The sequence below is a fragment of the Passer montanus genome, unplaced genomic scaffold (genome assembly GCF_014805655.1).
Source record: "Passer montanus isolate IOZ18808 unplaced genomic scaffold, ASM1480565v1 scaffold54, whole genome shotgun sequence".
NCBI lineage: Eukaryota > Metazoa > Chordata > Aves > Passeriformes > Passeridae > Passer > Passer montanus.
In genome coordinates, this window is record NW_024370374.1 from 2,234,644 (window position 1) to 2,346,337 (window position 111,694).

The 111,694-nt window shown below is 41.6% G+C and overlaps 1 protein-coding gene across 10 annotated transcripts; it reads left to right on the plus strand.

Moving 5' to 3' along the window:
* The first annotated feature begins 36,340 nt into the window (after nt 1-36,340).
* On the plus strand, nt 36,341-108,760 carry MICAL2 (microtubule associated monooxygenase, calponin and LIM domain containing 2). Of its 10 annotated transcripts, none has more exons than XM_039725140.1 (27): nt 36,345-36,686; nt 57,024-57,380; nt 74,618-74,825; nt 75,459-75,575; nt 76,565-76,666; nt 78,499-78,654; nt 79,594-79,694; nt 81,287-81,544; nt 82,363-82,478; nt 83,528-83,654; nt 83,843-83,933; nt 84,027-84,174; nt 86,654-86,853; nt 87,318-87,427; nt 90,443-90,514; nt 91,096-91,245; nt 92,376-92,480; nt 93,702-93,914; nt 94,121-94,222; nt 94,817-94,945; nt 100,548-100,646; nt 101,063-101,158; nt 102,515-102,701; nt 103,839-103,927; nt 104,265-104,364; nt 107,162-107,273; nt 108,538-108,760. In XM_039725140.1, exons 2-26 carry the CDS (start codon nt 57,117-57,119, stop codon nt 107,254-107,256), a joined length of 3,435 nt encoding a protein of 1,144 aa, XP_039581074.1. In that variant the 5' UTR covers nt 36,345-36,686; nt 57,024-57,116; the 3' UTR covers nt 107,257-107,273; nt 108,538-108,760. The 10 variants fall into 10 exon arrangements, 9 of the variants coding, with proteins under 9 accessions (XP_039581082.1, XP_039581081.1, XP_039581074.1 ...); XM_039725139.1 differs by having other exon boundaries at nt 36,350-36,686; nt 93,696-93,914; XM_039725141.1 differs by having other exon boundaries at nt 36,355-36,686; nt 93,696-93,914; nt 101,063-101,143.
* Nucleotides 108,761-111,694: the final 2,934 nt, after the last annotated feature.

Genomic DNA, 111,694 nt, shown 5'->3' on the forward strand with positions numbered 1-111,694 from the left:
ACAGTCTGACTTTTCTTTTTTTAATTTTCTTTCTTTTTTTAGGATGCGAACCTCTTGGACTACACAATGTAAGGAATAAAGAATGTTACCAGTTATCATGAATCAGTTAAGAGTTCAGCTGTGTTCCATCACATCGCAGGAAGCATGGCACATGAAACTGTGTTGGCAGAGAAATATTTAGACAAGGTATTCCTCTTTTCCACCTCTGCCTTTGTGGTAAGGTTTCCAATTCATCCACTGCCTCAAATCAGCTTAATAATATTGACAGTGTACAGGTGACACTTAGGTAACATCTAGAATTTTAACTCAGCTTTGAGCAGCAACTGAATGTTAGATTAGGTACGATGAAGACATTAAAAAAAAATGCCTGAGGCCCAAATTCCCAAAGGTCATCAGACTCCAAGGAAATGGACCTGAAGCTACATATTTCTTTGTAATATCTTTGTGAATTTGGACCTCAAACCAAACTCCCATAAATTTCAGAGGGACTTACACACTAAACAGAATAACTGAGGATCAGAAGGAGTTTGTAATATTGATCATCTCTTCTGGTCATTTGTTCTACTCTTTTTATCTTGTTTGATTAAAGCGACAGAGACAACCTCTCCAATAAATAAAATAACATTAAAAAAAAAAGCAACAAACCAAACTCATCTGTATTTAATACAAAGGAGCCCTTGTAACCAGGCTCTCTCTACTGATTTTTTACAGTGGGAAAAAAAAATCATGTTTATTGAAAATACTGCTTCTGTAGAAAAGCAAACAATAAATAGTAGGTTCTTATATTGGACTGGAACAAAGTCTTGTCCAAAATGATGTTAGGTAATGGATGCCAGAGAATGTCTTTTGAACTATAACAAATTTTTATAAGGTGCAGCCCAGAGAGCTAAACTTTTTCTGAGGTGAACTAACACAGCTAAAAAGCATCTCATATGTGGCACAAAAACACATATGATCTTTTTGCCAAAGTATAATTTATTCTTAAGCCTTAATTTATTAATTTAGAATGAACATAATGAGCCAGAATAATCTTAGCATATATATACACACATAGTTAGAAAAGGCACATTTCAGAGCTATTGCATGAAAGGAATTTGTAAGACTTAGATCAGTGTCAATACAAGCCCCTTGAGATGGATTTGAGGCAAAACCAGCCCCCTGTCACGGGGAATGCACTCTTGTCAAAGGCATCATCTGAATCAGTGATTCTGGAGAATAGAAATCACCTTCTGCTTGGATGAGCTTGCAGACAAAAGACCACGTTCCTGAAAGCAGCAGGGCAGGGAGTACATCTTTGATTTATTTTTTTCCCACACATTGTTTATTCATTTAGATACGGTATATTATGTTTTCCCTGTTTCAAACATCTGGGTTTTTGCATGTCCATTTACTAATTTACTTAATTACTGTCTTCCCTCTCCAACAATTGTACTGTGGACAATCTGTCAGCTGCAGAAAAAAGGAATAGCAAGATGTGGTAAGAATGCTTTTCCACTCATACGAGGTTTTGCAGTATGGAAACTTGTAAATGTTGGGACAAGAACTTTAAGTTACTGGATTATTTTAAATTTTCTAGTAGTTGGATTATTATATGTCAGGGAGTCATTAAACACTGACCTACCAGCACACAGTATGCTCTTGACAGTTTCCTCAAGCACAGCCCTCATGTGGCAGCTGTACTTTATTCAGGAAAAACAGAATTACACAAATACAAATATTGTTCAATTTAATGGCTCATTGTTTAGCAAGGCAGAAGGTATACATCTGAAATAGGAACATACTTTGACCTCATTTGTATTGCTTTGTGGAGTGTATTTTCTTTTTAAGGTACTCCAGGTTTTAACTGGTGAAGACCCAACTAATGCCCCGTGCTTTTTCCTTAGTGTGCCTTGCATTGTGTGGGTTCCTCATGACCAGAGCAGATGGAGCAGTGAGTCACCTCCCTGACCTTATCAGAGCTGTGACAACAGGAGACCAGATGGAACCTCTAACCTGGATCTGCTTTTCAGCCCACAGAAATACAGCATGTTGAGTTTGCTCTGGCTTACACAGACTGCACAGCCTGGTAAGTGCTCTCTTCTGCTATCACAAGGGCACATCATATTTGCAAGCAGGCAGCTGCATTCTAGTACCTGGCCTAGACACCTGAAATGCCTCTCCAAGACTTTGCCTCCATTTAAAATAACGTTGTGTGGCACAAAGGCTCTGAAAGTTTTCAGAAAGTATTTATTTATTTTTACTTGTAATGCATAAGTCCATGTCGATGGATGGGAATCCTTTTGCTTCTCAAACATACTGTCCATGTGCACTCAGATATGCAGATGTGGCACTCAGGGATGTGATTTAGTGGTGGGTTTGGCAGTGGCAGGTTAACAGTTGTTAAGGTCTCTAAGGAGCTGTAAGAATGCTTTCCCTTACCAATGTTCTCTGATTCTATGCAATCAGTTAATGCTGTAAAACTCCTGCATGCCTTTTTTTTCCAACTTCCCAGGAAGTACAATATTGTCTGATGAAGGAAAAAGTTAATTCTCTTTACACAAGTGTGCACGATTTTCCTGGAGAGTGGGGAGAGCATCAACTGACAATCCACAGCCACAAACACCCTCGTGAGGACTGTGGTAGTATTTCATGCTTTTAAGACTTTGTGGTTAAGAAAACTGGGACTGGAATACAGAAGCTGTATCTCCTGATGTTTAGCAATATCATAAACATTTATGAAGTTAGGAGGACTACAAAATTATATATTAAATCATCAAAACCATAAGTTTTAATTCATTAATACATTAAAAAATAGGTCTTTCTAATTAATACCCTGTGAGTGTTATTATTCAAATTTTCTTGTTTATTACATAGTCAAAACTTAGATTAATATCATTGTCATTTCAAAATAAAGAAAAATGCAAACAAAGTGATAAAACCTTGTAAAAAAATCACTCATATACTCTGATTTCCCATTTGCTATTTTACATCCTGTGTGTATCTAACATCACATTGTTAATGTCACAAAAGCCAGAACAAAATCCAAGCCAATATCAGGCATTGTACTTTCATAGATTTCTTTTATTTTTATAAATAATTTGCCGTTATTTATTCCCACATAAGAGGAACAACTTCAACATTTCCAGCTTAAAATTGCCTGCCGTTATGAATTACAATATTTTGTACATCTTTCCATTATGGAATTGAAGCTGGCTTGAATTAATATTCCTTCAAAGATGGGTATTGCTGCCTTTTTTCATTTTTACTGTTTCATGCCACACCATTTGTAGTGGTTGTTATGGTGAATAAGTTTGTGTCTTACATGAAGAAGAACAGAAATCCCACAATAAAGGTTAGCCATTCACAGCTGGCTGCTTCCCCGAGGCTACAAAAACACATGAATCCTCCATTTGGAAAGATCTGACTTTTAAAATCCATAAATCAAAGGTGGTCTATTCCCTTTGCTCAAGGCAGGGCCAGCCAGTGCTCTCAGCTGACTGTGAATCTTCAGAGCTGCAAGAGCCAGTGCAAAGTCACTGCCACACTGATATTTGACTTGCACGTGGTCTTTGTCAAAACACACAAGAAAAAGCCACAGAGTGCTTCAGAACAAAGAAATGCATTTCATTAAGGAAATCTAGGTGCCCCCTCCATCTCGACTTGCTTGACTTTGTGAATCATTATATAATCCATTTTTCTCACGTTAGTAGTTTTTTTTACTTTAGCTCTTATCAGTGAATTTGGTTTCCTTTTTCCAGCTTTTTTTTCCCCAATATTTTCCTGGCAAGATGCTTAAATAAGTTCCTATTGAAATATGGAGGGGAAAGTTCATAATCTATATGGAATACCATCTGCAAAAAAAACTCAAACCCTGAAGCACATCCCTCTCTAAGTTCAAATTATCTCATCCTGTTGGAACTGTTATACTTCTTTAACACAAGTTCATTGTGAACAAAAAACATTTTAAAGCAATTTTCTTTTAAATTCAGGATTTTTAAAAATTGAAAGTAATGGGTTGTGGTAGCCTTTGTAGTTTTTGACGTGAAATTTTTATTGTTTATGTAAAAAACCCATAAATCTACTGAGATATCAGAATTGAGACTGAGTCATCTGCAGGGAAAGGTTTTCATAAGCATCCTATTTTTTTAAAAAAATCAAACACTTCTGCGTAGTTCAATGCAAGGGAGGATTCCACTTTCAATGGAGGCCTGAGTTTAAGAATCAGGAAGGGTCAGGGGCAGAGGCAAGGACGAAACTGTGAAAATTAAAACAAGTTATTTTGAAATGCTTGGATACAAGTGGGCCAAAGTGCTACTGTGGAGTGAATTTTTGTGGTCACAACAAAGGAACAGGGCCTGCCAACCTCATGCAAAAAGAACCCCTAGGTGACACTGACTTCACAAGTGGCATAAAGGAGAGATAAAATGTGCTGGATAAAATGTGCTAGAGGAGTGGCATGTGGATAGCAATGGCAACAAGAATTGCTGCAAGAACTGTGAAAATAAACAAGAGATACCATGAAAGCCATCTGGCCAAAGCTCCTGGAACATGGAGGTTGTCATTGACCCTAAAATATTGCTAGAAATGATCATCACACTTGTGCAAGCACAGGAAGAGGAAGGATGGGTAGAAAGAGTTTGCTTCGAAACACGAGATTTGTCATTAGAAACAGGCTGTCAGAAAGAGTAAAAGAAAGGCTGATGATGGGACTAGGCTTTAAACAAAGGAAAGGCAATAGAATCACAATGCCTGCTGAAAAGCAGAATGCCCCTTAAGCTGTAGGGAATAACTGGGAGGAAAAGTACAAGTTGTGGAGAGAAGGCAATTAATCAGAGAAGAAAATTCATCAAGAATATCTCAAAAGCATTACCAATGGCCACTTTATTATGGGCTTATTCAAGAGAGGAAGAAACACCCAGGATTTCCCCAAAATGAATATGGGGTAAAAGAAATCACCATTTTCTCAAAAGAGAGAGAATCTGGGGAAACTGAGCGAACATGACGTGTCTGACACAGACTGGAAATCAGTGACTGATTCAAACACAGTCATACTTCAAAATAAAGCAATGAATCAGCACAGTTGTCAGCCTGCAGCAAAATCAATCATGGCAACTTCCTGGAGATGAGATCAGGGGTGCAGAGCAGGTGTGAGACAACTTATCAGGGGCAGTGCAGGGAAGGACTCATGGCACTGAGGTGACTGAGTCATTTTCTGGGCACATTTCAAAGCACATTCTTTTCACCTATGAAGCCTTTCTGGTTTAGAGTAGTGTGTCTTCCCTGGCCTTTGGAGGTGTGTTAGTCTTCCAAGAGCCTACTTTTTATTTCAGGATCTTTGAGCATCTTTCTGGGCTTCTGAACGTCAACAGATTACAGGTTGTACCCTTGCCCCTTGTGGGGTGTGTCAGCTTCATGTGCTGATGGAAGAGTTTCCTACATTGGTGTGAAACCTTTGCATTCACCACGAGGTGCTTGCTGCAGTGAATGCTTCAGGGTTTAGTTGCCCCTCCAGCTGCAGCATGGAACATTGGCTGTGCACAGCCTGTCCTGACCCAACAAGGAGTTTGGCACCAGCAAAGGCGACAGCAACCACAGACCCCTGAGAGCTGTCTGACTTGTATGGTGGTGGTGGCAGGAAACAGTAGTTCCTGCAGAGCAGTAAGAAACAAGAAGGACAAAACACTGTAGAAATGTAATGCAATTTTGTGTAAAGACCCTTTTTTAAAAATTTTATGAAAAAGACCTCTCTTTCTTTCTTTTTTTTCTTTTTTTTTTTCCTTTTTTTTTTTCCTATCATCTGTACTTGAACAAAATCTGGGAAGGAAATAAAAAGAGGTTTCATTTATTTGGGCTTTGGTAATCCTTAACCTGGGCTATATCACCTGACAATTCTATTGTATCTGTGCCATGAAAACACATCTTGCTGCAGAAATAAATGAGTAATAAAGTAAATTCTGCAGCCAGAAGTTTCTGTTTTCTTCTTATCAGAGCAAAAATACTCTGGGCATGCAAGGAATCTTTGATTTTTATACCCTTCCATATTTCAACGTTTGTGATTTGCAAGCTGAGTCCTCACTTTTTTCCTAGGCTGACGCAGCCTCAGGCAGGCAGCCCTGTGGCCAGGAGCTGACTGGGGACATGTCACTGTCACTGAGCTGGAATAAAACATTCAATACTTGAGCTTCTCCACTTCACAGGGCTGCAGCCTTGCTTATATCTCTGACTAACTGCTCCCAAGCCTCCAGTCAGACAAACACTTTCATCGTCACTGACCTGTCAAATCCTGCAAAAGCAAAGCCCAATTTCTGATCCTGCTATATCCTTCATCCTTCTGGTATGCATACGTGGTACCAAAATAGCAAGGGGAAGACACACTTGTGTCTCATTTCCCAGAAGGCTACAATATTGGGGCAATTTGGGGCAATAAAGATGGCTTAATAAGCTAAAAGATAGCTTAATAAGCCATCTATCTCAATGTTGTATTAGCAAAATCATATGCTATTCAAAGGACAGGTTTTCCTATGTAATTTTAAGATACACATGTTTCTTTCCAGCATAATTCACAGAAGTGGGTGGATTTGTGTGTATTTGCTGCATGGACTGGGTGAGTCATGGAAAAAAAAGGGTTTCACACTAAGTTATCTACTTTTGCAGCACTGTAATATTGAATCCGTTCTGATTTTTTTTTTTTCCCCATTTCAGTCACAGTCTCTCTCTGGTTTCTTCTGGGATAATTGAAATGAGGGTAGGGGGTGGCTGAAGGCTGATCCATGCCACACACCCAGCTCATTGCTGGGCCTAAACCTGGTCTGAGATCACTGGTATCTCTACAGCTATGCAGCTGGTGAGAATGGCTTTTAAATGACATTCAAAACAGTTGTAGGCCCTGAGGAATTTGATTAAAACTGTTTCACTCTCTCCCATGGTGGGAATGATGTGGAAGGATAAAGATGTACTTGTGTGATAAGGAGCTGTGAGAATGAGACTTGTTGAACAGCACAAACCATGATACTGGTAGCATTTTCGTAAAAAGATAAGAGAAGGTCACACTTGCAGTGTGGAACACAACAAAGCTGTAACAAAAGCATTTTCTACTGAGCAATATCTTTTTGGTGAATGCCAGTGTTAAAAATGACTCATTATAAATGATTGTCTTTACTCTTGTCTATAATTCATGAGCTGCTTTGGGCTAGTTCTCAGCTGCTGTGCGCCATTCTCTTTCCAGCTCTGCAGGGCTGGAAAACAAAAGTGGTTTTTAATCTGGGGTGTTCTGTAACCTCTGCTGAACTGCAGAGCTGATCTCCCTGATGTCTGAGTGTGTCCCAGAGGGCGGCACCACAGACTCATCCCTGCCTTAATGCAAAGGCTGCTGAACTGTACACCCCTCGTGTTGCCATTCTGCCTCTCCCCTGGGCTGACCTTTTTTCCTTTGGTCACAGCTGCTGGACTGTGATTATGGTGCTCTCTTTTTTGTAGTTTGTATCTCATACCCTCTGCCTACTTCACTGCAGGCTTTCACCCATGGTATTTTGGTCTCAGAGAAGGGAGCTCAGCATCGCACATGCATGAAGTTAATTTAGTTTGTTTTTTGGGGTTTATTTAAGAACATGTAATTATCAAGAAAATTCATTATATTAATTATAATTATCGAGAGAAACCTTTAAAACAGAGCTTCTGATTATTTTCTTCCAATGGTGTATAGTCAAACTGAGACATAAGATGTTCCCCACAGCACTTGCTATTTTAATTATTTTAAGTTAATGGGATATTACAGTTTGAAGAAGTAGCAGTTTGCTGATAAAAACAAAAAGAGACTGAGCAAACACTTCACTGAAAACGTGATGTTGCAGAGAGCACCCTGCTTTAAAATAAAAATTTTGTTTCGGTTGTCTTGGACAATGGTTCCTAGTAGTTCCACTGGGTTATATCACTGGTACTGGAAAGTTGTCCAGAATTAAACTTGCATGGATTACTGACTGATGGTTTATTTCAGAAAAACTGCAGGCTGTGGATACATTGTCAGTTTTCTTACTTGTGCTGTGTACAAACAAGGAGATGGGGTTGTAAGTTGGGGGGTTTTATACATCCTGTAGCTTAAAGCATGCCTCCAATTTGCCGTTTGAGATGCTTCTGAATAAACAAACTAAGAGGGGGACAAAAGAAAGCACTTCAGAGAATCTGAATCACACCTGATACTAAAAGAAAAGCTAGTTGTGTCACAGAACTATACAGCAGAGACCAAGGAGTTAATTTGTTCTGATGGATCATCCCTACATACTTTTCCCAGTCACCAGCTGAGTTATTTCTCAAATGCCAGCCAAGAACTGCTTGCAGCTGGCAGAAATCCACAGTTATCAGTGTGATGGAAAAGATGTGAGACCAAAAAAAAGAGCAGTGTGTCCCTGTTGATAGTGAGGTGTGGGTTCCTGTGCTCTTATCCAGTTTGTAGGTGTGAGGAAATAATAAATAGTTAACAAAGATAACATTTAGGGAATAAATAGTTAACAAAGATAACATTTCTGCAGTGATTCAGCTCAGTGGTATTTGTGATGACTTCCTAGGTCTCTGGAATCTGTGTTGTGCTGTGGAGTGTGTGAAGTTCATGCAGGACCTGTGGATCTCGTGCACGACCTGGTTTCCCTGAGGCTCACAGAAAGATTTCAATTTTTATTGAAAGTGACTTCAAGAAATACCAAACAATTCCTTCTTCAGTTATTTTGGGTATGACACATCAGGAGCACAGAAAGGCAGAGAGAGTGCAGATAAAATACTGGTAAGAGAAGACAGAAATCTTTGAAATCATGACTATGTGTGCTCAGTCTGGAGGAAAAGGGGCTGAGGGGAGACCTTCTCACTCTCTAGAACTGCCTGAAATGAGGCTGTGGCCAGGTGGGGATTGGCCTCTCCTCCCAGGCAAGGAGGGATGGGAGCTCAAGCTGCCTCAGAGGAGGTTTAGGTGGGATCTTAGGAAACAATTCTTCACTGAAAGGGTGGTCAGACCGCCCAGGGAAATGGTGGAATTGTCATCCCTGAAGGGATTTAGAGGATGTGTAGATGTGGCACTTAAAGACAAGGTTTGCTGGGATTTGCCAGTGCTGGGTTAACAGATGGACCATCTTGGAGGTATCTTCCAACCTAAATGGTTCTGTGAATCTTGCAAACTGAAAGGGATCTCTAGCAGATCCCCAAATCTGTGCAACATAGGGTGAAAATAAGGTATATTTCCATGTTCTGATGCTAGCACCTGTGAACAAAAAAGGACCTCATAAAACTCAACATTTCTGTAGTTTCTTATTATCAGAATAAGTGACTACCCCATGTAGGCCTTGTTACCATTGCACAGAGACCAGATTCTTAGAGACTGGAAAATACTGGGCTGTAGAAAAGGATTTTACACATACACAAAATGGAAGTTTCTGATTTTCAAGCAAACCTTTTAGAAGTATTATTCAAGTACTTCTGAAATGTATAACTGAGTTTAAATCTCGTTTTAATGAAAACCAGAAGACCATTGAAAAACTAGTCTGTGCCCAAAGTCTCACATGTCTGAGTTGCCTAACTTTCAAAAGGTGTAGAACTTACTCCAACTAAGGAGCAGTGGGATTTTCACTCCATTTAGGCTCTTGAATGCACCCACACGTGCAAACATGTGTGTGCTCTTGTGTGTGACCAGCTCATCTGGCCTCATGTAAAAAAAAATTATTTGGATTGGCTGCTCTTTAAACAGAAAGCCTGCCCCAAACTGAATTAGTTACTGCCCTGAATTAGTACTTATAACAAATTAACGCCGATCCTGTCCACAAGTGGAGAATCGGAAAGGTGAATGAGCTGGCGTTGGTGCAGGTGTGGCTCTCTGAGCCCTGCCGAGGAGCCAGGAATGTCCTGTGGAAATGTCCCCATCTAGTGGGGTCCCCGGGCTGTGGACACACCGGGACACTGCTGCCCACTGTTTCTACAGCAGCTGCACATCTGTTATTTTCCTCAAGAGAAACGAAATTAGGAACCTCCTACTGTCTGTAAAACTATTTCCAATTTTACATGGGTATTCCAAAACCACGTACAGTAGTTACTATGGACTTTCCATTCTAGACTGCTCTGCTTTTTTCACTCCAGAGTCCATTATCCCCAAAACCCACAAAAATATCTCTGATGGTTTGTCCAGAAATTTTCTGAATCTGTTTTAAAATAAATGAAAAACACTGAAAAGTTTTCAGGCTTAACATACTCTGCCCACAATTAATGCTTTTCTCGGAATATATTTTACATAAGAAGATGGAGTTTATTAGGGATTGAGAGCTGCTATGTTTGTAGTTACCTGTTACTGTGTTCAAGACAAATTCATGTGAAAAGATGAAAATGTATTATCCTAATGTGAGACATAGCTACAAAATTCTGTATCTGTTCCCTCCCCTGTCTTTTGAGGGAGTTGTTCTTAGCTGATGGGGGGAAAAAAGGTTTATTCTAGACCCACTAAAATTAGTAGGAGTTTTGACATTAATAGAGTTAGGGCTTAGTGAGGAATATTTCAGGAAGGAAAAGAGCACGACAAACACGGCAGTACATTCAGTCCCAAAGAAAGTACAGTCAGCAGCAGTCACCCAATTAATGCTTTCTTGTCTTTCTCAGAAAGGATTAGTGGCTGCAATGGTGTCATAGTTATTTCAGAGTGGTTGAATAATGGCATCTAACTAATCAGATGCCTATTGCTGGTATTTGTCAGCAAGGCTTCAGGTCCTCCATCATCCCATCCAGGCGAGGTATTTCTGCCCTCAATCCAGCAGCACACCCCAGGCAGAAATTGAGAAGGTTTTCTGGAATGAACCATGTATCACCTCAGGTGGCTGGAATTGTAAAAAGCCCTTATCTTTCTTGTCATATCTTTTAATGCTTATCCTGTTATCAACACACAGAACATACCTAGTCTTATACACACACATATATTCCAAAGAACAGGTAAGGTCCTTCCCCTACAAACATTCATGAATACATATTGCTTTCTTACTCAGCTGGCTTGTCCCATGAATGTATGTTTTTCCTTTTCAGCAAAATCTCCCTCAAAACAGTTTCCAGTGCCCAAGGTGTTGTTTTAAACTGCAGGTTTGAACTCTGTGGCTGTGAAAGCAGGGGATTAGTGTCCCCAGCTCAAGGCAGGCACCATGGGGACAGGTGCCATGCATGTTTCTCTGGGTAGCTCTGCCAGTGCGCATTAATCTTGATCTGCATTCCTGCTATTCCAGTCCTGGGCCCTTCTTGTGCCAAATTTTATAGTTTATTTGTTTACAGCTACAGCAGTGCTTGCGGTGAGGCAGAAGTTATTGTGAATAGCTTTTGTGCATTTTCAGCTTTCACGTTTTCCTCTGCTGGCTGGGTCGGTCTCCTCCTTGCTGCCTGCTATGAAAGGAAGGGCCCAGACACGAGGCTGGCTGGCCCTGCACTAATCCCATGATTCTACATGATCTGAATGCCAAAAGCAGAGAACCCCGAAGTTAATCATTGCTTATGATAACTGACTCAGCCTCTCTAATCCTTTTCCATCCCCAGTCCTTGTCACAGTGCCACTTGACCTGCTTCCTCAGGGCTGCCACACACTCCTCAGCCTGAGGAGGGGAAATCATCCTGAAAACTTTAGGGTCACACCAAGAGTTGCTGCGAGGAGGGATGGTGATGTTGAACTCCCTGGGCATAAAACTTGGCATCTCATGCAGCTGCTTACCCCTCTCTTGCTGTGCTTGCAGCAGAACCACTTCACCTTTCAAAGCAGAGAGGAGGACCCGGTTCCAGACAAAAGGACTTCTGTGTGCAGGAGTTTTGGCTCCAGCACTGGGAGGAGAGATGCAATCTCCTGCCACCACCACACCTGTTCTGAATCTTCAGGAAGTCACTTCAATTTCCTTTCATGGCATTTATCACCCCTGGCAGAGGGATAAGGGCAGCAGAACACTGCTGGGCGACTGATGAACACATGATGATGATGAAGAACAGGTGATGTACTGCTCTTCATTGAGGACTGAGGCTGTGCATCCCTGAGCTCACTTCTAGTACATCCTCTTACAGAAAGAAATGGAATTATGTGTTGTGCTCATATTTTGCTCACCTTATATATTACACCAAAGAAATTAAACATGCCAAGTACTCGTAACAGTAAAAAAGTATAAATTTGGCCTTTGTAAAAAATCCTGTGAGCTGATATGCTGATTTCTAACAGCTTTCTTCTGTTATTGTAGGGTATGAATAGAATCTTTTCCTGTGTTTCTTGCAGGGTCCCCTTCTTGTGCAGAAGGGACCAGGTATTTATACATTACCAGCAAGGCAAAATAAAGCACAGAACTATAAACCACAGGATCATGCTGCTGGTATTTCCAGTTTTAAGCAGTAAAAAAAAAAAATTTAAAAAAAAAATCTCAATTTTAGTTCCTTAGAGCATCCAGGTGGTGGTGCCAAATAGTAACTGCAAAGGAGATTTTTTCCTGTGTTTTGAATGCTTGGAATACAAATTGTTTGGATATAGTCTTAGACTCTTTTTAGCAACTGTCCTTCTCACTCACAGTGAACTTAGCAGGTCAGCTTCTAAAAGTCAACTGTTGTGTGTTTATGCCTCACACCAAGGGACATGACCCCTTCTACCCTGATTTATTTGAAAGCTCACTCTGTGCATGGGCTGTAGAAGATGTATATACATGTACAAGATCATAAGCAGTGGAAGATGAGGCCCAGGACATTTTGGCCTGGCATAATATGTTTGTTACTTCATAAATCACAGGGAACCTTAAGAACACACACACCTGTTTCCCTGGATGGTGAGTATCTCTGTACCTGGCATTTATAACTTACGTGCCCTGATGTCCTGTCCAGGCTCCTTAAGAGTCCAGCCTGCTGATGAGTCAGCTTGTGACCTTCTTTTTCTGTGAAGTTCAGTAGTTAAAAGTATTTCGCTTGGGAGAAGATACCTGTTTTCAAATCTAAACAGAGGCACAAGGGGGAAGTGGTGAAGGAACACCGTGTTATGTTTCATTGGCCAAACAGTGACCTATGAAATGTGCTGGTGAGAACAGAAAATGTAATGCACCACTGGCTGCAGCCACAGTTTGTTTTCATTCTTTTTGATATTTGATTATAAGGGTTAGAGCAGGGGGAAGGGAGTGCTAGCCTGAAGTGCTACCTTTCCTGTGGCTCCCTGCCACCTCCGTCGGGCTGATTTTGCAAGGGTCGTGTTCTTTGCTGCCAGGCACGAGGCAATGAGGAATAAACTCCAGGAGGGCTGGTTTTTACAGCAGGTCATACTCAGGGTTATTTCAGGGAGTGTTTTGCCCTGTTCTGCAGGGTGCCACTGCTCCCATGGGCCTCCTGCTTCCCGCTGAGATTGCACCAGCCTGCTGCTTGCACAAGAGCCTCGTTCTGCTGAGAGGCCAGGCAGGTGGCAGAGCGTGAGTGTGACCAGTCAGGGCAGGGAAAGTGTCACAAGGGTGAGACAGGCAGGGAGTGGTGTGGAGAGTGACACAACCCAGTCATGCTGCCTTCACCTGGACCCCAGAAGTGCTGGACTCGTGGCTGATGCAGTTCATGCAGGCACAGTCATTTTCCAGAGAGTAGGTTCCTTATTTTTGGCCACTGAAACAGAGCAAGAAAATGGTATATGCTGAGTGAACACTGAGAAGTACCTGGCTCCAAAGGCAGAAGATTCTCACTTTTACACTTTCCAAAGTAATTCCTTACTTGATTCCAGGGATAAAGGTCCTTCAGTATGGGTGTTTATGGTAAAATCATGACATGAAATGGAATATCAATTATATTGTAAAGAAAAAAATTGTGTATAATTTCTGGTGCAGTAAAATCAATCAGTGTGATTGGTTTGCTCAGTATTTTAAAACACACTGTGCAGTAGAGATATCAGAAAAACAGTTCCATCTCTTCTGAGATCACATGTCCAACTAGTGTGACTTTGTGTTGTTTTGCTATGCTGAAGCATACCTCATAAAATCTCCCAAAGTGTTCCCTGTGCCACTCTGAAAGCTAATGATTTTACTCAGACTCATTAAGAAAATTAAATCCTCCTCAAAGAATTAGGCCCAAACATTTTGCAAGTGTTTTGAAACCCAGCGGCTGCACTCTGCCCCGGGGGCTCTTGTGAAATCCAGCTGTGGTGAACGTGTGAGGACGGGGCTGGAGCACAGCTGGATGAGCACTCTCAGCTCACCTTCACAGCAGCTCCTCAGGCAGCTGGGGAGATCATTTAAATCCCCACAGAATCACTTGTTCTTCCCTCCATCTCTGTAAGACAGAGCCTTGGATCTGTCTTACAGAGATGGCCTGGGATGCAGCAAGGAGGAAGCACGGGACAAACAGCGCGGACTGTCAGAGCCACAAAAACAGGGAGGCAAAACAGCAGCGCCGGCTTCAGCCCGGCTCTGCCTCAGCTGCTCAGCCCAGGCGGTGTCCCTGCAGCAGGGGACAGAGGGAGGCTGTCTGTCCTCTGCAGCAGGGGACACAGGGTACCGTTTGATGAAACCAAGAGGATGGATTGTACCACGGATGGAACTTCTCAAGCTCCCTACCTGCTTAGTTAAATGAGGCTTTCCTTTTCCTGCAGGCCAACAAATAGTTTCCTTTTTTTTTTCCTTTGATGTCTCAGGACTGTTTTTCAGCCTTACCTTAATTCCTTTTGATAAAAGAGCCTTTTACCATGCCTGCTAAAATTGTTGGACAGGTCTCTTTGCCATGCCAGGATGAAAATAAATAAGCAGCTTTTTTAAACCCTTTGCATCAGTTCATTTTTCCATATGTCTCATCAATGGATTTTCACAATATCATGGGAGTGTCATGATTTTTGGTGGGGTTTTCTTTGTTGATCTCCAGCTTTTGGATTTTTTTACCTAAAAATAAATTTGAAAATACCTTACCTGTTAAGCTGTGGTTGCTGAAAAGCACTTCATAACCGGCTCAGTTTTATGTGAAAAGCAAATTACAGGTATATTTATTGTCAGAAAGCCTCAGACTAGGGCCATGATTATGAAATGCTTGGGATCAATTTATTTAATGCACAGTTTCTTGTTGTTTGTTAGTAGGCAAGCAACAAAATAGGATTACTGAAACATTTTGGATTAGAAATTTAATGACTGTTTAGACATACTGACTGTGCTGTCTCAGGCACATGGTAGTTTTCAACATATCTAGAAATGTGACTAATAATTTAGCCAATTACTATAAAACTTAAATGTATTTATGGGCTGGTCAGATGATCTCCTGCTTATGAGTTTTTCTAAACCAGGAATATCAAAACTACTTAATGAGTGTGGCCTTTAGTTACTGGGAAACACCTACAGTGAACACTGTATTTTGAAGAATGACTGGAAAAAAATAGGGTTTGTACAGCATTTTAAAATTACTTTTTTTTTTTTTTCTTAGCTGTAGAATTGTAAAAAAACTTGTCAACCATTCAAGGTTTTGCTTGGATGAGCATTTTAATTTTTTTCTTCCAAACTGTTTTGTGGCTTGAAAACAGCAACCTATTTTTATACCCTGTCACCTTTATTTTAAACAAATATGCACTCAAGTTGTCAGTTCTAACCTAATTAACACAGAATTCTGTGCAGTAATTAATGGTAACATCTCCTTCTCTTCAGGAAGAAAGTATAGAAAGATACATCAATTAGTGCCTTGATTTTTGACTTGTCTAAACTAAATTTTAGAAACTTTTTTGACTGACTGGGAAGGTATTACTATAGACCTTCAGTCTGCAAGGAATTAAGTACATATGGGATTTTGATGGACTCTAAGATGTAATTTAGCAAGGTCAGTTCTTTTATTATATTATGACATTTTGGATTTTAGCCCCTGTCCCTGTATTTCTCACTCATGCAGCTTTTCAAGACCTTAGGATTGAAGCTTTTAATAAGCTATTTTCATGTGAAGGTTTGCTCAAAACCTTGAATTTTGCACCAAACCTCCTGCAGTGAGAGAGGGGGAATTTTATTTGCTTATCAGGACTGAAATCAATACACAAGCAGCACAGACGACACATTCAGCTGTGAATCTGCTGTGGGAGCAGGGACATGCTGCTGTAAAACAGTTTGGATTTCCTGAGCTCAGTTTGACAAACCCTGTGTCTGCAAAAGAAGAGTTGACTCATTACACAGGGGTTGGAAGTGAGCTGAGAAGGACAGCAGGAAGTGAAGTCTTCTACAGGAACATCCGCCCCAAATGCTTCCCTCACCAGGGCAAGTATGTTTGCCTTGTGATTTATAAAATGGATTGATTTTATAAATAAAGGACGGAGTCTGAACAAAGCTAGATTCTTAATTATATGCTAAAGCTTGTTCCTTGATACTGCACTGTTCAGAGCTTGAGCAATCACACATCGTTTTCAGACAGGCAGGAATTTATCAACTTACTATTCATACTCTGGTCTTACCCAGGTTTTCTTCCTCTAGTATCTGAATCACAATTGCACACTGATCTATAAAACCAGCACTAATTACTGTTGGGGTTTTTTCCTCGTCTCATTTTTATTGCAGTGAAAAAAAAAATAAATTAAAAAAAAAAATTAATAAGTGGCATTCATCCTTTGTGCATAAATTGAATAAACCAGATTCCAGTTCCAAGCAGCTGTTTCTTCCTCTTTTATTTCCAGAGCACTTTTAATTTTTCTGTGAGTGTTTATTCTCCCTGTGAGAGAAGATGTGTAAGCAACAGGGCAGAGGCTTTCTAATGACAAATACATGCCTAAAAACAGCAGGGCTGTAGCAGATCCCCAGGCAGAAATATCCATGGAAAATTAAATAAATTTTTCAATTATTCAATATCAAACCTAGCAGTGACCAGAAAATACTTCTCACCTGAGAAATCTATAATCTGCCTAATTTTTTAGAATATATTTTGTTTGGACACCTTTTTCTGCTCAGTTTCCTCCTCCCTCCCCTCCCCTCTCCATAACCACATGAAACTTGTTCAAGAAATGCAACTATTTTCCCTTAAATTAAACTTCCAGTGCTTTACACAGAAAGCAAGAGGCCAAATCCACAGCCAGAATTTTTCAGGTAGGGTAGCCCAGCTCAGCTGAGGGCTGCAAACACTCATCGCTCAACTTTCAAATTAAAGAGCAGCTTCTCTCTTTCAGCTCTCCTGTTTCTGGTGTTATCTTGATGGTTGTTGCAGCCTCATAGCATTTGCATGCTGAGGTGTCCAGTTTGGAGGATGAAGGTTGAAAAAAAGGAAGCTTAGCAACAAAAGTGGTAAAACACTAAAACAGGCCTTGGGTCAGGGCAGAGTGCAGAATAGTTGTGTCAGAAGAAAGACTGCTATAGCCCAGTCCCTATCTCTTGCAGCTTTACTAAGCTTTGCATGCTGATTAAGCTCCTTTGAGGCTGAGAGGAGTGAATATTTGTGGGAGAATTTAAGCTGACTTCTAAGGCCTGAAATGCTGCATATTCCCAATAGTCAGGTTCTCTCAGCAGCCACCCTGATTTTTCCTTGTTTCTGCTGTATCCTTGGTAGATATAACCATAGTTGGAATTTGTTGAATTTTCCAGTTCTGACCCAGGTCCTCCAACATCCCATTTAACCACTCACATGATAAAATTATTTGCAAATGTTAAATCTTTGCAGGATTATGATCTAAAGGAGTATTAGAGCCTGATCCAGCTACTCCAGTGGCCTGCCCTAGATTTTGGAGATCAGTGTATCAGAGCCATACTAAGGGGATTAAAATGCTGCCAGTGCTTACTGAAGGTATGGTTTGCCTAAAAGCACAGTCCAGTGTCTGACACATCCAGGGCACATTATGTGGAGCAGCTCACCCTGCTTGGGCTGGCACCCCTCTGATGGGTTACAGTGGCTCCAGTAGCCTTCCCTGTGTTTATGCTTTCATCATCCAAATGCTTAGCAGTGTAAATATTTCCTCGGTGTGACTGCGCACAGAGAGATGGATTTACTTACACAGAATGTGAGGCCGTGCCTTGGAGAAGTGTCAGGGATTGTGTGGCACAAGTGGGTCACCTGCTGCAGTGACAGGGAGGGCACCACCTCCACCCCCTGTATCCTTTCACTTTACCTCGCTGCAACCTTTCTTTACCTCACTTTACCTTTCGCTTTACCCTGTGTCAGGAGAAACTCCCCTTTGTTTCACAGGTGTGGCAAGCAGAAGTGGGGAAATTATACAGGGAGAGATTTGGCTCTTTTTTCTTTCACCTGATGGCAGGAGATACAGCCAACAGTGGGAGAGGGATGCCCTGAATGTCCAAGAACCACGTGACTGAAAACTAGGCAAAAAAACCTCCCAAATCTCTTTTTCTTGTGGTGAGTCCCTTTTTTGTGTGTTGTAAATCTGCTATTGCACCAGAAAGGCTGGAGGCCCAGAAAAGGAAAGCAACATGCTAGACTGAAAGACTTTATGTGCAGGAAAAAAAGCTATTTCTTTTTCCCGATGTGATTTGCCACTCATTTCAGACCTACAGAAATGATGTTGTCTTGTCTGACATGATGATAGCCCTGTTATGATGTGTTATATGGTGTGCATGTGTATCCAAGCACTTTCACACCCATCACAAACACACAGTAGTTCTGCTAAGAACACTAAGGGGAAAAAAACCTTTTTATCACTTCTCTTTTGTGGTCAGGGTCTGTGATGTAGCTGTGGAGCATATGGGCATGAAAACTTTGTGGCAGCCAGAATGCAAGTTCCCTTGCCAGACCTCGGTGTCTAGTTTAAGAATCTTCCTTTCTCATTATGTTACATCATAAGGAACAAATTATATTAACTGGTGTAAAATAATCATTCTTGCGCAATGCCTTCACCTTTCATCTTGGATTTCAAAACACTTTACAATCATTAATCTTAACCTACTAATCACATGAGTAAAGTCTTCCTCACAGAGAAGAAACATTTCTAAATCCTTTTACATCCTGTAGAAGATGAGAGGAGAAGCCAAGTTTACTCAGACAGGAACTGGGATTAGAACTCAGTGCATCTGCAGTCCTTGAGCATTTTTCTTCCTTTCAAATGTATCTACAGATCCAAAAGACCAAATAAATATTGACATGTAGGTGGTTTTGGTGCATATCTGAAACCTGATGCTGCTGGGTTTAAATTTAGGATCTCCAGCTGACACAGGTCTGTTGCTGTGCAGAGACACCATTCTGTCGTGTCACGTGTGTCACCACAGCTGTCTTGTTTGCGTGTCCCACAAACAGCTCTCTTCACAAGCTGGAGTTTGTTCAATATGCATTACCAGTTCTGGCATATCAGTCCAGCAGTGTTTGGAACAAGAATAAGTCTTAACTAGACGAAGAATCTTCTCCCATGTGGATAACCAGTGACTCTTCATCCACTGAATCATTCTGTATAAATTATACAAACAAAATCTACCAATGGGACAGGAGCCGAGCTTAACTCAGAAAAGGTTTCAGAATATTAACTGCAAGTTATTGGAAGATTTAAACTCTTCATAAAACATAAAATACCACTGTGACTTTTAAAAGTCAAACATTATTTGTCATGTTCTGTGTGCTGATTTTGCCCTGATTATTAGTGTTGTACTCATTTTTCTTCAAGGGTGAATGGGCTTAGGGCCAGTGTAAATGTGGACTTACTGTGTGAGAACCAAGAGTGTCAACGCCGTGAATGAAATTATTTCTCCTGGTAGATGTAACTCTGCCACAGAAATCCACAATATCAGGTTTTGATCCCTGCATAGCTACAGTGTGTGATGCAGTGCAGCCTTTCCCTATCTGATTCTGCAAAGCCTTGATGGCCCTTGTGTTTGTTTCTGGTGACCAAAAGCTGCCTCTTTGATATTAGGTATCTTCAGAAGGAATAGGGCTGGCCACAGTTCATTGCCAGAAACCCAACTGCACTGCGGCCTTCTAAATATAGCCACCTACTGAGTTTACTGATTTTATTTTCTTTTCTTTATATGGAATTACTTTTCAGCTACTGTACCCTTTTGGACTCAGGCTGTTGTGCTATTTTTTAATCTTCCCACTGAGGAACAGTATTTCAAGCATTTGAACATTTTCTTTTCACCGCCTGTAGGAGAGTCCCAGGCTTTGACCCTGTCACCACCCGAGATGTTTTGAAACTTGCCCACACCTTTATTTACCTCAGGCTGGATTACTGTGAGCCCTGCCAGACTTCCTGCTCAGACACTGCTGTTAGAAGGTTTTACTACAGTCAACACAGAGAGAGCAGAAATTTATAGTATTTTTTAATTTTCAAGTCACTTTATTATTGATTCTTTGCACTGTGTGATGACATGTCCCTCTTGTAATTCATTTTATACACAAAAACATATTTTCAGCTTTGATTGTAGTCCAATATTTTAGGGGTATAGCTGGAATGATTAAAGAATTTTTTGACCAAGTTGCATTTTTACCAAATTGTAGGATAAAATGGACTAAAACCACATGATATACCAGTATTTAAAGTGGGAAAAGGAACTTCAGAATAGTTACTTTAAGACTGCCAGAGGCAAAATCACACCAAATTCCAGACAGTTTTTAAAAGGAAAACAAATGATTGATGGTAACATAAACAGCATCAGTTGACAAAGTTTTCTGGGTGATAGAGCTTGACAATGGAAATGTGCCATGTACTTGTAAGTGTGGCTTATAAACACATCTATGTTTATTGAATATATGATTAAATTGTCCTAAGAATATTCTGATTTAAAAAAGAAACAGAGAGAGAGAGAGAGAGAGAAATGCAATGTTAAATACCTGATTAAATGATAGTAAAGGAAAGGTGACTGTCAGCTCCATAATCAAGCAGAAGAAACATCCTAAATTTGGAAGCAGGAACTAGATATGTTCAAGCTACAAATAACCTGCAGCAGCCGGAGTTTTTTTTTTATTCTGAGGCAAGCTAGCTCTTGGTGCAATTTTCTATGGTATTCAGAAGCTTCTTTAATATTTCAGCCTTTTAAATTAAGGCTAAAATACTTCTAAAAGGGGTACTAGAATGCTATATACAGAAAGTACATAGTTAAAAATTAACATTAGATAGGAAATCAAATTAAATTAAGATAAAGTTCCTCAGGTATCCATTTATGCAGCATGTATCTTCCTTTGAGTCCTATTTTCCTTCTGCTTATCACTAATCTCTGCTATCAGGGGTATATTCAACCTGTATGGAACTGGTAGAAGACATGGCTCCATTCCTATTATTTGCTATTTCACACACACATAAAACAATTCACACAGAACTTTATCAGGACTGGCAAAGCAGTGAATTGTTTTAAAACAATCCACTACTTTGAGTGTTTTAATGTCCAGTTTCAGTAAAGAGCATGGCCTAAGATGCTCCATTTACTTTGCATGACAATTGCATTACTGTTGGATAAGGTGCTGCAACCTGGGCAGCAGCAGCCCCGAGCCAACAGGACATAACTGAGCTCAGAAATAATTTAGCCTGTCCTATCTGCAACCTCACCTTTTTGTCATATGTGACCAGCTCCCCAAAGGGCACTGAAGAATATGGTTACAGTTTGTTGCAAGAAAACAAGTCATTTTCTCATCACCCAGATGCAGAGCTGGTCCTGCAGCAGTGAAGTCTGCCGAAGTGGGACGAGGCTAAATGGGTGTTAATTAATCTTAGTGAACTTTTCCTGTGTGCAAAAGCGTGCTCAGACTGCATCCCTGCTGGTTAGGGGACAACGAGGGTCCTTCAGGGCAAGTTAGGCACCAGGCTTAAATCTGACTTGTCACTACCTCAGTAAAGGCCTCTTCCCCTGTGGTGTTTGTGCTTCTTTTGGAACTATTTCTGGCATAATTTACAGATCCCTGCTTCTTAAGCATTCCTTAACCATAGGCCAGCTGATATCTTGCTCCTTGGTGAGGTGTTTTGTCTGACAGGAAATATTTATTTCAACAGCAGCTTGTTGTTTGCCTGGTCCCAATGAAGTTTGCTTCTGTGATCTCCCAGGAAAGGAGCACAGAATTCCCTGTGCAGGGGACGTGACCAAGCTGAACTCAGGCAGGTTTGCTCTTTGCATCCACCCCAACTCATCATATCAGGGCATGGGGAAAGTGCAGAGGAGCAACTAGACAAGTTACCCTGCACACAAGAGAGTGAAGGACTTTTTAAGAACACAAGAGAAACAGGGGCCTTGGAAAGTAACACTGATGCCCAGTGTTACTTTTTGTTCTGCACACAACTTATTTTGATCCATCTAATCTGAAAAATGCAGTTGTATAATGACTTTTTGTTAAATAAAAGGTACACTGTTGAACTGTTTAATTATATTTTGGCTGACTTGCTTGTATTTCCAAACCTTTATTTCCTAAGAATTTTAAAGTAGATGGAGTTTTTCAAGGTCTCTCTTTAATTATTTCACCTATGTTTACTTGGGGAGTTTTCTTTTAATCCAATTTCCTCCCTTTCCCTCTTTCCACCTTCTTTGCCTCTTTCCTCTCTGTTGCAGAATGAAGCACAGGCATTCAGACTTAGGCAGCTGTCCAAATCTATTTTAGAACAAAATTTTAAATAAAAACTTCTTGCAGCTATAGGGCGAGGGTCACGTGTGCTTGCCCTGGGTCAGCAGCAAAACTTGTGATGATGTTGCAGACCCATCTCTCTGTCCACTCCCAGTAAATAAGTGCATAATGTCAAGCTATAAAAATGTTATTTTTCAGAAGAAGTCAGGGTGACCTTGTCCTATATAGGATCAGTTGAAAGAACTTGGGCTCGGAAAAAAGAGGGATGGTGGGTATATATTGCCTAAGAAACATAATTTTTCCTGATTAAGAAAAAAGACTTAGCAAAGCACATCTAGAGTTAATGAGCAGTTTCATCATTACCATAAAAATATCACTGGCTATCTGAGGCAGAAAACTGGAAGTTGAAATGCCAAGAGATGGGAAAAGCCACAGCATTCTGAAGATAGTGAGACACACAGTTGCTCTTTTGTAAGAGCAAGTCCATTGCTCCCACCTGTCAGTTTTGCATCCTGAACCCGCAGTGAGGCTGCAGTGACACGGAGAGGTTGGAACTTGGACAAAGCTTGGAGCAGAGATAGGTGTTAACACATTAAAAACCGCACTTGCAGCTGAAAACCTGGCGGTGTTTTGATTTTCCCCCCGAAGTTTCTCCGGTAGCTATCCCTGTGCTCTGGGGCCCTGCTTTGGGGCTGGCTGTGGCAGGAGAGCAGCTCCTGCAGATGGAAGAGCAGCAGTGATAGCGCTGGAATGTGCCCTCGGTTATCACAGTGACATTGGCAGGAGGCGACACCGACACCGCATCCTTGTTTTTCCAAAGGCTTCTGGCACGAAATCAGGGCAGTGCACGATGGGGGCACCCATGGCCATGCCAGGCATATGCACATAAATGGCCTGGGAAGACTCTCAATATGAATTTAGCTCAGTTAATGTGGAAAAGGTTCCATTTCAAAACCCCTCTCTCATCTGTAGTTCTTTACCACGTTCCTCTGCCACTTCCAACCTGTTTTAAGGATCTGCTTGAAAAAAAAGTCAGTGGCATTAGAGAAAGGCTGTTTAGTCTCTCTCGGAAAACAAACAAACAAACAAACAAACAAACGAAAAAACCAAACAACAAACGAACAAACAAAAAAACCCCACAAACAAAAAAACCAAAAAGAAACCCCAAAAAACAACAACAACAAAAAAACCCCAAACAAACAAAAAACCCACACACAACCAAAACATAAACTCTAAATAAACTGAAGTAGACTTCAAATGAAGGTAATTTTATAGCTGTGGATCATGTGTGTTCTTCTGCTTAATAGACCATGGTCTCATAAACTCTTAAGGCATTATTCAGGTTCCAAAGGGTCAGGAATATTCTGGGGCTTTTTAGTGCAAACAGATTAGGACAAGACTTGCAGGTGATGCTCTCGTTAAGCTAAATGGCTGAAATGCCAGAAATGTGGTGCTTTTACATCTGGACAAAAGGAAACACTTCTCTTTTTAAGCTGTGGAGTGTGGAAGAATTTCTGTGGTTGTAGCCATAATGAATCATGCAGATTGCAATTATGCATCAGGTCTTGGTTTAGGATGGAATTCCATCCTTAGTTTTTGATAATGCTTCTGCTCTTGAAAGGAGAACTGAGCATGCTTCTGCTCTGTATCCCAGTTCCATCTCCAAGGTTTTTTGCAGATTAATGTGCTGGAGGGGGTTTATGGATGGTTATTTAAATAGTGTTCACTTTTGTGCATAGAAAATGTAGCAACAGCTCTCATATTCTAGAGCTGAAAAAGTAGCAGTGAGTTAGTAAATAAGCTGAAAATTACAATTTTAACCAGTTGTCTGTAACTCTAATATAGTTTCTTATGCAAATTAAGAGTATAAAGTACTTCTTCATAATACTGCCCACCCCAGACCAAAGAAGAGCAGCTGGAGACTTCTCCATGTTACAGTTTTTGGCCATTGCTTTTGAAATATAATACAGTGATACAGTAATTACAGAGACAGAAAGCATTTCACAGTGAATGAATGAACAAAATATTATCATTCTTGGAGAACAAGCACCTAAGTGCTCCCAAATGACATGGTGAACAATTGCTAACACGTACCTTACAAATAAAAAAAAAAAAAAAAAAAATCAAAAAAAAAATCATCAGTTTAAACAGTGTTTTCACTCATCAGTCAAGTTTTGAGCATGTTCATGATTTTCTCCCTAGTTTTGAATCCCATGTTTGGGAAGTGACTGGACTGATTGGCTGAGTCATTTTCTGGTGTCTGAACAGGAAACATACTGCAAAAGGCTTAGGGGGGTTATAAATAGAACATGTTCTGAGGGAAAATTGTTACTCAGAGAGCGAAGTCTGTTGCTACATGACTGCACAGATATTGTCTGCTGTACACCACCAGCATTCTTAATGAAAATTTTCTTCTTTTTTTTTAAATTTAGATCTTTTTAATTACTTACCACCATTTCTTTACATCTTTATTTTATTTAAATGAATGTGTAGGGAGAATAATCACTTTATAGCTTCAAAATAAACTGCCTCGATAGCAGTCCTTTTGTTTTCAGGGCCTGTGCTTTTGATACCAAGAATATGTATTTCTTTAAACTTGTTAAACTGACAAAATCCTGATTTCCTGTGCACTTCCTATGGGCTTTCTTCTGGAAATGTCAGGAGATGTCACATGAACAGAGAGAGCAGAAATTGGACATGAGCTAGAGATTCCTGTGTTGATATAACTTCTGCCTCTGGCCAACTGGGGACTCACAAGAGTTTTCCTGTCATTACCTAGAGCTCTGATTTATCCTCTAGAAAGAAGATAACATTGTTCTTCTGGAAAGGTAGGATAACAACCATTCCCCCACTTCAAAATGCTGAGTACAAAGAATGACAGGATACTGGATGATTCCCCTGAAGCCAGTGACTGCCCCCAAACCCAGAAAGAGGTTTTTCACCCTTTTCCATCCAGCAGCAATCTTAGGATGCCTATCTGGTCATATTGCAGTGTAATTTATGGATCACTTGACTGGAAAGACCAATTCTGTCATTGTTTAAAAAGGAGCTATGTTGTTAACACAGGCAAAAAAATATTGTGGACAAGTAATGGAAATAAAATGACACTCCCATAATTTACAGCTGGATGCGAAGCTAACCCAAAGCCAGTAGGAGTCTTTCCACTGACTTCATTAAACTTTGCATATTTGTGCTCAGAAGTGCTGGTAACAGAGCCCAGCCAGGCCCTGGGAGATGCTCCAAGGCCTGGTTCTCAGCTGACCCCCTTTGGCCAGAGCTGCAGGGTGAAAGTGGGGCTGCACACTGTATAGGGGCAGGCAAAATCAAAATCTGGGGAAAAAAAATACAGCAGAATCGCTAAACCAGAAAAGGTTACATATAAATAACAGCCAATGGTAGCAGTATCATGGGCTCTTCTGCCTCCAGGCAAGCAGCTACACATTTATAAGTAATGACATGCAGATATCAGTTTAGTTTGAGATGCTTATTGGTGCTTTGTAGACTAATGTTTTAAGCAAAACTGAAGGCAAAACCTGGCAAGTTTCCAAATTCTGGATATGTTGTGAAATAAAAAAATACAAAAATATAAATCTTCTCTCCATGAGCACCCAGCAAAAATCCAAACACTGTGCACTAGGAAAAATATCCTGCTCTGTCCCTGCCTGGAGTAAATGACAAGAGAAGTGGCATGAAGGAAACCAGCCCTTTAACTCAATTCATTGAAATGGGAGCCTTTTTTTTTTTAATAAGGAAGTTTCATCGTGAAGTTTCACAATAAACCATTCTCTGAAGCAGTCTTGGATAGCATTCATTTTGTACTGAAGTTCAATATGAATTATCCACGTACAACTAAACTTTTGTTTACCATCTGATAACAAATATTTGTCTCTGTGAGTGAAAGTAAAAGGCCAGTGATCTCTTGATCACCAGGAAGTAAATAAACCATTGGAATCCAGTGGAGACATTTCAAACGGAATTTTTTTTTTAGTTTTGAAAATGCCTTTTAGTCTTTATCTTATACATTGCTAAGCAGTGTGTTGGTGAATGGGTGATGGCAGATGCATATCTTGAAAGAGCAGCATAATTGCTGCTCATTTAAGGAATTGCAAGGATGCAATATAGGGAGCTAAAAGAAGCACTCACATGCAGAAAGAAGCGCTTGTAAATCAGGAAGGCTGAACTGCAAAAGAAGGCTTTGGAGCTGTGCTGAGTTTCACAGGTCTGTCCCCCGTGTGAATTGCAAATACTGCCAGAAGAAGGGCACTTAAAGAAATGCCAGCTCTGTGAGCCACGAGGAGCTATCCTGCAGCCAGCTGATGGCCAGAGATTCTGCTGAACAGGACTTGCCCTGGGAATGTGGCATTGCAGCCTTCATTGCAGCTGCTGAGGGAGCGCACTTGTGCCCAGGCTTTGTTCTCTCCCCAAGTGCTGCTGGTAATTCCAGGCACTTCTGAGTGGTTTTGCTCTCGGTGTGTTCAGGCTCTTCCTCCACTAGCTGGGAGCTGTTATTTCAAACTCTGGAGCACGAAGGGATGCCATCTGCCCTGCTGACAAATTTGCAGATGCACAAGACCTTTTTTTTTTTTTAATTAGAGAATACTTTTTTTTAAAATGCTGGCACTGACACAGGAAAGCTACTGGCAGATGGTGCAAGTCTAAAAAGATCTCCCCATAAGCTCTGCTTGTTTCTTTGAAGTTGCTAACGTGACATGTTTAAACACCAAACGGCGAAGTTCACACAAATATTTTGCAGGTTGTCAGGAACAATATTGCTCGTGGTGCGATCTGGTGAGACCGTGTGTGCTGAGGACAGCCCAGGAAGGGAAAGGAGGCTGCTCCACAAGCCCTCTGTCACCCTGCTATCGTATTCACAAGCGCCCCCGTGGCAGGGAGGAAAGAGGCATCTGACTCCATGTCCTCAGAAGGGTAATTTATTACTTTATAATACTATATTATATTAAAGAATACTAAACTATACTACACTATACTAAAGAATGCAGAAAGGATACTTACAGAATGCTTGAAATACTGAATAATGAAAACTCCAGACTCCCTCCAGAGTCCTGACACAGCTTGGCATTGACTGGCCAAAGAGTCAAAACAACTCACACCAGAACCCAATGGAACAATCACCTGTGGGTAAACAATCTCCAAACACATTCCACATGAGGACAACACAGGAGAAACAAATGAGATAAAATTGTTTTCCTTTTCTCCAAGGCTTCTCAGCTTCCCAGGAGAAAAATCCTGAGCCAAGGGATTTTTCAGAGAATGTGAATGCCACACCCTGGGAGCTGGTGACAGCTTGTGGGCTGGCACCACTTTGCCAAGCACTGAGCTAATGGCCAGGTGGTGGCAGGAGATGTGGTCCTGCATCCCTGGGGGAGGCAGCAGCCGCAGCATCCTCAGCATCCCCAAAACCACAGCAGGGAGGAGAACGGCCGTGGCCTTACTCCACACACAGTCCTAATGCTTCTAGAGCCCTTGTTTGGCTGTGCCAGAGGGTGTGGCACTGGCTTTCCCTCTCGCTAGCCGGTCCCCTCCTGACCCCTCTGAATGTGGCAGAGGGGCTCTGGCAGTGCCGATGTCTGTGCACATCACCAAGGCAGCACCGAGCTTCCCTGGGAGCAGAGCTGTTGTGTAAACCTTCCCCACAGGGTTATGGAAAACTGACAATGCTGGCGGGGGGCCAGTTTAACTGGGAAACTGAAGCTGACTAAGCTTGAACAACTTAATTACCCCACAAGGTTAAACAGGTAAATGGCTTTAGGCCCCATTGAAGAAACCAGGGATGAAAGGGTGGAAGCAGGAATAAGCTGCTCTTTTTAAAATTTTTTTTCCCTGTGATCAGATAAGAAAGAGAAATCTTCAGTGCTGCTGTAGGTGGATAGAAAATTAAAAAAGAAAAAAGCCTCGAGTTGCAGTGAGTAGTTAAAAAGCAATTAAACTTTGAAGAGCATATTCCTGAGTAGCAGGTAGAGAGCACGGCCATATTTTTACCCAGCAAGAAGTGCAATCTTTTGAGGATAATTTTCCTAAGTTTAAGGTAGTGAGACCTATAGAGACCTATAGCTCTCAGTTTTATAACACCAGGTTTGGGGAAAAGTCTCTTCTGTGCCTGTACTGTGGGAGCCTGGCAGTGCCAGGAATACCTTCAGGTTTAGCAGTTGGGTTGCTGTGCTGCCATTTGTTTTTCTTTTTCTTTTTTTTTTCTTTTTTTCTTTCGTTTTTTCTCTTTTTTGGCAGTGAGCAAGTTCAGAAGAAAAGTTGTCTACTGGTTTAAATGAGCATAGCATTGACTCCAGTGAAATGTAGGAGGCTGGATGAATTTTCTTTCTTAACAATAAGAACAGTAGTGAAAAATATCAATATGCACATTTCACTGGGCATACCCACTTACCTCCTGGACCATGACAACTGATCAGTTTTGAACAAAGTTTACATTTACAATTATTTGTAACATATTTAAATCATACTGAAATGCAAACCTGTAGGTAAACCAAATTTTTACCATTATCAACTCTACTTGCTGAAGTATGTTCAACTATAATGAGCAAAACCTATGTGGAACTTATAGGCCCTCAGTTATTCCCTCCCTATTGACAGGATCCTCTGACCATAAATGGCATTAAACGTGCATAACTCTTGTATCTTAGCAACCTTATTTTTTAAACAAAGGGGGTTTGAATACATGTAATTTATTAATTTTATGCTGTCAAGACAGACAATAATGTATAACAGACAAAACTCATGCCCAGCAGTTGCTGGTTGTTTTCTATTATCTCCATAGAGCAAGTCAGAAACATTTGTACCAGATGATTTTAAAAAAAGAACGTATCTTCTTCCTGGCCATTCCTTCCTGGCTGAGCATGAGGAGTGAGGTCACCTCTCCTCTAACGCAGTGTAATGCAGCACAGTAAATGATCAGACACCAGAATCTCCCAAAGTAAACTCTGGCATTTGCCAAAGAAAGAACCTCCTCCCCGAGATTTAGCACCGGCCTTGTAACACGGCTTTGCTCACGTGTATGGAGTCACAGCAATTAAAGAAACAATTTCAGCAGCACACACCAACTACAAGTGTTTAACTTCACAATGAAGAATCTGTGGGACTGGAAGGATGGCACTGAGAAGTGTTGTGGTTTCATCCTTGAGTTAGGCAAGTATGTTTGAGTGTTCAGCTGCCTGAGAAATGGTGGTTTCCTTAAAATATCTCTGCATTCAGACTTATCGTGATGGTCCTCCCTGGTTCAAACCCTCTGTCATTCTTCCATTAATGACACTCAGGGAAGTCTTTGTTCAGTAACACCCACAAAACATAAATAACATTTAATTAAATAAAGTCTCTGCTAAGATTGAATATGCTAAGATCAAAGCACGTGGAAAGTGATCTTTGTCTCTGACAGAAGGTTTCCCACAGACAAGAAATAATCTAGATTCTTGCTGACAACACATACAAAAAAGTTAATTTGTATTAAGAATATATTTACAGAATGTTCCCCTTACTCACTGACAGTCACATTCTAGGAACTGTTTCCATGCAGGTGTGTGAGTTGCTTCTATTGGTTGGGTTTGGGGTTTTTTTATCTTTTCTCACAAAATTTCCCCAACATGTCTCTCAGAGAGCACTATGTTTTTCTCCTGATACAATCTGAATCCTCTCTGCCTGTTTTGCAATGTGACAATCCCTCAAGCAGCTGGCAGTTACTGGCTCATGCAGGTGTTTTAGCACCCCAGCAAGGCAGAATCTATTTCCCAGCTGCACATAGCCTGGAATCACTTGGCTTGGAAGAGTGTGCATTAACTTAAATTCCTTTATCACTTTATCACATCGAATTTTCATTTTTCTCTGCAAAGCCTTAATCTGAAATCGAGTATGGCCAAAGTCAGAGCACATTTTCAGGGAAGGTGTTAGCACAGCAGAGCAGGAAGGAAATCTTATCAGCTTTGCTGAGCTCGGTGGGTTAGTTTTACAGAGAGTCGTTTGTCAGCACAATCCAAAGCAGCAACGCTGCAAGCACTGGCTGGGGAAATGAGGCCTGATCCAAAGCCTACTGAAATCCATGCAAAACAACACTTAATTACTTGATCCTTTTCTCTCCGAAGTCAGTGAGATGTTGACATTTATTTCAACAGAAGCAGCTCCATGGCTTTGATACCTCTCATGTATTTCTGAGTCCTGACTTCTGCAAACCAAAGCAGAATCAAAAGCTTCTCTTTTTATTCTTTTAAGCACACAAACCCAAGTGTCAGTAATGAAAATATAAAATATCTGTTGAATAAACTCTGCTAACTTAACAATGATAAAATGAAGGCTTTTAGTGGTATTCCTAAGGGTAATAATAAAAGCATATCCTTATGAAAGACTAAATCTTTTAAGAGCAGACTAAAAGACTGGCTACCAGAAGGAAAGAAAAATATGCAACTCTTTTAAAATAATGCTTTATTCCACCCCTCATAATGTCCACCTTATTTGATTATCTGTCAAATTTTCTCAAAATTCAAATACACCTTACAAGATTATATGTGCTCCAGGAGAGTTTTAAAACTTAGGATTGTGACTGTTGCTTTTCAGAACTCAAAAATGTTTCCAGGATTTCTAATTACAACATCACCAGAGCTGACATTATCCCTTAATGAAGTAAAATGACACTGAGACATGACTCCATTAAAGAAATAAATATGGGACAATAATTTCATGCCTTACTAAAATTAAAGCTATCCTAGAGATTCTAAGATTAATTTCTTGCGCCTTCAAAGAAGGAATTTTTTTTTTATTCATGAGCTGAAGATTTTGAAGAGTCTGGTGCTGGCTAGCTGGTCTGTCTGTCTATGAAATTGCATTTAGCCAAGTGTCTTAGGAAATTAATAGATTAATGTTGAATGACACCAAGAGCAAGAGATCATCCTGTGCCCACATTTGGTGTATTATTAAAAATTTCACATCAGCAAAACCCTTTTTAGCCTCAGGGAGATTTAGCCAGCAAAGACCTGTGATCCAAAGAGTGAAAATTCCTAGATTTGTGTGGGTAACACGCATCAAACAAGCTCTAACTCCTGTTTGTTAAAAAAGCAGAGAAAATACACATGGAAAACTAAAACCACCCTTGCAAAACCCAAACAAGAATACTTGCATGGAGGGAAGAAGGACTAATGCTACCAGCCCGGGGTGTGTTACTGACCAGGTGTGCTCAGGGATGGTTTGTCAGAGCTCCCAAAGGACAGAGGTAACACAAACCCTGGCAGCAAATGCAAACCCTGCAGCCAGGAGAGCCCTGCTCCTGTTTCTGCAGCAGCAGCACCGAGTGCGTGAGAAACTGCTCACAGGAGGAAGGCAGGATGATGAAGGACCCATCCCCAAACTTCCCTAACAAATGAACTTGGAGCCTCCTGGCTAGAAAAGGCTACAAAATTAGCTGTGTATGATTCACAGGTATTTCTGTCTGCTTCTTCTAATGAATCAAAGTGTTTTGAGCTCTGCCCCAACAGACCTGTATAAATCTGTTAATGTGCTTGGAAACTTGAACACAAATGTTGTTTAGAAGGTGTCTCACACTGGAATAGTTCCTTTATATGCCAAGGGTATTATCTGATACACCCAGGACTGGGTAGGAAGGGCTATTTCCTGCACATGTGGTAAGAAAATCCAGCTATTCCAGGCCCCAGGAAAATTACATGTTCCCACGTAAAGAATCTGACTTCCTTTCCTTAGATCTGTTTTCTTTTCCTCTATAAAGCAAAATTCCTTTAAAAGAACCACCCTAATGGCTTTCTATGTTGATATAAACCAAAAAGCATTAATGAAGAGAACATGAAAATTTGTATTTAACTACTGATTCTCAGCAGAGATGAGTACAATGAGCAACTTCAAACCAAGAGCAGGAAAATTGCCACAGTGGCCTTTCACACAATGCAGCAGAACATCAAAGTTTCAGCCTCATACGAGGGTTTCATCCTCATAACCTCCATAAGGGAAGGAAGTCCTATTACCTGCACCCTATACATCACAAACTGATACATGATGAATTCTCCAAGTCATAAAGAAAAGAAATAATTGAGGAGGGAGCTCAGCATGGTCTCCTGAGAGCCAGGCCACAACCAGGCCATCCCTCCTGCATGAAAAATTCAGTTAACTTTGAAGACACCCACAGTTCATCAGAAAAGATCAGACAAGTTGTTTGAATACCACAAGAGGCTTTTATTGTGCTGGATATGTAGATAAGAATCCATTTACAAGAATTTGAATAGTCAGGCCTGCACACTTCAGGAAAGGGAGTGCTGCCCGTCACCAGCCATAGAGAGGGATCAATATCCTATAGCAGAATCAGCAGGCACAGCTTTATACCAGCTAATAAGGCTGGATTGTTTTTTGCAAGGACCACTCTTATTCCTTTTCCCTCTCCTTTCAATGGAGGAGAACAGGCTGGGATTGAACAAAACAATTACAAAGCAGCCACACTGTTAGAAAAAGGGTTAGGAACCTGGTCTTGGGAAGGTTGCTCTTTCCCTTTATGCTCGTGTGTCCCACGCCCCAAAGAAGGGAGGGTGGGCTGGGATATCCCAGAGAGTCCCATGTAATGCCAGATTGGTGGCTCCTGATTAATGTTTATTAATCTAATCTTTAACTGACGTGTTCATCTTAGCCCAGAGTGATTATCTCAGTTATGTTTGAGTATCTCAGTTATATTTTCCTTTGGAGAGAGGTAGGTGTGACTGTGAATAAAGAATTTCTTAATTCTGGTTAAGTAACATCTCATGAAACATAATTTTCAAAGATGGTTGTGATAATAGTTTAGTGTGAATGATACAGTCATCTTTCAGCCACTTTCAAAGATGAAACAGTTAAGGACAATGAGTAAATACACTAATTATAGTTAATAAACAGCAAAGATCCTGCTGGTCTTCATGTAGCCCCTGATGATGCAGAAAAGTTTTGGAAGAACTTGGCAGGAAAGTGTTATCTTTTTATGGACTTATTTATTTTTCTGAGAGGCATGGAGGGAAGAGGACAGTTGAGAAGGTGAACAGACATGTGGGAGACTGGTGCTGTAAGCATCTTTCCTAACCAACAAGGAACATCTATCCTAAAGAAAGAAGTTTTGGAATATTTCCCAGTAGAGGCTAAAGTCTTTCAGACTTTATATTTTCTGGGTTCTCTGACTCTCAGTGGTGGACTGAAACTGGCAAGACTTTGTAAAAATCATATAAATATGATTTCTTTCACACACACATGCCCCATTGCTAACTACAGATCACTTTTTTCTGGAAGTTTGCCAAGAGGATGTTCTCATTCCTTGTTCTTGCCTTCCCCAAGGCTGATAAAGATTATACTCTTTTAGATAACAGAGAAACGGTATGCACCATTATTTCTATATTCTTGCTTTTATCACTTGCAGGAAAAAGCACAGTTAATCTCTTGAAGTCATTCATCAGACAAACATATTGCAACTCAAAGTTAATCACTGAGTAAAACTTTTTGCACTGTGCCAAGCACAATGCAAAAATCAAGAAGACAAATTTCAACCCAAATGAGAGGTATTTTCTACAACAAAATTCTTGCCTTAAGGTCAACAGATTATTTTAGAGAGTTGGCTAAACCACTTGGGTCACTAGAGATTTTGTTACGTTCAGCTGTGCATGGATGAAAAGGGCCACATTCACACTTGTTTTCCTTCCACGTTGTCCAAAAGCTGCTTCAAATTTGGCTCAAGTGTGAAAAGGGTCAGAGCTCACGTCATGGCAGGCCAAGGGTCCCGCTCCCTTGCTCTGCCACAGCCTTCTGCAGCACCTCTTAGGTGCAGTCACATGTCAAAATATTTGACTGGCTGAGGTTACCTATAAAGTGGGCCTGCTGGGGCTTTTGTCACGCCTTTAGGTTAGCAGATATGGGCTTTAGCTCATTCGCCCTTTCTGTTGCAGCACTTCAAGTAATTCCTGATTGTTTGTCTTTGTTCCTTTTTCATACAACTTCACATCTGCCGTCAGCAAGATGTTACTGCTGATGAGAGTCGGGAAGTTACAGTGCCAGCGCTGCTAGCTGATCTTGAACTTTCACCCTACTGCTGTTCTGTTTGCCTGCTGACCGAAACCTTCTTGAACCTGCCGAATATGTGACAACCTTCACGCTTTCTCAAAACCAGACCTTCAGCAGCCGAGGGGCAGCGCCCCGGGGGCCGGGCTGTGCCGAGCCGGGCTGTGCCGAACCGGGCTGTGCCAAGCCGTGTGCCGAGCCGTGCCGTGCCCCACTGGCGGGTCCGGGCGCGACGCTCCCGGAGCCCTCCCGGACGGTGGCACGGCGCTGGCTCGGACGGCCACGCAGGAAAAGTCAAACTAATCTTTTCGCTCTGTACCCTGCCATTAAGGCAGCCGAGCGCTTTCCAAACATGTTACAAGGCTGGAGTGGGCTATTAGTTTGGACGCGTCCTAATGAGTGTGTTAATCAGCGTAACATCCTTCTCTGCTCACCTTTTGGGCTAATTGAGAATGGCATCCGCTGAGTTTCTCTTTGCGCTTAGGAGTGCTTGTTAATAGTGATTGTCTTGTCGTGTTCACTCCGTTTTTCACGTGTAAATTCAGCATGTGACTGGAATTCAGATAGCTGGCTCGTGGAGTGGTGATTGTACGTTTATTTGCCCCCACGCCTGTAAGGTTGAGCCAGTATCAAAAAGTTTTATGTTCTCTCTCAAGCTTATTGAAAAAGATCTGGAGGTCTCTGTCGACTTTAAAAACTGTTTACAGTTGGCAACCTTGTTGGTGCCTTCAGCCAAAATGAGACCTGAGCGTGGAAATGGGACTGCATTCTTGTCTCTAAAGATGGTCCCTTGCAGGTCAAAACGCAGGCGTGTTGGCATGGACAGGAAGCTTTCTTTCAGCGTGGACTCTTTTTTTTTTTGCTTTTTTTTTCTTTTCTTTTTTTTCCCCTGCCTTTCTTTCTCTTTGGACACTCTGAACCTTGCGGTAAGGTGGAGCAGTGCACTCCTCTGCTGCACTCCAGCTGGGGTGTAGCTGCCCCCTCTCTGACTCTGCTTTTGGTTTTGAGGAAGTCCTTAATCTCTCTGTGACTCAGTGTTCTAATCTTTAAAATGGCTTAATAAGACTTGTCACGCTTGCCTCCCAGGGACATTAACATCTAATTGATGCTCACGAAGTGCCTTGATCTGGCAGAAAAGAGGGCATCTTGCTTCCCTCATTTCGCCACCTTATTTTGGGTGCTAATTATATGACATGGGTGGAAAACAGATTGTCTGACAACCGAACTGGAATTCATGTCTGTTATCATTGGCACAGGCACTCTGAGTGTATGCCCACTTATGCCTAGTTTGAGGTGTCCGGGTGTTTCTCTAAAAACAGGGTTTATCCTTTCTGGAGGATGTGTCTGAGAAATTGCACTGAAGCAGCAACAGACTTTTGCTTATAACTCTAGAGATTTTTTTTTTTCTGTGTGTTATGAGGTCAGTAAAGGTTTTAAGAATTAAAACTGTTGACTCAACTCTCAGCCTGTCTCTTTTCTTAAATCTTAACTCCGCCTGAATCTTACCTTAGTCTCAGTTTTTGTCACGTTTTACTTCTTTAGACATAGAGAAAACATACAAATTTACAGTTCTCTGCTCGAAAACACAAGCTTTAGAGTCTAAAATGTATCTTTTAAAACTGTTCACAGGAGTAATTAGCCACTTCACTCCCGTGAGTTGAATCTTGCCCCAGCTCCTCCTTATCGCTGCTGCCTCCCCCTCGGGCAGATAGCCGAGCCTGCAGTGGCAATAGCAGGGGCCTGGGATGATGGGGTCACCATTAACACACGCCAGAAGATATCAGTGTTCATAAATCAGCTGATGTCAGTGGGCACCGTGCCTTAACAGCACCGGCACCAGGGGCTTCTTCACCTGAAACTTGGGGTTGCTGAATTCTCAGTCCTTTCCCTACACCTTGGTTCCTGTGCACGGCGGGTCTGTGTGCTGGGAGGCTGCTTTGTGACACGGCATTTGACTCATAGCTCTGGTTCAGTTCTCCTTTTCACCATTACTGCTGCAGTATTGTCCTTTCTCGTGCCAAATGGACCCGCAGCGTTGATACCTGGCAAACACACCTTTTAAAGCGCTGTTTGATGCTGGTTGGTGCTGTTCTTTTCATGGTACTAGGAAAAAATACTGCAGCTGCATCTTAGAGTGCGTGGTGGAGAAATGAAGTTCTGCAGGGAAACTGAACCATGCTTCATTCCACTTCCTCTTGCCGTGTGGTCTGCCGCAAGTGATGTGACTTTTCTTGCCCTGTCTGCAAAATCAGGTGACTTCTTAACAAATTAGTATAAAGGAAAGCATATACAAATGGGAAGTCGTCTGTTTCACTCTGAATTTCTTTTTTGTTCGCTTTTAGTTAATTGCCTCAATGTTGCTCTGAAGTTGTGTGGCATTACCAGATCCCTGACATCAGGGTGGTGCTGTTTGTGGGGAGATCAGATTTCCTTCAGTTTCGCCTAGAATCTAGAGGGATGATCTGAAAAGGTTTTGTTTTTATTAAGATGTGCTGAAGCGGGGTTTTCTAGTCTCCTGTTGATATCCCGTTCCTTGTGGAGGTGAGAGAGCCTATGTTTTGGCTGGAGATGTTCTTTAAGTGTAAGAAACCATAAACAGGAGAGGTGATTGCTCTCCAGTTTCTTCATGACTTGTGCTTTAAGTCTTTCACCTCTTTTAGCACATACCTTGTATCTGCTCCAGCTGTCTCACTGCTCGGGTATTTTATAACTAGTACCTTGAAAAGGGAAAACTTTGAAATGCTATATGTTTCCCATTGGGACTCTTCCATGTGGCTGTAACATTTGTTGTGAATGCTTGGTAACCTGTGTCTGTTTCTTTGCCTCACTCTGATTCCCCTGGTGTCAGCAGAAAAGCTCTCTTTTCCTAGTGGAAGAGGCTTTGCTTCTTTAGGGCACGGTGTGTTTTGATTCCCTTAAAATGAAGACAGTTTCAGGTGTCTGAAACTAAGACCTGCCTCCCAATGGTCCTTCTGTTTTCTCAGCTTGCCCACGTGTGGGATCCAGAGTCAAGGAGCTGCAGAAAGGCTGAGGGGTTGCTTTGTGTGTCTGTGCTGGCAGCCTGGCTTGCATGCATCTCTATAATAGATGTGTACCTGTATCATAGGAATTCGGTGTGTGAGTTTTGTGTGTGAGCAAGTTCTTGGCTGCACCTTTCCCGTTCAAACTCTTTCTGTGAGGAGCCCATGAACTTGCACAGAGCAGCCTCTGCTCTGTGTCTGGCAGCTCAGCTGTGCAGGGAGGGCATGCTGCTTGTTTCTCATCACTGGGACCAATTTTAGAGGTGTTTATACAGCAAACTGACTCTTTCAGAGGTGGTATTAGTAGTTCAGGGTACATTAGACTGATTCCAGAAAATATAGATATTCTAAATTAAGACTATTAAGTGTCCACTGATTCAGTGACTGTGCAGATACGCAGTTAATATTGTATTGTGACACATTCTGAAAATTGCTGTGTTTATTTTTGACCTGGAGAAGATGACTAACTCTTTCATGTATGCATAGTTACGTTAACAAGCAAGTAAAAACTTCCCCAAAATTATTTTTAGACTCCTAGTTCCATGAAAGGAAAAAAAAAATTCAGATTTGTCCCTAAATCTGAGCTGTGTGTGCTATCAAGCCTTCTTTCTGCTCTGGCTTGGTAACCCTGTGTTCAGTGGGGGTTATGTTTTCAGAGTTTTTATTATCTCCTCCAAATTTCTGTGGGCAATTTACTGTGTGGGGAGAGGAACAAGAGCAACCCCTCTGTTAGGAAAGGTAGGTGGTACCACAGCACAAATTAGAAAGACACTATTGCTGTAGCTTAAATTTAATTAAATTCTAATTGTTCTTATTTCAATGTCCCCATAGCACTGATGTAACTGGGACAAAACTTGGGTTTGTTTTTTCTTGCTTTTGGCCCCCTAGAGTTGTGATTGCAAAACCTGGTGAGGCAGGTGGTTTATGGAATTGTGTGATGGAGTTACATGGACTAGTGTTCTTGGCTCTGGCATCCCCTCTGCCATGCTCTGGAGAAATAATGGCGGCAGTTTCTCCAATTGCTGCATCCAGCCATGGGGACATTACCAATTCCGTTTTTAAAATGACTGTGCCTGGCATTGTGTGTTGTGGAGTTTTAGCTTCCTCAAAAGCAGTTTCTTTGGATCTGTTAGTCCACCATAAATCCTTCTCAGACCTTTTAAGCTCGCAGCTTATTGCCTGTTTAGACTTCAGTAATGCCCAAAGGGGTGCTACAGTTCATCCTTCTCTATTGCTTCCGTCGCCAAGCATCAAAATAGAATTCCAAAGCCATGTGAAATTTTTCTTGGGAATAAGCAGGGGTGCTTTGTAATCAACTTCAAATAGTTCTGTGGTAATTCAACAGACCTTAGACCACCCTTCCAGTACCAAAAGGGGCTACAAGAGAGCCAGAGAGGGACCTTTTACAGGGACAGATAGTGATAGGACGAGGGGTAATGGCTTTAAACTGAAAGAGGCCAGGATTAGATTAACTGTCAGGAAGAAATTTTTTGCTGTGGGGGTGGTGAGACACTGGAACCATGCTATTTTTATTATATAGTGTTACTTTTAGAAGACTAAGGACATTAAAATACCTGATTCTGGTAATGTTTTGTCATTTTCATACCTGAACAGGTGACTCCCATAGCTAACTGGAAAGCTTTTAAGTCTTCCAAGATTTTTTTCCCTAGCCTTTGATGTGCAAATCATGTATGATAGAGTCCAGGAAAAAAAAAAAACCAACTGAACAGAACAATTTTGTAAACAGCAAAGCAGAAGGTGGAGCAGAAGACAAATTTTCCCCTGTCTTTGAGAAGACTCGTGTTTGGCAGATAGCGGAATTCTTTTTGTGTGTAATCGGATAAGAGTGTATTGCAAAGACCATAATCTGTGTTATTGGCTGAGGTGAGCCCCATCTGTTAGTGGTGTCAGGGATGTGCAATACCCTTGCCCTCTAAACTCATGCACGCAGGGAGCAGCACAGGAGGATTTGCAGAAACAAATGCAGGCTCTGAAGGCAGTTGCTAAAAGCCAAGGGAGGAATTCAGAACGGAATGCAATGTTCTCTGCTGACACCCTTTCTAGCTGAGGAAAATCCACTGGTTATAGGAGAACTTTATAAGATACTGGGTACTTTTTGGGTTCTGTTTATTCATAGTTTTACCTCCTTTCATACAGATTCACCTGTTGTACATGCTTGTTATCAGGCTGTTTTTTATTGATTGTCTTTATGGCACCTTGTGCTCACTGGGAATAATTTAAAATAGCAAACTGAGCTGATTAGAAGAAAAAATGGGCTTGTGTTGGGCTTGACTTCATGGTGGTAAATATGCAGTCAGTGCTAATCACCCCCATGTCATCATTCACCCCAGCTGTGGGTCAGACACAGGATCTGCTTGTGCACTTGAATTGCCATTGCTTTTCTCCTTTCAGAGGCAATAAAGGAGTGAGCATGCTGACACAAGAGCTTACTTCTCCAGGTCTCATTTCCATCCTAGGTGAACTCGGAGAGCTTTGATGGAATGTGATATTTGGGCTTGGATAATTTATGTGAACGAGTTCTCATTCAGATCTGATCTCCTGGCCTTCTGCTTGGTGTTTGATTTTCCCCTTTCACTGAGTGCTACAAATTCCTATGGTTGCCACCTATGCAGCCAACTGTTTCTGTCAGTTCAGAAAATTGTTTCAGTAATTACATGGCTGTAGAGACAGAAGAATATTGAAGTATGGAGCCATTTTTAAGATTTCAGAGTGTGAATGCAGAGTGTAGGTTCCTCCCCTTTCTATCTATGGATTTTTAAAAGTAACAGCTGACACCTCTGTGTACAATATTTGCATTCAGAACATTAATGTGCTTGACTGAATGTCAGAAACATGCACATGTTTAAGGCTTGGACACAAGCTTCATAAATATGAACTATTGGTGCATTCAGAAACTGAGTTTGTGGATGTAATCAAATTCCTCTTACTGTACTTACTCTCGGAAACTCTGCCGTTGCACCAAGTCAACATTAGGTGTCCCAAAAATGTATTAGGAAGAGTAAAGCTTGTGTAAACAGCTAAATATATCACAGTGAATCTGCTCAGACAAAAGAAACCATCTTTCTGTTCTGTTGGGGGGGCTGTGTATGAGAGGGAAGAAGGGTTAGGGTGGTTAACTTTATTTTTTGGGAGTGAATAGCGCACATTTTTCAGTGCACAAAACTGGTGTTACTCTGTTTGTGAGCTGCTTCCTGGTGAAAGTGTCGAGGAGCAGGGATTGGTTGGAATCTGTTGCCTGCACTGCTGGCACACAGCACAGTGTGATGCTGCCCTGTGGCAGCTGTGTGCCACGGTGTATAAATAACCCTGTGTGGCAGAGGGAATTGGAGACAATGTGCAAATCTTTCTGGTGTGCTGGGCCTTGTCCTGGGTACCTGGGATATATTTGGCAGTAGGTATCTGAGCTGCAGCACAGGGGTGGTGGGTAATGCAACCCTCCCCAGCACCTACTGAGAGCTGCTCTGCACGCTGCAGGGAGGCACGGCCACAGCTCAGCCACATCTTACTTGTAGCTGGGATGCTTAGATAAGCAGATGGGAAAATAGGTTAATGTGCACCAGGTCAGCTTTGTGCAGATCATGGGGAAAATACTGCCTTTAGTATCCAGTATCCCTTGTGGAGTATTTCTGATGACTACATCACATATCAGTTTCAGGTTAAAGATAGAACAGAGCAGAGGGGAACAGCATTATTCCTCCAGGAGCATCGGTTCTCCCCTGGAGGAGGGCTCAGGAGGATGCTGACCTCGGGCAGGGCAGGTTTGTGCTTCAGGGCAGAGTTAGGGTGTCCTGGGGCTGGCAGCCCTGCAGGGGAGATGTGGCTTTGGGAGATGTGGTGCAGCAGGTGCTGGCACAGGAGCAGTGTCAGGTGCCGGGAGCTTGGCAGTGCTGGGTGCTGGACCCTCACTCTGACAGAAGGGTTCCTCTCTGGATTTCCTTCCCACCTGGGAATGAAAAGTCACAGTGGAGCATTCACCTCTGTGTACTTATGTGGGAAAGGAGGGCTACGAGGTTTTTATCTCACACTTAGCTATGCAGAAATGCCAAGGGCAGTGTTATTTTCTCTCTGTCTTTCTTTTTGACTGAAGAAAGAGTTATGATTGTTTGCTGGATACGTTTGCCCAGAGGGCTCCAGGATTGCTGAGTGCCTGCACTTAGAGGGTTCCAGCAGAATTTCTGATGCTATTTCATGACAACTGGAGAAGCTTGACATCTTAAGGCCCTATTTATGCATTTAGATATAGACCACCACACCTGTCTATAGCTACTTGTTCAGCTACTACCTGACTTAAAGATTAATGGTATTAGTAACTTGTGTGTAGAGCATCTTGAAACTCAGTTACGGAATCAAATGTCTTCCAATTATTTTGTTTGTCAGGCATTAATAGAGACCAAAAGGAACTATATGGCAAGGTGAGCTATTTTAGTGTGTTGTTCACAATACTCTTCCCTTACAGAGGTTAGTCCCAGGTTCTGCCTGACACTCAGTAAAACCCATTAATAACTTAATGCTCTGTTTGACAGAGTTTCTTGGCTCAGCTTTTTCTAAGGCAGCACCTGTATGCATCCTTCAGGTGGTTCTGCAAAGTAGTGTCATTATGAAACTTCTGCCTTTTGTTGTACAGTTTTGTGGATTCTGACCCAGAACTTGATAGGATACATGTTTGTGATGCGATTTGGCTTGTTTGAAATCTCAAGCCAATAGAACCACAGCCACTGGCTTCTGAAAACCAGCTGTGTAATTATCTGAGTGTCTCTCTTAGTTCATTAATTTCCAACATATATGCAGGAATGACATACATACTATAGCAGATTTACATTTGCACACAAGCTTTCATTTAGAGGTAAATATCAATGCAGATGTATCACAGGTTTTTTTTTGCGTTAATAGTCCTAGTGAACAAAGAATGTGAACCACTAGTTTTCAGTTTTATTTGCTCTACTGGAGTAGCAAAGGATGGCAGGGTTTTCCTTGCCTCTCTCCCTAATCAGTTATGCAGCCAGTAGGCCAACCCACATGCAAAATTGATTCAAAGTGTGGGCAAGAGAGAGTTACTGGGACTTCTACAAAGCCAACTTAGTTCATGACTTTGCCCAACTTGAAAACTGGTAGGTTTCAAGAGGCATTGTAAGGTGATCAGTGCTTCTGGTGAGTTCATGGAAGCCATCAGTATGTTTATTTTTAGTGACTGTTTCCTCTAATGAAAAAAAAAAAATGCACCTTTGTCATACTAAGAAGCACCTCGTGTTTTGATTCCAAATTTTCCACATTTCTTTTGGGTTTTATCTGTTGTATAATATTTAGCTGGAATATTTTGCCAGTCACAGGGCTGAAATAAGTGTTTCTTTTAATTTTGGAGGAGGAGTTGAAATCAAACAGTGTTTTCTTCCTTTTGGCTGATGATTCTATTGTGATTATAATGATGATTCTGATTTCTTTGGGAAGAATTATCCGGAGGAGTGAGCCCTTGTCTCTTTTCTGCCAGGTCTGGGGAATTTAAAATGAAAGCTAATAGATTATTTTGGACCTCATGACTAGAAACTAGTATTGGCAACATAAATACTACCTCTCACAATTAGAATGAAGCAAAAAAAGGTGAAATTTACATGAATTGTTTAATTGCCAAACAGATCTGTATTCACATGGAGAGTCTCCATTAAGTGTGTCTGCATTTCCTTTCTATTTTTGGCAATGGGATCCACATTTCTGATATTTCTTACTTGATAAAGTTTAATCTTAAAAAGAGTATTTGTAGTCACTGTCCTGTGTGACGAGTCGTTTTGCATCTTGTGATATGTTGGGCTTTTTTTTTATTCATAAGGTTTCTCAAGCTTCATTTGCAATGCTCTGGCTTTCCCGTGTTCACTGCTCCGTGGGAGGGGGGAGGTAAGGAGAAATGACCTTTCTTTCAGCTGGGTGCCTGGGTATTGGCATAGCCAATACGTGCTTAGTCATGTGCAGTGCTGATGGCAAGTTTCGCTTGGCACACCCTGGCAGGTGCAGTCCCTCCCCTGGTCTCAGCAGTGCCATCCTCTCCTTGCTGCAATTGTAGATGACTGGGTTTGTTTTACAGCAGTGACACTGTAATGATAACCTTGCCAATGCTCAGGAGAGGTGGAGACAGCTGAGCTTTTTGCTTGTATAGCATGATGGAAAATTTCACTAAAGATACTGTGACTTGGAGGGTTTGGGCAGTGTCACAAGGCTGTTGTGAACTTCTGTCAGAAAGTGTCAGTGGCAGCGAGACTTGGGCCAAAGGTTCTTTCTTCCACCAAAATTCTACTTTAATTGCTCATTCAGTTTCTTTGCCTTTACCTGTTTCTTTTCTCCTCTAAGTCCGTATTCTAGATTATGTTCTTATCGCTGTTAACTAAACTTCCAGCAGTAAAATTGTCAGCTTTGAGCTGTGGGATGCACCGGTGAATGCGGCCTTGCAGGGTTCAGAAAAATAGGGCATAGGTAAGAAAGGGGAGAAAACAACCTGGTGATTGTGTAGGTAGCTGTTGCTGAAATCTGGGGTTTCTGCCTGGGAGTGCAAGGACATTGTATTTATTGTGTTTAACCCCAGAAGTGTCTGTGCCTGTGCAGTCACACAGTCTGTCAGAGCTGGGTGCACTCTTCCCCCTGTGCCCAGGGTGTTTCCTCTCCGGCTCCAGCGCTTTGCAGAGCCACGGTGGTGAAGCCACATTAGCAGCAGCAATGCTGGACGTCCTTGTTGTGATCCTTGGCCCTGCCTGCCGGGCTCTGCCTTAAGCGGATTTACTCAGCTGACCTTTTAACCTGCTGGAGATGATCAGAGCTCTGCCTAAGAGCTGCCAGACGAGACGGGGTGACTCCGGAGTGGCCCTGCCAGGAAAGGTAAAGGAGCCAGCACCGAAGTGCAGCTGCCCCAGCAGCAAGAATTTGGGCTGGAAGGGGCCTGTGCAAAGCTGTCAACTTCTGTTTTCAGAAAGCGAGGGTGCTCTCTGCCTGGTGCTGCACTGACCTGAAAATACCGAGGTGAACTGTTCACATGTGTTGCCATACCCTGCCTGCCAAGATGCCTTGGGGAAATGGGCTCTGCAAAAGTTGATTCATAATTAGTTGATATGCTGGATATTAGGAATCCAGAATTAGGCTGCCTTCTGCACTTTTTTCCTAGCAATCTCCCTTAGACTCTGTTTATATATTCATGGGCAGCATGAGGAGAGTTGTAGCAGCCAGCTCAACATCTGTAACCTCTACCTCTTCGCAATTTTTTTAGTCTTCTTTTATGCAAACCTATGGCATATTTTGTCCAGTGAAGAAAACAGGATTCTAGCACTATTAGCTTGTCCTGTCAATCACAGAAAGCTAGGAATAAACTTTTCTGGATGTTGTTGACTTATGCATTAGGCATCTGGTAAGCAAACCCTTCATCACCAGGGCTTTTGAGGTTTTTCTGTGTTACCTTGTATTGCTCCCCCAGGAAGGTCACTGGTTGTGTTCTCTGGCAGGACTGGTGGTCAGGGAAGGGCAGAGGTGGAAGAGCCCCTGCTGTGTGTGGTGGAGGGAGGCAGAATTCTGATCATGGAGGACAGATAAACCATCAAATGAAATACAGCAAAAGTTTCTCCTGTGGAAGGCTCCACATCATTAGTGGCCGCAGGAGCGCTGGAATATGTGCTCCCAAGCCAAATCACTGTAACATTCCCTGGATCTGTGTGTGTGTGGTTTTAAACGGGCAGTTTGAGGTAGCAGGTTAATCTGCCCAGAGAGGAGCCCATTTCCCCCAGGCACAGACTGGTCTGTCTCATGTGCCCATTTTGAAAGGAATCGCCTGAAGTTGATAGCATCAGTGAAAAGGTGGTGCTCAGTCTGGCTTTGGTGGGAGCACGAGGGCTGAGAGTCCTGCCCAGCTGCACCAGGAGCAGCACCAAGGGGACAGGGATGTTCCAGCCTGTGCTGGGATAGTCTGTGCTGCACACAGGAGGTGCTGGAGGATTTGAACTTAATGTGCTTCACAGTGCGCTGCACTGGCAGGAATGAGGGCAGGGGTAAAACCTCTCATGTTGTACCTTAAGGAAATGGACTGACTCAGTGACTGTGGCAATCACTTCCAGACTTCCTTTCATAAGGTTTTCTGATTTAGAAATGCATTATGGAAATACCTGGCCTGGCATGTGAGCTTTTTCTTTATTTTTTTTACTGATGTGAGTTTTCTTTGTTTTCTAAGTCGTATCTGGCTGTGATATAACTTGCACACAAAATAAAGCACTGTTTCTTGAAATTTTTGTTTCCAGAGCTGATATAAACAGCTTTTCATCTTCACCTGAGATTTAGTTTTTCTGTTGATTCAAATTTTTTTCTCCTTGATGCGTGTGAGCTCATAGCATGTAAAATGCATCCTTTTGGACCTGGTGTGCCAGCCAGGTGTCCCAAACTTTTTTAATGCAGTGTATCACTGGCTTTTTCTCTTTGGTAATCCAAGTAGCAGTTCCAAGCAATTGTTGTGGTGGTGGTGGGGAGGGGGCTAAAATATATTAAAAAATTCCTGTCGGGGTAGAAAAGCTGAGTTTCTCTGCTGTTTTCATGGGTTTGTGACCTCAGAGCCCACGTAGTAAGCTCCAAGGATGTCCTACTTATGAAAGATGCTGCAACAAAGCCTGTTCTGTGCATATGGCTTTTGGGGCACTGGTTGTGTTGGTGTTTAATCACACTGGTAATACAGTATTAAAGCATTAGCCAACTCTTTATTCCTAGTAAACTAAACCTTGATAACTGTAGCATAGATAAAGATCTGGTTACACATTTCAGTGAAATAAAAGCAATACTGTTTACCTGCATGCAGAAGAGAGGCAGAAATCTGTACTAATTTAGCAATAGAATGAAGTCCAAGCCAACATAAGGTCTTGGGCTCAGTAACAAAATGGTTTTTTTTAAAAAATTGTATTTGTAAAGTGGAGCACTGAACAGTATTTCTTTTGGGAATAGTTTAGATTCAGACATTTTTCTCTCCATCCTTTTTCTGAAGGTCAGTTCTCTGTTCTCCTTCTTGGTCTCTATAAATTGGGGAATACTAAAGCTCTTTGAACTATATATTAAGGAACTATAATAATGAAACACATCTTCAGTGTCTTCAGTTGGTCTGCTTTGTGTAGGTACATTGGATGAATGGATTCTGGGTTTCCTGATCTGCAGTTGGATAAAAACTTCCAATGTTCTGACCGTCCTCATCCCCCAGTCCCTGCTCTTGGCAGAGCAGGCACAGTGAGGGAGGAACGTGATGCCCAGGGGATCAGCGATGTGGGCTCAGCTAAAGCAAAACCAACTTGACCCAATATGTTTTCTGCAAACCACTTGCCTTCCTAAATTGTTGCTTTCTCTTACAAAGCCAGTTCTAATCAGCACCTTGGGTACTGGGCACTCTGTGAACCCCGAACCAGTTAATCCCTTCCCTTTCTGAAAATTACAGGCTGTTTGAGAGCTGGGGCACCAAAGCAGCTTTAGCTCTGTCTTCCTGTAGCTGTAGGAAGAAATGTGATGCCTCTTATCTCCTCTACCCTGAAAACACCACGCTCAAGTAAGCACCGTGCAGTCACACATGGCAGCATTTCAGGGTGCCCCATCAGCTGTGGCTGCTCCACGTAACCTCATGTCAATATATGGGAATGAAGCGGCAGCGCTGCCTGAAAACCTCCTGGGTCTGTGTAACATACCTGTGATGTTTTTGCACTTACACAGGCTCAACTCTTTAGATGCCTTGTTCACGTTGCCTTTCAGGCATGTGTGTTGGTGCTGGCCACACATGCATGCTTTCACTGAGAGATTTTGACTCTTCTTACAGTAAAATGAATGTTAGGACTAGATGACAGTGAGAAAAGTAACCTTTTAGAAAATCCACATTGTCCTTTGCCTTGGCACTTTAAAAGTGCTTGCATTCCTACAATGTCTGTTCAGTTACATGCAGTGAAATACAGGTACGTGATAAAGTTTTCCAAATCCTGGGTCTGTGTAACATACCTGTGATGTTTTTGCACTTACACAGGCTCAACTCTTTAGATGCCCTGTTCACGTTGCCTTTCAGGCATGTGTGTTGGTGCTGGCCACACATGCATGCTTTCACTGAGAGATTTTGACTCTTCTTACAGTAAAATGAATGTTAGGACTAGATGACAGTGAGAAAAGTAACCTTTTAGAAAATCCACATTGTCCTTTGCCTTGGCACTTTAAAAGTGCTTGCATTCCTACAATGTCTGTTCAGTTACATGCAGTGAAATACAGGTACGTGATAAAGTAAGTTTTCCAAATGAATGGATGACTAATGAAGAGCATGATGATAACATCTACATATTACAGCACAGGTCATTCAGTTTGGGAGATGACTGGAAGGAAATGGCCATTATTGCATAAAAACTTCAACAGAGAAGGTGCAACCAGCTCTGACCTTCAATACTGTTGATAGGACTTACATAGAGAAAAACCTTAGCTGTGTGATGAAGATTAAGAAGTGTTTTTTTGGTATTTCACAGTTTCTAGTAAACTTTGCTGTGCTGGAGAAGATGAATCATAATTTAATCCTGACTATATCTCAGCTTGCCTTGTGAAAACAGTGATGCATTTGTCATCCCTCCTGTTGTTGGTTAATGATGTTCTGCCTTCAGAGATTTTTTTTAAATTTCTTGATGGGACTACTTCCTAGCATATTGCTCTATTACTCCCATGGGTCTTTTTTTTTTTTTCCTTTTTCTGGTGGATGTCCCAAAACTAATATTTCAGGATATATTCTGTAGCTTGACTGTGAAGATTTTTCTGCAGCAGAAATAGATTATGTTTTTGTAACTCTCTTGGCATCTTCATTTGGGTTTTTTTTAATACTTTGTTTTTCTTCATTTTTTGGGAAGTCTGGGCAGAGGGAGGGTAGAAATTGTCCTGCACATTTTCTTCCAAAAATACTGTTTCTACTTTCAGAAACTATGTCTTTTCCAATCTCTTCTGGTAACTGTGGGTCCAATTTACAAGGACAAAAAACATAAGACAGATACAAAACTAAGAGAGTAGCTTTCTTTCTGTTTTTGTCTTTTTATGTAAATGCTCCTTGGAGCAGAGTTTGGTGTTTAACCTAATCTTCTGGTTTCCCATCACCCTCTGGCTGACTTGTCTGGGTGCAGCTTCTCAGTTCTCCACTGCCATTCAGTGGTTGTTTTTTGGTGGTGAATTGGCATTGCTGCACCCAAGGAACCTATCATTTACAACTCAAAACTGCTTTTGGGCGTCTTTGATTCTTTAACTTTGTGGTTTCTTTGGATTTTAGTGTGACCTGATAACATTAATGCCCCAGTAAAACACAGGAAGAACTGTGTGCCTACCTTAAGTTGGAATAAAAAAATAAAATTACAGCAATGGAATGTGTTGATTCCTAAAAATGTGTGTGTATGCCTATGAAATACTGCCCAGAATATTTCATTTCTTTGATCATTGGCAAAGCAATCCTGTCTGTGTTTTCAATGGATTAATCCTCGCTACTGATCTGGAAGTCTGATGTCTACAGATTAGGGCAGCTCTGCCAAATGAATTATTGTGGACTGGAGCCCTCAGGGTCTTGCAGCCCCAGTGCCAGCTGTTTATTCCTCTTGGGTAATTGCCACAGCCTCAGTAACCAGAGGGACACATACTGGAGAGCAGAGATCTACAGATCCATGCTTGGAAAGATGATCTGAAACAAACTCCTGAGAGCTTTTGGCACAAATCTATGAAAACTAATGATGGTGCTGTTCTTTTTCTCCCCCAAGACATAACCTGGAGTGTTTGCTTCAGCACAGCCATAATTTCATAGTTTTGCTTCAAAAAACCCTGAACAAATATTAATTTCCTTTCTCACAGAAATCCTGAGGAGAAACAAAAGACTGCCTTGCTTTGGCATCCAGTGTTCTCTGAGGGCATTTTCTGGTGTCTCCAGTGGATATTTTGGGCAGCTCTCAGAAGCAGCATTGCTGCTCTTTTTTGCTTTCTGGGGAGATCAGTGGGGGGCCAGACAGGCTGTATATGGGCATCAGGTGGCTTCAAGGATTCCAGACTGGTGGTACTCTTTGTCCCTTGCTCCCTGCTGGGGTCTGCCAGAAATGAGGTGGCCTCTCCTGGGCACTGCCAGAGGCACTGGCAGTCCCACATGCTGTGTCAGTTCATGGCCTATATTGCTGCCCCATCCGTCTGCATTATTCCTATAATGTGCCATAAACCAGCATCATTTCTGTGATGCTGACTAAGAGAGTCTGCTTTTTACTGCTTCATGTGTTTGTTTTCTTTTATGGTGTATTTACCTCCGTAATTATGTCCCCATGCATACAAAGGGAAAGCTGTAGTAAAGGAACCCCTGCTGAATGTGGCTCAGTTTTGTTGGTATAACTTCATATATACCAGGCATTTTGCTGACAGGGCTCTGTCAGCTACAGGGTCTGCTTTTATTTGTCTTCATCATGGTCACAGTTGTGCCATCAAAGTTTTGCCTGTGACTGGAGAGCGAGGAACAGAGAGGAGGGCACAGGGCTGTGAGAGAAGTGGGATGTTGAAGTTCCCACTGGCAGCTGGGCAGGAGTGGTGCCAGAGTTCCCTCTCCATCATCCTCTCGTGTCATCCCTCCCTGCTCAGTGTGTCTGGCCCTGCCATCTCCCTGCTGCTGTGATTTTGGGAATGGAAAATAGGGTATTACTTGCTCTCCAAGTTAGTCTGGCTCAGTGTTCCAAGCATCCTATTGAAAGTAGAAAATCTTGTGCTGATCAAAGGACAACCAGCACTGCCTCTTCTGTGATTACTATCTATGCTGTTCCAGCTTGTGAGCTTGAAATTACAAGTGTCACTATAGGAAAAGAAAGACTGGAGTTTCAAAGAGCTTAAAGATTGTCCTTTAAATTGTTTTCACTGAGACTACATCCATAACATCTTTGTAGCTTAAATAAGAGGTGCTTTTTCTTAGGAGGTAAGCTTTCTTGTAGGCTGATGTTACCCTTCTGGTATACTGCCTTCCTTTGTTCTTGTGATCCTGACTTAGGAAAACATCAGCATAAACTTTCTACTGTTGTTTATATTGTGTTTCTCATCTACTGCAACAGAGCTGAAAAATGTTCTTCCTCGTAACCAGTCTAAACAAGAGTCAGGTTTTAATATCTTGTTTATGCATAGCATTAACCCCAAATGACTGTGGTACAATCATCTACAGTTACCTTTGAAGATGTAGACTATATGGAAACTTGGGACTTCGCAGCAGAGCTTTTAGCAGGCCTGTAAAAAATAATTTTTAAGTACTTATTGTCACCTGCACAGAATAAGAATTGAGCTAGAGACATTTCTCCTTAAAACCATTGGGCTTGAAGGTCTAGCGTTATAATTTCCACTGGTGTAGCTACAACAACATTGCTTTAAAATAAAAAATAAAAAGAAAATGTCTTTTTTCTAGAACTCATTCTTCAGAAATTATACTATTACTAAGAAGTAGATGAGTAGTTTGAGTATAAGCTGCATACAAAATTATGTACTGTCATTAATTTGAAAAACCTGTGCCTTTGCTTTGCAAAATGAGCATCTGAGGGTTTTAGTGATGCTCACAGGACAGTACTTTTTGTGCAGGCAGCAGAACGGTGTGAGCCCTGTGGCTGCCAGTTCTCTGTTGGGATTTATCTGAAAGCTGGCAAGTGCTGCGTCCTTGGGCCCAGGGGAGGCCTGAGCCCCCATCCCTGGGGTGGCACATGTGGTCCTGGGGCAGCCTCCCACACTTTACCCCTGCCAGCACAGTGTTTCTGTGAATGGAGACACATGCAAGCTGCTGCCTTACGGGGCTGATTTCATTTTACTTGTCCGTCTCTTAGTGCATCCCCACAGCAAAGCTCGGATCTGTAACATCAAGAAACAAACCCGACTATTTTTAAAGCTTCCAGCTTTAAAATGTGTGGAATGTGACTCAGTCTGTGTGGCAGATAAAACCCTACAGATAGCTCTTTTTATTTTACGCTTCCTGTGAACATATCTAAAATACTCAGTGCCAAGCCTGAGTGTTCTTGTGCGCATGTTTCCAGCTGTATTTTATCGTGGGTGCTTCCAGCTGCAGCAGGTTAAACGGGCACAGCAGCACTTGTTGGAAGGCCTGTGTTTGAAATGTCTCGTATAACCACTGCAAAACAAGCTGATAGTGTGTATGGTAACCTTGTAAGTTCACAGGCACACAGTGTCTCAGCAGGAGTTGTTTTGAATTCCATACTTGGCCCGAAAAGTTATTTTGCAGGAGTTCTGTGGAAGTCGGCTTTTTATAAAAATACAGAAGAGTAATCTGGCTGTTTACAGAGACAGTTTGTGAGGCTTTGTTCAGAGGCAGCTTCCCTTCACTGATGTTTCTCGTAGGATTGTGCATCTTAAGGAATGGGTTGTCTGTTGCCAGCACAAGACTAGTATTTCAGGCCAACATGCTTTTAACTAGTTTTATAAGCAAAGCAAATGAGAGCTTCACTTGTACCAGAATTACACAGAATTCTTTTTTCCTTTTATGTCATTTTTAGGACAACATGCAAAGAAACCAAACCACCAAAAAGCTGTGTTTCCTCCAGATATTTCTATGTTTACATTTAAAATGGTCTCCACAAAAACAAAGTGCATCACAGTAGAAACTAAGCTGAAAAACTCAAGAAGCCCTGTAGCACGGCCAGTTTCACTTGCAAACTTCACTTTTTTGATGGTATTGATATCTTAGACAGTTCAATCAGGGCAGAAATATTGTACTTTTAACTGGTGATGAGGAAGGGCCAGAATAGATGACTGCTATGATTGCCGCAGTCTTTTGTTTCTGTTCTTGTTTCTAACCTTAAGCCAACAATAAATGTATTGTATCCTGCGTGCCAAACTGGAGTCTTAATAAAATAATTTATTCTTGGTAAACATGGCAGAATTAGGGTTGTATTGAAAGTGGAATCAGGATTAGTGGTATTGAATGCTAGGAATTGAATCCTTTTCCGATCTCCCCAAGGAACATGTTCTCAAGTATTAAAAGCAGCGCATTAAGGGACTAAGGAAGAACTTAAGTGCTTCAATTTTGAATTAAATTAGGGTTGTTCTCATTCCAGTGGGACACATAAGCCAAAAGAGGGTTTTAATTTTTGTGGGTAGTACCTTGAGACCTTGCTGACAAGCAATTTGTATGGTGCTGCTGTCAAAAAGTTATGTTATTTTCCTGTAATGACTCATATGTCAACTTAACTGCTTGCTCAGCTTGCTGTTGAGAGAGTCCATGTGCAGATGTGAACCAGCTCCATACATCCATCTGACTAGAGATACTTAGTGGAATTGCTTTGACAGTGGAGCTGCTTTTTTCAGTATTCTCAAGACTGCAGTAGCAGAGCTTGTTTTGCTGACAGGAAATATCGGCCAAGACTGGAGACATTAACTTTCCTGTGGATAATCTGTGCATGTGCCCTTGCTTTAACTTTTGCTTTCTCTCTGCCTCCCTTGCACGGCTTTCCTTTTAGTTGTAACAAGATCTTCACTTTCTTCATGGGCAGCCACCAGGCATGAGCAGCACTTCTCAGCTTTCCTTATCTGACATTCCTGTTGGCCCTGGCTGGAGGCAAAAAGGAGGCAGGGATAACTTCTGACAGTGGAGGGACCATTGAAATGGAACTCTTCTGCTTCCCAGTGTCCTCCAGAGACTCCTGCAATGCCATGGGAAGCTGTGTGGAAGGCCAAGATCTTGTGTGTGCTTAATACATCATGCAGGGGACCTAAAATGGCAATTCTTGTGTCTAACCCACAAATGCTTCAGTTCTGACTTAAAAGAACTGTTTGTCCAGCCTATTTCCTGCTCTCTTGTTCTTTTCCTTTCACTGACCCAAATTTTTATTTAGCTCTGTACCACTTCAGTGAAGTTTAAAATAAAATGCATTTTATTTTTGGATTGTGCTACTAGAGGAAGTTTAAAAGTCACTTTAAAAAGCATGGTTTGCAGTTTCAACATCAATACTCACCTTGATGAGACTTTTGGCTCTGTATTTCATCCCTAGAATGATCTATATGATGAAGGATGTAAAAGGATAAATTATAATACTCTAAGAACTCAAGTGCTTTGCCAAACACTGTTAATTTTTCTCCTATAGGTAAGCAGTTAATGCATTGCTTCTTAAGTCTTTGAGACAGTTACAGAACAGGAAACTTTAATCATAGGCAAGAATGACCCTGTTGAACTTCTTATCCTTATTGCATTGCTTCTAGTGAGTTATATACAATAGTGCAGTGAAATATCAGTGACTCCTCAGAAAGAAATGCATACTTTTCCGTCAGCTGTATATACTTAGAGCACCATCCTCAGCTCTGTCATCTGTCAGCACAGTGTTCATGCCAAAAAAAAAAAAAAAGGAGAAAATAAGTGGTGTTTCCAGCAATCCAGAAACCTTAGTAACCAGAGTCTCCTGTCTCATCCTGCTTTTTTGACCACAAAATGTTACTTTTTTTGAGAATATGACCTCTGACACAGCAAGGAGAAATGCTTCACTAGTGAGCAAATGTCTACTGAGATGCCACTCCTCAGTTTTTCAGTATGGGCAAGAAGGGAATGTGTTGGAAGTTCCTGAGGAGAAGATTTTGTGCCCAGAAAAATTAGTTTCAGTCTCGGCTTTGTGGTGTTGAACAAGGGAGGTTTTATGGCTGGAGAAGGTATCCTGCCTATCCTCCCCAGTGGAAAGGCAGAGGAAGGCTAGGCCAGGCTTGTGTGTGTGCAACACCTCCTTCCACTCCGTGCTAAAAATGTTTTTGTCCCTTCCTGTTGCCTGCAGTGGGTCCTGCCTTGTCCCTGCTGTTATCAGCACTGCCTCAAGCTTGCTTTTCTTCTTGGGTTGGTTCAGATACTGCTCTCCTGTCTTGGCTCTGCTCTTCCCCCACTTCCCTGCTGGACGGCAGCAGCTGAGGCCATAAAACCCGTCTCTGTGAGCAGAAAAAGGCACTGAGCTAAGAGCTTGTGATCACACTCGCTTACCAGTTATGCCAAGAGTTAACGTTCAAAGATATTTGTGTGTTATGAATGCAACCATCTTGGGGTGAGCTAATAAAACAGTGGAGAGGAAGCACTGTTTCATAGCTGTGGTGTCAGCAAAGTCCCTGGTAGGTGTGAGGGAGGCAGCACAATGGGAGTTTCTGGTGACAGAGGAGAGCGTGTCTGGCTGCCCCTCCCTCCCTCAGCGGCATGTCTCACTGTTTCACAGCATTCATGTTCCTTTTCTCTCAAAATAATTACGAGAAGCCGCTCGTAATTATTTTGAGAGAAAAGGAAAATGAATACTTTCACTTCTCTGTTAGAGAAATATCTCAGGCAAGTATAAAAGTTGGGTAAAGTAAGTGTTTAGCCTTGATTTTAAGTATTTGTTTTTAGTGGGCCTCAAATCCCGAGGCGCGTGCACACCGAGCTGTTCAAGCCTCACTGCAGCACCTTGCGCTGTGTTGCACGGTTGTTCCCTGCCTTTCCCGTGGAACTTTTGGATCTGCTGATCCTTTTTGGACTGACCCAAACCCGTTGTGTAGCTCTGCATTCCCAAAGCCAGCCCCGGTGAGGGGAATGCCGGGCCTCCCTCGCACCTGGCCCGTGCTGGCAGAGGCAGGCTGCTCCTGCTGGCCCACAGCTCTGGGGGCTTTGCTCATTCAGCATCGAGGGCTCCAACCTGGGAAACTCCACCATGTCCTGAGCTCCTTCTGAGGCACTGGGAATTCATGGCACTCAGCTGCTTGAAAAATTAGATCTTCTCAAAGGTGGGGCATGTAAAACGTTTGTGCTTTTACCTCACAAAGCTCTGTAGAAGAGGGCATGAAACATGGGCACTCAGCTGCTTGAAAAATTAGATCTTCTCAAAGGTGGGGCATGTAAAACGTTTGTGCTTTTACCTCACAAAGAGAAGAGGGCATGAAACATACTATAAATGAAGTATTCAGAGGGGAAAACAAAAATTTCCTGACTTGTTCTTGGCATCAAACGTTTAATCATGATACTTGGTTTTAGAAAATGTACAAACTATCAACATTGCCAATTCATTTTACCCACAAACCCACAGCAGACTGATGATGTGCATACAAAGGTTATTTATTTTGAGCAGAGACAGGGAATGAGAGTATTCCAAGTGTTTCCTTATATCTCCCTATGGGATCTCTTTAATAAGTTGCATAATATTTTTCTGTATTAGAGAATGGTAAGATAGACATGGTGGGTCTCATCTTTACTTAAATACGCTGGTTATGTTTTCTTTTTTCTTCTTTGAAGGAAATGCAAGCAGAGAATGAATAGTTTGTGAACAGTGTTAAACTAAGAAGCATGACTTCAAAGGCCTTTCTAACAATTTATTCTGAAACTATCAGCCAACAGATGATGTTCCAAGTAAAATAACTAATTATGTGGGAAGTTAGGCAAGCATTGATTTAGTTTTTGGTTTGTTGGACTGGCAGATAATTCTTTAATAGCAAGAAAAAGAATACATTACTTAAATTTCTGAACTTGAGTCCAGGTAAACCTTCTTCTGAGGACAAGTTTATACATAACCTGTAACAATATTCTTGGAAAATGTGAAAGCCACTTGGATACTTTCTGTGGACCTTGGCTGACTCTAAGATGCTCCCCATTAGAGATGAAGAACAAGGTTAAAGAAGGATAAGGGAGTGCCACAATGAAAGTATTTTAGTTCTTTGAAACTTGTGTTAATTTAGAATAGCAATGCTCTTGCAGAATGTAATATGGTATTTATCTGGAATATCAGGCACAGTTTGACAGTAATCATGTTACTAGGAAAAGCCAGTGGGCTTAGCAGGCCAAACATCATTACTTATATCATCAGCACATGACAAGGTAAGACTCCAAACACATAACTTCAGCATTGAACATGTGGAGACGTGGAGATAAAATTCCTTTCTATGTGCTGGAGCACCAAACCCTTTCTCATTTTGGCAAGAATGTTAGGAAAAGGGGGGCTCTCTGTGATTACTTGTTTTCTGGTTCCTTTAGTTCTGATGTAACTTGTGATGATGTTTCTGCTTAGCCTGTTTTGTGCATTTGCTTGTGGCAAGTGGTTGTGCCTTCTAAATTGCTCTGGGTAAGCTGCACCTAACTTATGCAAGAGCAAAAAAAAAAAAGAATCCATCAAACTGTGTTACTGTGTTGACTTTTGGCTGCAGGTTTCCATAAATTCTTAAAATCAAAATGCTGTTTTTGTAACACTTGCTGTTACATAAATTCTGCTTGGGAAAAATCAGGACTTTTGGGGTCTGTACATCAGTTATCTAGGACTGAAAAAAACCCCAACCAACCAAACAAAAATAATTAAATCCTCAAGCTCTCAGTGAAGCTGGTTCTTCTTGTAGCAGTAGGCTTGAGTTAGCAGGGGTTTTATAACAGTCTTTGTGAGTACAGGTCATGATGAATATATTATGTTTGTTTGTAACACTTGGGTATCACTACTAACTTTTGTGCCTGCTTGTCTAGTATGTTGGGGTTTTATGTTCATATTGTATGTGCAGTTTGTGGATTTAATTTTATCATGCAGAACCTGCTTTAAAATGACCTGTGTTTGTCTTTTCTAGGAATAACATGTGTGGAAGTACTTGCTATTGTTGATCACCTGTACCCAGCACAAGAGCTGCAGCTTAATCATTCTTGAGCTCTGCTCTCAGAACATGGGGGAGAATGATGATGAAAAATACAGTCAAGCTGGCCGGATATTTGAAAACTTTGTACAGGCATCAACATGCAAAGGCACCATTCAGGCCTTCAATATTCTCACTCGCCAACTTGAATTAGATCCTTCGGACAATAGAAACTTCTACACCAAACTGAAATCGAGAGTGACCACATGGAAAGCCAAAGCTTTGTGGAACAAGCTTGATAAGAGAGCAAGTCACAAAGAGTATAAACGTGGAAAGTCTTGTATGAACACTAAGGTAAATGGAATTCTGTTTTGGATTTCATAGCTTGGGAATGTTTAATCATGTTTTTCTGCAGAAGCAAGGTTTCTACCATCGCATACAGTGTGTCCGTTCAATTACCCTTCATTTAATGTGCTGAAACTGGTTATTGACTGTTTTCAACAAATTTTAAGGTGTTTTTCTTCTGAAAGTTCTGTGGAAACTCACAATATATAAGAGTGAGGCTTAAAGCATCCTGTTTTCCAGTCTGTCTCAGACTTTCTGTCCTTTTTATACCTCATCCCCAAATAGGTATAAGATGCAAACATTTTCAGAAGTAGGCTGCATTCATTACACTCTCTCAAGAACAACTTGCTTTATTAAACAGGGGTTTGCAAGGCACAAATTGTAACATATTCAGCAGGCTCCTCAGCTTTGTGCATGCTGTAAGAGACCAGGACCAAATGTGTTTCTAAGCTGCTCTCTGAAGGTGCTGCTTGGAGGTCTGGGGATGTGTCTCTGTCACCTGGCATTGGCTCCAGTTGCTGTACAACAGCAAAAGACAATCCTACTCTATTTACAGATTGAAGTCCTTTCCTGGTAGTGCATTTCCACAAGCCGAATGTGGGTAATTGCTCTGTGGTAGTTACTGAGGGAGATGGTCTGCTTGGTTGTGGAGAGGACAGGAAATGATCTTTTCACAGAGCATGCAGTACATATTTTCATAGAGCGCACTGCTGAGCACTCTAAATCTTGCTGATGTAAATCTTGCTGACAAAACTGTACCAAATACTCCTGCCAGTTGTTTCATCTGGCTATCACAGAATATTTCTACTAGCTTTGTCCCAAGAGCAATTCATTCATTTACTGCCAAGTGATGGCTAAATGTTGCCCCAAGAAGGGTAACTTATAAGAAGCTACTTCACTGTATAGAGGTAGAACAGAGAGGAGGGGCATACTGGGGTATAACTAGACACCAAAATGTGGAGGGCGTTTTAATTAAAACTGTTACTGAAGTGTTCTTTCATGGACTCAGTAGATAGGCAGTGTTAAAAGTCTTTTTCTTCTGGTTTGCATCATTGACTGAAGCTTGTCAAAAGCTTGAGTGAGAAGAACACCAAGTTCCCTTCAGTCCATAGAGAGTCCTCTGGTTTTATTCACTTTTCATAAGCTGTCAATGATTGTTCATGTTTTTTTAAGATCATAAGGGTCCTTATTACAGTTTTATTTAGTAAGGGAGTGTCATTGCAGCTATTTGCACTGTGTTCCTGGCAGGCTCTGTTTTTCTCCTCTCCTTTTTCCCTTCATTTCCCTTTTTGACCTGTCCTTCCTTCCTCCCTTTTTGTTCTTTGGAAAAGTCCTTGAACATATGTCATGGAGCATCTTTGTGATGAAAACAGACAGGAAAGGGAAGGAATGAGAAAGTGTCTGATGATTAACAAATTATAGGAAATATTCCACATGCCTCTCACCATACCACATACAGCCCCAGGTCCAAATTTCCATGTTGGTAAGTTTGAGGAAGTGTTTGCAACACAAAAAAGCAGTTTTAAGACCCATGTGAAATGTGAAAACTAAGTCTTCTCTCAAATGGTGGCATTGCAAAGCCAAGGCTTTGTTCTGTTAACTTCCTAAGCAAAGTGGTTAATACTTATTTTGCGAGAAGACTCATGGAAATGGGTTGGTACATAAAATATATAGGCTGTGTAATGCTTTACAATGTTGCCAGGGAGGAAGCTAATCAACACCCTCCACAGTGTTGAAAGTACTTTCTGCCCCTTGAGATTAAAGATTTATTGTTAGTGGCATGGTGTAAGTATTTGCAGAAATTAATGGACATTTCTATGATGCACTTACGACCAACTTGCAAATGGCTACAGAATGTCTGCATGTGAAGAGTGTGGGTATAGCTATTCTGTGAAATACCTGGAGATGTTCATCATGAACCTGGCCCCTGCCCTGACCTGCACTTCAGTGTGTCATCGCTGATTTCACGAGAGAAACATGAATCTTCAGATTGCTGGGAATGAGAGCAGCAGCCACAGTCAGCGGGCTCGGTGGGGATATCTACCAAACATTCCTGGGGTGTGAATCACAGGCTGCTGCAGAGCCTATCTGTGCCTGTGCCTGCAGGAGGGGAGGCTGCTGTGCTGGGAGAGGAGTGTGGACCCCCACCACTGCAGTGGGGGGCTCTGACAGCCCCACTCACAGATAAGGGGTTCTCAGAAATGCTGGCAGCCCAGCCAGTGCAGAGAGGTCAGGCTGAAGTATGCACAGCACCCTTTACCTCCAGTGCAACTGGTGATTTTAGCTTTCTTTCTTTTTGTGTGCTGTGCCCGTGCTGTTTGCAGTAGTGAAACAGGAGCTCCCAGCTGCATCCTGGCAGCCGTGCCCAGCACTCACCTTCATGGGCTGCTTCAGGCAGATCTGCCCCAAGTAAAAACCCTGCTTGTTAAAGCAGGATCACAATTTGGGCAATGAGCTAAGTGGATTTTTGCAGTTGCAGCTCTGTAAACAGAGCCAAGGTTGCTAGTAGGCATCATTTAAAAAAAAAAATACATGACTTCAAGGCTTTAAATGAGGTTGTGGCCTTGAATGCTGTAGATGAGCCTGCAGCTCATGGTTCTTAGATATGGCTTTGCAATCTTCCCAATCTTTGGAGGAGATAAAGAAGATGCAGTTGGGTTCTAAATTACTCATAGGAGGTTTGTTGGGTTTTTTGTTTTGTTTTGGGGTTTTTTTGGGGTTTTTTTTGGGTGTGGGTTTTTTTTTTTCATGGTATTTAAGAGCTGAATGCTGTACTTGTTGATTTTTGTGCTTGTAAACTCTTCAGCCACACTTGAGTTACTCATTGCAATACACAAGTTTTATACATACAGAACGTTCCACTCCAGCTAAATAACAATAATCCTGTGTCTTAACTGCTCTTGAAGAACATTGCCAAATATGGCTTTCAAAGTTTCTACAATGATACAGTTTTAAGCTGGATGAGTAAAAACTGGTTGAGCAATTTTCAAGAAGTTCAAACCCACTGCTATTTCAGGGTTGTCTTATTTGAAGCATTGTTTTCCCTGAATTCTTTGTAGGATAAACAACCTGCCCCAAAATAAACCCAGAGTACTGTAGAAAGAACAGAACTGGGGCAGAAATGAACTTTCTGAAACTGTAGCAGTCCACCTGTATAAGTGTTAAAATCTTCACAAAACATAAATTTCCTTCAATCTTGAACTAAGTTGGGAATGAGTCCTGTTCAAAATTTGTTTCTGGAGCTGGCACCTGCCTAGTTCCCCAGCATTAGAGAGAAACACAGGTTTGTACTAACCAGGCAAAACTGTAGATATCACACTGTAGTTTTTTGCAAATATGTGTAGGAAAAGAACAATTTTTTTATGCTGACAAAATTTCTCTCTGGTTTTCATCTTCTACTAATTAATGCAGAGGAGCATGGTTGGACTCTGAAGTGATTATTTGTTTCTTCAGGGGATGAAGCTGGACAATCAAAGAACATTAAAGGTTTGATGCATGTAGTTCCCTATGTTAGCCGTTTGAATATCAGTCTAAATTTTTGAACATGCAAACCATCATGCAATGATGAACAGGAATTTATCTAGCTAGTGTTAGTGTATTCATTAGCCTTTTTAAGACATCTGTGAATGTTGCCTCTCTGTATGGAGCAGATTCATCACTTGCACTTGACTTACATTTGCTTTCAGTTTACCTGTGTAAATGATAGGAGTTTGTGCATGCACATATAAATGAGGCTCCCACTGATGTTTGAGGTGGGTATGAATATGTATCAGGGGGTAGCACCTGGCTCATGCTGTGCACCTGAAATTCAGGCTCTCCCATGCTTCAGGGGAGCAGAAATTTTTGCACATGGAAGTATCCCAGGCTTTCTCTGAGAGGGGGTGTTGGTTCTCTGAAGCATGCAAATGTGCTGCTGCCTTCCCCTTCAAAGGTGCTGTTTTTGCAAAATACATGCTTACACTTGAGAACTAAGAAAACTTTGCTTGAAGTGATGTCTTGTAATTATCAGCTGCCTTGGTAGACTCTGGCATTTCTCTCTGGATGTTGGAGTTTTGGGACAAAATTCCTCAGTGGAGGAGGTCTTTGGTCTTCTGAGCATTGTCTATATTTTGGACCCCACCTTGGGCACAGTTCCTGGATGTGAGACTTGTACAGTCTGAGCTGCTGTTTCGAGGCTGAACAATACTAGCACAAAGCAAGGAAATAAAATTAAGCTAAGAAGTTTTGAAAGCTGTGCATTCAAAACCATACATGTGTGCATTTGTAGGTATATGTGTATATGGAATCATGTAAAATCCTAAAAACCAAATTCGATGATCTTGAAGTCTGTTGTAGAATCATTTAGGTTGGAAAAGGCATCTAAGATTGAGTCCAGCTGGTTAACCCAGCACCACTGTGTTCACCACTAAACATGGTGCTCAGATGCCTCTGTTTTACTCATTCGTGAACTCGGCCTTTCAGATCTTGTTTTACAATAGATGAGGATTCCTTCCAAAAACTCCTGTTGGGAGGCTTATTGCAAGAGAATGACTCCAAAATTGCGTTTAACCATGTCTCCAGGACTAACATAGGGATGGAATGGCTCTTTTTGGTACTGTCATGTGCTGCCAGGCTGACCGGGACTCGGTGGCATTGGTGTCCCTCCTGCAGAGAGGGCTCCATGGTGGTGCTTTATCCAGCACATCAGTACAGGGAGCCTGTGGTTTCAGGGGAGCTGGCCAGGGTGTGAGTCAGCAGAGGAAGAGCCCTGGGTCAGAATTGGGGTTGGAGGTTTTCTGACTGAGCCTGAGCCATGTCTCCCTGTTCTAATCACACTGGTGTACCCATGAGCAATAAAATGGGGGATGGGCTTTATTTGCAAACCCCTTCCACTCCTTTTCACATTGTCTCCATTTCTGAAGACTGCCAAATGAAGGCCTTGGGAGTTAACAAACCTACAGCTGGTGCTGTCCTTCCCAGAGAGTTGAGAAAGGGAAAGGAGCTCCTGGTGCTGATGACTGCTGCCATGTTCCGTAGCCGTAGGGTGATCAGCAGGACGAGCAGAGGGTGCCAGGTCTCTCTGCTTGTTGTTAGCTACAAACTGCCTTCCTTCCAGTCCTCAGTTGTTTACAAACATCCCGTTCTGCAGCCTTGCCCCTCGTGGTAAATCAGGCAGGTTGGATTCCACAGGTCTTCCTCTTCCCACCTTCCTCTGTACTGCTAAACAAGTCCTTGTCTCTTGATTAAGCAAATCATCCAGCATGTATGAACCTGCAGGTAAAGTGGCCAGATTTCCTCCCCAAGAGCTGGCATTTGTTGATCCTTCAGAGGCAATGGGGATTTTCAGCCAGGTTTTTCCAGTGCTGTACATACTAGTTCAGAAGCCCAGTGAGTTTGAGCGTTCAGCTGACCTGACTGATTGCATCCCTCAAGACAAACATTTGGTTTTTAATTGAGTAATTGAACTGTGAGATGAAAGATGACAGAGCCAGTTATGCTCCAATGGAAAAAATATCCATATTATAATGAAAACTTTAACCTCTTTACTCTTAAAAAGAGTAAATACTCATCCCTATTGCTGGATTTACTAATTTCTTCAAAAGAATTATTGGAATGGGGAGATTTCCAAACCTGATAATCAGGGTTTATAATGAACACACCAAACTTGTTGCAGATATATTAGATAGCGTTGCTAGCTTGCTTATTTTAATAAAAAAACATTTCTGTGAAGTCCACAAAACTTGAACTAGTCAGTCAGAAGATGACTGCCAAGTTAGGAAGCTGAGTGAATGAAAGGTTGTGGCTTTTTACAAAGAGGCATTCAGCTGCTTTGTGTCTATGTGTGGTTGTGTTCTTCTTCTTTAAAAAAACAAACAAACCGTGCTTGGATAGTGGAATCCAGAAGCTGGTGTAGTTTTTGGGAATATTGAAGGCCACATGTTCTACTGACATTTTAAGTGGCACCTAGGTGTGTTTGGTATACTTGAAAGACAAGGTGTTTATCTTGATATTGGTGCTTCTTTGCTTTTGCCTTTTAGGACAGGGATTCTACAGCCTTGCACTGGATTTCCATTGTGGATTTATTTTTTAAGGATTTTAATAAGCAACTTCTATTTCAAACCTGTAGAAAATATGGGACTAATGAGGATGAGTGGCAAGGAAGATTTGCTTGAGATGAGTGGAGAAGCAGTATATCACCTATGAACACACAGTGAAACCACAGTTGTTGAACAATGCATTCACATTCATTTCTCTAAGGATTTTTACAGAGGGGATAGGGAGAAGCTGGGGTGATGACAGGACACACAGCAGACAGTCCTCTGAAAACAAAACAAAGTATTTGACTCTTTGTGATGTGTTTTAAACTGAGATTGGGACAAATTACATCAGCAAAAGCAAATGTTTGGCATGTGATTTGGTAATGAAATCACTTTATTTTCATTATCTTGGAGACACTTCCACAAACACAGAGTTTTTTCAGCTTTATCAGTCATGAAAAGCAATGAACCCTGGCCAAAGCAGAGCAATCAGACAGGCTAGATAAGACTTTTTAGGCATGTGGAATTTAAATTTTTTTTTGGCGTGGAAGGTAACAGTAGCTTTACATCTATATTTTAACAGAACTCTGCTGTTTCTCTGTACCTCACTTAATGGCTTTGCAAGTAATCGAGAGAAGGGAACTGTCCCACCCTGACCTGATTTCCTAGATATTTTATGAAGACTCCCACAGGGAGTGACACGCAGTTACTTTCACACAAACCACCACTATTGTCACCGCAAGTGGCTTAATTAGGTTTGAATGAAACAAAAGGTTACGACAGGGTGTGTTCCCATGACCCTGGCTCTGTAGGGCTTTGGGGTTTGGTTCTTTGAAGCAGCTGGGCTGTGTCCATCCACCAGGAAGGCTGGTGTGGGAGGCAAGGGGAGCTCCAGGGCAGGATGCTCTGCTCAGGTCAGGTCTCTTTCTCCTGCCTTCCAAGAGACCCATGGGGTTGTTATGGGGTTGGTGCCAAATGTGGTCGTTAGGGGTTTGTTATTAGCTACGCTTCCAGCTTTGCTCTGGTAATGTTTGTGTACTGATAAGTGAGGAAATACATAACTTTTGCTACCAAGAAGTGATTACAACACTTGGCTGCTAAACCCCAGATTTCAGACAATAAGGCAATTTCCTGTCTCCTGCAGCTGAGGTCCTTCCCGAGGTTCCCATGTCTGCCCTGAGAACAGGGGGTTTGGGGATGTGGTTGCTGTCTTTCTGCTGACAGAGAAAATTCTGCATTATCTGCTGTTTAGGCCTCAGTGCAGATAACTTTGCATACTCTTTTCACAGAATGCAAAACACCACAGTTCTAAGATGCTACATAAGAAGAGAAAATGTAAAATATATTAGTAGAAGATTATTTTGTAAGCAAACAAGAAAATTTCTATTTGTGTTTTCTCACTAAAAAGCCATAATATTGATGGCATTCATGGTGCAAAAAGAAGTTTAGCTGGTATCTGTTAAAAAGAAAAAGTAGGAATTCCCTTTTAATGCCCTTGAAGTTGGTTTAATTTGCTTTATTTTCTTTGCTACACTGTTTAAAAGGGGATTATTTTTGTCAGACAGTTCTTGAAATTTCCACATTCTCTAACAAGTCTGCACTTACATAATCTGTTTCTACAAGCAACCAGGTTTCTGCAAACTGTTTGCATGTCAGGTCCATTGGATATTTTTGTCTTAACCTGAGATCAACCGGGTAAAATTGCTAGAAGCTACTTGGAGATTATGAACCTTCCAGTGGAGGAGTGTAATACTCTGAGAAAATTTGGAATATCCTGCAGAGAACGATCTGGAGCTTGTGAGGACCCACACATCCATCCACCTCCTTAGTTCAGATGAAACCCCAGCTAAAATATTCTGGCAAATAAAGCAAGTCCAGAGCAGAGCAGCAGGAATGGTCAGAGCTCGGCACAATGTTCAATACCTTCACCTAATCCATGCTAGGGAAGGCCCAAGGGGAGCACCGCAGGGTTGCTTGGAGTGCCAAGCCACACAGAACTGCTGTGGCATTTCATCTTCTTGTCATCTTGCTGATGCTGATAGATCCAGTTCTGATTAGCTTTTCAAGGTCTGCGTTTTGTCCTGGACATTTGCTGCTCCTGTTTTTCCAAGGACACACTGTTTGTAGTTGACAAACCAGCCAAGAGACACCGCCTGACTTGTCTTGCACCACGCTCTGGATTTGTTCATCTGGCTGAAATACTGTCTGAGCAGAAACCATGTGGTTCTGCCATGCTGTGAGTTAGCCTTGTGTTGTTTCCTTCTCCTGCCCCTTTGAAAGGTTTATGAGAGCAGCTCTGAAAGGATCTGTGCAACAGCAAGTGATCCTTCCTCCTGGTCCTGTCCTGCCTGCACTCTGCCTGCCATCCTTGCAGGATTTACAATTCAGATAAAACAACTGCTCCGGGGTAGATTGCAAGGCAGATTAGAAAACATTGCAGGAGATGGCAGTGAGCTTCCTGCCAAGGACTACACACCCAGAGCAGTAATAACAAGTTATGCAGATCAGCAAGCGCTCAGTGGAAGGCAAAGATATTTCTCTCAGGTTTCTTCTCCCCGCTTTCTCTCTTACTTGTGCTTTAGCGAGGTAGGAAACAATGGGATAGGGCAGGAAGCCATTCCTGCCTGGTGGGGCTGCTGCTGGGTCTGGTCCCTGCTTGGCCAGCCATGGTTCTGCCTGCCTGGAGGCTCCTGGGCTAGGAAGTCTACTGCCTGTCACCCAGGTACAGCTCTGATAGTGGCAGAACAAGTGTGGCTGGTGCCTCCATCTGCATTTCACCCTGCCTGGGATGCGAAAACAGACTCATTAATACGTGTAAATAAACACTGGCCTTCTGTGTATGTTTATCTCCCTTCTGTTGTGTCAGATGTTGGTGTCAAAAGAGACTATTACACCTCCTGATGTGCAATTTGCTGCCAAAGTTTATGTCTCCAGATCTCTTTTTGAAGCATGCTTCTTTTTATATTTTTTCACACTTTTATATTTAATTTTTGAGACTCTTTATCTCAGTAATAAGGGTTATTATGTACCACCTTTGTTTTCAGCCAAAAAGGGTTTTGGAAATAAGAACTAGAGGTGCTGAAATTTAACTTTCACTGTGTGACATGCTGCCAGCAGCCTGGTTTGTGGGTTCTGTGAATGCTGTTAACTTTCCCCGCTATCAGAACCCTTCTTAAAAAAATGTGCTAAAGGTAAATATTTTTAATTCTGGTTGTTTGAACAATTCAAGTCCATCTTGCTTGCTGGCACTTTTGGATGCTGTGTTACTAAGAAGTGCTGGTTGGTAATTCCTGGTGTTCTCAAATTGTAAGAAAAAGTGTCAAATGTAAAGGCATTGTCTACCTATGGTAAACTGCTTTGTGCAAGCGACCTGGTAAGCTAGAAAAAAATCAGATTATCACTCATTTTGGAGCTATATTTAGATTTACTAGTTAAATGTCTGTGAATGTCAGCATGGAAATGCAGTGACTTTGAAGGCTGCATGCTGAGCTGGAAAAAAAAAAAAGACTCTAAGAGCCCAGAATTGTTGCCTTCTGGTACTGTATTGCATTTTGAACTCCTCTATAGGTGATGTACACTGCTGTACAGTCATTCTGCTTAGGAGAGGTAGGAATGATGGGATTAAATGATTAAGATCTTTAAAAATAAATAAATAAAATTTAAATATCTGGATTCTGACTCAGACCTGATGTCTATTTCCATATGAGGTTATTTACTCAGGACTGGCTTCTAAAAGTCACTTCTTAAATGGATATTGATTAACAATTCACCTAATAGAAAAGTGAATTTTAGAACGTATTTTGAAATATTCTGTGAGATACCCTCAAAGTAAGTTAGCTCCCCACTTAGTTGAAAAAGCCAATTTCCAAGTGGAAGCTCAGCTCGTTTATTAAATTGTTGTGATGTTTGGTTAAAAGATACAGGTTTCTCTGTAGATGGGCCAAACTGGAGCAACAGGGGTGTATTTTTAAAGCATGTTACCAAGCTCTTGCTGTAATGGAGCCATGGTTGTTGACCAACCTGCCTGCATGCTTTAGATGCCATAGAGCATGAGAAATCCTTTCCTCTGGGTACGAAGACAAGTTCTTTGCTGGCTGCCCAGCAAAGCCCCTGCCCCTGGAAACCATGTAGGGGATTAACCATTTTCTCTCTGTCACTGCTCACAAAGCTCCCAAGGGTCATGGCTTGGTCTCTGCTGTGCTCAGAGGTGAGGCTCTCGATGCCTTTATTCCTTTATCCCTCTTCATCAGTTTTTTTTCTGGATGAATTCTTTGTTTCATGGTTTTGTTTTGGGCTCTTTTTGCTAAGTTTTTAAGTGTAGCCTCAGAGCACTATCTCAGTGTGGCAGGCCAGGTACTTGCATGCTGCCAGCCATGTTCATGGCTGGGATAGTCAGGCAGCATTCTTTCTGCAAGGTTTATCTTGTTTTCATTTTGATTGTTTAAGCAGCTGGCCAAAAAAAAAGAAAAAGAACGCAATCTCTTCTGGGTTTTGGGTGTGGGCTTGTTCTTTTTTTCTTCCCTGTGTTCTGGTTACAATGAAAGGCAGGTAAGAAAACAGCAAACACACTTAATTCCAAAGGGTGTTGGAGGGCTTATTTTGTGCTTTATTTCAGGTGATTTTTGGATTAAAGCACGTGCCTGGTTTCTGGTGGAGATGTTTACTGAAACGAGTGTAACATTTTTTTGTTAGTAATGTCTAGGTTTTTTGGATAACTGTAACTGGTGCAGGGCAACAGAAAGTTTCCAGGCATACTTTGCTGTATTATGACTGTCAATTGCAGTTTTTTCAAGAAGTATTTTTGCAAATTGTTCTAAAAGATCTGAGATCAAGTCACTAGATTTAAATACAACAAATGCCACCTGAGAGAGTTCTTCAGAAAAGCTCCAAAGTCCTGGCAGCTCTGATGCATCATGGAAGGCACTTTTGACTTTCTAACACCCTTTGTGCACACAGCTCCTCTTTAATGTGTGGCATAGCAGAATATGAGTTACAGACATCATTCATACCATTGTTTTAATTTCAAGCTATGGAAAGAGCTTTTTTTTTAATACACAGGTCTAATATTAGTACATATATCCATGTGACAGAGAGGATGGACGGACAAGTGTGTCCAAATACATCCAGGAAAAATGAAGGCACGTACTTTTTTCCGTGCAGAAGCTTATCTTCCAAAAAAGAGAAAAAAATCCCAGTAAAGATGAGCCAGATGAATGCAATAAATGTACTAATGTTTCACTTCTGGCATTTTGACTCAATAAAACAGGAGGGTAGTAAAGATAGATCCTCTGATCCCTGGATTGTGCTGCGTCCAGCTGCGAGGCAGCAGCTGCTGGGCACAGGGCTGGGGGAAGAGCTGCGGCCAAAGTCACCCTGTGTTAGGTGGCCTCAGATCCATGGGACAGTCTTTGGCGGGGGGAAAAAACAAAGTTGTGGCTCCATTTATGCCAATCACTGATCTGGGAGAGGACAAAACTGCACATTTCTGAGGTGCTCAGCTGGGAGTACAAAGGGTAAGATACTGGAGGGATTTAAAGCAGAAGTGGACTCGTAGTGAGGCACTGAATTCATGTGTTGATGCAGTTTTGTTGCAGTTAGGGGTGTGTGATCCTCGCTGTTCCCAGGTACCTCTGAACTTCCCCAACAGTGGGATTTATGTGGTGTTCACTCTCCAAAAATGCCTTTCAGCAAGATCCAGCTAGTCTTAATAATATTTTAAGGTAGATTTTTAAACCTATCTGTAATGTATTTAAGAAGTGTCCGCATAACCCTTTGGAGAGTTAGGATTTCTCATTAAAATACATCTAAGTGAATATTATTTTTGTCAAATGACACATTTTCTAACCTTGCTAATTCTGTAAGGAGCTCATAAAACAGTACAACAGAGAAAAAAACCTTTTAAAAGATTACATAATCTTTGTAGTCAAGTTTAATAAGCTCCTAGGCCTTCTCCCCCCATTTTTTGTGGGAGAAGATGGAAGAATTGATTTTTATTAAAAATAAAGCTTCAGCCTGTGACATTTTTAATGTTGTCTGGAGTGCCATATAGATTTTCATTTTTCAGTGTCTTCCATGATGATGTTTCAAACTTTAAATTGATTGTTCAGTGGGTTCAGGGTGCATTTGGCTGCAGTGTTGTATCCGGTGGCTGTCAGTGGATTTATGTGCTAAAATCTGGGGCTGCAAATGGGAGATGAACTGTAAGTCAGTAAGTCAGGAATGTCCCACTGAGCAGTCCTATTTCTGCCAGAAGCATTTTCATATCTAGTAAAGGGGATGAACTGGAAAGCATCGTGGTGGAGAAAGCTCCTGGTGGCCGTCTGCCTTAGCTGCTTATGCAGCTGTTTTTCTCTGGAGCCTTTCCAGGGGAACAGTCGCCGCTGTTCCAGAAAATGTGTTGTTTCGTGCCTGTCTCGTGTTGCAGTGCATTAAGCCCTATCACCAATAAGCACTTGTCCGAATCCATGTAGGATGTGACCCTTTGGAATCAGTCAGATTAGTCCTTGGTGCACCCCTGTCGCTCTGGGTGTTGCACAAAGGCCTGGCTGATGTGAAAGTTGTCTTCTCTCATTGTCCCGGATCTGCTGACTATGGAAATGAACCTTTGCCATGGAAAAGCAAAGCACTGTCCCTCTGTGTCCTACAGGCAGAGCCTCCTGTCGCTGGGTGGGGAGGCCCACAGCTGACTGGGGGCTTGTGGGGAAAGCCACCCCTTTCTGGGAGCGTGATCCATGCCTGTAGGTTGACTTCCAGTTGATGGTTTGGCCAAAGGCAGTTCAGTAACCTGGGCAGATGGGTTTTGCTGATTTTCACCACCCTGTGTGTGCATTTCCACTGTAGAGTAGCAGTGATGCTTCTGGCTTGGCATGCCAGGAGGACAACAAAGGGTGTGCCTGTGTCTGTCCAGCTGTTGTTGAGCTGGAGGCTAAAAATAATCCTCTCTTTTGCACGTCCAAAACAGCTGAAAGGCAGAAATGAGGAAATCTTGGATTTCTGGAGTGATTGAAGCTTCTGTCTTTATCCCAAGGACATACAGGGAGGTGATCATCATTTAACACCCCTTTATTTTCCAAGATTAATTTAATATTTAGGTACCTTTGAGGAGAGGAGTGAGGGGTTTAGAGTGGGATGACAGCAGTGGGATAATGCACTGAGCCACAACAGGATTTGTCTGCTCTTAGCTGTGCCAAGAGATCCTATTTGTTGCATCCCCCATGCTACTACCAAGTGGTAGAGTCTTTGAGCATCTAAATGCTGAGAGATAATGTTTTTTTACTTTTTTCAAGGTCAATGAGTAGATTCAGCCTTTCAGTTATAGTGGATGAGATTTTTGTGACTAGGTTGCTGTGGAATGTTGTTTTGAGGTAGGGTTTTTTGTAGTTTTTGTTGGTGTTGTGGGGATTTTTTTGTTTGTTGGTTTGGGATTTTTTTTGTTGTTTGTTTTTTGTTTGTTTGGGTTTTTTTTTTCTTTAAACACAATGGTGGTGTTCAGCTGTTAAACTGCATATGATTTTTCCAGAATGGAATGAGGGTGCCTAGATTCACAGGCTGCTGATTTAATAGCAGAGTGGGGGGAGAGGAAAGGAGGGATTGAAAGAGGCCTCTACATTGTACTCTCCCTTTCCTCCCCTCCTATTTTGAGTCATATATTTCTACATTATATACAGGAGATGATATCAAAATCCTGTGCCTGGCTGAGAAGCCATTCTGCTATTTGGAGAGGTGATCCGTGCTGCCATTTAGCTCAGCACTGGGGATATTTCCTGGAGATTTTCAAGGCACTGCCATTCCTAAACATACTCAGAGAGAGAAAGTAGCATCTCTTACAGTCAGACTGACCCTTGAGTGGAATCAAACTTATGAGACTTACCAAATGCTGTATGTGTTTATATTAGTAAATATACGTGAAAATTTCTGATACATTTAAATCACACAAAGAAGAAATCAGTGAAGTTCTGTTCTATTTCTGTCTGAAGGTAAGTAATGCATTGTGTACTGTGCTTGGTTGTAGTGTGGGACAAGATTTTTACTGAAAAAAACGTCTTTTAGGGAATAGTACAATACTTTTTAACAGTATCATAGAAACAGACTATTTACTCAGCAACTTGAATAAACTTCTATAAAATATGCATGGGCTTATTAGTGTTTTATTGTGAAGTGCAAAAATGTCCATGCTTTACTTATTAAGTATGAATTCAAACTGTAATAGTCACTAGGCAACTATTACTGGCCTGGAAACTTGCATTAGTCTCATTCAATGGGAATTTTGCAACCCATATTCTTTCTGTACTTTTGCCTTAACATAGGTGCTGTTCTTGGGGAACGTGTTAAATTCAACGAAGCTTCTCTTTTGACAGAAAATGTTCACGTGCATCTGCAGGCATTTGCACTATCAGGTTTTCACCAAGAAAAATGTCTTCTCTTGGTATTATTATCATGCACTAACGTGGTATACTCTCAGTAGTAAAACAAGATGTAGCATCCAACATGATACTGATTCTTCGGGCAGGTCATATAAATCTGGTCATTATCTTATTCTTTCATAAGCTGCCATGTAAAACTAAACAAGACTTTCCCCCTTAGTTTCCAGCTTGAGCAAGAAATATGCAAAAGCTCTTTGTCTGTTCTTTTCAGCAACTGTTACTTGGAATAATTTGTAGGAGATGCTTTGAAAAGTCAAGTTGTCCTTTAGCTTTGTAGGGGATGATCTGGCACTGTTAAAAGGCAGTTGATGTGTGAATGGTGATGGGATGTCAAGAAGCCATTGGCATTTGTTCATTCTGGACTGATTGTTTGAGACTCCCTTATGTGGTGCCAGCTGTCATGATCTGTGTTAAATTGCAAGAAATTAGTTCCAAAAGCAGGCCGTGATGAGCCAGGAGACTGGGAAAACAGGAGGGGAAAATAGGATGCCATTCAAAGTCTGGCTGCAGGAAGGTTTCTTCTGGGAGTCTGTTGGCAGGCAGACCACCGGGGAGGGACGTGGGCCCTTCCCTTGCTTAATAAAGATAGGAACACAAATGTAGTAAGAATTACTTTTGCAAGGATTTTGTACTGGTTCTGACCCCAGAAGTTTCAAAATTAAATGAAGAAGTGCCAAGAGTAAGTTCTACACCAGCAGGAAGCGTCCTCAATAAATCATAGAACAAATAGCTCTGTGATGTAGATAAATGTGTTTCTGGAGGTAACCATGGGTGGTGGCAAACATACAACCGTTTTTCATGGTGTCTCTACGCAATTATGAAGATACTTTGTCCATGTGATAGGAGGAGGGGAGAGGGCAGAATCCTCCTTAAAATGCTAACATAGTGTGTTGCAAAGCACCAGGAGAAATTAAGGATTTCTGTGTGGGTTTTGTTACTTGGCAGGGTCTGCTATGACTAAATCTCCAAAGACTGCTGTTTCTTTTTATTTTTTATTTTCTTTAAAGTTGCATTTATTTATGTGTAATACAGCTTGGAGGTGAAAGAAAACAAAACAGCCTCACCTTATCAGACCGTGTATGGACTTTATTTGTAAAATGTTTCTAACTGCCTGCTCAACGTGACTGGAAGCTGTCAAGGCTCAATTGAGTCACTCACTTGTCAGAGCTCAGAGTTCCCATGCTAATCACAAGAAGCATGTGCAAGAAGTCTGACCCAGATCCACCAGTGATCCTCTTCAGCTGGGCTACATGTGCCCTCTATTTTCTTCCTTTATATTGTTACATCTGTTGATTATTTTTTAAATATTCATCATGCAGTGAGGAGGAATGTTCTTCTGAAATTGTGCATTAAATATGTTCTTTTAAGAGGAACAAAGCCAAGTGGCTAAGGCAACAGCCTAACTTTAATATCTCTGGTTAACAAAACACCTAAAGTGAAGCCAAAGCACCTCACAGGAGTTTTTCTTTCAATGGGAATTTATTTGAATTATTTATTAAATTGAAAAAAGACATTTTTGCATTTCTGTGATTTGAGTTGGACAAAAGTCAGCACCAGATACTTTTTGCTCAAGTTGTTAGATCTGAAAACAAATGATGACCAAACCAAAATAAATAAATGACTCTACTTTCTGAAATTGCAACGTAATGGGAACCAGACTGGAATCCAGCAAGGCTGCAGATAGAGCCTGTGCTTGCTTTGAAACTGCAATCAGTGTCTGGCTCTGTGTGTGGGACACACAGGAGCGTGTCTGGCCTCTGACACAATGGTCTTGGATTTGCAGCACGGCCCAGCTTGGCTGTGCTGCAGCTTTCCTGTCCTCCCAGACCCACCTTAGCTCTCCCTGCTCCAGCCATGGCAGAGCTGGAACTCACGGCATGGATTTTGTGAAATCTGGGGGGGTTTGGAGGGGTGGAGGGGGTTTGTAGGAGGTATGGAACGACAGCATTGTCCAGCTGTAAGACTGTTTCTAATCAGTTTTTAGTAATCAGTCAAGGAAATGTAACCACTAGATATGCTTGGGGTTTAATTAGTTTGCTTTCTGGAAATGCTTTCCTTGTTGGTTTATGAAAAATTACAGCTGTCAACTAAAATTTGGGCAGGAATCCTCTGTAATTGTTTTGGAAGCGATTCTTCCAAGTGTGCCCAAACTAGATTTAAGCTTCTGAAGTGTGATTTTCCTGAAAGTGAAGATGTTTAGCACTGGGTGAAATGGAATAGGACAGGATCAGTTCCCTGGCCCTGGCAGAGGAGGGCAGGTCTGCTGAGCTCCCTTGGCATGTCCTCCTTACATCAGTAGGTGAACCAGGCTGTTACATCCACCCTCGCTTCAAAGGGAATAGCTAATAGCATAATGCTACTGGCTTATCGGTTTGTTCAACAAATCTACTAAATGTACACCCATTTCCTCTTTAAAATAAAAAAAGCCTACACTATGACCACTTACTTCTTTTCCCCTCCCTTTTACACAACTGCAGTGCTGTTGAGAAACAGCTGCAAGCACTTGAGAAACGCTAAATGAGGATTAGAAATGTGCAAGCAGATGCTCAAAAAAGTTCAGCTTTTTGCTGTTTTTTCTCTTACTTCTCTTCATTAGATGCTTTGGTGTCTGCATAAAGTTTATTCTCTTTTCTAAATAGGTTGAACACCACATGCAAAAAAAATTCCGTTGTTTTAAGTAGATTACTTGTTTGTGCTCTCAGTAGTGCAAGTCCAGTTGTATTTCAAGTCATACCAATAGAGTAAGTAGGAAACTGTGTGGAATTAACACAAACCCCTGTGTCACACTCCTCCTTTTCTCTGCCAGTGTTTAATTATTGGAGGTGGCCCTTGTGGCCTACGGACTGCCATAGAACTTGCCTTCCTGGGAGCCAAGGTTGTCGTTGTGGAGAAGCGGGACACTTTCTCAAGGAACAATGTGCTACATCTCTGGCCCTTTACCATCCATGACCTTCGGGGACTGGGAGCAAAGAAATTTTATGGAAAGTTCTGTGCAGGATCTATTGATCACATCAGTAAGTATCTGAGGGCATGGGCACTGTTTGGATAAGGGGTTAGCAGGATCAGAAGATTGGCAGAGGCGTTCTTGGTTTGGCAGAAAGTTCATCTGCCTTAACCATGTGCCAGTGCATTTGTGCACTCAGAGAGGGGAAACAATGGTTTATTTAAGCAAGGTGGAAATAGAACAAGTTAAAGACTTATGGAGCAGATTTTTTTGTTAGTCTGGTATGGTTAAACAACAGGTTTTGATTATGAGGTATGAAGAATATTGGTATTTATTTCAGTATGTTGAAGGTAGACACAAATAACAGAGTGGAGTATTTTACAGGGAAGTGTGCTGTAAAATTTTGTATTCTAAAACATGCTGGTTAGCAGATCTTTTAAATGTCATTAAGAGGCAGACCTCTACAAAAGCATTCTAAGAAACTCAACTGAAATGAGTTTTGCCAACAAGATTGTGCTTCAAGAGGAAAAGGAGGTGGAAGAGAACAACATCCTGTGGTGGTTGCTATGTTTGCATTCATTATAGTATGGGAGATAGAAATGCTGCACACTTGTGTTAACAATGAATTTCAGGTCTCTAGCAGGCTGGTGGCAGCTGGGGTTGCTTACTTATCAAACATATCTTTGTCACTTGCTCTCCACAGGTATTCGACAGCTTCAACTCATCCTCTTCAAAGTTGCACTTATCCTTGGAGTGGAAATTCATGTGAACCTGGAATTCGTCAAAGTCCTGGAGCCTCCTGAGGATCAAGAAAACCAAAGTATTATTTATCATAATACAGTTCTGTTTACAGCAACTTCTTTTTGTGCTAGGTGTTACATGAAGTTGTACAAGGCAGTCAAACACTGTTTAAGGAAATAAAGAGTTTTTTGCCCTTCTCATTCAGCCAGCCTTGTTCTGTGCAGTTACAGGCATGATAAGTATCAGTGTGACAGAGCACTGATAAATCTTAGAACACAACCCAGGCTGAGAAGCTGAGGTTTTGCACTATGCCTTTTGGCATGTGTTTGAGGCTTTGTAGGGAGTCTGGTGTGGCTTCTCGGGATCTTCTTGCAAAACCAGATTTTGATTGATAATATAAATATTGAAGATGGATTAAGTACCCAGAGCCTCGTTTTGTGTTCTCATTTGATATAACTCCCACTGGCACACAGACTCTTATCAGCATTCTTATGCAAGATTTTTAAACAATAGAAAAAGATTTCTAATTTTCTTTCTTTTTTTTAATATTAGTTTTTAGGATATAGTGTCACTAAAATATTTAAGAATTTTAATTAAACTCTGTGATATCTCTTCAAAGGATCATATAGTGACAGCAGAACAGGATGTTTAGTTTAAGTAGTTAAAGTATATATAGTTTTAAAACATGGACAGTACAAACACTTTCACATAATCAGCTTTGTAAAAAGATTAAATTTAGCTTTTTAAGTATGCTTCAATTTAATTTCTATTTAGAAGGCAATTAAAAGCACTGATCATGGAATGTTACTTTTCCTCTTTTAGTAGCCAGCTCTTCCTTGCAGTAACCACATGTATGTACTGCCTTGGCAAGGTGGCTGGGGGGTTATTTCTGTGAGAATCAAGTGCTTGATCATCTTCTTGTGGTGTGGCTCTGAGAGAAAGTTACTGCATTAGGTGATCCAGGGAATGAGAAATGCACCCTTTATCTCAGTGCCCTTTCCTCAGACTCTGAAAATCACTTCTCTGTTGTAATGCTGAAGAATTAATAAATATTATTTGTGTTTTCAGAGATGGGTTGGAGGGCTGAATTTCTCCCAATGGATCACCCTTTGTCAGAGTATGAATTTGATGTTATCATTGGTGCAGATGGCCGCAGGAACACATTAGAAGGTGGGTGAATGTGTGTTTTTAGCCTTACTGGTGGTCTTTAGGGTACTTTGAAAGATCTGAAAGTCAGAGGAGAACACAAAGCAGCAGGTTATCTTTCAATCCACAGAAGTCTGTGTGAAAGCTGGTTTTTTTATGTGGTACCTTTTGGTTTTATTGTTAAGTCATAGCTCAAAATAAAAGACATTTAATGTCATTACTGCTTCTGAGTTCTGTGTATTTGCACTCCCTACAGAATGCATTGTGGTGCCACTGGGCTTGCTTCAAGGTTAAGTAATTATATGATGATTTAACTTGAAGGAAGCTGACAAGATATATGTCAGGAGTGGCATAGCCTTTGCTGTTGTGCTGTGAATTTGCCCTGTGTGGTTGAACTCATGACCAAAAGGTGACAGCCAGGTATTTAATGAAGGCAACAGAGGCTTTGCTTCTTTGTAAATGAGACTGAACTTCAGAAGCAGCTAGTTTAGAAACAATAGCAAAAGATAATAAATAGCTCTAAGATGTGTGGGAGTAGAGGGTGTAAATGTTTCCTGAACTTGAGTCACTGCTGAGAATTCAAACCACCTGAGCTGTGTTTCTTAGAGAGACTCTGGCTAAGCTGCTCCTGCATCATAGGAACAAACCTTTTACTTTAATTAAGTATTTCCCTTTTAACTCTAATTATATCCAAGCTAGTTTCCATTCTCTAAGTACTCCTTCCCCCTTTTTTTTATTAGCTTCATAGTTTGTCTGCTTATTCTTTTATCTGCCAACTACAGTGTGCTTACAGTTAATTCCTTATAATGCTTTACTGGAAATTTCCCTACGCTGTTGTTTGGCTGTCCCTCATAAAAGACTGTTTAAATAGTCAAGCACCAGCAAAACCTAATTATTCTTACCTCACCTGCAGACCCTATCAAGAGGTTTAATGTTTATCATCATACCAGAATTTAGGGGAGTGATTGGTGCACTGAAGATATGCACAGAAGCTGGTGTTGTTATGTAAAATCCATCCCAATGAAATAACAAGAGCATATCAAGAAGCACAGAGACAAAAATCCATAACCAATTTATTTCTTGTTCTAAAATAACATATTCATATGATGTCATCTGCAGTGGGCCAAAATTACATGAAAGATCCTCTGTCCTACTTCATAATTTAATTTCAAATGAGGGGAACATACAGATGGAAAAACTTCAATGTATGATTGCAAGATTGTGGCTCAGGGGGCTTTTTTCACTGAAAAGTGAAAGCAAAGATGGAGTGGGAGCTTCTCAGTTGGTCTCACTTTGGAAATATAATAGTTAAGCCACTGAATATTTTTCAATTCCAAATACCTGTGAAAAATCTCCTTAGCTTAGGTGTGTGCACCTAAGCACTGCTACACAGGTTTTTATTTTTCACATCATTCTCTGCTGCTTTTGACTGCTGATCTCTTGTATCTTTTTTTTAAGAGCTGTTTGCCACTATATAACAAATACCTAACTTGCCATTTAGCATGTTAAAAATGTCTCCCTCCACTGAAATTGACCTGTTCTGTTCCCAGACGCATAAAATTTTTTTTCCATGTTTTTCTTTAGTTATAGTTTTTCCCGAACTTCTTCCCTTAGTTCCCCACCCAACCATTTTTTAATGAGACTTTATCTTGAATGCAGTGCAGCTTTAGTTTTGCAGCTGAAAATGGGGAGAAAAGACTCCTTACATTGAAGGGATTTTGGAGGCATGGTGGAATCTACAGATGATGTGTTGTTTGATGAAGTGTAGGGAAGACACTGAGCTGCCTTGAGCTGACCCTCCCTGAAAGTCCAGTCTGAAGTCTGCAGTGGTTTTAATTCCTGTCTTTGCTCACCAGGCTTCAGGAGGAAGGAATTTCGTGGAAAGCTGGCTATAGCGATCACTGCCAATTTTATAAACAGAAATACAACTGCAGAAGCCAAGGTAGAAGAAATTAGTGGGGTTGCTTTCATCTTCAATCAGAAGTTCTTCCAGGACCTGAAAGAGGAAACGGGTGGGTGCATTCTCATTTTTTCCACTACCAAATACAAGAGGCAGCAGGGGAACTCTATGTGCCAGGCCACCCCTTGTTACTGGTAACATCAGTTTTGAATAATCTGTGTAAAAAAATTTCCAAGTGATAAAATATTGTTGATGTCAGAAGCTTGCAGATGGAGGTGTCCATTTATGGTACAGTGGGATATTTTTTATCTTGGGTGTTGCCACATCATGGCTTGTTTTAGTCTTTAAATTTTTCTCAACTGCAAAAATGTCTGCTATGTTGAACAAATTTGGAAGAGCATTTTCAGGGCCCAGAGATTTTCCCTTAAGACATGATTTGTTTTGTTTCTATCTGTTCACATGCTGAACAGCTTAAACCCTTTGAAAAAGGCTCTGCCCTTCTGGGAGGAGTTCATTCTTTCTTTTTGATGTGTGGAGCTGATAAACTGAGAAGACCTAGAATCTGCCATAAATACTAAAAATATAAACTATGAAACACATCTTGATTGAAAGGGATTTCAGAATAGTTGCATTCACTGTCAGTTCAATCAACTCTAGTCTTGATTTACAGCTGATTAAAAAAAAAATTACTATTATAATTGAAACCAAACCACCTGATTAGACCCAATGCCAGAGCCCTAGCAACCCAAAAAACACTTTGCTCCCTTGGCACCCAGTTCTACCTCAGGAGCTATTAATGCTGCAGTTAACTAGCTGTTCCCTGAAAGAATGCTGAATAACCTCAAACTGTGCTGGGAAAAACTCCTGTTGGGCGAGACCACTCTCCTCTCTTGTTTTGTTTCCTAGCATTCTGCCCACTGATCCTTCATCCCAGCTGGGAGAGTGGATGCATCCCAAGAAGGAAAGGCACCTGCCGGGGTCAATCCTGTGCTGTTGGTAAATGGCATAGGCAGGGTGCTGCATTTGGTGACAAATGTGTCTCTCTTTTCAGGGATTGACCTGGAGAATATTGTTTACTATAAAGACAGCACGCATTATTTTGTGATGACAGCAAAAAAGCAGAGTCTTCTGGACAAAGGAGTGATTATTAACGTATGTAAAAGTGCTGGTTAAACCCTATTTTATTTACTTGGCCCAGAGTAAATGCGAACATATGCATAAATGTTGCTGGATGTTAGAGAGGGTGTTTATAGACTTAATCACTTCATTCAAGCTCAGGTTACTTGGATCTTACTGTGACATTTTTAGGATTTGCTTTTCCCTTCAGTCTGCTCAAAGTTTCAATAGAGAACTGAAAACAATACTTCCTAAATTAATCAGTTTTGAACCTGGCTGAAATGGGATCTTGACTCACCTTGGAAATACGTGAGCAGAAAATAAAAACCTCAGTTATTTAAGGGTGAACTTAGCACAGCTATGTTCAGTTTTATCAGGCAAATAAGGAAGTGTAAAAACCTACCCTAGGTTAAATTGCAAATTCTCTAAAGTGGGTGAAACATGATAGAAGAAGTCTATAAACATGATGGCCTGATCTTTCAGGGGTACTTGTGATTTTGAGGTATTTTTTTTCTTTTTCTTTCTTTTTTTTTTTTTGGTCTTCTGTAAAATATAGGGTTTATTTTCTTTTGTTTCTAGGAAGTGTTATGGCACCACTTAAGTTTCCCTTTCTGGAAACCCAAAACTGTTCAATTTTTCTTGGAAAGTAAGGCAGTGCCAAAACAGCCAAGTGTAATTTCCTGAAGGAAGTACCTGTAGGGAACTGTCAGAAGTGCTTTTGGCTTTCTGATGGGACCACTCAGCTCAGTGCCATGATTCCCTGCCCTTTTGGAGGCCAGAGGCTGCCAGGGCAGAGCTGCTTTCCATGACCAGCCTGGGTGGGAGAGAGGAAGGGTGGAACCCCTTGTGGGGAGTGGCTGGTGGGCGCTGAGCTTGTGGGTGAGGGCAGTCCCAGGGGATCTGTGGGGAGTTTGGAGCAGAGGAGCAGCAGCTGTGGCTCATCTGAGCTGTTTTCCTGACCTACTCAGCTCTTGGTGGAAAAAAATCAACCACCCCAGTGTGTCTGGTGCAACTGGGCTAATAGCAGTTCTGTGGTATCAGCTGTGATTAGGGGTCTCATCCACGATTAGCCTGGAAACAGAGCCTGCCTCATTAATAATCACTGCCTTTAAGTAGGATGACCTGTAAAGGCAGGGTCCTTTACCACTCTGCCCAAGGAAAAACCCAGCCCAAAAATGAACAGAAAAGCTGCTATGGTCCAGGTTTAAATGTGGTGTTGTTACTGGGATGTCGAGTCAAGCCTTGAGGCTGAGCCCCCCATGTTACAGCATCAGTGTTTCTGCTCTCCTGTGGTTTCAGATGTGGGGTGCTTGTGTGCAGAAAAGCATTGCAGTGATGTGGTTGACATCTTTTGATGTGAGGGAAGTAATGCTCTGAAAACATCACATAACCAAGGAGGAGCTATAACCTTCTATTGCAAACAAAGCTGCTTGTTCAGTGTGGGCAAGGAGAGTTTCAGTTTGGGGCAGTACCTGTGTTTGTGCATTGGCTTTTTGGAGGAGATGACAAGTGTCACTTGTTTCTTGTTGCTGTGAGATGTGTGGCTCCCAGTCCTGCCACGAGACTGCAATGTTCCAAATCAGAGAGAATATTGGAGTTTCTTATCCCACATCCTTTTCTCCTTGCAGGACTCCATTGATACCGAGCTGCTGCTCTGTGGGGAAAATGTGAACCAGAGCAATTTGCTGTCCTACGCCAGAGAAGCTGCTGACTTTGCAACCAACTACCAGCTGCCTTCCTTGGATTTTGCAATTAACCATTATGGCCAACCAGATGTAGCAATGTTTGATTTTACCTCCATGTATGCATCTGAAAATGCTGCGCTGGTGAGAGAGAGGCACAGACATCAGCTCCTGGTGGCTCTTGTTGGAGATAGTTTGCTTGAGGTATATCTTGGAATACCTTCCAAGTAGTATTTTCAGGTTTTTTATTTCCTTAATCCAACCATTCAATCTAGCCTCCAATATAAAATGTCCTCTTTTACATGTCCTGAAACAGTGGTATCTTCTTTGGAATAGATTTTTTCTCCCTCTTTTTTCTTTTCTCCTTTATTATGCCATAGTTTGTCATAGCTAATGCTTGGCTGACAGCCTGTGGCCGAGATCCCATTTTGCTTTATGCAAGTTGTGTTTCTGTCTGAAAACTGTGAGCTCCGTGTCCTCAGCTTGGGTGCATGGCATAATTTTACTGAATTCCATCATAGACAAAAACTTGATCCAAATTATTATTGCAGTCTCTTTGCCTTAGTGTGTTCCCTTTTTTTTTTTCTTTCTGAAGTGAAAAGTGTATGCTGCAACTTTTTGTTTTTTAAATTCATACTGACAGCCTGAGGCATTTGAAAAGAACAGTCCAAAGCAAATTTAGGAGGTGAAAAGGGCATTTTTTTCCCCTTTTTTTCCTTTAATAATTCTTAAGTCTTCTTTTTTTTCCTCAGCCTTTACCTTTTGGGTCTAAGAAATTTGTTTTTATATATAGAAGTTAAAAAAAAGGAAAAAGTGAGAAAAGTAATCTTTTCTCCCTGCCTGAGACTTAAAGGAGAGGCACATTTAAAACCTGCAAGTGCTGCTTGTGTTGCATTTTGACTCCTTCTGGGCTATTTTTCCAAGACAGTATGAAACCCTGGACTCCAAATTTGAATTGAAAGTTACTTTTGTAGTAAAAACTTAAGAAATGCAGAGAATTAAAGTGTAAGTGCTTCTTGCAGCCGTTCTGGCCCATGGGCACTGGCTGTGCAAGAGGCTTCCTGGCTGCCTTTGACACGGCGTGGATGGTGCGGAGCTGGGCGCAGGGGAAGCCCCCGCTGGAGATCCTGGCTGAACGGTGAGTGCTGCTTTGGTCCCCAGCATTTCCAGTGTTTTAAAGAGCCACAGCAGTGCTAGAAGGCAGTGGATTTCAGAATGCTAACAGGAGAAATATTTTTAGGGTTTAAATCACTGATTTATGTCACTTAAGTGTGATCCTTAAAGAAATAGACCAAAATAGATTTTATCAAAAATCCCAAACCTCCAGCCATCTCAACACCTGGTTTTTTATCATTAAAAAAAAAAATCCTGAAAGGAGTCTAAACAAATTCTTCAACAGTAACAGACTTCAGAGTTGGTCTCTCTGATTTTAACTTTGAATTTTGGTGTAGTGGTGCTCTCTTTAGGCTGATAAGTATGTGGAGAATTGTTATAATGCTGCACCAGAAACTTTTTTTTTACTGGAGCAAGAAAATCTGTGGCTAAGTACAGCAGCAGTCTTGGTGTCACCATGGTCTGATGGTTGAAGTTGCTGACTTAGGTCCTGCTGGCAGCCACCCTGCTCTGCTACAGCTGCCCAGGCTGTTTTGGGATTATGGGATACATAATAGGGACAGTCATGGTTGCGGGAATGCAAGCAGGAGCTTTACTAACTACAGCACTTTGGGAATTTTTAAGATAGAAGTCTGTGGGATGACTCAAACACGGCCTAGTCCCAAATGGAAAATTGAACAGCATAGTAAAAAAAGCTGTGGTGGTTATAGGAATTGCAGGATGACAGGATTTAGTGCTGTTATGTGGTAAAGAAGTTACTTCTTGAGTAGATGTTAAAGCAAAACCAGATGACTGGATGATGTAACCTCCTTTTTTTTTCCTTCCTTTTTCTTGCTCACTTCCTGCCTCAGGAAAATATGGGCATAAGCTCTACGTGTCCGTCTTGTCCTGTTTCTGTCTGGCATCCTTCTGTTGAGTGGGGATAAGAAATGGGATGAATGCATTATGCATTTGGTCTGTAACACTTGTCCTGGCAGAACCAAAATAAGGTTTAGGCAGCTGCAAAAAGCCCCAATCCCTTATAAATAAATATTTATTTTAATGCGTAACTCTTGCATCTTTTTCCTCTGCAAGAGAGAGCATTTATCGACTCTTGCCTCAGACGACCCCTGAAAATATTAATAAGAACTTTGACCAGTACACCATTGACCCAGGAACAAGATACCCGAACTTGAACTCGAGCTGTGTTCGACCTCACCAGGTCAGTACTTAAAAGGCTTGCTTGTGAAATCAGTTCTTTTTATATCAAGGGTAAATAGAGCTGCAAGGAGTGTGTAAACAAAATCTTCAGGAGACTCCTTAATTTAGAGCCAGCTGCTGATAAAGTTAACCTGGAAATAAAACTGTTTTTTTGTCTGAAGTTATGCTGGTAATTGCTTTTCCTTGTAGGTGAGACAGTTATATGTTACCAATGAGCTACAGCAGTGTCCCCTTGAGAGAGTGAGCTCCATTAGAAGATCAGTGAACCTCACAAGACAGGGTAAGTGACATCTCCTGTTTGCTGTGGCTTAACGTTTATAGCCTTCTGAGCATGCAAAAGCTGACTGAAATGTTTGCTTTCCCGTTTGTGCAGAGTCAGATATTCGGCCTAACAAGCTTTTGACGTGGTGCCAGAAGCAGACGGAGGGATACCGAAACGTTAATGTCACTGACCTGACCACCTCCTGGAAAAGTGGCCTTGCTCTGTGTGCCATCATCCATCGCTTCAGGCCTGACCTCATGTAAGTGACATCTGTGGAGCACCTCAGCTGAGGCATTTGCAAAGGGTAGCAGGAGACCAGAGCAGCCCTGACACCCTGCAGTCCCCTTCTGTGGCTGCTTTCTGCAAGGAAGTGCACACCATAGCCAGGTTTGGAGAGGGGAAGGGTGGGGTTGGGTTTGCTTTGTTTCTTCTGTGTGTCCTTGCATGCTGTTTAAAATGAAATATATGTGCCTTCAAAGAGCTAGGAGGGTTTTGAACCCTATGATTTATCATGTTTGTGGGAGTCATGTGTCTATTTAAAATGAAATTTGCAGTTCTGGGGGAATGTGTAGAACTGCGTTCCCAGATCCCTGGAGACAAGTTTTGGTGTCTGTTTGAAACCACGGCCATGAAGCACAGTCCTGAGTTACAGAAATGCTGGGTGAGCCTGAAGGAGCCATCCTCCATGTGTTGTACTGGTTACTGTGACAGTCAAATAGGGAAATGTTGGACCGTAGAGATGGAGGTTTTGCACAACTATGTCCAGGAGAGCGGAGTCCTTTCACGTGGGCAAAGCAAGGGCTGGGCCTTGAAAATTAACTGCCCTAGAGGTTGAGTGTAAGCCAGCATTCCCCTTTTGGCACAGTTTCTGGGGTCCTAGTGCTGCATGACCCAACTCCATGCATCTGAATATTTTGTAATGTCCCATAGTTAGATACAAGAAGGTCAGTGTGTAACAGGTGTCAGGAAATGGCAATTGCTGACACTGCTGGGTGCAGTCAGTGGGGTGATTCTATTGTCTCACCAGTCTCCAAAATGCAGTGGATGCGTTCTCTTGTCTTCCTACAGAGCCTTAGGAGTCACACATAAATTACTGTCAACCTCCCTTTATTGTGGATAAATGAAAGGAATGATTGAACTTTTTTATGAGGTGTGATAAATTGGAAAAAAATAGGAGTGGTACCTAGGGTGCTTGTTTGTACAGTTTTGCCAGAGAAAGAGCTGAGATTTTAAGAATAGGAATTTTTTTTTGCCTTGAGTTGGTTTAAAAGAATTAGAATTCTGGATGTTTTTGGGGGAGAGGGTACAGAAAGCAAAGTAATCTTTGCTGCCTGTGGAAAACATGTTCTCTACACTGCTCTCTGCGAAGTCGATAAATTTATCTTCCTGAGCTAACAGACCTCCTGCTGTTCAATTAATGTTGTGTTTGGATCTTGTTGGCTTTTTGTATTCAATGAGTCTGCAGAAGGACTTGGCTGGATGAAAGCTAGGCAGGCAAGAGAGGTGGCTGCCAGTGACAGCCCCCAGCTCCTGAAATGGGCAGTGGGTGGATGAGAGAAGAGGAGAAATTCTTTGGGGATTCAAAAACTCACATTCCACTGTGAGGAGAAAGAAACTACCCTGCCTGGAGCTTTGTAATTTATTCACATGTTTATTTTAATCATGAATTTTGGAAGCTGCTCAAAAGATCAGAGTCTTAGAATAGGTCCCATAGAAAATGGATTAGAGAGTGGATAACAGAGTTCCAGATGTGTGATGCACTTATTTAGTACACTGCTAAATTCACTTGTGACCTGGACAGGAGGTCCGTGCTCAACTGTGTGTGTAACACCTTAAAAAAGAAAGGTAGTGCCTGTGCATGTGTATGCATACACGTATAATGTGCTACTTCTGTAGAATGCTGTCCCAAATTTATTCCTCTGGGCTTTGATGATTTATGAAACTAATTAAACCTAAGTAATCTGTTGCTAATGGATGAAGTCTGTAGTAGTTCAGCTGTATTTGGAGAAGGAAAAGGTTTCTTAGCACTTCTGAGGAAGAATTGCATCTCTCCAATAAATAAGGATATTTTTTGTGGGACTGCATCAAGGTCTAGTTCAGTGAAAAAGCTTTTAAATTACGTTTCTGGCAAAGTCAGTATTTGTAATAATGGTATTGAAACAGGACAACCCCCGTGGCAGGGAGAAATGATGAGGAGGAATCCATGGGTATCAGAAGGCTAATTAATTACTTTCTTATACTATATTATTCTACATTATATTACACTACATTACATTACATCTAAACTGAATGTGCACTCAACTCTGCACACAACTGCACTCATCTCGTGACTGTCCCCTGACAGTCCCGACACACACACACGCTGGGCTCTGATAGGCCAAGGAAACAAAACACCCCACTTTGGGTAAACAGTCTCCGTATTTTCGTTCTGCTTTTGCACAAACACAGGCACAGCAAATAAGATAAGAATTGTTTTTCCTTTCTCTGAGGTTCAGAGAATGTGAATCTCAGAAATCCTTGGGAAGAATTGTGCCTTGTTTTTCTCTGTGAAGAGAAATGCGGCCACATAGCAGCATGTGCGTGAGCCTCTTACCTTTGGCACTGTGTGGACTCTGTAGCTTTGACCCAGTGAGATGCCTGTGCCCTCATTCCCGGTGCTGCTCTGCCACGGGCACGGGAGCACTGTGTGTTCCCGAAGGGAGCAGGGAACGAGTGATGCTGCTGTGCTGTCCCCGCAGTGACTTCGAGGCCCTGAACGAAGAGGACGTGGTGAGGAACAACCAGCTGGCCTTCGACGTGGCCGAGCGGGAGTTCGGGATCCCGCCGGTGACCACGGGCAAGGAGCTGGGCTCGGCCGGGGAGCCCGACAAGCTCAGCATGGTGCTCTACCTGTCCAAGTTCTACGAGCTGTTCCGGGGCACCCCTCTGCGCGCAGTGGGTGAGGCACGGCGGGCCCTGGGCTTTGGCAAGGGGGAAGGGGCAGCGTTCATCCAGGCTGCTGACAAGCGCTGCTCTTGAGCCAAGAGGATTTTCCCAGCAGAGCCATTCTGGCCTGCAAGAGTTACCTCGGGCTTAACACAGGAAAGGGGGAACATTTTGATTGAACACCAAGGTTTTGTGGGTCCTTGGTGGTTTCAGGGAGTAGGAGCTGCTGGATGACTGCTGCTTGACATCAGGAAGGGCATGCATCAAGTTGTTGGTGTGATTCCCTGGTAGGGATGACTGCACACAGCACATTCATGCTTGTGTTTTTCTCCCTCTTTTTTAAAAAAGCCACCCTACATTGTATGTATTCATTTTATTTGCCTATGTTACCAACACTCAACTAGAAAGCTTTGGCTTAGTCAGAATAATTTAAAAACAAATGTAAATAAATATCCTAAGTAGTTGTTTTTTCAACAGATGCTGTTGAGAAGCAAAATGAAGAAAATAATGATCCTCATTTACCAAAATCGAATTTCATCTGTAATAATTATATCAATTTAAGTTTAACAAGAAAACGAGTACCAAAGGTGAGTTGTGAAGCAAGACTTGCCCTATGAATATTGTTTTTCTGAAAAGGTGAAAAAAAAAACTTTCAGGCTCAGAAATAAGGGGTTTATGTATACACTGAGCTATTTCTACCTGTAAGAAAAAGAGTCCTGTAGCTCTGTATTCCTGGAGTTAAATATACAGCCATTTTATTATATACCAGTTCAAATAATCAGTGCTATGTTGCACTGTTTATTGATTGGGAGGGAGTGCTGCTTTTTGAAAAAAGCAGTGATTTGCACAGTTTGTGGGTTCTGTCTGGGTTTTGAGGAGAAGTTTTCCAGCTCCCACAGAGGAAACCTGCAGTGGTGACAAACAGTGGGCAGGTTGATCAGCAGCTTTGGGATAACAATCTCTTAGTCATGCCCATGTACTTTTCTCTCTTGGTTACTTATTAATGAAAACTTACTGACAGGCCCTGTTATATCCCTGTGTTATAAAAAAATCCATGCCCATACATGCTGTGATTAAGGACTACAGAGCCTTGAAGCTTTGCAAAGGCCCAAGTTTGCACATGTACACATCCACTGCATTTCTCAGTATTTTAATATACTGCTTTTTAAATTTGTTGCTCTCTTGTCTTATAGAAATGTGATTTCTATTTTTTTCACCTGAAGAATTACTCCAGAATTTCCAGATACTTCCTACACTGACTTTTGTCTTGAATTCTTTCCATCTGCAAACCCTTTTTCAAAACCTGTGGACAGTCAATTGTCCAGTAACTTCAAATATCCTTGTTAGGAAATAATTATTTCCTGCCACCCACATATACACAAAGCTAAGTGACATGGTTCCCAGATAGCCAAGCTGTGAGAAACCAAACAGGCAGAATAGACTTTGCTTTTTCTTGTGGGTGACTTCTCTAGAAGGGAAACCTTTATCATGACCACAATGTTGTTTTTCAGTGAGTTGTTTGCAGAAGTAAACAGACTTTTAGCAGTGGGGAGAGCTTTCCATTACTGAGCCATAGAGCCTCTGATTAACCTCCTGTCATGAAATAAGCCTTCTGTCATAGCAGGAGCTGGAGTTCTTGGCAGTACATGAAAGCACGAGGTGATTTGCCTGAAGGGCCCCTCTGGTTTCACACTACGGGAGCTCGTTGGAAGTGAGAAGTGGAAGTATTATTTCCCAAATCAGCTTGGGAAACAAGGCATTTTGTGCGAGGTTTTGCAGCTCTGTCATGGATGGGCTGTCAAACCAAGCAAGGTGGGTTAGGGTACTTGGATTAGAACAGACTTGGGAGTGCCACAACCAGCTGAAACTAGCTGGGAAATTAAGCTCCTCGGAAAGCAATTGCTTGAGTTTGGGGTTTGGCTGTGGCTTCAGCTTTTTTAGGGTTCTTTCCCGTGCAGAAAGTGGTGCTGGGCATTATCCAGGGGTATGTGTATCAAATGTTCTGTCCAGGCTTTAGGAGAGCAGAGAGTGTTGCTAACTGAACTTCCATGGCATGTAGTTGTCCTTGGATTGGGCTGGAGGAGGGATCCTTATCTGGGCGCAGGCTGTGAGAGACCAGGAAGGGGGGCCTGGAGCTGGGGTGGCTGTGGCTGTTCTGGCAGCCTGTGCTGAGCTGGATCATGTTTTCCATTCTCCTCGGAGTGTCAGCCCGGCTGGAGAGGAACTGAGATTTCCTGTGCTCCAGACTAATAAATGAATGGAGGTGTTTACACAATGCAGGGCACAGCCCTTTTGGAGTCTTGCTTGGCAATTAAATTGCTTTGTCTTTCACTTCTTTGTCAGCGTGTTAATGAGAGTCCTTTCTGTCTGATTTCTGAAAGGTAGCATCTTGCTTTGCTCCATTCACTCAAGCAAAAGCTGCTTTTATGTGGCCCAGGCTATTATGCAGAATACATTGTGCTGTTCTGTGTTCACCCTTTCTGGGTGGACTGAGGACTGTAGGTAGTGCAGAGCTGGGTTTTGCTGAGCTGCTGCTTGAAAGACAACGTAGCAAAGCAAAGTAATTGAAATATTGTCATCTGAGTCCTTTGGTGTCTGCCCACAACTTGTTTGGGATTACTCGTCTTCACTGCATAATGATTTATTGCAAACAGTCTATATGTAAAAAGAAAGCCTGCATTCTTTGATCTTTCTTTATTCCTTTTTGGGGTTTTTTAAGTTGGCTGAGCAGGCACTAAGTTACAGCGTGGGCAAATGCCAATAAGTGGAATATAGTTTGTTGTTCATAAACTGTCACTGTATCAAATCTTCATGACTGAATGTTATAAGAAGTTATAAAAATTTGCCAGCATTGACTACTTTTCAAGTTTGTGCAGACTGAGTATGAAGTATTACTGATTTATGTAATCTCTAGTTGAGTAAAATAATGAAATATGTGTGTGGCTTGAACACAAAAGAAGCAGTTTTGTTGCTTAAGTATTGTAATGTTCAGCCATAGTCAGGGAGGTGAACCTTATGAGGAGACAGATCTTTAAGGCAGACAGTAATTGCTCAAAAAAGGAAGTATGACTGTACTATGAATTCATGATCTGCATGCAGATACATGGTTCAAGAGAGATTTGGGGGTTACAGTGAAAGAGTGAGGGGTTTCTGGGTTTTGTTACTTCTTTGGAAAACAGTACAGTCTAGCTGAAAATTCACAGAATAACTCATGCTGTAAAACCTTTTTCTTCAAGGATGTGTTAGTGCTTTATGAATTCTAAACTCCTCAGCACTGAAAGAGGGAAAGATTAAACACCAAGTTGTAGGGCCTGCTCAGCACAGTGTACAAGCATGTGTTCTCATGCACTGGAGTCCAGTGAGAGCTCCCAGTCAGGGGCTGTGTGGCAGCTCTTCCTGCTCTGATAGCTGCTGAGCTGGGGGCTCTGACGGGGGGCAGCAAGATGCCCTGATGTTGGCACTGCTTACCTGTGTGTGCCTGGCTGAGCACAGCCCAGACCTCACCTGCCTGGGGATGGAACTTCTCCTGGGAGGAGCTGCTGGGGTGGACTTGGGAATTGCTGCAGTAACTCATAGAACTTGTTTTGGCTTTGCCCTTTTAGGCTGAAGGGAAAACAGAAGAAAATGAGACTAACAAAAGGCGTCGTAAAGGACTCTTTGGTGTCTTTGAACAGGTTGGTGTTTAGTGGTGCCCACCCGTGTCCAGCTCCTTGATGGGCACCAGAACTAAGGAAGCACTGGGAGCTGGGGGGCCAAGGTTTGGCCTTTGGAGCGTGGCAGGGAAAAAACCTCTCCCTTGAAGCCTTGAATTTACTGTGGTGTGCACTAAAGAAGAGCTGAATTAATTTTAATCGTTTGGTAGGGAGTGGAGCATTAACTAAATTGCACTAGTTTTTGTACTGACACAGGAACATTTAACGTATTGGGGTTTTTTTCCTTTTCCTAATTGTCTATTTAGACAATTTCTTATTTGAAGATTTTGCATTGCAGCTTGGTTTCTACCCCTTCTCTGATTTGCCACCTTTGTGACTCTGCTTTATGAATAGCAGCACTGATTAATGTTCCATTTTACTGTGATCTGGGACCCACAAAAATACTTTTTGGCAATTTTTGCATGCTAAACATGTCATTTTAATATACTGCAGACTATATTTCCTTTCACCCTTTGCTGAAAAGGACGATGCATTTCTCCTCCTCTCCCTTCATGAGTGTTGTAGGAAACATAAGAAAAACACAGTTTGTTGTTTCCTTGCAGACTTCAGGCTTTCCAAGCCAGGGGACAGACAATGGGAAGGAACAGAATGATGGCAGAGAAGGAATGAACCAGAACAAAGTCAAATCAATGGCAACTCAGCTGCTGGCAAAGTTTGAAGAGAATGCTTCAAATACAATTCTGCAGAGACAGGTAGGTCATAGGTGAACATGAACGCCATCTCTGAAATTGAATTGTAGTCCCTTCTTGTGAAGGTGATGCAGATTTCTCAGGGAAGACAGGACTCTGTTAGGGGGTCTTTTAAGTGGGTTGTCTTTTTTAATACTTCATGCAAATTAAAAGTATTTCTCTCAATACTTGGTAAACAAATACAACTCATATAGATTGACTAAGGCATCTAACAATAATGTGTTGCTGTGTTACAGTGTCTAGAAATCTCATGGAAGTGAGCCTGTAGAAGTTGTGTTATTTGGAAGTCTAAGGTGGCTGCATACAGTATTGCAGAAGGCCTGTTGTTGCTTATACTTTTCAAATAAAGGACACTGCATATCCTGTGGAGTCTGTCTTTATGGAAAACCTAGGAAGTGTCAAAAGGAAACCTAATCTCTTGCAAGATATGTCTGGCTGCCATTTCCATTCCAAAACTAGGCAGGGTGGAATACATTTGTGCATCGTACAGCGTTTTCGTGGTTTGTTGTTAGTGTGACTACAGGTATTTTAAAAACAATCCCATGCTGCCAAGGTAGATGGGAGAAGCTCAAAATCACTTCAACCAGAAATAGTTGGAATCAGCAGAGTTTAGATCTGTCATCTGAAAGATCTGAAGGAAGGATAAGCAAGTTGTGGATGTTTCGAGAAAGATGGTGGCTTTCTTAATTCTTCATCCATGTATCCATTTGTTTATTTAAATATTTAGGTCCTTCAGTATTGTAGGCTTTATAGATGTCCAGTGACTTTGTCTATCCTTGAACCAAAGTTGTTTGCACACTACCTGGCTACTTGTCTGTGCCCTGAGCTTTCAGTGTGTGGTGAGTGGCCAGAGATTTCCTTGGCCATGCTGGAGGAAGTTATTTTGATCATAAACTCTGGTAAAAAGTACTAAATGTGTTCAACTTTAAGTATATCTTTGATGGTAGAAGTTGCTAATAAGATGGGTAGGTGGCAAAAATATGCAAAATTTGTTGTTAAGCTTCATAGTAATGTGTCTTTAAAAGAAGCTTTTATTTCTTTCTGCCTCAGAAATTCTTTGAATCCTATTTACTGTCTTCCTTTTTTTCCCCCTCCTTATCTCTGTCTTTGCAATTTTAAAAATGCTTTACAAGGAGCTAACAGATAGACCAGCCCTGCTCTCCTCTGACCCTCCTGCTAATCCTCGCTTTGCTAAACCTATGGATCCAAGCCTTCTTCCACCTCAACCAAAAAGGCAGGTAGGAAACTCCTATAGGTAACACCTGTCAAGCACAGCATTTCTCTCACTGCTGGGAACTTGCTGTTATTGCGGAGCTACGTAAGATACAAAGCAATATTTGGACGGAAACTGCCAAGTTCACAGACGCATTTAGCTGAGAATTGTGAAAACACCATTAAAAAGTAAAAGCTATTTTACACCTGCTTTGCCAAATGAGAAGACTCTCTGAAAGTGTGGAAATACCCTGAGAACACAAGTGTTGATTTCTGTGTTACCATATCTAGACTCCAAATTGTATGAATGTATTTACAAAGCTACATTTAACATGTGAGAAAACTACAGCAGTACCTGAAAGTTTGTGCATATATTTGTGCAAAATTTGATGCTTTGGGCTATTGTAATGATAAGGCTAAGAGAGAAACCTGGCAAAAATATATAAGATAAAAGCTTGAGCATTTAAAAGCTGATATTGGTGCCCAGGTGTTTTATTTCTATAAGTAGAACTTGTAATAAGAATTTCTGCTGAAAGCTCTTTTGCAGCATCACATATATGGGGAAAAATTTTTGACAATGTAGTCTAAATTTCTCTCTTAATACTTTCACTGAAAGCAATCTCATCTCAAACAGTATTGACATTCACTTTTCATCAGAGTTTCACATTGAAGTAAACATCCTGTAATGGCACTTTAAGAGCAGTCTGCAGTGAAATGAGATCTCTGTTGCATGTGAGAATCTGCAGGTCAGAAGCTATTTTATATGAAAACTCAAATTCAGAGATGTGTTCTGAACTCCTCAGCAAATGCCTTAAATCTGAAATACATTGTATACTGATTTGGATCAGACTAGATCTAGAACTATGGCAAGAATTACTGTTGAAATCCTCATAAATATAATTTGATTACAAGCTGAGTTTCAGGCAGATGTGCTGCTGAAATACCCCAACCCAAAACCTTTGCTGTAAACCCTAGAAAAAGATGTTCTGCACTGCTGCTGAGGTTTTTCACAAAAACTCAGAAGTGTAGAGAAGGATGTCAAGGCCTGCACAAGGATTTATTTCAGTGCATGTGCACAAGCACCAGAAGCTCAGTAGACAGTGTGCAAAGAGTGGTGTGAGAACATTTGATTTCTGGTTATGTGCATGACTGTGCCGTTCTTTCGGAAGCGTCCTTAAAAGTTGCATATACTGCATGGTAGTGCAGAAAGCAGAGTTTTGTTCACTTCAAGTGTTTCCCAGTTTCAGGTGGTAGCTAGGAGTGAACACGAGGTCAGGGAACCCAAACAGTCTTTAAATGGTTCTGATCATATGGCCAGGAGAGCAAAGACTGTGCGCAAAACAGATCCCCAGCCCAGTCTGTCAGAAACCTCTGAAAATCTCGCGTCTGCCTGTTCTGCTGCATTTGTGCTTTCTGGAGTGCTTGAGCGTCTTCAGCACCTGGAGGAAAAAATGAAACAGGTGACAAGCAACTTCTTTTCCTTTCTGTCTCTTAAATGCCTATGACAATCTGTGTACTGTGGTTTTGCTGGCTTGTTCTCTGTTGACTGTAGGTTGTATTAAGACAATAAGTCTTCCTACAAACTTCTGTGTTTTGTTAATGGATGTGATTTTAACTGAAATCTCTCTCTTTCTTTTCTTGGCTGTCCTTCCTTGGCTGTCTGCAGAAAAGAGCTCAGACCATAGCAAATAGGGAATTCCATAAAAAGAACATTAAAGAGAAAGCAGCACATCTCGCCTCAATGTTTGGATACATGGAGTTTCCGAAGGTGAATTTTAAGTTTTGCACCTGAAGAACTGCTGAATTGGAAGATATATAAGAATTCATGAAGGGCAAGAAATTGCAGTGGTTTTGGTTTTTACTTTCTTTCATTCTGTGTGGATCTGAAAAGTAATGTGGATTCCACTGAAACTAGTAAAAAGTGTTGTTTAAATATTATTGCATTGTTAATTGAGGTGAAACAATCTGAATCATAAAGCTAATCAGAGTGCTTTAGCAGGAGATAAATGTGTTCAAATAAGCTATGTGTTGTGCTTAAGCACAGACTGCTGACTCACAGTTTCTAATCAGTTGCTGAGCAGTGGTACTTGGTGCACTCTGGTTTTTGCTGGATTTCATTATGCCTTCTCCCAGCACTATCTTACCTTACTGCACACTGTGAATATTTCTATTAAAGAAATAGTACAATAATGTCATTTACCATGAAGATGCCATGATGATTTCCTTGGGCCCTGACTGTGCAGAGGTAGCAAGAAGAGTAGAACTGTCGTTGTGTTTCTGGTTTTTTGATGCATGACTGTGAACTTAACCTGTGTTGATGTCACTGTCTCTTGGATAACTCTCCTGTTTCTGCTCTACACAGAATAAGCTACCTACTAAAGGCTTACCCCATTCTCAGCCCCCAACTCCCTCTTGCTCTGCACCTCATCATTCAGCTGTTGCTGCTTCATCATCTGTTGGTTCAGCTTCCTCTGCTGTTTCTTCTCAACAGGTACTCTATTAAGAGATTTTTCATGTAAAACCCAAACTTTTACTCAAGCTGCTTGAGAAATGGCTTGGATGGAAGGTGCTGCCAGCAGACCTGTTGTATAGGTTGTAGTTCACATTTAAATCAAAATTTCCCTTTTTGCTGTTGTTAGTTCTGCATGTTTGTAAGAGGAATGTCATCATCAGCAATGGCTCAGGTGAAAGCTGAAGGACAAAACAAATGGCTAACATTTTTTTACTTCAATTCTGAAAATTTTGCATTGCTGCTTATTTTGAATGATCTGCTGTTGGATGATACCACAGGCATGCTGAAGAAAGCTTCACATTATAAAGCAAACTGGGTGCTGTGGGGTTGGTGGCATTTATGTTTCTTTTCATAAGCATATCTGTCTGCTCTGCAGGAGAAAACCTGCACAATGATGGTTATTTTAACCACATCTTAGAATGGACATGCCTTAGAATTGTATGAGCATTTACCAATACAGACATTTTATTATTGTTTGCTTAATTATTTGTGCTTTAAACTTGCTTCTGCATGTGAATAGCTAGAATACAGTTCTTTGTAACAGCAGACCTTATGGAGAGGAAACATCCATACTTGGAAAGAAGGAGATGACACTTAGGTCAGAGGTACTCAGTTCTTACTGCTGGGGCTGGTGCTAATGGGCTGTGGTGCAATGAGTGCCTGACTCCCAGTCCCCAGGGAAATACAGGGGACATGGCCCTTCAAGGACACTGCAAGCTCAGCAGGTGCCTCGCTGCAGTAATCCCCTAATTCCCTTCATTCAGCTTCAAAGTAATTCCTCTGCCTGGATTTACCTCTTACTTTTTTGACTTAAGAGGTACAACATGTGATGGGTTTAAGCTAAGTCATGGTTTCCAAAAGATTGGGGGCTAATGTTCATTTGATTCGGAGAACTTTGTGACTCTGCAAAGAGAATAAAAAAAACCCCAAAACCCAAACCTAAGCTATCTCAAAAACCCTTTAGAATATGAGAACTAGGCTTTTAATCATGTGGAAACTCTGTCAGAAATAATTTATTGGGATTTTAACATCACTTCTTGGAGAGCCTTTGTCCTGAGCAATCTTTTTTTCTGGATATTTTAAAAACTGGATTTTGTTTAAAGGGCACTGAGAGCCTTGATTGGTTTGCCTTTGTATTTAAATGGCGTGGCAATAGTTTGTTGTTACTTGGTTTCACTCAGGCTGAGTTTACTTCAGCGAAAAGTGCTCTCACTAGAGATGCTGGCAGAATGCAGCTCAGCTGAAGCAAGAAAATCTAGTTCTGTCACCAGCACAGTAAATATATGTTCATCTCACTGGGTAAATATTTGGCTAGTTAAGTAGGACTACATTTACACTTTGGCAGATCTACATGCATGAGCATTTTGATGCCTGCATACCCAGCTCCATGTGTTGTACAGGCTGCCAGCCTCTTGTACACTGTGCATTTCATGGGTGTAAATGTGGTGCATTTTGTGTGGCATTTGGGAGAATTTTTAAACAGCAGGTCTGGTAATGATCAGGTGATCTTTGCTCCTCCTGTCAGGGGCACAGGTGGTAATAGAATCACACCCTGCCCTTTCACGGTCAAATTGTTGTCCCTGTGTTTTATTCTTAGAGGTTGTTCACCTTTCAGAATGTGAAAATTTTATCCTGCTCTGTAAAGCACTAAATGTGACTAAATGTGTAGTGCTATATATATAAAAATTCAACAGTATTTCAGGTGCACATTGTGCATTTTCAAGTGCTGTTCAACAATACGTTTGGACCTCTCTGCTCTGAATATGCCAGAAACTGCCTATGTCTCTGTTATCTTGAGGGGAGTTATGGGTCTCAAAACTTGAATTTCTACTCTCTGTTCTGAGAATTATCATTAGTTGAGTGTAGACTTCAGTATCAGAAAGTGTTTTGGGATTGATAAATCAACAGGAAGAGCTGCTGTGTGTTGCTGTCAAGTGTTTCTTCTTTTCCCCCAGCAAACAGAAGGTAATAGAAGTGTTTTGAGTTCTGTAAGGCTTCATGATATATGACCTATAAATATCAGCACCCTCCCATGGTTTTAAATAGCTAGTGCTGTCATTTTAATTTCAGGTGAGTTCTGAGGCTGTTACCAGACATGACAAACCATTGCACCTGTTGAGTTTTGCTTGGAACAGTATTAGTTATGGGGACACAGTTATTGAAAAGAGTGGCTATTAATTCTGTCTAATTACAGAAACTTGTTATTAAGTCTAAGTCCTGCAAGGAACACTTGAAAAGAAAGCTGTGAGTCCATATTCTTTCTTTCACGACATGCAGTCATTACAACTTAGTAAGAATTACCTTCTGTGTGTAATATACCAATAATAATCAGAAGTACTTTCTAGCTTCAATCAGCTGTCAAAATTCACATAGCTAGAATTATGAGTTAGCATATATTGTATTACAGGCTGGGCTTTGGTTATTCCTGTTTTCTGCTCAAGGTTGGATTAACCTTCAGAAAACTCTGTTCCTCTGAGCTGTGCATGAGTGAATCCACACCGTGTGTCGTAAGAACTGGGAAGTTTTTGCAATCAATTTACTCCCTGCAGAGCTTGGACCAACAGCTTCCCTTCAGTGACGTGACTCTAATTGCCAGCAGTAAGCAGGGCTGGGGTGTTTCCTACACACAGTAACTTATTACTCAAATGTTGTTTATCTCAGAGAGAAAATATACGTAGCAGCTTGTATGAAAAGTAAATAAATCACCCTCAAAGCAAAATAAGACCAGGAAAATAATTAAGGATATGAAAGAACAAAGGGAAAGCATTGTATGCTTTTGGAGGCAGAGAGCATGTTTCCTTTGTTTTATGAGAATGCCACTGAGGCTTACTTGGCTGGCTGTGCAGCTCTGAATAATAACGCAGGGAAATACAGAAGGCAGCTTTCTCTTCCCATGATAATAACCACCCTGGTCAACCTGCTGGAAAGCATCTGCCACTGACAGCTCAACAGTGTGAGGAAATCACAAACACTTGGGATTTTTAAGTGTTTTCTGGTTGTTCCCTGAAATTCACCGTGTAAGGTAACTGTTTAGGATTGCTGTTCAGCAAAGGCTTTAAAGCTGCTGGCATAAAGCTGCCTGAACTGTGAGCCTGATACATGCAGACAGTGGCCCCAGCATTACAAAGCTGTGTGTGACTTCAGTGGAGCAGTAACCTCAGTAGTCTCAGTGCTTCTGGGGGTGGCAGGTGCTCTTGGGGCTGCCCTGGCGCATCCTCATCCTGCCCTGACGTTTCTGGCTGGTGATTGAGTGGCACTCGAACAGAACAGAGTAGTTCTGTTGGAAGGGATGTGCAGCAAACATCCCTTGCCTGACCAAGTCAGGGCTGACCAAAAGTTAAAGCATGATTTTAAGGGCATTGTTGCTAAATTAAATTGAAATCTCACTTGCTTTTACTTGGAATGTGAATTCGCATTCATTATAGGAACATTTGCTTTTTAGTAACATTTTTAAAGTGTGTATAAACATGCAATTTTCTTGTTTTGGCTGCTTTAATGTTTACATAGATTGTTCCAATGGATGGAGAACAGAAATCAGCCAACCTGATGAATTTCAAGGTGTAGTTCAGCCTCAAGGATACTTTTCCTGAAATTCAACTACTTGCACTTTAAGCACAGCCTTGTTATTTAACTGATTGCTCCAGTATTTATCTAGTTCAAGGAAAACTTTCTGCTTCAACTGACTTTGAACACTATCTTTTACCTTGGATCTTGTGGACAAGAACTTGTACATTACTTGTACGTGTACAACATGGCCTGGAAATTGCCCAGCATATTCAGAGGTGCAGAATTTGGGGAGGAAATTTTTTTTTGTTTGTTCCATGTTCTTAAACAAATCAAAGGAATGTAGTTTTCCTGTAGTGGCAAGTAGCACTTATTGCAGTGGTTTATAAAATGCTGTGCCACTTGGGACAGCGTTGTGGTGTGTAATTAGCAGATAACTTTGCAGTTATTACCCAGAAGTTGTCTCCAGGTATTGAGTAATATTTTAAAGTCTTTTTATACTAAACAAAACCAAACAGGATAGAAATTTGTCCCTTAAATGGCCTTTGTAGTTTTAATGTGTATATCTTGTACCTGCCTGGATATCAGGTGAGTTATGAGATGACTCTCAAAAGATAAGGGGAGCTATAAAGGGGAGCATGTTCCCTTGAACTTTTTTATCCATAATAATTTTTGATAACACACCCACAGTGCATTATAAGTGTTCTTAAACTTGATGGAAAATGCTTTAAGATTGTTTTAAAGTATTCCAAATACCGTTGCATTTATATTTTTCTCCTTTGTTTATGGTAACTTTCTGGTGTATTAAAACCTTCAATTAGCAGGACTTGGTGTTGTGGCAGTAGACGAATCACTTCACTGAGAAGAGGGTGACTTCCTTGAGATCTGGGCTCTGTGAGAGGCAAATGGAGTATTAGCTATGATATCATGTATCATATGTATAATGGAAAAAAACAGTGCTCTGAGTTCAGAAGCAGAGCACCAGACCCCTGGCCAGACCAGGATGGCCCTTGCTGCATTTGCTACGAGAGAGGCTGTGGGATCTTACATTGACTAGAAAGCTGAAATCCCAATCAATACAGGAAATTTGATTTATAGTGGAAGATATTTCTGTAAATCTGTGAAGCCTTTACTGTCTGTTTTCCAGGAGCAGAGTACCTCCCTACTTGCTGCCACTCACACACTCATGCACACACACTTTTCCCCTGTTCCAGTCCCCAGGCAGGTGTTTGGGCAGGGAAGCACAGACCATGCAGTCACTGGTCTGTCTACTTGCATTTGGAGCCACAAAGCCTAAGCCACTGCTGGCTCCTTGCAGACCTGATTGATACGTTTGGTTAAAAATAGCCTGACTTTCATGGCTGCAGCAGTGTGATGAGGCAGATGAAAGGAGAAGTTTTCGCTCTCACTAGCATGATTGATACGTTTGGTTAAAAATAGCCTGACTTTCATGGCTGCAGCAGTATGATGAGGCAGATTAAAGGAGTTTTCCCTCTCACTAGCGTGGTTTCTCCAGTTCTCTCTGGCATTGCAATGAGTCACTGGGAAGAGGGCAAATGGTTGCCCTGTGAGCACCAACAAAACATTTCTGTGTGGGGCTTGGCTCATACATTTTCATAGAATGTTCCCTGAAATGTCACAGTTTGGGAGTGTTAATATGGAGATCAAACCCACCCCTGTTCTGAAATGTAACAGCCAAGTCTCAGAGAAGTTGAAGTGAACAGTAGGGTTTTTTTTAATGTCCAATGTCCAGCTCAGATAGCCAGGCAGTGGCTCCCAGCTCAGCCCTTTCATGAGCTGAGAAGCCTTGAGGAGAAGCATTTGCTCCCATCAGGAACTTCTCAGTCATCCTCAGGGAAAAGTCTGTGGGCTGCACAGAAGCCTTCTGTGGCCCCACGCTGGTTACGCATGAACATGCTTGTGCTCTGCTGGGCTTTCCCTCTGCTCTTTCTCCTGCCTCCCTGTATCAATGTTTGCATGCCCAAATCATTCTTGTCCTTTTTTGTCTTTAAATTCTCTTTCAAGGGTAACTAAAGCTCTTCCTTCTATTCTTCATCTTCCTCCCTTTCCTGGTTAGACGACTGTAGGAAAGGTCTCACGTGCAATTGGAGCTGTGGCTGAAGTTCTTGTAAATCTGTATGTGAATGATCACAGACCCAAGCCACAGCTTGAACTGGTAAGACTAAACCCACAAAGAAACAGTAACTTGACTTAAGGGTAATGTTCCCAGAATGCCATCCTGACTTAAGAGCCCAGTTGTGGAACACTTGAAGCCTTATGAAAGGTCTAACACTATATGAAAGAATCAAGTGCACATCGGCACAATGTGCTGATGGAAATGTTGCTCTCCACGTCTTCTATTTCTATTTCTGTTACTTGACTGTGTGAATTAAAACTTCAGGAGGCTTTTATTAAATGTAATCACTGTAGAATTAGTAACAGAAGACAATTATTACTTAGGGTGGCTTCTAAAGAAAGTTTTGTGCAGTACATGCTTATGCAGTTATTTTTAACACTCGAGTGTTGAATCACCGTGCCTCCTTTTGAAGAGGGCTGTTTCTCAACTCTGACACTGTTCTGTGTTGAATTCAGAAGCGGTCTCTGGACAGAGCTGCAGGTTCTTGCCCCATTCCTCAGTTACCATCTGCTGCCTCCACCACTCAGAGCTGTCAGGTACTGGGAAGCCAAGTAAGGTGTTGTGTGTGGTGATGACACTTTACTTACCAGCCAGCACTAAACTCAGTTGTTTCAGCTTCACTGTAACTATCTGATCTATTTAATACCATGGTTTTAAAAGCACATCTGTGTGGTTTTCCATTTGCATGGTTGTTTGTTTGGAAAGATTCATGCTCTAAAATGATCCATCGGAGCAAAATTGATTACTAATGGCAGATCTGGAATAGAATTCTCAACTTCTGAGCACAAGACTATGTGACAATGACAATTGTGAGTTCTACTTAACATTAAAAAATGGTTCCAAGGCTTTCTTTTGCTCACAAATGAAAGATGAGTTGTGTGGACTGTGTGCTACTGTCTGAATGTGCCTTGGACTTTTCCTCCTCCATCCCATGTGTGGTACCTCTCCTGTGGCAGCAGGGATAGTGGCAGGGGAGGGAGGTGGTGATGGATGTGGCAGACACAGCACGCGCACCTGTACCGACCTGTAACCAACCATAATACAGTAATGCACAGTAACATCCTCGACCTGCCTCTAATAAGAAAAGGGAAGTCCAGTGGCATCTAATCAATTTCTAGTTCACTTTTCTGTACCTTGCATGTGTATGTAAGAGGGGATGAGATTCCTGGCAATTAAAGAATGTTAATTACCAGCCTAATTTCAACAGACTTTGAAAATAGTTTCATGTGGTTAATATGGATTGTATTTTGAATGCATTGAAGATGTTCTGAATGTGTGTGGTAGGAAACAAAGTGATTTTTAAAGCTAACCAAGCCCCAGGTTGGGCTGTAGTCTCGGGAGGAACACAGCTGAGAGGGGAGGCACGGCTGTGGCAATGGGAAGGGTGGTTCAGACAGCAGCTTTGAAGACTGACTGCCTGCTTTTCCTCCTGGAACTTAAAGCACAAGCCTGTATTGTCCTCCAGATTGTGTCTGAACGGAGAGTTCAGGGTGCTTTTTTGCTTGGCTGCAGATGCAAGTCTGCTGTTTGAGGCTGGTGAGGTGTGTCTTCACCTTCTGAGAGAGACACGAGTCCCGGAGCCAGGATGGTGCAGGGTGATGAGGGAGCACTCAGGGATGACGCTGCTCTTGGACCTGAGTAACCAGAATGTTGGTGAACTCCCAGAGGGAAACTGGATGCAAGTCCAGCATCAAAGTCACCCCTTTAAAGTCCTTGTGATGTCTGATTTATTAATTTCTGCATAAACCTACAGAATTGCAATGATGAGTAATTAAAAAGCTGACTGATGCCTACTGTAATTTTGCTTGGAGGGTGCTGTGCAACCCTTCAAGCAGCTGCCCCCTTCATAAGGATTTATATCTGGGTGTGGAGCCACAGCTTTATGTTCTGTTTTTATCTTTGAACAGGGTTCTCTACGAAAAGAATTCCCCAAGTCCATCGGGGGGAGTGACATTTGTTATTTCTGCAAGAAACGGGTCTATGTCATGGAGCGGCTGAGTGCAGAAGGCCACTTCTTTCACAGGGAGTGCTTCAAGTGTGAAATATGTTCTACTACACTCCGCTTAGGAATTTATGCCTTTGATGTTGAAGAAGGTAATGTAGGAGCTATTTAGGAGTATTTTGAAATGTCTGAGTATTGGTGCTCTTACTGGAGCTAAGGGGAAAGGTCTGTCCTGGTAGCACGGTCAGGAGGAGGTCTGCCAAGTGTGCTGTTTGTGTCCCTGCTGATCTTTGAGTCCTTGTACTTGCAGCCCTAGTTTTTCAAAAAAGTTGAGTTATGACAGACCTGAGCTGTAAATGAAGAAATCCTCAGTGGAAAATAAGTTGAGTGTGCAAAATGCACTCTGTTGAATCACAGGTCGAAGTAAGGGGGGAAAAAGGGGTGAGGTTTCTCCAATAATACAGAGTTATTCTTATCTCCATTTAAAACTGGCCATTAAATAACATGATCTATAAGGATCAAGCCATAGCAGTGGCAGATTTACAGGGATGCAGGGAACGTAGGTTATTTCTGTTACAATGTTATGGTCAGGAGCTGAAAGCAGTAGGACTGACCAAGCACAGTGTGATTTATTTCAGACTCCAGGCTGCTGTAGAACAAGCAGTTCAGATCTTGGGTGCTTCATCCCACCTAAATCCTCTGGGGTTTTCCTTCCTTTTTTTTTTTTTTTTTTTTTAGTTTGGAATGGAATTATAAACTAAATTGAAATTCCCTGGTCCCTTCCAAAGTATTTGAGTAGATCAGAGTATTAACCTGATCTCCCTCTGCAAAAATATTAAAGATTCAAGGTCAAATTGGTTCTTTTTCAGTGTGGATAAACTGCAAAGATGTATTTTTTAGCAGATTATTGACATTTTTTTTCTGCTTGATGTCTTTTGTTGGTTTGTAACTTTGTATTTATGGGATGTTGGTTTTTTTGCTGTTTATTAATCTTATATCTGAGAGGTAGATAAATGACCTTGTGTTACTGGACTAATATGCAAATCTGTAAAAGAAACCTATTCAGAGCAGTTAGTCAGAATGAGTGCCAGGTTTCCTGTTTGGACTAATATGCAAATCTGTAAAAGAAACCTATTCAGAGCAGTTAGAATGAGTGCCAGGTTTCCTGTGCCTTTTGCTGCCCAACTGTTCATTATCCTGGTTTCATTTTTTTAATAGATGCAACAGTGATTTTTCTGTCCATATATGAATAAATAACATATGCTGTAACTGATTTTTCCCTCTTGTAGGTAAATTTTACTGTAAACCTCATTTTACTCACTGCAAAACCAGTATGAAACACAGAAAGAGAAGGGCAACAATACAGATCCATGGAAAGGTATGGAGTGATTTTATTGCCAATGCAATATTGAGGCAGCTTTATCTGGGGGCAGGGTGAAATACTTGTGTGTGTGTGGATGTTTTCTACCTCATGTGCAGTAAAATCAGTGCTAAAATACAAACCTCATTCTGTGAGTTTGGCATATTTATAATCTGGTTCTCAATGGAATCTGTGCAAAGTACAGTTGAACTTAGGAAAATGTATATAAAGACTTGAATATATATAAAGATTTTCATATAAAATTTGCATATAAAAACTGAAGACAGTAGCAGAAACTGGACTTACATACTTTAGAATCACATTTAACATTTTATTTTTTAATGCTTTTCCTAAGGAGGCGATAGATGCGTGGAAGAAAGTGGAAGCCAAACCCACAGAGATCGCCACAGAAAGCAGTTTGTCCACTGCTAGCAGTCCAGAGGACAGGTCCCCAGGTATCCTGACTTCCTTCTTACGGGGCACGCTAAGCTGGCCCCTGCGGGTGACCAGGGATCTGCTTGACATTCCCAGCCGCCTGTCTAACTGGATGCATGGTTTCCTGCACGCTACCCTCCTCCATTTCAGGGACAATGCATATAACTATACCTACCTGTACGAACTCCTGAGCCTTGGGGTGCCACTCCTCTGTGCTCTCCTAGAGGTACTCGCTCACATGTACCGGGAAGCAGAGCTCTCACTTGAAAACGTGCTTGAATGGGTGAAAAGATTCCTGTAGGGTTTGAACCCTACTGTGGGTCTTGCTCAGTTGTGCCTTTCAAATTTTCAAAATTAACAGCCTGGCTGCTTTCTCAAGGGGAATTTTTGGTTTGGAGGGCTTTGTTTTTGGTCTTCCTGCAATGTGACGCATGACTTCATTGAATGGTGGATTCCTTCCCATAGCAGCGAGGTACAATTTAAATTTTCAAAACAAAATGTACTGTATGTTAGAGCATGAAGGACAGTGTCCAGACGCATTTCCAGAACATGGAGTCAGATGAAGGATATTTTCTAGATTATTTCCCCACCTGTTTTATTCTGTGGTCAGACCATTGGAGAAGATGGTACATTTTGAAACCATTTTTCTTCCTATTCTCCCCAGCTAGGTTTTTTTTTTTCAGTTAGACCATGAAAAAATGTATGTTCTTTCAGGAATATTTCTGACAAATGGCTGGGGTTTGAAACCCGAGTATGGCATGTAGCTTTTTTTTTTTCTTGCTTTCATCTTTGCTCTAGGTTATGAGATTTTTACTTGCATGAATGTGATTCCAAAAAATCATGTACATGATTCACATTGCTCCTAGTCATGCCTTCTACATTGATTTACATATGATGGATACCTTTTGTTGATAGTGGGTATTATCTGTTCTAATTTATTTGAAGTTTTTCAATAAATTTGAAGAGCAAATGGTAGCTGAGTGAAGGCTTGATTGAAATTTTAAGTCAAAGGAACTGGTAGAAAGAAGTAGACCAGACATTCCTCAAGTCAAGGCTTCCTCATTTGGTGGCTGATATGAGGCATATCAATTTATGGAGCACTCCTCTGTAACTGAAGTCACTCCTTTCGTGCCTCTGGTCAGGCACTGCTCCCAGTCTCTTTTGGAATTTTTTAAAAATGCAGGTTTAAAACGAACATTAAAAGCCTAAAAATATATTCTTAGGCGATAATTTCTTACTTTGGTAATTCATTTCAATGCGTGCAGCTGGTGGCAGAAAGGTGAAATTCTATTACCGGGAGCAGCAGATGAGTAAATTTTTTTCAGATGTCCCTCAACCTTTATCAGAAGGTCTACCATAATCTGTTAAACAGCAAGGACACAGTGACATCCCAATGCTCATTACTTTCAGCCTAGTTAGCCAGCGAGGTATGCATGCTCCCTGCCTTTCAAGTACTTATTTATATTCAGAAGTTTACGAGGAAATAGGTAATCCAGTATGTGTCGCCTAAAATGAAACGCACCTGTAGCATTTATTTGTAGCCAGGAGAATGTGGCGTAAACAATAGGAAATACTGTTGCATTCAGTTAGTAGCAAAATTGAGAATCACCTGCCAGTGGTCTCAAATGACTGTGCTGCCTGCAGGCTGGCAGGTCCTGTGGTTTGTTGTTCTCTTTTGATTTGATTTAATATAATGTGGGAAAAGATGATTTGAATTGTTTTGCCTCTTAGATATGAAAATGAAATGTGTCTGCTGTTTAAAATAAATGACAAACTGGATCTTTTTTCTAGATAGTTTGACTTTCTTTAAACTATGAGGATGAACTTATCATATTGTAGAGTGGTTATGTATTTGGGGGAAAAAATTGTTATTTTTATGCACGGAACTTGAAAAAGTGCTTGAAGAAAATCGTTAGATATAAGGTAGCATTCCTTTGACATAAATTGCCTTTAATGCTCAAATATGTATTCAGCCAAACTTTGCTATGACATTGAGTGGACACAACAATAATTAGAGTTACATAGTGGCCATCTGTATATGTGTAATGTATCTGTACCTTACAGCATTTTAAAAACCTGACTTGGAAACCCTGTACTATTTTTAATAATTTTCTAATGATGGTAACTGTTTCACCCTCAAAAGGAGGCAGTCTGCAGTGTGGTTAATCCTGCAACACAGCAAACTGCTGGGCAGTCAAGTTTCCAAATTTGGGCTGCCATCAATTTTGGTTTCAGTTTGTCAATAGGAGAGTCTTTAGGAACACTTCTTCTTTAAGTGTTCTCCTGATGTTTGCTACGGCAGAGAGAGCATAATGGTAAATGTAGAGAAAATGGTGGTGTAGTAAGAAACTTGGAAATATCTGGCCAATGAACATAAACCAAATTAATCTTCCTAGTAAAAAGTGTAAAAAGAAGATTTAAAAATCTTTAAATAAGATTGAAAAAAAAATAAAATTTTAATTAAAAAAATTAAAAATTTGTATTGGTTTTATATAGATTTGTATAATAGGGCATAAATCCCTACATTTCCACAACAGAATTCAGGAACTTGCATAATGAAAATGTTTTCCTGAGGAATCTTAATTACCATGCATATTCCACTGGGGTTTTGCAGGTGATTCTGTTGGGAGGGCTGTTTTATTGGTATCACTCCAACTGGTCAATTTTTTGACCTCTGTATCTTACTGTTCTGCTAGTAATACTCATAGCTGCTTGTCCTCATGGATAATTGAATGAAAAAAAGGCAGTTTCATTTTGGCCAGTTATTCATTTTACCAGTGTAATCTTCCTGATGCTTTCCTACATAACCAAATGAAGTTCTGTGTTTTCTTCCCTGCTGTCTTCTCTGCCAATCTCCCTCATTGCTTTTAGTCCAATTCAACATTCCGGTGCTGCACCCGCTCACTGGCTGAAGCCTTTCTGCTCTCAGGTGATTTTTTTCCAGTTCCAAAATTACATGACTAACGCTGTTGTTTGAAAGCATTTCATTGTGTGTTTTGGGGGTTTTTTAACTGTTGGAGCAATCTGTGTGTCTGGTATATTAACTGAGCTTTGGCATGATTATTTAACCTGTTGCTGAGTTCACAGCTCTAGAAAACGTAATGTTTTTCTCTCTGTGTCTGTGCATGTGCGCTTCCCTGTGCCTTTAAGGTAAGTCAGGCAAGTAAAGGGTTTCTTGAAAGAACTTGTTAAAGCCTTATTTCTTTCAGAGAACTGAAGGAAAGAACTAAAATAAGGTCAGGGTGTGATTACCCAGCTGATTCTCTGGGTTAACATGAGCACGTATGTGCATCGAGCTCACACAGGCAGTGAGCAAGCAGTGTGTGAGCACTTTCCTCCTTTCCTACTGGAAAAGTGTGGTATGAAAGTTTCTGTAGACAAAGTAGCCAAAACTATGCAAGTTCTAGTCTTCCACCCCAAGTGACATCAGAGGCAGGCCTAAAAGTGCATGTGGTTCTCAGGCTGAACTATCAACGTGCCAGAGTGCTTTGGTTTGAGTGGTTTTATTACCTGGGCCTTGCTTGGCACTCTGATGATTGGGTTTCTCTTGCTGCACGAGACATTGCCACCCCTCTCCATGACCAACTCCCAACATTATTTTGTATGTATTGTTTACATAAGGACATAAGGTCCAGTTTGCATAATCACTAGGTGACAGTCTAGAAGGGGAAATGAATCCCAGCAAGAACCAAGGGCTCAGGCTGACCAGCAAGTACACTGAAGGTCTGGCTGAGGGGGTCATGACCCAGCTGTCCCTACCAAGGACCCCTCTCAAAGGGAAGGGCCTTTGGGAATGGATCTTAGGAGCCGTTTTAGGAGGGGCCAAACATCCTCTGCCATCTGCCCCGTTTCACACACCTCAGCCAGGAGTGTGGAAGGCAGCAGGGCCAGAGCCCCAGGCTCCTTATCTTGCTGGTCTGTACATTTGCACGACTCAGCCGATTGTATTTACTTGTGTGGGTATCCTAAAATGACTTGATGGCTCTGAAAGTCCCCACGCTGTGCCCACACAGAATCTCTCTGGGTTTCAAACATCATTTCCTGCACAAATGGCTGGGATGTTACTCCCAGTGTATTTCAGGGCTGCAGTGTGTTGTTACAAAGCTCTGCATGCTTTAATATGAAGGTCATGACATAAAGGTCTGCCATTTCAAACCACTTCCTACTGCTGTGTTTTTTACTCTCTGTTGCAGAGTCTTCCTTGTTCTTCCTGCCCAGTGAGGATTCTGTCCTTCTCCTCCTAAATCTTCTGTCTTCATTTTACTTTATAATCTTAACTGAGTATTTTTATTAAATAGTTTTTAATTCTGTATTTAAATTTTCACATGGAAATTCTGTATTTTGCACATGGTGAAAATTGTTTTAGCTTTATTTATTATATCTGCTGTAAACAAAAATAAATGTAGTTCTTTATAAGTCTCCTTGTTTCATCTCTTCCTTTTATAAAGATTTCCTGGGTACAGAGACTTAGTAGTGACTTCACGCTGGTTTTGCACCTTCCTCTTGTGGTGGATGCTGTGGTGCTACCCTGCTTGTGGCCTGAGCCAGAGGCCCCAGAGTTTCACTGTGGTGGTGTCATTGCACACGTGTCCCTTGTGATGCACATCAGGGTCCCTGAGGAGTTGTCCCCTTGCTGCAGATCCAGGGTGACTGGTGCTGGGATTTACCCTTCCTGGGGATGAGGAGCTGGTGTTGGTGGGCATGGGGCACACACAAACAGCACTGTCCTCCTCTCTTTGGCCTCTGCTATCTTTCCTTACACTGTTATTTTACATATTAACATATGTCATAAAGGTAATAAGTTAATGTCTTTGGATTTTTTGTTGTGTTCAGGAAAAGCAGGTAATAACCCAGGATAAATCTTTACCTTTGCTACTGGCTCTGGAGTATTCCCAGTACCTGCTGGACCCCTGGAAGCTGAAGCTGGTGGTGACCCGTTGCCTGTTAACAGCTGCCTTGCTTTATTTAATTACTTTTTAAAATTTTATTTTAATTTTTGTATTTTAAGCTGGTGGTGGAATTCTTTTTAAACAGCAGTTTCTCCAAAAGAGCTTTCCTAAGTCCTCCTCCCCTTAATTTTCTGTCTTTTGCTTACTCTGTAATTCTTAAGCTATAATCTCTTCCTTTGCATTTCAAGGAAAAAAAAATCCCAGAAAGAATAGTCCCAAGAGTTTAATAGAAAGATTGTGTGATTTTATTTTTTTAAATGAATTAAAACTGAATCTCATTGGGGTTGTTTGAGTGACAGAAATGAGTTTTTAAAAAATGGTTGCTAAAGACATCATTGCCAAAGAGGAGCAAATGTTATTCTCAATGAATTAATCCATCTCCCTGCCAAAGGAAAAGCCACCAGGCACAGTTAAAGTTTGCTGTCTGAGGGAGAGATGATATCCATTATGAAAACATGGGCAACAAATACCACTGAGAACAATACTTGGCACTTAATTGTAACAGACAAAGCAATTGGGGTGAAACTGAATTTGCTCTTTGCACAGTTTACAGTTTTAGGCCGAGGCAGTGACAGGGAAACATCAGAAAAGTATTTTTGCCTGCAGAAGGTGATGATTTGTTTGGCACTGAAGTGTTGAGAGGCATCGCATGTTCATGGTGTTCTCACAAAGTTTTACTCATTCCTGCTAAAATATCAGTACAATAACTTGGAATTGGGGTACCATTTGAGCCTGGATTTACTTCTCCCAGAGATGCAGAAGGCCCAAGCAGTCCCATCACTAGCCAGTCCTGTCAGCAGAGGGATATACCTTGCAGGAGACAGCCCGTGCACTTGTGGACAGGGCAGGACACAGTGTATGGATAAGAAATAAAACAGAAAGATCAGCATGAGAGGAGGGAGTTTGTGTTGGTTCCCTCACTCTTGGTCAAAATTATTGCACAAAAAAACCACACATTCCCTGTTTTGCTGCTGGTAGTGCTGCTGAAGGGAGAGCCTGGTGGGTTAAGGTCTGTGTGAATGTGTGAATTGGGACTCCTTATCTTGTTGTGTGAGCAGAGCTCCCTGTGAGCAGGAGACCTGGATCTTCCTCCTGCTGTGCTCTGGAGTTCTCTCCAGGGCCTGGGCTCTGTCAGCAGTGCCCCCAAGGCTGGGTGCTGTGTCCCTTTGCAGAGCTGCAGTTGTTGAAATGAGAGGCAGGCAGGCTGCTCCTCTGGGCTCGCCCTGCCCTGGCACTGGGTGCCTCCCCAAAACCCATGGTTTCAGAGCAGGGAACACCAATGCCTCTTTGCCCAGTTAATGCCCTCTAAGACCTGATGTCACAGATGCCATTCCAGCATGAAAAGGGCAGAGGTGGTGCTGGCAGGCTCAGGAACTGCTCTCTTTCCTCTTCTTTGCACTGCTTCAAATGGGTTCTGAGCTTGTCTGTTGCCACAAGTGCCATTTGGATTGAAAATAAGTACAGAGATGTGCCTATTTTCTTTATTAAATTTCTTTTTTTGAAAAGCCAGGCTAACCTTTCATCCTCAAAGCCAAGCAGCATTAACTGCCTAGGTGTCTGTTAATGAAAATCAAACATGTCAGCATTCACTAAAGGTAACCCACCTTTATTATAATTATGCTAAGGCTTTAAAATTAAAAAGATCTCGTAGGTTTTAAACATACTTGATTTGAATAGAAGAATACAGACAAAACTTCTTAAAATTGCTCAAACACCAGCCTTTCATTAACTCTACCAAGAAGAGTAATTTCTGTTCCTCTGAGTTTCTTCTAAATTGCTACAGCTGTAAAATGCCAGTGAACGTTGCTTCGGTGTGTATTCCAACCTCAAGCAAAGACTATGATCTGCATTTTTCCACAGCATTATAGCAGTTAGTTACTATAATTTGCTTTAATTCAGTTCTGGCTCACTCATTCCTCACATTCCAATCAAAACACTGAGTTTTGAAATGCACTGAGTTCTGCATTAATATTTATGTTTTCAAAGACATGATGTGTTTGCAGATGACTTGATTTTTTTTGCCTGAAAGATCATGTCACTGAAGATAAGAAGACATTATGTATTAATGCCTGATGCAAGTGTACATATCAGTCATGTAAATATTTCCCCAAGTCTCTTTCCTTTCCTTCATGAACTGTGCTCACACAAAAAGAAGGGAGGCTTTAATCTCATCAGGTGGTGGGCTCCAAACTTGTTTGAAATGGATGGAATTTCTGAAATGTTTTTTTGAAATGTGAAATGATGAAATTTCCGTGTTGCTATAGTATTGGATTTGCCCTTTCAGCATTTGTTCTGCAGGTATTCATTCATTCACGTCTTTGTTTTAAGGTTTTTGGTGCTTTGAATCTGTGTCCAAAAATACTATTTTGACAGACACTGGAAACTGAAAGTGTTGTTGCTG

Bases quoted from the DNA above. Each gene is read 5' to 3' on its own strand.
- MICAL2 (XM_039725139.1), top strand. From the start codon at position 57,117: ATGGGGGAGAATGATGATGAAAAATACAGTCAAGCTGGCCGGATATTT. The intron at 90,515-91,095 runs GTTGGTGTTTAG...GTTTCCTTGCAG, and splicing joins TCTTTGGTGTCTTTGAACAG to ACTTCAGGCTTTCCAAGCCA. The intron at 91,246-92,375 runs GTAGGTCATAGG...ATGCTTTACAAG, and splicing joins ATACAATTCTGCAGAGACAG to GAGCTAACAGATAGACCAGC.